The sequence below is a fragment of the Sitophilus oryzae genome, unplaced genomic scaffold (genome assembly GCF_002938485.1).
Source record: "Sitophilus oryzae breed Bouriz unplaced genomic scaffold, Soryzae_2.0 scaffold_2023_pilon_pilon, whole genome shotgun sequence".
Lineage (NCBI taxonomy): Eukaryota > Metazoa > Arthropoda > Insecta > Coleoptera > Curculionidae > Sitophilus > Sitophilus oryzae.
The window spans coordinates 202,875-325,235 of record NW_022146751.1 but is presented as its reverse complement, the minus strand read 5'-3'; the positions used below and the strand labels follow the sequence as shown (position 1 = coordinate 325,235).

Sequence of the window (122,361 nt, the reverse complement as noted above, 5' to 3'; positions counted from 1 at the left end):
GGTATTACGTATTGCTATTGACCGGTGAACTTTACTTACGTTTTTTAGAGACGGTTTTCAAACATGTTAGAAAAGTTAAATTTAGGTAATCGCGCATTAATAGAGTGGTTCCACATGACTCTCATTATGACACCCCACCCAAATAATAATAATAATTAGCACATATTTTATCTCTTTTATGTTTATAAATCATAACAAAATAAGAACAACATGCCAGCTATGAAATTAGTGTAGAAAGATAAGAATTGGCTATAACTCAAAGCAATTTTTGACAAAAACATATTATAGCTTTTATATCGCTGAAAAGCTTAAAATGGCGCTTTTTATGAATAAGTCATGACCAACTATGGTTTCCATTTAAAAACATACGTTTGTGTCATATGTCAAAATGACAGGTTTTAGAAAAATCGGAGAACACAAGCTCATTAGGGATGTGATTACCTACAACTTTTATCTGAATTTTTTGTCTAAAATAGATTATAATGGAATTAGGGACATTTTTAAAAATAGCCAAAATTTGTTTTTTTTTTCGAAGTATCTAGTAAGCCATGAACTTTTCTAAAATCTGAAAGGCTCATATTTATGACCCACAAACTGCAATTCTTTCCCCTGCATTTAATCGACCGTTCATCTCCAGTAGTCTTCGAGATACCCATAGAGAACATCGTAGGAAACTCACCCTGTATAACTTCATATTAAATAATACCTTTATACAGGGTGCGTCTTTAAAAGTGGCTCAAATTTCTTATAACTTTTATTTTTTCATAGATAAAAAACGATTTGGTACAGTACGTCTGTCCGTTCTTGTAGCTACGGGTATCCGTGAGAGTGGGGAAACGATATTCTCGATGTTTTCGTAAAAATTAGACGACGCGTCCCATCAATAAAAAATTCGACAAATTTGCAAGTAGCCAATAAAATGAGTGGGCGGAGCGATTTGCGGTGACGTACTCGTCAAGTCGACGTATAAAATATATTGCTGTTTATTTAAATGTTTTTTGTCCGCATTCCTTTCATAGACACAGATCCAGCAGACGAACTGTATGTTCATATATGACATAAATTAGGAATTAGGATTGATTGACGATCAATTGTTTTTGGTTTGGTTTCTGTTTCACCGGAAATAACTACAACTTCAGATACTTACAATCTGTCACTAAGGCTGTTGTACTCTTTCCCTCTCTTCATCCGAAGACAGTCTTGATTCGATTCTTCGCAGTCGCAGTAACATTTGGACGAATATTTTATTCGAGGTGTGAACTCTTTCGGACATTTACATCTGATGAAAAAAAAAATAAAATAAAAAAAATAATAATTGCCCTACTCAAGAAACTCGTAGATTTTTGTTTTCAACTGTATTTCCCTAATATACCCCTACGACTGCATACTAAATACCCTAGTATAATACCAGGAATATACCGAGTATACAGGGTATCCCAGGCTGAGCGTGTATTAGAAGTTTCTAGAGAACTATACAATATCTAGATCGGGGATTTTTTGCACATCATTGTTTCACAAGGAGATCTATCGATTAAAAATATTTTCAATATAGCGGCACTTCCGAAAAATACACGAAGTTGACAGCAACTTTTTTAGGTCAAATTGAAACCCCCTTTTTTTATTACATACCTAAATGCTTTATAAAATTTTGTGAATTTTGATATCAAACACTACCTAACATTAACCGGTTTTGGAAAAAAATTATTTAAAACTTTTGTATTTGAAAGAAAAAAACTGCCTGTCAAAAAAATTGTCTTGCCTAAACGTCAGATTGAGTGATTATCACAGTCACTATGACATGTTGCCATCTATTTCAAAATTCAATTATTGTTTGGTCGTAGCTGTCATGCAAGCGTTTTTTATTACTGTATTTTATTTCACTAGTGAAAAGGTTTTAAAGAATGTATAAGAACATGTATAATTAAAAAGTAACGAATTGAAAAACCTTTACACTAGTAAAATAAAAAATGTGTATGTTATATATGTATTATGATAATTTTTTAATCACTCAATTATTGCATGACAGTTCCGGCCAATCATACATACATTATATGACATTTGAACAACTCAATTTTTGAAATAATTCTCTTTATGTCACAGTGGCTGTGGTAATCATTAAATTTGACGTTTAGACTATACAAATTTTTTTGACAGGCAGTCTTTTTCCTATTTAGGAGTGTTTAATATCAAAATTTTACAGAGAATTTAAATATGTAATAAAATATGGAGGTACCCATTTAAAATAAGAAAGTGGTTGTCAAAATGATGTATAAAAAATCGCCGATCTAGATATTGTAGTTCTCTAGAAAATTTTAATGAACGCTCAGCCTGGGACACCCTGTATATCAGGTATATATCTACAATATCCCTCAATGAGTATATGCCTTACACCTGGCTATACAGGGTTGTTCACCGCATACGACACAGAGTATTGCAGCTAAACGATTAGATTTTTACATATTGTACGTTTTGGGTTCGTTGAAGGAGCTACAATTTAAAGATAATTTTACAAGATACAGAGTGTCCCAAATAAGTAAAAAATATTATAGTTTTATTAGTTTAAATGGAATACCCTGTATATTATTCTATTTTTAGATTCAATGATTGAAATAATGGTAAATTTAATTAAGGTTTATCATACTTAAACCTTACCGTTTTTGAAATATTTCCAATTTTATGAAATTGCAGTAAAAATTTTAAAGTTTCAATTCTCCAAGAGTATCAACATTTTTAATACTAAATAATTACTGAAGTTTATTTATTGATCGGATATTGTGTTGCGATAATAAACAAAATACTACCTTATACAGAGTGTCTAAAAATTTATATTAAATAATTACTAGCTTTAAACGGCAATAACTTGTGTAATTTAAATGTAACACCCTGTATATTTGACGAGAATCAGATTTTATTATCCATCAAATTGTATTATTCCATTTTTACTTATTTTCTTAAGAAAAAGCATTTTATTATAATTTGGACGTCATTCATCACTATATACCCATGGAATATTGACATTTTAGACTATTTTTAAAGAAGTAACAAATTTTCAAAGAGTACAAACTGTTTAAATATTTTTCGTTAAAGAGTACCAATTAATATGATCCCAGTATTCAAACTACATTATTAATTGACTGTTTACGTTGATTAATAATAATTGCCCCAAATACTAAAAAACTGAATTTTGTATGTGTATTAGATAGTGTGGTAAAAAGTAACACCTTATAAATTTTATTTCATTTTTTGACGAATGCTTATTTATAACAACAGAGATGCTCATTTTCATAACTTATTATTATATTGACTTCTGATTCGAATCCACATTTGTTCAGAATAATTTATTAATTAATACAATTCAGTTAACTAATTTTTGGGCGGAAATAATGGTGGTATATTGAATTATTGGTATACTCGTTTACAAAGATTTAAATAGTTTTCTTTTTTTAAACAAATGGGCTTGCAATATTATTATTTCTACCACCTGTACATTTTGTACATATGTTGTGCTTTAAAAAAATCTAAAATGTCAATATTCCATGGGTATAGTGATAAATAAGGACCAAATTATAAGAAAATGCATTTTCTACGAAAACTTGAAGGGTAAAAAATGGTATAATACAATTTGATAGACAATTAAATTGTGCATCTGATTCACACAAAATATATAGGATGTTCTATTTAAATTAAACATGTTATTGTCGTATAAAGCTAGTAATTATTTAATATAAATTTTTGGACACTCTGTATAAAGTAGTATAATTTTTATTATTGCAACACAATATCTGATCAATAAGTAATATTCAGTAAATATTTAGTATTAAAATCTTTGATACCCTTGGAGAAATGAAGCCTTAAATTTTTTACTGTAATTTCACAAAATTGAAAATATTTCAAAAACGGTAAGGTTTAAGTGTGTTAAACCTTAATCAAATTTACCTTTATTTTAGTCGTAGAATCTAAAAATAAAATAATATACAGGTGTTCCATTTAAAAAAATACAACTATATTTTTATTTATTTGGGACACTCTGTATCTTGTAAAATTATTTTTAAATTGTAGCTCTAATAGTCCTTCAAGGAACCCAAAACTTACGATTTGTAAAAATGTAATCGTTTAGCTACAATACTCCGTGTCGTATGTAGGTAGATTTTATTTACACCTTTTAGTGTTATTTATCCACTACCCACCACTGGCCGTCACAGACACGAGACTTACCTAATTTGTATATTTTCCGGACCGTCACTTCTGGATTTCAAATCCAATCCACTATTTCGCGTTTGGTTGAACACCTCCGCACTGCCCCCATCTGGCGTGCCAGTCCTTTTGTGCCTCTCCGTGACTGCCTCTTCCTGTTTTTCCTTGCACTCGCATTCCGTGTGGTTGTAAAACGTCAATTTTTCCACCTTGGCTTGGTCCGAACCCAGTTCCTTCACCTGAAACCAGACGAAGTTTATGGTTTTTAATGGTCGCCCCCAGACCCGACAACAAATACATCGGTTTTTTTCAAGGAATTTTGTTTAGAGTTGTTGCCGTTTGAGCGTGAAAAGTATTGGTTGGCATTTTAAAGTTTTTTATTGTGCTTTATTAGGGTTTAAATCTCTTAAAAGAAATAGGTAAACACAGGGGCGCGCTAATATACAGGGTCTCGCAGTTTGCGTGCAGAGCACATTAAATAAAACGGTTAATTTTAGAGGAACTACAAACACAAAAATATGTTGTTTTTTTTTATAAAATTCAGCCGATTTTATAGTACTTTATCTACGTCAGTGAGTTAAGAAGCTCTTAATTCACCCATTTTGAGTGAGTGAAGAGCTTCTTACCTCACGCATTTTAATTTCCGCACTCCTTGTTTAGATGACTACCAAAGAGAAAAAAATATTTTCTAAAACATTTACTTTGCACTAAATACCTACTAAATACAAATAAACTGTTCTATTGATAATAGTTATAAAAACATGAAAACTTATTTATTATAAATGTTAATGATACAGTTTGAACAATCTTTCAAGTAAATGCCTGATGATCATTTTAATGGATATCATAGTACAGTGGCGGATACAGAGGGGGGGGGCACATGGGGAAGAAATAGAGGTTGCCATTTAAAATTTTAGGGGTAGGTGCCCTGGGGGTCGAAGGGTTGAAAGTAACACGACAATAAATGCCTCAAAAATTGTCCCCCTTGATATGCAAATTGACGTATTTCGCCATTTTCATACTATTATCGGTAGAGGTAATATTAAATGCTGTTCGTTTTCAAATTGTCACCCTGTATATAATATACTAAATAGGTATATATTCTATAAAAAAAAGTCAAGTTGGTTTTCTTTACTTCAATTTTATAACGATACCTTCAACTGTTAAAAAACTATTAAAGAATATTTTTAATTTTTCAAAAACTTTAATACCCTGTATCTTGCGTAAGAGACATTTCCGACACATAGTGTGCTATATCAAAATTAATATTTCGACGTCCTCTATTATTCCCCGAAAGCATGACCGACTTACAGGAATCACCCTGTATATATGATCTAGGGATAAAACTCAAAATGGGACACTCTGTACATTTAGCAAATCATTTTCAAATTACTTAAAATATGTACATACAGATGTTACACATCTAGGTACTCCATCCTATAGATAATATTTAGAATAATATTTGTTAAAAATCAAATAGTATATTATAGCTTCATTCAGTTGTATTATTATTATTATTAAATAAATTATTATTATTATTATTATATTTATGAAACCGGAAAAAATATATTCATTAAATTTAGGACTAGAGTTTATAACAAATTTTCTGCTCTTCGAATTCTTTCATCGCTCATTTATTTTTTTCGATAAAATCACAATTTTTATGATTTACGACCCATTTAATTTCCGAATTTAAAACTCGTAAACTTTTATCGTCACTTTTAATAACCAATAAAAAGTTCCTTCCCAAAGAATTTTGCGCAAATCGTCTTAGCCGGCATGAAATTCTTCGATTAATCACAAATTTTTATCCATCAGAAATTTTTTATTACTTTTAATTATCTGTAAGGCTAAAAGGGGTCGTCTTAAAATAAGTTCGCGGAAACCGAGAGCTTCTTGGCAAGTGGAATCGCTAAATCGGCCTTAAAAGACAAAAAGTACAACAAGGGACATTATAAAAGAGCATTTCGGATACGGCTGTGGTCGTCTGGTGGAACTAAAATAGTTGCACATGGTCGAGATGGCTCAAAACTGTTATTTTAAATTTTAAGATCAGTTTTGTAATAGTCGTTGATACTGTTAAATAAATAAAACTAGATCGGGGTAGTTACACTATTTGAGCCATTGAAACCAGAGTGGTCTAAGTCAATTTTTCCTGATTTCTGATGTAGTTTTCTATATATGTCACTCAAAATTACGGCGTACGTTGATTAAATAAGGCAGTTGACCCATACAAAATTTGGATAGAATTTCTATTTAGACTCGTATTTAGATATTAAGCACATATCCAGCTGGTAAGGTGCTGGGGGAATCCCCTAGCGCCTGGCTTGGTCTAACAAGCATCTCTCCTCAACGTCTTGTCCCTGGCTGTAGTGTCGTGGCCAGGGAATTGCACCAAGACATATAACGATGCCGGACGAGGCTACCCCTGTCCGTCATACCAGGCACCCCTCTACTGACTGTGGTCATGTCTCGCGGGTAGAGGGTGTGGGGGGGGGTCCTAGCTTAACCGCCTGGACCAAAAGGAGACAACCTCACCAAAAACCTAAGTCCTAAGATGGCTGGACCAGGTCAAAGGGATGCATGGCTAGATAGAGGACTAGCCATTACTGGCCTCAACCTTGGGGCATCAGGGGGCACCCCATTGTATTTACCCCTTACTTCTACATGCGGGGCTCTGTAGAAGTGGACCGACTGTCTCTAGCGACTCGTGGGAACACCTGTGAGATCTAGTACTAAAAACACCACCGGTGAAGCTGTGGGGAAGCTCCCTAGCGACACTGGGAACACTATAAATGAAAGTTCCAAGGAACCAAATCCAAAGGAAACTACAAGAGGGGCGGCTGACACTTGCTTGGGATCATCCTCCACAAGTGGCACACAAGCTACCACCTTCTCCAGCAAGGGTCGGAAGCCTACCTCTAGACCCAATAAGCGACACAAGCTACCGTTTCGTCTACCCGGCTTGGGTCAATCAGGTGAGCTAGACTATCCTCTGAAAGTAGGTCTTAGCGGAGCGGAGGACATGCTCCAGAGGAAGCAAAAGCGAAAACACTCCTCCGAAAAGGGAAGAGTAAAGAAACCAAGAAACAACCTGACTCATCTCCATCAAAGGGCAAGAGAAGGAGCGAGGACCTCTCACCTCTTCTCCGGCAGGGAGAGAAAAAAGCCAGGATGGAAAGCCGTCCAACACCGGGAGGCAAGCAGGGACGTATCACCAGCTTTGCCGCTATTGCTGGACAAGTGAAAATGGCGGTGCTGCCAAAGGATTTACCAGAGGTTGCTCTGACCACCGACCAGCAAACGTCTCTAGAAAAGGCTATACTGGAGGAAGTAAATGGAGATCGGATAGCGACACAACGGTCTACAAAATGTGGGTCAGCTACGTTTTGTGGGGATACACTCTCGGGTGGGCATGATCCTCATAGATTGTGTATCTCAAGAATCGGCGAATTGGTTGGTGGAAATCGCATCTAAGCTTAAAAATTGGCAGGAGCCGGAACTGGTTGCAGTGAAGGGAGAAAACATCTCTAAAGGGGCGGCCATAACGGTCTTTTGCCGAGGAGCAAGGGGAAAGACACCACCTACCTGCTGAGCCTTATCCAAGGTCAGAACTTCAATGTAAGGACATCGAGTTGTCGAGTCATCAGCTCGAGGGAGGAGGGTCATGATCAGGTCCTCACAATAGGAATTGACCTCAGATCCAAGGCAGCAATAGAGAAAGAGGGATATATCCTCTATTATAGATACGGGACAACACCGGTATTAGGTCTAAGGAGAGACCAAGTTAAAGAGGTGGAGAAAGTGGACACAGATCATCCAGCCTCCATCTCACGGGTTCCTCAGCCGGAGGCAAGCTCCTCGACTGTGAAGGGCAGCACGGAGGGCCAAACTCCAATCGTGGAAGGCTGTGTACCCTCGGAGGAATAACTGTTGTCAGAGGAGGATGGGAAATACCCTTTCCCCTCTACAACAGGGGTATGATGGGTTATAGACTGTGTGATGACTCAAGGAAGGGGGGAAGAAAGATCTTTAAGGTCGCAGTGATTAACTCCCCCTCTTACTCATTCTACATTCTACATTCTACAACTGGTAGTATAGTTCAACCCTAGAAACACGCCTATGAGGTTTTTTTTCGCGAAAAAAAAATTTGAAAATTTGTTTGGATTTTTTTTTTAGTTTTTAGTTAAAAAATATAATTTCATTATAATATGGCAATATAGGTATTAGATTAAATTTACAAGAAAGAAAATGCAGAAAAGATCCAGTGGTTCTCAAAATTTTAGCAGAAAATCACTTTCCACTTTTTTTTAAATTTTTATTTTTTTAAATTTGTTTGTAAAATAACTCAGTTATTTTGGACTTAAATTTCTTTTATCGAGATCTACCACCCCTTAAAATACTTCACTTTACTTTACACTTATTTCTGTACACACACACACTGACACCCTGTATTATCTTATTAACATTTGTAAGACATAGATACATTTTTTTTAAATATATATATTTCTTTATTTACATGACGACATATTTTAGAGTTGATTTTTTTTATTTAATCAGGTAACTAAAAGTTTATTTCGTTTTGGTATGAACTGTAACATCTATGAAATATCAGAAATTAACATTTATTACGTTAAAAATTACAAAATAAACAGCTAATAAACATAAAAAATGTTTTACATTTTTATTAGCTCTAATACATTATTCCTTAGTAGTATAATAACATAGTAAGTACAATAATAAAAATTTCCACAACAAAGGATACCTTTAACTTATACCATACAGTAGGTACTTAAGAAGCACACATTTTAAAAACCACCGCTTTTATTACACCTCTTTCCGCGTATTACTTTAAACCATTAAATAAACACTTATTAAAAACACCAAACAATGGATTCCAAAGAGGCTACTCTTGCCGGGATGAGCCCACTGTGTATGCCGATGAATGAACAAAACTTCACAATAATAATTCGATGAACGTAAACAGGAAAATGCAGAATAAACATACACAGTTTCATTGAAGATGAAACAAGAGAACGTGTGTTATTCGTTGTGAAAATAAACAGCATTTTAAGTGCCATTATTTCTAAAATCCGAATTCCTTTCTAATAATTTTTGAATAAAAATAAAGAGGGTATTAATAGAATGGGTAAATATTTATAGGAAAAATATATAGAGAATAAGTACGTACTAACTATATTTTTGTGACAGATATATTTCACTTTCATTTGTAAGAAGTAACGAGTGATGCTATTTATTTTAGCTTCTTTGGTGTCCTTTCCTACTCCGCTTAGGCATGCCTCTGTCTCATAGAGTATCGCAGCAAAATTCCACATACTCGAGTTGTGTCTGCACTAAGAGTCCATTTCACAAGTCCGAAAAAGTAGCAAAATAAGCGTTCGGCATTTAACGCGTCGATTTAATTTTACACGGCATTTAATTTTCTATGTCTAGACATGTAAAAAATGTAGAAAATTAATCTTCTACGTGTAGAAAATACAGTAGAATATATAAAATTTTCTGCCTACCCAACCCTGATTAAAGCACATTTTCGCAGATTCGTAGTTAAAACTTTCATAGTGTTTTTTTGAATGAAAATCATCATCGATTGTCATTCCCCAGCCGTCTTTGACGCCGTTTTTTTTTTCGATCGTACAGTACTCATTCCTTAATCTTTTTGTTGAAAGTGTCAAATGCATTATATTTTTGATTTTTGTGTCTCTAATTAAAAAAATTGTCCTTTGTTATATTGTCGTATTTTATTTATTATACTTACTCCATAATAAAAACATCAGATCTGACAGATTCTTACGACCAATAAATTACAATAAAATGATAAAAATAGTTTGCAAATACTTCGGGCTTTTAGACATTGCCACCCAGAAGCCTTTGATGTTTAAAAAGCCAGTAGTAATAAAGATTGAGATTTTATCACTGCGTAAACTACTTCTTTTCTGTTTCTAAAGTTAACTACATTTCGAAATGTCTGAAAATTACTTAAAATAATTTTTATTTCCTTTTCGATGACACTTAAAATTTCGGACATGCATTGTGTTCAGAACTATAGTTCATACTAATTTAACTTTTAGTTACGCGATTAAGCTGGACCGACACAGCGTTGCCCACTTTTATACAATTTTCTTTTATCAAAATATTTTAGGAAGCAAAAATAAATTAATTAGAAATATACAGGGTGTTTCAAAACAAATGCGAAAAACTTCAGGGGGTGATTCCTTGTTCAAAATAAAGGGTAGTTTGCTTCATAAACGTTGGGTCAAAAGTCAACCATTAGGGAGATATTGCGGTACAAAGATGGCGGAAAAATAATGTTTTATTTTTTATCTTGAAAACGAAAAGAGATAGACTAATAAAATTTTATGGAAGCGTTACTGTTATGAAAACACACTTTCTGGTAATTTTTTCACTTTTTTAAAATGAGTGGAAGGGGTTGAAATAAGCTACCCCTATCATTCTTGTTAACGAAATTTAAAGAAAAATCTTATCAAACACTTGCAAAAAAATTAACTTGGATAGTTTAGTTTGTTTAGAAACTTTTTTATCTCTTGTATTTTTTTGATAAAACTCACCGATTTGAAATTAAAAAATAAAATGTAAAGCATTACATGTCAGGACAAAAAACATTTTCTGATAAAGAATCTAGTGGGCTGCTGTAATTTTTTTAGGAAAAAATCTAGTCGGCCGCTGTTACTTTTTAGGATGTTCCTAATAATTATTTTATTTGACATTACTCTACTGCAATACGTTATTATCTAGATGATTATTATTATCGTTATTATCGTTAAAAATGTTTTTTGTCCTGACATGTAATGCTTTACATTTTATTTTTTAATTTCCAATCGGTGAGTTTTATTTTTTTTTTTATTTTTAATTTTAGTTATTTTTTTAAAAAAACACAACAGGTAAAAAAGTTTCTAAACAAACTAGACTATCCAAATTAAAGCATTTGCATGTGTTTGAGAAGATTTTTCTTTAAATTTCGTTAACAAGAATGATAGGGGTAGTTTATTTCAACCCCTTCCACTCATTTTAAAAAAGTAAAAAAATTACCTGAAAGTGTGTTTTCATAACAGTAATGCTTCCATAAAATTTCATTAGTCTATCTCTTTTCGTTTTCAAGATAAAAAATAAACACATTATTTTTCCGCCATCTTTGTACCGCGATATCTCCCTAATGGTTGACTTTTGACCCCACGTTTATAAAGCAAACTACCCTTTATTTTGAACAAGGAATCACCCCGTAAAGTTTTTCGCATTTGTTTTGAAACACCCTGTATAAACAGTTATTACTTATATCAACAAAACTCATACCTTCTTGCAGGGGTGGATGGGGAAGAGGAAACCGGCCCGGGAAAAACAGGCAACCGGCCCAAATCCACAAAAACAAAATGACCATAAGGAAGAAACATATTTTAGTTATTAATATATGTAAGGGTGTTTTTCGCTCGTGCGAAAGAGCTCTTTTGCCTATGTTTTAAAAAAAATTAAATTGTCTTGATCAAAATTTTCGTAAAGACCAATATTGGGTCGGACATCTGAATTTTTAATACAAAATGACTCAGTTTTACAGGGTTCTACTGCTTTATTTCCATTATCGATAACGGTAATTTGATCTTGAATAGGCTACGATTTTGAGAAATTTTAAGACTTCCTGATTCATTCAGTTTAGCTGACTCAATCCTCTGTGAAATACATTACTTTTAGCTTTTCGGGTATATACTTTCTTACACATTGTAGAAAGAAATTTTCTCTTTTCTGCTACAACAGTAGCCTCCTCGTGTACACGTGTTTTTAACTGAATGAACCGGCCATTAAAACTGCAGCATTTTTTAGGTTATTATATAGTTCTTATCACGAAACTTTTCCTCTATACTTTTCTACATTTGGCATATTGTATGATAATGCCTTATCTCAAACGAAAAAAACCTAGGCAATACCTAGGCAGTTGATATAAATGTGTTCTGATGTAATGCTATGTTACAGTCCATAATAAGAATATTTGGATTTTCGAAACATATTAATATTTTATTATCTAATATAGTTTAAACCTTATTTAACTCTTCTCTGCTGCCTCGGTAATTTTTAGCAAATTCATTTTAGCTACATTTTAAACAACAATTTAGATTTGGCTTTTAGTCCATGTTTTCTCCGTCAACCGCAGAGTTCGCGTCAAATTCGTCTACCTTTTTACAAAGGAGAGCTCGAAAAATATTGAACCGAGGCCCCCAGTTTGTCAATCTACGCTACCGTTTAGTATACATTTAGATCGAGACTATTTAAATTTACCAAATGCTATTAATTCTTTTTTCTGCTGCCAGTCAGTCATATTTATTAGTTATAAATAAAAGAATAGTGGGTAAAACTATACAGGATGAGTCTTAAATAAGTGCAAATATTTTCAGGGGTGGTATATTTCGACCCTAGGAACACGTCTATGAGATTTTTTTGCAAAAAAAGATGTTAAAAATCGAGCATTTTCTTTTAAATTTTCTTGCATATTTTAGAAAACTTTTTAGAACTTCCTGTTCACCGCAAATTTTCCCACGGTATAGTTTTTTAATCTCTGATATTACGATGCAAAGAGATGCAAATACCGAAAAATTGAGGTGGCTCAATTTTTTTTTAAAAATAAATCTATTTTTTTTAAATTTCCAAACTTTAATAACTCGATTGGACTTATTTGAAACTCGGTAAAGAGAATATATTATATTTATTTTATTGAGTTTTACCAGGCCTGAAAATATTTCCACTTATAGACTCACTTTGTATAATAAAAATTTTCAAACCGAACAAACAACAGATGATTATTAAAATTATAAGTGTCCCAGAGAAAGACATTTTAAAATAGTTTTTTTACAAACTGGTGTTTTAAAAGCAACTGACGATTATACTGATGCAAATTGATTAGTTAGTTATGGAGTCACTAAGGATCTTACGTCACTTTAGTTAGAAGTTTAACCATTTCATTTTTGCTAATCCAATCTTTTTTTGAGCTCTGATCGGGACCGGCCCACCGACCGGTCCATCTTTCCACCGGCCCACCGGGAATTTTCCCATTTTCCCATATGGCCCATCCACCCCTGCCTTCTTACCAGCACTTAAAAGTCCATTTCACTAGTCTGAAAAAGTATCAAAATAAGCGTTCGGTATTTAACGTTTTATGTAAAACTGGCTAGAAAAGTATTTTGACACAAATGAAGAAGGAAATTGCAGATAAAGGATTATACTATATCCGTATTGAAGAACATTTTTAGACAACTCCTTTATTTTTAAGATTTTGATAGTCAAACATCAACAAAATATTTCTTATGTTTGGACTAAATTTTCTCGAAAATAAAAACATAATTTAAAATTCCGTTACAATATAGAAATGATTGAAGTTTTGTGATTACAGTGATATATGATTTTTATAGTTTTGTAACAAATTACTCGCTATTTTATGGCAAATGCTGAAGCTTTCCAAAACTTTAATCAAGTCTTAATAAAAGCTCGTGTGTTTGGAATTTTGGGTGTGGCTTAACACGACAGGATCGGGCTAAGCCTTAAGCAGATCTCTGAAATGTATTTCCTTCGGCCACACACCCGCTTTACCCGACCCCTGAGAGCAACCCGAAAGTACAGAGTAATAGACTCTTAAGGGACATAGAGGGCCATTAATACCGCTTTCCCATTCAAAATATTCTAATAAAGTTGCGATGAGTTTTTTACGGTTATTAAGCTATCTTGTACACTTCGCACTAAAAGAGGTTCAAAAAGAACTATCACAATTCATTTAAACCAAAAATTCGTAACACAAAACTAAAGCGTCAAACCTGAATGACGGGAAATAAATAAATAAATGTGGCAACTTGACATTTTTTACAGCAGAGCTACCACCTGAATCGCCAGCGGAAAATTTAAATTCCAGTGAGTCAGCCCGGCGCCGAATATGTCCATGGTTGGCAAATCACAACGATAATTCTGTAAACTTTGAAATTATCTAACGTAATAAAAGTAAAAGCTACAAACTACAATAGTTATTATTATTATGTATATAGTTTATGAAACCACAGGCTTTCTATGGTAAAATTAAAAAAAATAACAATAAAAACTTTTGAAGAAAAACAATCAGATTTTTCTGTACTATCTTTAGATTAAATGGAAAAATATTCTAATAGTCTTCAGATCGATTGCTGTCTCTCAACTTCAGGGAGTTAGTACCGTCACAGAATAGAGGGATAGCACGCGCGTACATATTACAATTTTTACACTTACTTAATAAAGTTTAAAAAAAATACAAAGGAAGAAACTTCTGAATTAAAAAAAAACGGCTTTAAACATACAACATTAATTTTGTACCTGTTCTCCGATTTTATACAATTTCTACTTAATATTCCACATTTTCTACGCACTTTTCTACATACACGTAGAAATATAATTTTCTACGCGTCCTTACCCAACCCTGGCTTTAATCACTGCAAGCCATCAAACCCTTTCTCAGTCAAAATTAACCGTTATCATAATTGTTTATGCAACATATTTTTTTCTCTTCTGGCTTAGTATAATGGAGAGAATCTCGAGAGACAATAAGCCATAGCCGTTTAATTATCGTATAATCGCTAGATATAATCGACACTTCCTTGAAACTTGTCAATGTGTAATAAACAGGAAGGTTGCAACTCATAATTGTAAAGGTCAAGATAGCTATCTATGAGGGTGGAACTAGCATAAGAAAAGTTTAACAATTTTTACTAGTAGCGTGGATTGAAGACATAAGAAGACGCGCAACCTTATGGACGATTTTGAGGCACAAAACCTGTCCTAGATGTAGCTGGCGTTGCCGTCAGCCTGTCCGAGAATTCCGAGATTTAGTTTAGCTCTGCGCCACTGCGCGCTGACAGTCGTTTACAGCGCAGCGGATAAAGGATACTGTATCGTAGTTCTGCTTTCTGTCGACAGAGTGAGTGGTTACGCGAGACTACTGTGTTGCTAGAACTACTGATTAATACGTAGATTTACATATTTTGGGTACAGTACGTTAATAATACGGATTGTCTATCATTAAACAATTTAATATCGTTAGTGAAACGTGATAACCTGCTAACTCTATTTTTTATGTTAATACGTTTTTTTATACCTACCATTAGAAAGAGAAAAAATTACTCTATAAGTAGGGAAAGCAAATACATTTTTTCCCGTTAAAGAAAATTTGCTATTTTAACTCAATAATATCTGCTAACTCCCAATGATCTAAAATAGCCACCGAAATGCTGCTATCTCCGTAATTTCCGTTACGGTCACGCTAAAGCAAACACACGGATTCTTACTCGTATGTTTCTTTAGTACAGTACGTCGATCCAGGGTCGCACTAGGCCAAAGGAGCCCGGGTGGCAATGTAAGGAGGGGCTCGTGTGGATTTTTTGCGTATTATTTCGCCTTACGTTTTAGTCAATTTTTCCCTATTATATACAGGGTGACTCTTAAATAAGTGCAAATATTTTTAGGGGTAGTATATTTTGACCCAAGAAACACGATTATGAGGTTTTTTGCGCAATTTTTTTTTTTGAAAATTTGTAATTTTTTTTAAAAAAATTTTGGAAATTTTTTTAATTTTTGGTTTAAAACATACTTTGTTTGTAATTTGGCAACATTGGTACTAGATTAAATATACAAGAAAGCAAATCGAGTGACTCTCAAAATTTTAGCAAAAAATTGGAAATTTTAAAAGTGAAATAACTCGGTTGTTTTGGATTTATTTGAAAAAACCGTAAAGAGAAAATATTATGTTTCTTTTATCGAGATTTACCAGTCCTGAAAATATTTGCACTTATTTAAGACTCACTCTGTATAGAAATCAGGGAGCTACCCTATTGCAAGGTAAACCAATGCAATGCAAAAGCAAATATTGTTAAGAATAAATAATGAACTATAAAGGGGTCCCGCGAAGGCTGGGGCCTCCCTAATAGTAATATATAATATAATATGGCCAGTCCGACCCTGCGTCGATCCGTTCTGTAAATACGGGGTATCCGTAAAGGGTAAGGGGAAAAAGGAAATTCTCTATATACGAGCAATTCATCGGCGTGCTATAAATAGTTTAAATAACCATTACTTACTTGTACAAGAATTTTCACAATACCTAATAAGTTTTATTTTTTTCAGCGTTTTTCCACGTAAATGATACATACTCTTTATAAAAATTAAACAAATAAGGAGAAAGTAATAAAAATTTAATAAAATCGCGCTGTTTTCATCCTATAATGATCGTACTGTTTTCCAAGCTCGGACTACTACCGTTGTAAAAAAATAGGATAAGCATGGAAGGATTCTACCATATCTTATAAGAATTATAAGTTTAATTTTTAAATTATTTTCATATTCATTAAGTCCAAAAGTTCAGTTCTTTAAAAATGCATTAAAAATTTATTCGTTTTTGGAATTGTATGTTTTGCTTCTAGACCGACGATATTATAAATGTATGGTTATGAATATCATATTTTTTAAATTTAATTGATGATTTCTAAATCTGTTTGAGTAATATTCAATTCCATTTTCAAAATTTCAAAAAATAAAGGTTGCTATCTCCAGAAATATAATTTTATTTCTTGTTTCTGCAAGACGAATATCTGCTATCTCCCTATTGTGTCTGAAAAAAATTAAGTAACACGAAATATTGAGTGTTATTGTTCCCCAGCAAATAAAATGCTTATTTCTTTATCATATTAACGCATGAAAATACTTCCTACATGTGTACATATTTTGTATCGTTTTTTTGCTCTCCTGTAAAATTAGGAATAATGGAGTTAGCAGTTTATCACATTTCACCGACGATATAATATTATATGATTAAAGGTACATTCAGGCGGAGAGCGCCGAGCGTCGCGTCGCGTCCGCGTCGCGTCGAGGCGTTCAGGCTGGAAGCGTCAGTTCAGCTTGTGATACTGATTTTTACATTTCTAGTTTGTACAATGGCTTTAAAGAGAGCAGTTTATTTAATTTTAGTATTAGAAATGTCATAATTTTGCAGTTAAATAATATACAAAAAAGTTGGAGAATCTACCTAAAAAAATAGAGACAAGTAAATAAACATATTATAAACATTTCAAAAATATAGAATAGAGATAGATATAATTTCTTTAAATAGCCGATTACGCATGTTTATATTTCTATATTGTAACAATTTTGCGTTCCAAAGTGCATGTCTTGCCTAGATTTGGATGATTTCCAGCCACCGAACGCTACAAATCTCGCCGAAAACAGTCTAATTTAAGTTAAGTAAATTGATTCAATTTCGACGCTACGCGGACGCGACGCTCTCAGCCTGAATGTACCTTAAAGAAAGAACGGGGTCAGAGTTGGCTTGGAAATAAAGATCGTTGTTATTTAATATATGTAAAATACTATGATACATGTCAATAATCGTCATTTTCAACCAAACAACTTTTTTCGATCATATACAACATATTCAGTACTGAAAAAAGAATTTTTTTTTGATGTTTATTCTCTGTTTAACACGAATACATTTTCAATACATAAACGCGGATTTTTTCATTCAAAGATATTTTCGTCAAACGTATTACAAATATTACATGTTTTAATATGGTAACACTGTTTTCGATATGCATTCGCCGGCCGAATTAGAGAAAATAAGTGTTTTATGCGTTGGCCGCAGAACGATTGGTAGCTCCACCGTACAGCACTTGAGACGTAAGAGGAAATTAAATCAGCCTCGTCACGAATTCGCCCATTTGGTGCGTATCTTCCCAATTCTTTCAACCAATGCTGGTAGATTTAAACTAGATTTTTCAGGTAGTTATTGGCATGTTCCACCGCGACCTTTTCAGAACTATTGTGGTCCTCTTCTGATGTTTAGGTTGCATTCCCCAGTCCTGTCCTTTACAAAATGTCTAGCATCTTGGAGACTGAACCCCCAATATAGCTTGTTGTCAATGTGCAGCTTACAATACTCTGTTATTAGACCTAATATACAGGGTGAGCCTTAAATAAGTGCAAATATTTTCAGGGCTGGTATATTTCGACCCCAGAAACACGTCTATGAGGTTTTTTTTTACAAAAAAGATGTTGAAAATCGTGCATTTTCTTTTAAATTTCTCTGTATATTTTTCGAAAACTTTTTAGAACTGCCTGTTCTCCGCAAATTTTCCCACGGTATAATTTCTCAATCTCTGATATTACTTACTCTATGGTTACGGCATTAAAACGGATGCAATTTCAGAAAAAATCCAGTAGCTCTCAAATTTTTTTCAAAATAAATCATTTTTTTTTAATTTTCAAACTTAAATAACTTGGTTATTTTGGTCTTCTCTGAAAAATGGTAAAGAAAAAATATGTTTCGTTTATCAAGATCTACCAGCCCTGAAAATATTTACACTTATTTAGGACTCACCCTGTATAGCTTTAACTCTCTTTCTGTTTTTTCTTGAAATATTTCATATACGGAAATTTTGTGATCAAGTAGTAGGTAACTGTTAGTTTAAAGTTTGGAATATCCAGTTTTTTTTCAAGAAATGAATATTACTTATACGTTTTTTATTATTTTTCAACAATTAGTTACTAGTAGTATAATGTCACTATGTCGGGTTAAAACTCAAACTCAAAAAAAAGCTCATGTATATTTTTTATTTTCAACATTTTTATTTTTACCGCACAATCTTCAAGAACGTCTCCTGATCCAAATGTCCACGACAAGAATCTCTAGATCATCTCTATTCGATAAAGCCACTTTATAAACTTTCAATGGCCAATTAAAATTTTAAAAATATCGTTAGGATATATCTATACCCGCAATCTTTCTTCCGACTACTAAGGTGGTGACATGTCTCTCCAATTGATCATGACGTAGGCATTTGCTCCGTGAAACGCTCGTGTGGGTGTAGCTTTAGATACCGATGCGAATTATCAATATAAAAGCTTGATTTATAGATGTTATGTGCATGTTACAATAATAATTAATAAACGCCTTTTAAGGTTTATTATTAATTGTCTATAATCTTATTCTTTAAAATAGTTTGATGTATTTATAAGTATATATCCACAGAAGTGATATATAGCAGCTATAATTCTATTGTACTGTGTGACATAGAAATTGCAACACCCAGTGTGTGCTTAGCTATATTTATAATGTTTTGGCAGTTGATACGATAACATTTTTATTCCAGTCCGTTTACAAATAACCAATTTTTTTAATTAAAAAAAAAACAGATTTTATTTGTCACCTCTCCTACGATATACGAATGTCAAAACCATACATAAATTAAACACAAGTTTAGATTGGAAAGTGTCCATAAGGACAATGTAAACACTATTTGGCGCTATTCTTGCAACGGTCGCGACCCAAAGCTTTTGAAAATTTCGGATCGGTTCGGCTTTTTCCGGAATTATGTCGCCAAATATTATTTATTCAAATTTATTATTATTTTCTTTTAATGTTATAAATAAAATACAGTGTGTTGCATACCAGAAACTTTATTTTATATAAGGACATGTATGCATTAGCGAAACTAGCAATTTATCCTGGGGTGGGCCTGGGGGAGGGCCTGGGTTTTTAATTAAAGCGGGGCCCAGGACTTTTGTTTTTTAAAAATAAAAAATAATTTTAAAAACACATTTTTTGAATAAAACGTTTACATGAATTTCTCTATCAATAAATTTCATAGACTTGGTTATCAAACCGTGTTTCAAACACATTTTTTGAACACCACAAAATAATATTAACTAAACAAAACTAGAAAACGTCATTTTTACTGCATCACAAGCAAATAAAAATTAATACGTAGCCAAGAGTCATCATTCAAGATATCTCTGGGGGGTGTCCAGCAGTACCTGGGGGAGGGGTACCCCCGGGCACCCCTGTAGTTACGCCAATGCATGTATGTGAAATACCTATGACACATTGGAAACCGACGTTATGCCATGATCCACGATGGTTTTGATCATGTTTTGACAGTTCACAGTTCACAACACAGTTTTTTCGTTTTTAATGCCACTTTTTCACAATTATTACGGGTTTGAGAGTAAAATTTAAATTAAACTAACAAGAAAGCAATAATTACTTTGAGAATGGACGCTTTAAACACTTTTCGGTATTTTTTCAATAAGGGCGGTTTAAATTTTGAAAGATTTTATAATTTTTGAGAATCTGATTTTGACAAGAGAAAATTATTTCTGTTATTGTTTGGCGATTGTTCTTAGCAACCGCTATAGCAGCGCCAGATCGCGTACAACGGTCGCGACCCAAAACAATTATTATATATTTTGACGGGCTTTTTCCAATCTAAATATATTTCCTTTATCTATGAACAATTCCTGTCAAAAAATTTGCAACAAAATGTCGTCTATTATTATTCATATTGATACCAAGTACATCCCAAAATATTAATATAATATATTTGCAATTAAGGGATGTGGTATTTTCTTTGTCACAAAGTATATATTTTTTTAGATTTCAAAACATGAAGTTGTAGGTTTCAGCAAGGCACAACTTTTCTTTTTTAAATCGTCTTTGTATACAGGGTGGTCCGAACTGTATTCCGGAAACTTCGGCAACATATTCTGCAGATAAAAATAATTAAAAAAGTTCTTGTAAATGTATGTCCTAAAATGCTTAGTTTCGGAGATACAGGGTGTAGAAGTTTCATTTTTATTTCGATTTTTTCCAAATAATTTCCGAAGTAACGTCAATATTTGGATAAAAATTGGTGTCTGGAAGTTTTTTGACATGAGAAATTTGATTTCGATGTCAATATGGCTCCTACTTGTAGAGGGCGCCACCTATGTATTTTTTAACTGATTTGAAGAGTAATAACTTTTCGTGCGTACCCGTATAAAACTAGATACTTAAAAAATATACATTTGCGATGTTTTTACGTAAAAAATGTCTCTTGGTAAAAATCGCTACGAGTAATGGTTCTCGAGATATTTGGAATCGAAATTACCAATACCTGTCATCATTGACATAAATTAAACATGTTTGACTAATTAGTTATTAGACTAAAATCATAAATTTGCGATGTTTTTGTGCCAAAAGTTCAACAGAAACTGTTTCATCATCATTTTTTCGAAGAAAAATTTATGATTAGTTTAAAAAAATAAAAAGTGCCCAAATTTCTCATTTCAGTCAATTAACTATCTACTCAACATGTTTATTTTTAGTCATGAAATAACATGTATTGACTATTTCCATTGTAAATATTTTGAGAACAGTTGCTCGTAGCGATTCTTACCAAGAGACATTTTTTATGTAGAAAATCACGGAAATGCATATTTTTTCACTCAGTAGCTTTATACAGGTACGAACAAAAAGTTATTACTTTTCAGAACAGTTAAAACACATGTAGATGGCGCCCCCTACAAATAGGAGTCATTTTGACATTAAAATCCAAATTTTTCATGTCAAAAAACTCCCAGACACCAATTTTCATCCAAATATTGACCTTACTTCAGAAATTATTTGGAAAAAATCGAAATAAAAATGAAACTTCTACACCCTGTATCTCCGAAACTAAGCATTTTAGGACATACATTTATATGAACATTTTTACTTATTTTTATCAGTAAAATAGGCTGCCGAAGTTTCCGAAATACAGTTCGGACCACCCTGTATATTCTGGTTTACAAATTTGATGTAGTGTGCATTCTCATATGGGACACCGTGTATACAGGATGTAAAAAAATAGTATACAAAACTTCGAGTGGTGATTCGAATATATTATATCCTAAGATGCTTCCGCTGTGTATTCCTTTCTATCAGTATTATGCACATTTGCATGATATTTAATAATGATAAATTGACATCTTTTTAATTTAAAAAACTCTCTTCTTAAAATTGTTAAAAACTCACATCAACTTACATAGAAATATAGCGGTATTTCCACTCTATCCTTGTACTGGCAAGTGGCGCCGTCATGTCTACAACACCCTGTATCTTCTGCGCACCTGTAAAGTACCGTGCAGTGAGGAGTGTAGGTAACTGCCGGGTTAGGATACTCCTGTTGTACTGGAATGACTTTCGGGATAGGATTCCTGCAGGATCCCGTGTTCTTGACTCGAATGTAATGTTCTACAGCTGCTCGCGCTCGGCTTTCTGAAAATAAATGATTGATATAAAAATTAAAAAATAGTTATTTAAGTAATATCATTCTATAATGGTTTAGAGGTGATTCAATCTATAACTAACAACTCCCTAGGATTCTCTAGAGATTTTTAAACTGGGTATTGAATAAGCTATGAAGTACACCATGTCTAGGCATTGTTCTGTTACATATGTCACGACCGTTACAAGAAAAATCATATTTTTCGACCTGATTTTCAGTTGATTGTTGTTAAATAATGTACCAGACATAAAGTCATATTAGAATACAATACGAATGAAATTAATAAGAAAATATGAGGAAATGAATATAATGGCAACGGGGACCCTCAGTTAATCTTGAGGCGTATGGTTGTCAATCAATAAGTACGAGATATACAGGGTGCTGTACTGTATTCCGGAAACTTCGGCAGCGTATTCTGCAGATAAAAATAAGTAAAAAAGTTCGTATAAATGTATGTCCTAAAATGCTTAGTTTCGGAGATACAGGGTGTAGAAGTTTCATTTTTATTTCGATTTTTTCCAAATAATTTCTGATGTAACGCCAATATTTGGATGAAAATTAGTGTCTGGGAGTTTTTTGACATGAGAAATTTGATTTTGATGTCAATATGACTCCTACTTGTAGAGGGCGCCACCTACATATTTTTAACTGGTTTGAAGAGTAATAACTTTTCGTCCGTACCTGTATAAAACTACTGAGTAAAAAAATATACATTTACGACTTTTTTTACGTGAAAAAGATCTCTTGGTAAAAATCGCTACGAGTAATGGTTTTCGAGATATTTGGAATCGAAATTATCAATACCTGTCATCATTGACATGAATTAAAGGTGTTGACTAAATAGTTATTAGATTGAAATCATAAATTTGAAATGTTTTTGTGCCAAAAGTTCAACAGAAACTGTTTTATCATCATTTTTTGCAGAAAAATTTATGATTAATTTAAAAAAATAAAAATTTCCAAAATTTATTATTTCAGTGAAATAACTATCTACTCAATGTGTTTATTTTTCGCCAATAATGACATGTATTCACTATTTCCATTCTAAATATCTTAAGAACAGTAGCTCGTAAGGATTTTTACAAAGAGATCATTTTTACGTAAAAAGTCACAGAGATATATATTTTTTCGCTCGGTAGTTTTATACAGGTATGGACAAAAAGTTATTACGCTTCAAAACAGTTAAAACACATGTAGGTGGTGCCCTCTACTAGTAGGAGTCATATTGACATCAAAATCAAATTTCTCATGTCAAAAACCTCCGAGACACCAATTTTCACTTATAATATCACAAGAGCTTAAATTATTTTCGGAAATTTTTTTGAGGGCACGAATATTTTGAAAATTATCCCGAGTCGAAGACGAGGGATAATTTTCTAAAAATATTCGTGCCCGAAAGAAAATTTCCAGGAATAATTAAGCTTGCGTGGTATTCGGTGAGAAAATTTCACACCTAAATTTGAAAAAAAAATATTAATCCAACATGACATTTTAAAATAATTTCAATTTGTTAAGTTGGCCAAGGTATTGATGTTTTTGACATATTATGTGTTTTGTCATTTTTGTTTGCGATTCTGTCATTAAGCTATTACTAGTTTTAAAACGTCTGTACGTAGAGTAAGAAGTGTATAGCGAAATGTCGCGATTTGGAAAAGTAAACCAACAAGTCATTAAAGAAGAAATTGAAAATATAAAACCAGATAACACCCGAAAATCAAAATCAAGTGTATGGAAACAGTTTGTTGAATTTTGTGATGAAAAGTCGTATAATATTCATGAGTGTATGAGTGTAGTACAGCTGGCTACTATACTGGAGGACTACGCATTTAATATGAAAAAGAAAAATTTTGAAGATTATAAGGAAAGTGTGGTCAAAGTGATGTGGAACTCTACTGCTAAGCAGTTGCAAGAAATTTATTACGAAAAATATAAAATAAAATTTAATCCGTTTTCTGATGTGGAATTTGTGACCGCCAGAGCTGCACGCGATGCTAAGCGCAAAATACTACAGAGAGATTCAGCAAAAAGAAAAGTGAGTGCTTCAGCCTTAACCAGTGACGAATACAAAAAAATTATTGAAATGTGGGATGAAAATACTCCAGATGGGTTGCAGCGTAAATTTTTTCACATAGTTTCACATGAGCTGGCATGGAGAGGAGGGGAAGGACATTCTGCTTGTATCCAATACTTCAAAGAAGAAACTGATAATTTCGGAAACCCAAAAGGTCGGATAGAATATAATCCAATTTTCTCTAAAACCACACAAGGTGGTTCTAAAAAACTGTCGGATAGTAAATGGTTGATTAGAAATTTCGAAAATCCACAAATGTGTCCGGTTCGCTTGTTTAGAAAGTTGATGGAAAAAAGGGGAAATCTTATTCAAACCGACAGACTATTCTTAACACCAAACCCATACTGGAATCAACCCAATTCGAAAGGATGGTACAAGAATAGCCCAGTTGGTAAGAACATTGTATCTTCATGGTTTAAATCAGCAGCTTCAGATATAGGAATTGACACTAAAAAAGTTAAAATAACCAATCATTCTGCAAGAGCAACAGCTGTTTCGAATTTGGCCAAGAAAGGAGTTGGTGAACAACAGCTCATTAAAATTACTGGACATAGTAATAGTCAGTCGATCAAACCTTACTTACAGTTGGACGCTGAACATCATCAACAGATGATTGAATCCATGAGGAGCATTTCATCAAGTACTAGCCAGTTCAATCATGATCAGAGCACAATGCAAAATAAAACAGAAAATACCCAGATTCAAACCACCAATTCAAGCCAGCCTACAAACATTTACAATAATTGTGTTTTTAATATTAATAAAACCTATAATTACTAAATGTGTTTCGTTATTATTTTGCTATATTAGTCGATATCATTAAAGATTTGGCATTGAAGATAATTCAACATGAAATAAATTCTAAAAAAATCATATAGATATATCCATCATATTTCGTTAAATAGAAAAATACCAGCTTTAGTTAAATAAAGGCGGCAGAACTATATTTTTTAGAACATGGCAATTTCGAAGAAATTCATATGTAGGTATATCTAACATATTTCCTTAAATAAAAAATATTACCAACCTTAGTTACATCAAATGCTAAAACTCAAATGGGTAATATTTCAATATATAGACATTGTAGTTATTCACATTATGATTGTAGATCTTATGTTTACCTTTTCAACTGTAAAAAATTTCCACTAAAGTTTCGTGGCGCCTCGAAAAAATTTCCGGAAATTTTTTCAGTTGCCATGGTAACTAGTCAACATTAAAGCATGTTATTGGTTGAAAAGTAGAGGTGTGAAATTTTCATCCAAGTATTGACGTTACTTCATAAATTATTTGGAAAAAATCGAAATAAAAATGAAACTTCTACACCCTGTATCTCTGAAACTAAGCATTTTAGGACATACATTTATACGAACTTTATTACTTATTTTTATCTGTAGAATATTCCGCCGAAGTTTCCGGAATACAGTTCGGACCACCCTGTATACCTACATCTATGTACTGAAAAAATGTAAAATATAGGTCACGACGAATTCCAGGTAAAGTCGAATTTAACCAGTTAGGGAAGATTTCGACAGGCAACATCCAAAAAATTACAACGGTACAATTAAAGCCTAGTTTCCATACATCTAAATTTTGGACATTGTATACAAAAAAAAAAATATGGTAGCACAAAATTCGTAAGAAGTTAAAAGAGTTTGAAGGATTATCTGACATCTTTCAATAGTAAAATATCTGACAAAATCATTATGTGGCTTGTAATAGAGAAAATGTTATAATATACTCGTCTTGCAGTTTGCTGTCCACAATAATTATAGTGGACAGCAAGCTGCAGGGAAGAGGACTGTGTATTAGATACAGATACGGCGGCGGTCTGTTCAACATAAAAAGACTCACGGCAAAAACACGTACAAAATTCATCACAGAACTTCAATACGCTGATGCCTGCGGTCTAGTTGCAAATGTTGAACACATATTCCTGAGCATACGAGGCTTTGGACCTTAAGCTGAACATCGACAAAACTAAAATCATGTGCACTCCCCTGGAAGATCACAACAATGCTATAAAAATCGGAGAAGAACTACTGGAAGATGTATCGGAATTTAATTACCTCGGCAGTTTGATTTCGGAAAAGACAAATATCGACTCTGAAATTCAGCACAGAATCAGCAGTGCCTCAAGAACATTTTGGAAATTAAAAGACAGGGTTTTCTACAATTATGAGCACAAAAACGAAATTTGCAGTGTATCGAGCAGTAATAATCCCCACCATGTTATATGGAAGCGAAACCTGGGTGCCGTACCGCCGACACACGAGCGCATTAAACAAGTTGCAACACCTTAGACAACTTTTAAGAATCAAATGGTACTACCATGTCTCAAACGTAGCAGTCCTTAAAAAAGCAAACTGCGAGAGCGCTGAAGTCATGATTACTAAATCTCGCTTAAGATGGGCTGGCCACGTATGCAGGATGCAAGAAAACCGCTTACCGAAATCTCTTCTTTACGGTGAACTTGTAGAGGGTAAGAGGAAACCGGTTGGACAACTCAAAAGATACAAGGATGTTGTTCATGAAAACTTAAAGGGGATAAGTATTAGTGTTGTACAAGAGTCTTGAAATAGTCTTGCGAGACTCTTGCAAGAAATTCAAGACAAGACTTTCAAAATTTCTTGTCTTGAATTTCAAGATAAGACAAGACTTTAATATGCAAGAAATTTCAAGAGTCTTGCAAGATTTCTTGAATTCAAGATTTCTTAAAAGTTAGAAATGATACATTTTTTTAAGTGATAATTAGGTCTTTGGCAAGTTATGCCGGGTTTATACGACATTTACATACTCGTAAGCACAATCATAGTCATAATCAGAAAAGTTAAACTATCCACTTCTTATAAAGCTGTTGTCATCTACCTTGAACTTAGCCTTTAATTATGATCACCACTGATATAAAAATTATGATTACGAAAATGTTCTATAAACGCGCATTAAAACTGCGTTCTGATTATGACGATTATACAACTCTATGTATATTTTTCCTATATGTATAGAAGGATGTGATTAATAACCCAAGCAGCATTTGGACGTCGGGACAACGTTGTGTCACGCGACCAAACGTCGGGGCGCAACGTCGGCACAACCTCGTGCCAACCCTAGTCTGCACTAGTTTGGAGAATAATTTTTGGGTCGAAACGACGTTGGATACCGACGTTGGCTAGAAGCCTAATTTAGTACAAACTGCAACGTTGTTTAAAATCCTAATCACAGAAATACAAAACTAATATGGCGTCTAAGTCGCGTTTTATATTAAATTGGGATAATTATAGTAAAAATATTATTTTTACGATTTAGTTAGAGACATATGTCAGATGGCAGTGAAGGAAAACAAAAGAAAAGTATTTAAGTGTGGAGGATGTTTGAAGATCATAATTAGTGAAACGCTTTAACCGACTCTGTAACTCGATACCCAAGGCAAAAAAGTTAAACGCCAACAACTTTATTGATAAATGTATTGTTTCTACTTTGAAAAATACTAATGGGCCTTAAAATTAAAGAAGTTTTAAAAATTTTCTTGAATTTTTTTTTAGTAAAATGAAAATAATTTATTCGCAGTCGAAAAAATTGTTTCCGCGTGTTTTTTAGGGTCAAATATTTCAAGTTAATGGATTCAAAAAGCAGGAATTGCTATTTTAGGAACGAAATATTTTCTTATTTAACAACATGGCGGTTTTCACTTTGTTGTTTTGGAGATTAAGATGGAGTAGTTCGAGTAGTCGCATACTGGACTAATAAAGTCGCAGTTCGGCCTTAACAGGTAGTATACTAGTCGCAAGATTGCCTAATTTAGTCATCCTAGAATCTAGCTTGTGCCGCCCTCTATAATCTAAATAAACGAGGGAGTGGATAAACTATCGGTAATATATGTCGATATATATTTAAATTTAGTTTTTTATGTACCTTTCTTATGTCCCATTTTAATTAAGTTTTTTTTATAAAAACAAAAACAGCACTGAACTGTCTGACTGAACAGAACAATGAAGTGAAAATTTAAGATTTAAGGTTATGGTTCAATACAGTTGCATAAAGGTAGTGACTCGACGTCCTACCAACGTAAGAATAAGGAAATCTAAACAACGTTGGAATTAGTAAAACAGACGACGTTTGCATAACGTTGGAATAGGTCCTGAAACTGACGTCGGAAAACTTTATATTGTCCAACGTTGTAACTACGTTGTCCGAATCACCTAAAGATCACTTAAGCAAAAAGGTTACAAGACAACGTTTATTCGACGTCGCAGAAGCTTCTACTTTGCTGTAGTACTAGTCCAACGTCGGTACAACGTTATAAAAACGTTTAAATTTATTTTAATACCCAAGGTAGGGAGCTAACTATTTTTTGTAACTAATCCAACGTTGTGTTTAGTAAACATGTGGTCGCAAGTCGTTAAAATGCTACTTGGGAAGTGATAATCATTTAAGTGATTACCGCTTGGTGGTCATATTTTAATTGTCATTTATTGAAATATTAATTCAGAAGTCATTTCTGTCAGTTCCACAAAATATCTCGTCAATTCCTTAAGATAAGATGGATATATGTACTTTATTTCGTTGTATAATCTTTTGAATACAACTCGATGTTTCGGGATCACCTAATACTTTTGCCTGACACTCACAGCGCTTTCAGATGGAGCGGACCGTCTGCGACGGACCGTCCGCGTCCGTCGTGTTCTTTCAAGATAGCCGTCGGACGAACTCCGTCGGACGGAGCATACGCACCCATGTGAAATATTGTTACGAATGTTCGTATAAACTCATGGTACTTGCTCGAAGTCGCGGACGGTCCGCTCCATCTGAAAGCGCTGTCAATGCGATACCGGCAACACAACTCCTTCTTCGGAGTCGTATTTACCAGTCAGGTAACGCATTTCGTGTCAGGTAAAAGTATTATTCGGTAATCCCGAAACATCTTGTGGTATTACATTCGATAATTAAGACTGCGCTTATGATTACGTATAAAACTTGGAAAATAAGTTTGTTATAATAATGCTTTTATTAATTCACTATTCTAATAAAAAATATGCTTTCCTTCAGAAACTTAAAAAAAGGGATATTTGAGGTGAATTTGCATTGTGAGACCCGGTTGAGTAAGCCCCAAAAATAACGATTTTACATACGACTTATGCAATTGTTGTATAAACCCGGCATTAATATTGTCCAGTGTTCATTTTTTTCTATCACAGCCAATGATTTAGAGTTGAGAATGAAATAAAATAAAGTCGAGGCAACAAACTGTATATTGGTAATTGGTATTATACACAAAATTATATTGGTATAATGGTATTATAAAAAAACTGTAAAAATGTAAACTTTTTCAAGACAAGAAATTTCAAGAGTCTTGCAAGACAAGACAAGACTTTGCCATTCAAGAAATCTGCAAGACAAGACTTTTCTACAAAATTTCTTGTCTTGAATTTCATTGCAACACTAATGTGCAGCACGCAGCAGTATGCAGCAAAAGTGGGAGGAAGCAGCGCACAATGGAACGCAATGGAGGAGAATTGTAAATTCAGTTAATAATGACAACCAAAAAGTAAAGAGGCAACAAAGTAATGAGATTTTTGAATGTCCAAAATGTGGAAGAGAGATAACATCACGTATCGGGCTTTTCAGTCACAGAAAAGCTCATGACAGGAAACGCCTTACGTAACCATCTTTTGATGCGTGTCAAATACTCGTCAGCGAGTAATGGCAGTAGTAGTAGTTTTGTCTGCTTGGTCTGGACCCGGCATAATAATAATAATAATTAATTTTAATCACACTGAGCTTCAAAATTATCTCCGACAACGCCTATTTAAGCCAAGAACATATGTATCTACGTGTCCTGCGGTTTGAAAACGAGACGTAATTACATTCCGATAAAATTACTTGTCTCAAAATCGAAGAGCACCGTCTGTGGGGTCTTGCTTGTCCGAGAGAGCCGTTGCGTTGTCGCTCTAGAGCTGGATCTGAACTGTATATCCCCAGGTGCAAAGGAATTATCCGATGCTCGTGAGATAATAGAGTTAATGAGGTGAGGTAATACCGGAACGGTTGTTGTTTAATCAATTTCAGTGAATTTAAATACCTAATAAGATACAGAATGTATTTTAAATAAAGGAGAGTATATAGCCTAAACCGTGTACCACTTTGAATAATTTATTGTCGTCGAGGTCGACAATACGTTGACTTTGAAGTAAATGTCGACAATATCGAGAATGTTGAAGAAGGTTAGTTTGATTGAGTCTGATTGATTAAATGATTACTCATTTCTCCCTTTGATTTCTCCGGATATTTTTGGTTATTTAGTTTGACTTAGAGGCTATCCTGTGAACTTCGCAATTTCACAAGCGGCGGTTATTGTTTCACTATGTTCAATTAATTGCAGTACATTAGGCTGTCTTACAACAAGTACAACCATAGTCAGTTAGGTAGTACATTAGGTTAACTTTAGGTCTATTATTATGAGTTATTAAAATTGCTGAAATGTATCAGTGGTCCTATACCGGGTGCGTCTCAAAAATAGCTCACCCCTATAACATTTTTATTTTTTTTTCAGATAAAAGACCGAGATTATGTTAGTATATGACATAAATTAGGACTGATTTACGTTTTCCATTATTTTAGGCCACTTCCTGTTTTACCTGAAATAACTACAACTTTTGATTTTTAAATGGTACCCTTGGTATATTTTTACTTTATTCGATAGAAAATGACACTCTGCATAGAATGACTTATCATATGTCAACTTTTGACATTTTCGCTTAAAACAAAATTTTATTTTAAATTTCAATCTACTCATGGCTATGTTAAAAACACTCATTAAGGAGCCTTGGAAAAATAGCTTTGATAGACTAATGTTTTTAGTGTCTTATCGTGGCCTGTTAAAAGATGCCCAAATCGTATTTTTATTCACACCTCAATTTTTTTAAATGGAAAGAGGGTGGCTCATTAGCATGTTTGGAAAAAGGATGTTTTTGCGAAGAATTTGATACCACACACTTGGTATTTCGAGTCAAATTTTTGTCCCAAACCGCAAGTTATTATTTCCAATAAACCATATGTGACATATATGATATGTCATTTTATTTAGAATGTGATTTTCTATCGAATAAAATAGAAATATACCGAGGGTGCCATTTAAAAATCTAAAGTTATAATCGTTTACGGTGAAGCAGGAAGTGACCAAAAATAATTGAATACGTCAATCAATCCTAATTTATGTCATATACTAACTTACCAAACCTCGATTTTTTATCTGCAGAAATGAAATAGTTATAGGGGGTGAACCACTTTTGAGACGCACCCGGTATACTTAATCTTTTTCATTTTCCCTTCTTGATAAAATAAACACAAACATTTTTAAGGTATATTTGCAATATTTTTGAAAAAAAAGTTTAAGAAACCCTTAACTGGAGATATACACACCCATTCGACTGTCATTTCAACATTCAAAAATGTTGGTCCACTTATATTTTACTCTCCAAAGTCCAAAGTGAGAGTGCTGAAAATAATCTTGATTCTGATATTTCTGATTTTGATTCAGCATTCAAGTCACTCAGCAACGACGAAGATCATTTTGCTGTATCTTATGCTTAGTTGATATAATGTTTATTCTACGTTTTTAATAAATATATGTTCTATGGTTTTAAGTCATATAACGTTTTACTCTGACTGGGTCCAACTCTGATGTTCAGTCTTAAATTTTATTTTAGATTTGATTTGGTAATAATTTTGAAGAATTTGGTAATAAGAATTGAAGAATCTGAGCCTATTAAGTACAAGCTTCATTTACTACACGATGCCAGTATTAAATGGTTGTACCAGAGAAGATTAGATGTAGCCCTAGAGGAAGTGAAAGCCTGTAACGATGTAGAACTAGAGTATACCAACCTAAAAACCCTAATTAAAAAAGTAGCTTTCGAAGTTTTAGGTGAACAGAACATGCAGAAAAAAAAGATGAACCAGCTTGGATAACTGACAGCATAAAGGCCTTAATCAATGACAAACAAAAATTCTATGAAAGATGGCTCTCAGACCGAACAGATACTAACTGGAGTCATTACAAGCAAAAAAATAGAGAGGTACGAGCCGCCATTAAGATAGGAAAAACAGATATTTGGGAAAGAAGGTGTCAGCAAGTGGAAAGCCTAATAGGGGGCGCACGGAGTACTGAGGTATGGAGAACAATCCGACAAATGAAAACCAATCAAACGGACAAGCTCTTGAATAGAATGGATATAGAAAAATGGCGCAACTACTATGCAGAATTACTGACAGAAAACCGACCAGAATTTCAAGCAGTAGAAGATGAGATCAACCTTGCAGGCACTTTAATGATAAGCGAAAGAGAAGTCCATCAAGATCTCAATCGAATGAAAAATGGGCGGTCACCAGGTCCTGGTAATATTGTAGCGGAATTGTTAAAGTGTGGAACCCAAAGACTGCGCTGGCGTCTGGCAGATCTATTTAACCAGTGCTGCCTGCAAAGTAAACTACCCCGAGAATGGCGAGTGGCTCACATAGTGTCCATCTTTAAAAAGGGAAATCGTAACGACCCCACTTGTTATAGAGGCCTAAGCATTAACAGTTCGGTCAACAGACTTTTTGGAAAGGTGTTACAGGGTAGGCTCAGGGACAGTATTGGTGACAAAATCTCGGAAGACCAAAGCGGATTCACACCGGGGAAATCTTGCACAAATAACCTTTTTGTCCTGCAGCAGGTGATGGAAAAAAAGATAGCAGTAGATCAAGAAGTCCATCTAGCATTTATTGATTTGGAGAAAGCGTACGACTCTATTCCCCGCAGCAAGATATGGGAAGTATTGAATATCTTAGAAGTAGATAGACCTTTGCTTAAGATAATAAAAGAGCTATATAAAGAAAATGAATCGTACGTTAAGATAGGACACAGGCTATCTAATCCAATTAGCACCACAAAAGGGTTGCGACAAGGATGCAGCTTATCTCCTCTGATCTTCAACGCTTACGTCGAAGTAGCCCTTAGGGAATGGAAGACGAAATGCCAAGGTATGGGAATACCCATTGGGGATAACACACTATTTACCCTGAGCTTTGCAGACGATCAGGTCGTGATTGCGCAGGACCTGGGTGCTACTATCAACAACGAGGGTTTGGGCAAAGAAGAAATACAAACCCGAATTCAGAAGAGCAAACAAGTTATTAAATGTCTTAACAGCCTCTGGTGGGACCGAAACTTATCTGCAACAACTAAAAAGAGACTTGGAAGAACATTGGTGGAGTCAGTTCTTTGCTATGGTTCAGAGCTATGGACTCTGAGTGCAGACGCGAAACGCAAAATCGAAGTTGTTGAAATGGACTACCTTAGAAGAAGCGCAGGTATATCAAGCCAATGGAAAAAAAGACAAACATCGAGGTCAGGCGTATCATGAATGCATCGGAGGAGACAGTACTGGATCGAATCGAAAAATCCAGCTTAAAATGGTTTGGACACGTTCTGCGTATGCCGGAGAACAGGTGGCCAAAAAGAGTTTTTCAATGGGCTCCCCAGGGCAGAAGAAAGAGAGGTAGACCTAGAAAATCCTGGAACGGAACGGTTACGGAAGCAATGGAAGCTCGTAACCTAGAAGCTGATGACGCTCTAAATCGAGATGTGTGGCGTAGGGTAACGGGAAGGCAGCAATAGGCTGTAGTTGGAAATGAGTATTAAATACTTAAACCAAATCCCGTTTATATATATATATATATATATATATATATATATATATATATATATATATATATATATATATTTGGTAATAATAAGTCTAATAATATTTACTGACAAATTGAATTTTCAATTTTACCTTCGCTATTTTTTCTGATATTCAGTTGACGGTTCCTCGCTTCCGTCACACCTTGCCTTGTACCATACTGATCCCATTTGTATTCAGATAGGCTGGAGTATTGTTTTGCCACTACAAAAATAAAATATTTTAAAAATGTAACAGTTATATTTTTTCTGGATGTCAGATTTTGATAATTAATGATTTTTAATCTTCCATTTTTTAATAATTAAAAAAAATATATATATAACAAGTTAATTATTTGTTCAAAATTATTATTTTAATTTATTGCAAGAAGTGTTTTCCCCACTATTACACAAAATTTTAAAGGAAAAAAAACTGATTTTAATTACGATTCAATATATCTGAAAAATAAAAAAAATTATCAGACAAATGTTGTTTCTTTTTTTAAAGTTTCATTTGCGTTATATTACCTAAAATACTATTTATTTAAAGATTTTTGGTGTAAAAAATGTCTTACAAAAAATCTATTAAAAAAGTACAAGACTAGCAAGAGTCAAAACTACTTATTAGACTGCAAGACCAAGAGAGACTTTGATTCCTCTCACTGAGAAATTGAAAAATTAATTTTCCGAAGGCATAATGGTTTTTGAAATACGTTTTTTTTTTAATTTTTTGGCTAATAAATTTTTTCTAGATATTTTGATTACAACTATTTGAAAAACCATGGTAGTTTTACGCGATAAAATACATTTTTCAACTTCCTAGTTTCGGAATCAAAGCCGTCGTTTTCATGACTACATAATATGAAAGTATGACGATAACTATGATAGAAAAAGTAGTAGACTCGTCAATCTCGTCATAATTAACGAACACAAAAATTTACAAAACGAATTTCAATAATTCCGTTCATAAAGGCTCCATAATAAAAACTTTGAAGTACCTGGAATGGTTCTTTCCGTTGGTTCCTCAGCCTGGAAATCATCGTCGTCGTCGTCATCTTCGTCTGAAGTGTCGAAAAAGTCCTCTTCATAATTGGAGTCCTCGTCTTCCTGAAACAAGGGAATTTATAAGAAAATGTAAAACATTAAAAACAAAAGATACTTCTGGCAGTAGTTTTTTGTACCATTTGATTACTTTAAACAAAACCAATCGATTTCACACTCCAAAAATGTATTTCTAAGAGTTTTGGTAGCATCCAAATCCTTAGTCTTTTGAAGAAGAGTTTCTTTAAGGTTTACCTAACATTCCTTTTGAATATCTGACGCATTCGAATCAGGTTTTTCTTTTCTCATTTTCTACCACTTCGTAGGGCTAATCCCTACTATGCAAACACTATTAAAATCTGACACGCCCAAGTATTTCATTGTAACTGCTTTTTTATATTTTTGAAAACCCTATACACCAGTAAAAGAGCATAAATCCTATAACCTCTCTTTCTTTTTAGCGTCTAATTTTCCCTAGAAAAGTATATCTAGAGTATATTCCCCATTTAGCATTTTAAGTTCTATTAAAAGTGACTAACTATCCAAATTTAGAGGTCCCAGTGGTTCCCTAGAGGTCAAACGTCACTGACGCGTATTTAAATTGGAATGTTTAATTCCCGAACTCGGGCAGTGTGTCCCAATTAATAACATTCAGAAAAAAAATGTGTTTAAATAGCCGAATATGCAGCTGTTTTAGTGGCCATAATACCGAGGACCACCCAAAGAGTGTATAATAAGATTTGGCTAATAAATCCTTTTATAAGATCATAATTTAAGCCATAATTCTTGTTGGGTTCTTGTATAGTTTTGAAGAAAACATGAATACGAGTATTATTCTATGCAACAATCCTGCTTTGTAGGGATTATTTTATGGAGTTACTTTAGTAAAGTAATAAGTAATAAGGGCTTAAGAATTATTTAATAATTTTTGAATACTATTAATACAGGATTTTTGAACACACAATACTCCTATTGCGTAATGCGATGAGCTAAACTGCTATTCTCCAATCGCAATTAAAACTGCGATTGCGATTTTTAAATCGCTGTAACTACAACCTACTATTGCTATTTTAATATTTAAAGATTGTACTAAGGAAATAATTGTCTCTGTATGTACCTTACCTAGCTTAACAAATAAAAAAAGTTAATAAAATTTAGTTGTTTAATTTTTTTAACATCTGACAATTTGACTCGAAATGCCAAATGTGTGGTACCAAATTATTCGTTAAAAAATACTTTTTCTAAATATGCTAATGAGCCACCTTCGTTCCATTTGAAAACATTGAGATATGATTAGGAATACGATTTGGGCATCTTTTAATCGGCCAGGACAATACACGAAAAGCAATTGACAATTACTTTTCTTCCAAGGATTCTTGATTAAAAATTAGTGTTTTTTTAATGCAGCTAATGGCATTCTAGTATGAAATTTAAAATATGATTTAAAATTTTTTTAAGCGTATATGTCAAAAGTTGAAATATGATATGCCAATATGCCATCCTATTTAGTGTGTCATTTTCTATCGAATAAAATAAAAATATACCGAGGGTGCCTTTAAAAATCAAAAGTTGTAGTGATTTCCGGTGAAACAGGAAGTGATCGAAACGAACTGAATACGTTAATCAATCCTAATTTATGTTATATGCTAATATACCAAATCTCGTTTACTATCAGACAAAATAAAAAAGTTATAGGGGCAAACCACTCTTGAGAAACACCAGGTTTATTGTTACCTTAGCGCTAGAAAAAAATACCTTTTCTATAAATAAATAAAATCAGAGAAAAAATTAAATCGCAACTTTATTATAAAATGCTTCAATGGACAACAAAATCACAATAGCAAAAACAACAAAATCAACAACTCCACAAATGTCGCTATGTTTTCCCTCCTTAATAAAATTTACTCCAGCCTAAATAACCATCATTCTACAACAACAATTTTCTGTGATTTTTCTAAGGTGTTCGATTAGTGTAAATCATAAGATTCTAATTAATAAACTGCAAAAACTGCTATGGATTCAGGGGAACATCTCTCGAATGGTTTAAGTCGTATCTGAGCAACAGAAGTCAACTTGTGAGAGGAGAGTGGATACCACGTTATCTTCTAGCAAGCCAATAGAATGTGGAGTACAGTACGTCTGTCCGTTCTGTAGCTATGGGGTATCCGTGAGAGGGGAAATGATATTCTCTCAATGTTTTTCGTAAAAAATTAGACGACGCGTCCCTTCAATAAATTTGTAAGTAGCCAATAAAATGAGTGGGCGGAGCGATTTGCGGTGACGTACTCGTCAAGTCGACGTATAAAATATATGGCTGTTTATTTAAATGTTTTTTGTCCGCATTCCTTTCATGGACACAGATCCAGCAGACGTACTGTACCTCAAGGCTCAGTTAGGCATTGCTCACATAAACATTAGTGGTAAAATATCTCTTTTTGCGGACGACACTAGCTTCACTTGGAGCAACAAGGACATCACGGCACTTCCATTCACTTCCAATTCATCAACCTCACGGCACATAAAACAATCGGCACGCCAACTCTGCTCAGATTCCATTGTTTAAAATTTCTATAAAATTTGACCTTGACAGCGCCATTATCGTTTCCTAGTCAGGGCCGGATTAAAACGTATCAAAAAATTTCTCAGAAAATACGACAGGGTCGTATTAAAAAAATACTGTAATTGTCTGAAACTGAATTTTATTTACACAATACTTTTGTCCAAACAAATGAATCGTTAACCGCGCATACTTCTCGAAAAGTAAAAATGAAAAAATCAATTAAATATTTCACTGTAGAGAATAGACAATTAAAATTAAAAAACACGCCACTAACAAAAACATGCCAGGAGTTACAAACAAGAATTAAAGAAATACCAATAAAATATTTATTGAACAATATAAAGAGGCTACGTACAAATTATGTCCATCAATGGGCGTCGCAAATTTTATTAATATTCAAATTTCACAAATTAATAAATCCACAATTTTTTTTGAGAAACTTCTATTTTTTTCATGGCAGGAAACAGAGTAGGTACCGCATTGTATTTTATACGGTTACAAAGTGAATTGGTAAACAGTTTAAATTCAAAATGAACAGAACACAACTTGTACCTTTTGTGGGCCTTATTTATATCTTCAATCAAGTCTTCTCTATTAGCTGCAATTGCCCATGTTGCTCTAAAAATGTATTGTTAACTTATTTTCGATATACTCATTTTATTTACTTTTATAATTATATTTAAATTAATAGTATAATGATTTTTAAATTTAATTTTTAATGTCTAGATACAACATTAAATTTTACTAAATATTTAACATTAAATCTAACTAATATTAAAGTTTGTTAAGATTTTTAATTAGATATTCCTATTTAGCTGAATGTCCTAATATGTATACTACTGTTTTCACAACTAAAATATGTTAAAATAATTAATCACATATATACATACCTAATAGGATCTCTAGGAAACAGAAAAAAACTTTTATTGAACAACAAAAATAAAACTACTAAAACAAATTATATTACATAATAATAATAATAACAGCTCCCGTATATAGCGTTTGACGCCTTGGGAGTAGCAAGGTACAGCTTGCCATACTAGAGCCGTTCGGTATACAAAGGAAGGTAATGTGGCTAGCACTACGCTTCAACCGCCTATTATTACCACAGGATTGTGAAACCCAAGTACTCATTTAAGGCTGAGTCGACCTAGGTACCCAAACTATTTTTATTTTAATAAAAATTGTCGGCTGATGAAATGCCGAGTGTGGGATTCGAACTCACTACCTTGAGATTGGTAGACGAGAGCCTGTACCTCTACGCCACCGGACACCTATTGGCAATTATATTACATAAGAAACGAAAATAAAACTAGAAAAACCAAATACATCACATAATAAACAAAAATAAAACAACAAAAACAAAATATATCACTCAAGAAAAAATCAAAATAAATTAAGCCGCACGCTACTGACTCGAATCTGCCGTAACTGTGTGTTGTCGCTGAAAAAACTACGACACTGGTTACTTTCTGTTGTTGGAAACGCAAATGGCGGCGTGCGCGAGGATATGCGCGTAGCGTTCCCGCCAAAGCGAGTCGGCCTGCCGTGTGATTAATATGCCGTGTCAACCTCCTGAGTCTCATTTTTAAAACTAAAGCTTTGTCATATAAAAACTCGCTGCAGCCTTTTGTACTTAACACCACCACTGGCGTCGTAAAATCTGTAAAATTCTTAGGGCTTAGACAATTCTTTAAAATTGGACATGCATATCGACGCTTTGTCGAAAAAATTAGGCTCTGTTTTTTATTTTAATTAATTAACAGACCTTAATTACATTAAGGTCTGTTTCTAAGGAGCTAAACTTGCCAGTGGCTGTAAAAATACACAAAATTCTACAGTTCGTCTGCTGGATCTGTGTCTATGAAAGGAATGTGGACAAAAAACATTTAAATAAACAGCAATATATTTTATACGTCGACTTGACGAGTACGTCACCGCAAATCGCTCCGCCCACTCATTTTATTGGCTGCTTGCAAATTTGTCGAATTTTTATTGATGGGACGCGTCGTCTAATTTTTTACGAAAAACATCGATAGAATATCGTTTCCCCTCTCACGGATACCCCGTAGTCACAGAACGGACAGACGTACTGTATATAATTTATCCGATCCACGTTATAAAAATAGTAGAATTAAAAATAAAAAGTTTGAGGCAAAATTGGAGTTGCAATTGGATTGGATAGTACATATATGTATGTATACATTTTTATTGTAGGTAAATATTTAAGAATGTTTTTTTTTCGGTATAGATAATTCACATTTTTAATTTGTACCTATGTATACCTACAGGATAGCTCACTATATATAGGTACGGCGGTGAACGTGATCGTGATCGCGGCCGTGATCGCACCAGTGTGCGTGTAGCTTAAGACTGACAATGTAATTTGTATACTTGTGTTGTATTCTCTTTTGTTTGTTTACTTTACTTTTGTCTACAAATGGTAAAATTTTTTGACAATAAAGGCATTTATTTATTTATAGCAGTAAAATCGCAACTCGCAACTATTTGTAATATTGGTTGCCTAAATTAAAACTCGCAAATAGAAAAAATCGCAGTCGCAGTTTTCTATGAGAGCCAGTCGCGCGTCGCACGTTGCGATTGCCATTTTAAAATCTCTGCGATTGAATCGCAGTTTGCGATTTGTTGCTCATTTCCACTACATACTTCATATACAACACAGTATTTGAATTTATTAAATAACATTCTAACGCCTTAATTATAAAATTTTCTACACCCCATTGACTCGTGTTATATCGATTTCACACCGTCGCACTTCATATTTTGTTCCAGTAAAGCGATAACCGTTAGAAAATAAATCGGACGTAATGTAAAACACCGACGCGAGTACTGGCAATAATCTAAGGCAATAATAGCTGTGATAATAGCCTTACGAAAGTGTTGGAACGCTTTACGCATCTGCTACGGGCTCAATTAGTCTACGTTATAAATAGCGAAAGATAGAATTACGAGAATAATACACCTTTCTTATCTGAAGTGATTTTCAAGAGGAGGAAACATAAAACATTCGATTTCCGAAGTTAAGTTCAGTAGTTATTGGTCTATAACTCTATTTAACGTTATGTTAACGTACGATACTTATTGCGTTGTTGCTTTTTTTTTGTTTTCCTGATACCTAATCTGTATTCTCTATTCTATAAATGATTAGAGATGAGCAAAACTGCGATTGTGATTTATAAATCGCTGTAACTGTAACCTGCGATTTTAATATCTTTAAATTGGTACGCTGCGCGCTGTGAAGATAATATTATACCGGGTGCGTCTCAAAAGTGGCTCACCTCATCACATATAACTTTTTTATTTTTTCAGTTAAAAAAACGATATTTGGTACGTTAGTATATGACATAAATTAGGATTGATTGACGTATTCAATTGTTTTCGGTCACTTCTTGTTTCACCGGAAATTACTACAACTTTTGATTTTTAAAAGGCACCCTCGGTATTTTTAACGAAAATTTGACTCGAAATACCAAGGGTGTGGTATCAAATTATTCGTAAAAAAATGCTTTTTCCAAATATGCTAATGATCCATCCTCGTTCCCTTTGAAAAAATTGAGATATGATTAAAAATACTTTTGAGCTTTTTCTCACTGGTCAGGACAAGACACTAAAAACATTAGATGTTATATTTTTTCAAGGCTCCTTGATTAAGAATTAGTTTTTTTAACATAGCCATAGCCCTCTAGATTGAATTTTAAAATACGATTTTTTATTAAGCGAGAATGTCAAAAGTTGACATACATATGATAAATCATTCTATTCAGAATGTCATTTTCTATCGAATAAAGTAAAAAAATACCGAGGGTGCCATTTAAAAATCAAAAGTTGTAGTAATTTCCGGTGAAACGGGCAGTGACCAAAAATTGAATACGTCTATCAATCCTAATTTATGTCATATACTAACATACCAAATTTCTTCTCTTTATCTGAGGAAATAAAAACTTATAGGGGTGAGCCACTTTTGAGACACACCCGGTATAACAAAATATAGTAAATAAAAATGGCTGAAAAAAGTATCCAATATTAACAGAGGTTCCTTACCATAATCGATATCTTCTAGTTAATAAAGTATAAAAATAGATAATTTTTATAATCTGAATCTAAAAAACTGTGCTTATGAATAATTTATTAAATAAGTTCAAATGTTGCTATGAGAATTTTTAGAATTTAGAATGAGTGGGAGGGGGGTTAATCACTTCGACCTTACAGATCCATTAGTCCCCCTTTCTTGAATCATAACTCATCATACAGTCCCAGGGCTTTGACCAAAGCCAGTATCTGGGACGGTTTTATAGAGGGTAGTTCTCCATCTCCAATATCAGTCGTACCAAAATTCATTGCACGAATGGTTGTCGTCTCGGCGCACTCAGTGATGAGGTGTACTGGTGTTTCACCATCTTCCCCACAGAATCTGCATTCGCCGTTTCTTCTTAGTTTCAATCTACTGAGGTGTTCATTGAGGAGACAGTGTCCTGTTAAAAACCCCGTGACAATCCGAAGATTGTTCTTACTCAGACCCAGGAAGATCTGTGATTTTCTTGATCATAAGCCCTCAGAAACTTCTTCGAGTGTCTTAGACCATTGCAAGATTTCCATTCCAGGTTGCGGATGGAATCTTCCAAGTTCTTGAGTTCCGCCTTGAGTTGGTTACCACTTGGAAAGCAGAACGGTTCTGGTCCAGTTAGTGGAGTGTTCGCTCCTTTCCTAGCTAGATTATTTGCTTTTTCATTGCCTTCTATTCCTTGGTGAGCAGGCACCCAGTGTAGGAGGACTTTGTTTTCTTTGCCTAATTTATTCAGCTTCTCTATGCATTCTTTGACCAACTTCGAATTGATGGTTACTGAGTTGATCGCGTTAAGTGCTGCTTGACTATCGGATAGGATGGCAATTTCCTGTTTTCGATAGTTCAATGTTGCTATTAATGTATCTACTCTATAATAGACAAAATAATATAGATATACAGGGTGAGTCTTAAATAAGTGCAAATATTTGGTACTGGTAGATCTCGATAAAAGAAACATATATTATTTTCTCTTTACCATTTCTCAGATAAGTCCAAAATAACCGAGTTATCTAAGTTTCAAAATTTAAAAAAAAATGATTTTTTTTGAAAAAATGTTGAGAGCCAAAATCACTGAATTTCCGACTTTTACTGTAACATATATATTTCATATGGCCATAGTTTTCCATAGTAAATTTTTATCAAAGCCACCCAATAAATTTTCTCTCGTATATTACCGTTCAGAGAGCCATATGAAATAATACTGCGGTATCTGCAAAACCATTAACAATTTTGAAATGCTTTGAATACAAAAAATGTTCATTTTTAGGGTTCGGTACCCAAAGGGTAAAAAACGGGTACCCTACATGGTACAAAGAAAACAAGGTATGATCGATAGCGGCTCCAATTTCGTTAAGTTTGCGCATACCACCTGTGACGTCATACGCCATACAAAAAATATCCATATTGTTCAATTGCCACTAATAAAAAAAGACCTAAAATAGGGAAGAATTAGGACATAACCCCAAAAGGCATGTTTTGACATCGAGCCTGACATTTGAAAAATTATTTTCATATTTTGACACAATCAAATTTCACAGATGACACAATCTGTTTGACAATTTGAGATTGGCGCGCAGAGCTTGCCGACCAATAGTGCCGTTTATCACCTGTGACGTAGCGACCAACCTGCGCAATATCATACCTTGTATTCTTTGTATCATGGGTACCCTATTACTAAGACTTCGCTGTCCGTCCGTCTGTGACAGAGGTCTATCTTATGAACCGTTATAGCTAGACAGTTGAAATTTTTACAGATAATGTATCTATGTTGCCGCTATAAGAACAAATACTAAAAACAGAATTAAATAAATGTTTATGAATAAAAAAGTACTTTCACTATACATTGTCTTTTCAGTAAGAATTTTACATAGAATCTTTCAAGTCCTCGGTGGCCGCGTGGTTAAAGCGTTAGGACTTTACCCTGCTATGAGCCGTAGTAAGGCAGGTTCGAATCCTAGTCAAAGCGACTTTTTTTTAATCGTTTTTTTCTTAATTTTTACATATTTATTTTTACTTTTTACATATTTATTATTGATTAATACAATTTTTAGTAATGTGTTTCTTCATTTTTTTTAAATTATTTATACGCGCATTCAAAATTTCAGCAAAATCGGAAAAAAAGTTTATAATAATATAGTGTCTAATGTTGTATAGATAATGAATGGTACGGAACTCTACGTGCGCGAGTCCAACTCGCACTTGACCAATTTTTTAATTCTCCCGTCTAATAAAAAAAATAATATACAGGGTGTTCCATTTAAAATAATAAAGAAAATTTATTTTATATTTTAGAAATTTTGGCGTAGAATTTTGAACATCCTGTATGAATTAATATTACGATATTTATAGCAAAGTAAGTATAGACCATCTAAAGTAAAGACCTAATATAGTTTTGATTTCAGAACAGTTCTTGTATTTGTAATAATTTTTTTAATAAAGGTTGAAAATATATATTTTTTATTTATTTATTAATCTCTCTGAAACTATCAAAACATATTATGAAAGGAAACCAAAAATACAATAAAATACAGGGTGTTCCATTTAAAAAAAAATCATCGCGATCCGCTCCACTTTTATGAGCTACTCTACAGAAGTCAAAATATTTTCCTGAAATACATTCTAGCACATATTTTAGGTTTGCATTTAAATTAAATTTCCAAGTTTTTGTTCTGGGAGCTAGAGATGCCCGACGCATTATTGCCGGACCCTGTATGTTTTTTGTCTAAAGTTATACACGAGAAAAATACAAATGATAAATCCATGCAATATTTCATATTCGAGGTACAGAATACAAATCGAAAGTGAACTTCACCAACAGCGTCTGCAGATTGGTATCGATGCGTTAGAACATAGTTATTGGAAACGGTGCGGATTTCTTTGGCAGCACGAACCGTTGCGCCCCATTCAATGCGTGCAAATACAAGAACGCAATCTGCGATCGCGGCCAGAGCTATAATAAAGGCGAACCGCGACGATCGTAAATATTGCGCGGCCTGTAATAAAACGCGGAGACATATTGGAACCCTACATTATCGCTGAAGCGCTAGTAATCGCGCCGAGGAACCAAGAGTGAGGCTTCATTTGCATGGACAAGAAAGGAAGACATAAATATTTGAAAGAGGATTATTAAAAATTATGAGATTGTGTCGGAATGCTGAAGTTTGAACCCTGTCCGAATGACTAATCCACTCTTAAGTTCTTGCTTTTATATATATTTTTTAATTTATTTAAATAACTCGTGATATACCTGTTTCCATTGGTAAAACATTATGTATTTAAGACGTTAGACTCAGACACTGTAAGAGGTTTTTCTTAATCCAAACCCGGATTAGTTAATATTTGGTGCCCAGACAGTGGAAGTTAAAGGGCCATCACGTTTCAAGACATGATAGATACCAGTCAGGCAGGCATATAATAAATAGAGGGACTATAAATAGGGAAACCTTACTCTAACAAACAAAGGTAGAATGTAGAATGTTTAGGAGGGGAGTTAATCACAGCGACCTTATAGATCTATTGTGTGTTCCACTTTCTTGAGTTATAAGGAGTCATAACTCATCATACAGTCTCAGGGCTTTAACAAAAGCCAGTATCTGAGACGGCTCCACAGAGGCCAGCTCTTCATCCTCGACATCAGACGTACCAAGGTTCATGGCACGAATGGTCGTCGTCTCGGCGCACTCAGTGATAAGGTGTTCTGGTGTTTCCCCATTTTCCCCACAAAATCTGCATTCGCCGTTGTTTCTCAGTTTCAGCCTACTGAGGTGTTCGTTGAGGAGACAGTGTCCTGTTAGAAACCCTGTGACAATCCGAAGATTGTTTTTACTTAAATCAAGGAAAACCTTTGATTTTTCATGGTCATAAGTTCTGAGGAACTTTTCGAGTGTCTTAGACTGTTGGAACCCATTCCAAGTTACGGATGGAGTCTTCCAGATTCTTCAGTTCCGCTTTCAGTTGGTTCCCGTTTGGAAAACAGAACGGTTCTGATCCAGTTAGTGGAGTGTTCGCTCCTTTTCTAGCTAGATCATTTGCTTTTTCATTGCCTTCTATCCCTTGGTGAGCCAGAGTAGGAGGACTTTATTTTCTTTGCCTAATTTGTTGAGCTTCTCTAGGCATTCTTTGACCAACTTCGAATTGATGGTTACTGAGTTGATCGCGTTAAGTGCTGCTTGACTATCGGATAGGATGGCAATTTCCTGTTTTCGATAGTTCCTATCCAAGATAAATTGTACGCATCTTTCGATAGCGCAAATTTCTGCCTGAAGGATACTGGGGTAGGTGCCCATTGGTTCGGAGTATTCAGTTTTCGGCCCAAATACTCCTATCCCTGTCCCTGCTTTGGTTTTGGAAGCATCAGTATACCACGTGATGGTATGGTCTTTTATATGCTGAGTAAGCGTTTCTTTCTTCCAATCCTTTTTATTACTCAATACTACAGTGAGGTGTTTCTCAAAGTTGTAAATTCTTGGTATGTCATCCACTGGGAGTTGGAGAAGTGGAATTTTCTTTTTGAGGGTGTTCCAAGCCCCTGACCTGAAAATTCTCCCAGTACTGTTTCCGTCAATGACCATTCTAATCATTGTCGCATTGGCATAACTACCGACGACAATATGCAGTGGTGTTAGGTCTAGAATGACCTCCATTGCTGCTGTTGGACATGTTCTCATGGCACCTGTGATGCAGATACATGCCAGTCTCTGTACTTTGCACAGGGTTTGCCTTGCTGTACGTTGCTCTAGTTTTGTATACCAAGCAACTGCTCCATAAGTAATCATGGGTCTTACTATCATGGTATACATCCAGCGCAAAATGTTAGGGGCGCAGCCCCACCTATTTCCCGCCAGTCTTCTGCATATCATGAGAGCCTTTGTGGCTTTGCTGGTAATGTTCTTAATATGCCTGTTCCAGAGAAGTTTACTATCCAGGGTTATTCCCAGATATTTCACTTCCTGTGATGGCAGTATTTCCTTTCCATCTAGATGGATTCTTTTCAAGTTTTTCAAACTTCGCTTTCTGGTGAATGGCACTACTGCGGTTTTATCTGAGTTAATACTCAGCCCGACAGTCCTGCACCATCTCTCAGCGATGCGGAATCCTCTTTGGATAATATCACACAGGGTGCCTTCATGTTTCCCCTGTGCAATGATGACTATGTCATCTGCGTACCCTATGCAGTGTATTCCCGCTAGAGTTAATTCTTCCAGTAGTTCATCCACTACCAAGCTCCACAGTAGGGGGGAGGTCACTCCACCTTGTGGAGTTCCTTGCGTTGTTTTAACAACTACAGTTTTGGTACCTATCTCAGCCTCTGCTGTTCGTGTTGAGAGCATTTCCCAAAACCAGCGAATTATCGTACTGTTCACCCCTTTTGTTTCAAGAGATCGCTTGACCACCTTGTGAGGTATATTGTCAAACGTCCCTGCAATGTCCAAGAAGGCACAAAGTGCTGTTTCTTTGGCGCAAGGGGTGGCGCCGCCCCCGCCTTGGGGTTGTAGGTGTAAAAGTGATTTTATGATATTTTCTTTTCCCCTTGAAAACTAAATCGACGTGTTCGGGCATTTTTCCAAATTTTAATTTTAAACGAGAAAAATTGGGGTGGAAAGTTTCCATTGGCCCACCCGGTATTTTTTGGTATTTGGTGTCTTTTTAAAATACACCCTTGCTTGTTTTGTATTAACACATACTGTAATTGTTTTTAATAAAATAACTCGATTAGATTTTTTCATGCCCACTTGCACCGTTTGTATAAACTTTGTTTAAAGGCTAAACAGTGATTAACTATACATATTCTATTATAGTTAATCACTGTTTAGCTTTTAAACAAAGTTTATACAAACGGTACAAACACACCTCAATTTTATACAGTTTATTTAACAATATTTTGACTTTAGACTATATAATGTTAATTAATTTTGTTTCAACTTATCGATTTACCCCCATAGATACCTACTTTTACGATTAATTGCAATCTGCTTCGTAGGCGCATGTTGCAGACTGCAGCACGCGTTCTAAGCGCAACAATGTCAATGGCTTTATTTATTTATTTAACACAAAGCCGGCTATAATATGGTCGCCGTGTAATCATCGTCTCCGGCTCACAATCGGCCTTTTGATGGCGATTCTGCAGCGCGCGGAATTTCCTCGCATAAAATTTAATCTTGGTCACTAAAGTTTTATAGGATTATACCAGACGAGCCGAAGAGATACCAATTATTTTGCCTGTTAAAAATAGATTTTGTATATTTAAATTGTGGATAAGCTTAATTTTAAGTAGAGTTACGTTGCCTACGAATGATCTTTGGTGTTCTCCATATTCCTATACGGATCTGAGTGATGGACCGTCAAGAGCGCTGATAGACACCGTATAAATGCATTTGAGATGTGGTGCTGGAGGATAATGCTCCGTATCCCATGGACAGCTCGAAGAACGAACCAGTCAATTCTAGGTGAACTCGACATCACAGATCGATTATTCACCATCTGCCGTAGACGCATCGTGCAATACTTCGGTCATATAATCATTAGCGTAACTAGCAATTGATCCTGGGGTGGGCCAGGGGGGGGGGCCTGGGGTTGAGCCCAGGGGGGGCCTAGGGCCTTTGTTTTCTTAAAAATGAAAAATAATTTAAAAAATCACATCTTTTGAATAAAACGTTAACATGAATTTCTCTATCAATAAATTTCATAGACTTGGTTATCAAACCGTGTTCCCGTAGATTACTTAAATACCTACAAATTTTCTAAAAAAAAATAAAAATTAACACATTTTTTGAACACAACAAAATAATATTAACTAAACAAAACTAGAAAACGTAATTTTTACTGCATCATAAGCAAATAAAAATTAATACGTAGTCAAGAGTCATAATTCAGGATTTCTCTGGGGGGTGCCCAGCAGTACTTGGGGGGGGGGAGGCACCCCCGGGCCCGCCTGTATTTACGCCAATGCATATAATTCGCAGAGGTGAAGACAACCTTGAAAAACTCATAGTACGAGGTAACCTCCGAGAGAGAGGTGGAAGATCGCCAATGATGGAAGATCAAAATCACCAGCTGTACATTGCCATAATGTCACGATTCTTCAGACATGAAGAGACGACGAAGAAGAAGACGTTCCCTGATTAGGCAAAGAAAATAAAGTTCTCCTACTCGGCGTGCCAGCTCACCAAAGGATAGAAGGCAATGAAAGAGCACACGATCTAGCTAGAAAGGGAGCGAACACTCCACTAACTGGACCAGTTTGTGCTTCTGAACTGAACCGTAGAACCGTTCTGCTTCAAGAGTGGAAACTAGAATGTAGAAAGTTTAGGAGGGGAGTTAATCACCGCGATCTTCTAGATCTATGTAGAATAGATCTAGAAGATCGCGGTCGCATACCCTTTCTTGAGTTATAACGAGTTATACAGTTTCAGAGATGGCTCCACAGAGGCCAGCTCTCCATCCTCGGCATCAGCCGTATCAAAGTACCTATATACCCAAGCAGCATTTGGACGTCGGGACAACGTTGTGTCACGCGACCAAACGTCGGGGCGCAACGTCGGCACAACCTCGTGCCAACCCTAGTCTGCACTAGTTTGGAGAATAATTTTTGGGTCGAAACGACGTTGGATACCGACGTTGGCAAGAAGCGTAATTTAGTACAAACTGCAACGTTGTTTAAAATCCTAATTCACAGAAATACAAAACTAATATGGCGTCTAAGTCGCGTTTTATCCTAAATTGGGATAATTATAGTAAAAATATTATATTTATAATTTAGTTAGAGACATATGTCAGATGGCAGTGAAGGAAAACAAAACAAAAGTATTTAAGTGTGGAGGATGTTTGAAGATCATAATTATTGAAACACTTTAACCGACTCTGTAACTCGTTACCCAAGGTAAAAAGTTAAACGCAAACAACTTTATTGATAAATGTATTGTTTCTACTTTAAAAAATACTAATGGGCCTTGAAATTAAAGAAGTTTTAAAAATTTTCTTGAATTTTTTTTTTAGTAAAATGAGAATAATTTATTCGCATTCGAAAAAATTGTTTCCGCGTATTTTTTAGGGTCAAATATTTCAAGTTAATGTATTCAAAAAGCAGGAATTGCTATTTTAAGAACGAAACATTTTCTTATTTAACAACATGGCGGCTTTAACTTTGTTGTTTTGGAGATTAAGATGGAGTAGTTCGAGTAGTCGCATACTGGACTAATAAAGTCGCAGTTCGGCCTTAACAGGTAGTATACTAGTCGCAAGATTGCCTAATTTAGTCATTCTAGAGTCTAGCTTGTGCCGCCCTCTATAATCTAAATAAACGAGGAAGTGTCGGTAATATATGTCGATGTATATTTAAATTTAGTTTTATATGTACCTTTCTTATGTCCCATTTTAATTAAGTTTTTTTTTTATAAAAACAAAAACAGCACTGAACTGTCTGACTGAACAGAACAATGAATTGAAAATTTAAGATTTAAGGTTATGGTTCAATACAGTTGCAAAAAGGTAGTGACTCTACGTCCTACCAACGTAAGAATAAGGAAATCTAAACAACGTTGGAATTAGTAAAACAGACGACGTTTGCATAACGTTGGAATAGGTCCTGAAACTGACGTCGGAAAACTCTATATTATCCAACGTTGTAACTACGTTGTCCGAATCACCTAAAGATCACTTAAGCAAAACAGGTTACAAGACAACGTTTATTCGACGTCGCAGAAGCTTCCTACTTTGCTGTAGTACTAGTCCAACGTCGGCACAACGTTATAAAAACGTTTAAATTTATTTTAATACCCAAGGTAGGGAGCTAACTATTTTTTGTTACTAATCCAACGTTGTGTTTAGTAAACATATGGTCGCAAGTCGTGAAAATGCTACTTGGGTAGCATGAACGGTCGTCGTTCTCTCGGCGTACTCAGTGATGAGGTGTTCTGGTGGTTCCCCATTTTCCCCACAAAATCTGTATTCGCCGTTGTTTCTCAGCTTCAGCCTACTGAGGTGTATGTTGAGGACACAGTGTCCTGATAGAACCCGCGTGACAATCCGAAAACTGTTTTTACTTAAATTAAAGAAAATTTTTGATTTTTCTCGGTGGTAAGTTCTGAGAATTTTTTCAGGTTACGGATAGACTCTTCCAAGGTGTTTGGTTTGGTCAACAGTCAACTTTTGATTTATAAGCACAATTTCTCCTGACGGAAGATAATCAAAAACCAAAATGACATTTGTCGCAAATTTTGAGGTATAATTAGTGGAAAAGTGAAAAGTTTAATAACTTTTTCTAGTAACTGAAAATGTCTACCACTAATTTTGACGTTCTCAATTCTTACATTGAAATTAAAGGAACAAACTTCTACGCTAATTGAAGCCACTAATTTATTCGACTAATTCCGAGGTTCTGAATGAAGCTTTGGTGTAGATAATAGATTAAGATAATTTAAAGTTAATAAATACCCATTGCAATCAAATGTTCAACAAATTATTGCAAAGAATATATTTATATTATGAGCATGTGTAATAATTCTTTCAAACATGTAATTTACATGTGGTGACAGAGTCGTTTAAAAATATGTTCATAATTAATCGACTTGAAAACAATTAAACAGATATAATTAATTAATGAAATATATTAGCATTATTTATATCTTATTTTTATAATAAATGATTTTTAAATTTATTTTTTATTTCTTATAGTAATTTATTGAATATATAAGAAATGATAAATATTGTTTCATTTGGCTACTACATTTGGCATCTAGCTAGAGCATTTTTTACTTTCTCATGCACCCAGAGGAGGAGGACTTTGTTTTGTTTGACTACTGAGATGAACCGCTTATTTAAAAATAAACATATTTCTTAAAACATTCATTTTTAAGACAATCTGTATAGATAAATAAAATTATTGCTTTTTAAAATATTATTCGTACACTAGGGACAGGGAAATCAGACAACGAATAGAGATGATAGGTGTTAAATAATAGCTTTTTTCCATAGCAACTGTTAAAATTTCCTTATATCTATCAAAAATACTAGATAAAATAGTACTTTAACCGCAAGGGTAGATTAAATGATACTTTAACAGCGAGGATAGGCTAAAAACTTTATTTCTTCTCGCACGTTTTTTAATTGCTTCCATTTTTGAAAATTTTTGTATTCCTTTTCATAAGTTATTCGGGATTTAAATGGAAGTAGTTTGGATATGGCGTTTGTCGCCTCGGTCTGAATATCTGTTGGTAACTTACTTATTTCGTTTTGAGCCATTCCTGGCTCCAATTCAATCAGCAATCGATACGAAAGAGATTTAAAAATATTGACTCAAAACTGACCACTAAAGAGACTATATTTTTTCTACTCGTAATAAATTCAACCGACATACCATTTTATCGTCTTGTATAAAAAATAACTATTAAACTACGCGTATTCGAGACGCATAGATATTATTTTGCTTTGTAAATTTTGGTTATTGTGACAAAGAATGTTATTAAAGGTAAAGTAAAAATGTTTCCTCATTATTTAACTAATGTTAACTAAAGCATATATTTTGTTTTACTGTTGTGATATTCTGTGATCAAGCTTTTCCTTATTTATTTCATCTGACACTTATTATACTTATAGCATGTGTATGTATTTAATAGATTATATTTATGCTGTGAATAATTTCTAGTTTAAAATTAAATCTAAATGCAATTGTTTACTGTACAGGGTGGGTCAAATTCGACGCTTTTAAATGGAAACACCCTTTTCTATAGGAGATAGACGAAAACTAATGCCGGTGTCTGGAGCTCAATTTTCATCAAAAACATGATGGTGAAAACCGCACATCAATATCTGTTACCGTTTTGGAGTTACGAGGTGTTTTTTAAAAATGTGCATTTTTAACAAATCGCTGTAACTTTTTTGCTATGGAAAATTTTGTATTTCTATGAAAACATTTCCAAAGCACCTTTTTACGTAGAATTTAATGATTTAAGTATAATTTTTTTAAATTAATAATTTAAGAGTTATCAACAGAAAAATTGATTTTTTATTTGGGACATCCTCTATATTTTTAATTAACTGAAAAGAATTTAAAATTACCTTTCCAAAAATATAGCACACTTGATATTTTGTTACAATACCCTTCAAAATACAGAATTTTTAAAAGTTCGCCACTTTTAACTAGTAGGCTATGGACCCCTTATTGATGATATGCCCTTAATGGAACTCGAAAGCATATTTTTCCAGCAAGACGACGCACCGCCTCTGAACGCTGAAGTTATCAGCAAATTTTTGCAGCCAATTTCAAGAATAATAATTGAATAGCTAACCAAGATCCCAGCCGTTGGCCGTCGAAGCCGCCTGACTTAGTGCCCATGGATCTAATCATATGGATATATTTGCGGAAGAATAAAGGTTCCTTATTCTTCCGTATAATCTAGACAAGAATGAGAAATACTTAGCAGTTATGAGAGGGTATCTTTCACCCCCACTGAGTTAATGAATTCCGCGAGAAATGTTCAAAAACTGCCTCGTCTGTCCATAACAGAAGACACCTCGTAGAACACCTGTAGCAAAATCTCATGTCTTGGTTTACTATTTATTTTTATTGTTATTAGATATAGTTTAAATGTGTTGATGTTGGTTAAATATATTTTAAATTGTTATAAAATTCTGCATCTCTCATAGCAAATATTATTTTCGTTTTAATTGATGCTCACAGCTAGAATTTTTTTGCATTACAGCCAGTGCCGTTCAAAGCCTACTTATTTAAAGCGGGCGAATTTTTATATACTCTATATCTCGAAGAGGAATCGAGCAAAATATCAAGTGTGTTATATTTTTGGAAAGGTAATTTCAAATTATTTTCAATAAATTAAAAATATACAGGGTGTCCCATATAAAAAATCAAATTTTCTGTTGATAATTCTTAAATTATTAATTAAAAAAAATATATATACTTATACCATTAAATTCTACGTAAAAAGGTGCTTTGGAAATGTTTTCATAAAAATACAAAATTTTCCATAGCAAAAAAGTTAGAGTGATTTGTTAAAAATGCATATTTTTGAAAAACACCCCGTAACTCCGAAAAGGTAACAGATATCGATATGCGGTTTTCACCATCATGTTTTTGACAAAAATTGAGCTCCACACACCGATATTAGTTTTTGCATATATCTCCTATAGAAAAGGGTGTTTCCATTTAAAAGCGTCGAATTTGACCCACCCTGTACATTCGTGCCGATGTTTTTGGTTTAGCATGACGTTTAAGACACAACTTATGATAACAGTACAACATTTTTGACAGTAGTTTGTAAAACACTTTTTGACAGAATAGATAATAGTGTGACAATAAGAGCCTTGTTGCGTGTACTAATAATTTCTAACCGTGCCTGGGCGAATATCTTAGCACATAATAGAGCAGTCAAAACCAATAAATGGTATAGCATAACTCATAATCCAAAGATATTAGCACCAACCTCTTATTATTGATCTCAATACCTGCAGGTGGGGACCTGCTAACTCACAAAACTTCTTCAGTTATGAATGTACTAAATCTCAAACCTTGGTATGAAGACAGTATTTGTATTTTTATTATTTCTCTTTAATTAAAGTTCAGAACAGCATATATAGTTGGATTCTCTGGAATAGTGATCAGGATTTTCTCTGCCGTGCTCTTTTACTTGTGAATTACAGGCAGAGTGCGGCACTCCTTTCATTTCATTTAATGAAATAAGTAGGGCTGTTTACAAATTTAGCGTTTGATTTACATAACCTATCCTCCTTAAATTTCCCAATATACCTATTGCTTCTGTCGAGCGCATCCCAGGTAAGCACAACAAAATAATGTTTTTAACATAACGTAGGTTCATTTATTTCATTTAAATTGTTTTTTTATACAGTAATATTACAAGAATATTACCTCTTCAACTTTGTTGAACGAACATGGGTTGTTATACTACACTACTTTTTTCAGCTTCTTTAGATACAATAAGTATTTATTAACTACTAGCGTGTACCAGCGACTTCGTTCGCGTCGAATTAATCATTTGTAATGGTGATGATAAAGCAAAGCAAGAATTTCCATTAACATACAAACTGGATCAAATTTTCTCACATTTATGTCAGCATGAGAAAAAACAATATGGCGATATTATTATATAACTTGGTAATATTTGAGGGGTAGTTTCATCTCGTTGGAATTTGACTTTCGAAAAATTCGTTTGCCAAAAATAAGCTTTTTACGTCAAGCAGTTTAAGCAGAATCGTGGTTAAGAAATTACCCAACATTTTGGAACACTCTGTATGATTTTTTAAAAAATTTCAAAATATGTAAGAAAACCAAATAAATTATGCTTGTCCAAGCGTTTTCCCGAAAGACTAACCGTTTTTTAAATAACAAATATTGTAATATTTGAGGGCGTTTTTCACCCTCTTGGAATTTGAGATTCGAGAAACCTCTCCTTATCGAACTTCTCTACCCCACAGTCCATCCGTTTGCCAAAAATCAGCTTAAACGTCAGGCAGTTTAAGCAGAATCGTGATTACTCAATGGTAATATTTTATGAAACACCCTGTATAAATTTATAGAAAATCTTAAAATATGTAAAACAATAAATTAATATACGTGTTTAAGAGTTTTTCCGAAAAAGTCACCGGTTTTTAAATAAAAAATATTTTAATATTTGAGGGATAGTTTCACCCCCTTAGAATTCGAGTTTGGAAAAATCCCTTCTTATCGAACCTCTACACCCTAAAGTCAATCCGTTTTCCAAAAATCAGCTTTTTACGTCAAGCGCTTTAAGCAGGATCGTGATTAATCAATGACCAGATTTTTCGAAACACCCTGTATACATTTTTTAAAAATCTTAAAATATGTAAAGAAACAAAATAAAATATACGTGTTTAAGCGTTTTTTTTCGGAAACTCGACCGTTTTTTAAATAAAAAAATATTGTAGTATTTGAGGGGGTGGTTTCACCCTCTTGGAACTGGAATTTCGAAAAATCCCTACTTATCGAACCTCTACACCCTATAATCAACCTGTATGCCAAAATTGAGCTTCTTACGTTGAGTGGTTTGAGCAGGATCGTGATTAATCAGTATGTCAGTCACTTAAGGATTTTATATATTAGTATAGATTTACTAATGACCAATATTCATGAGTGTTAATAAAATATGTGTATATCGAAGTACATATTTAACTACAAAGACATTATTTTAATATAAGTCATGTTACTTATTCAATTAAGTCACGTATATTTATCTTCAAAGAAATCGAGTAAACAGCATCAAGAGTCGTAATTTCATACGTTAGCGTGTGGGTGCAGTACATCGCACATACAGCAGCTTTGTGTACTGGCAAGTAGCTTTTGATTTTATCTAGGTATGTACTTGTACCGTATACGGAGCCAACTCAAATTTACAGAGGCTCGATCAAAAGAAATGTCTTTCAAATAAAATTATTATTTACATCTGTTCGTCGCCTGATTTCCCTCTCCCGAGTTTGTGAATAATATTTTAAAAATCAATAATTTTGTTTATCTATACAGAGTGTCTTAAAAATGAATGTTTCGAATTTAAATAAATATTGTCTATTTTTAAATAGGCGGTTCATCTCAACAATGCAACAAACACGGCTTCCTGTGCACTAATGGACCAAATCGACCTTCGAATTATAGACGATGAGGTGACTGGACATATTTGAAGTGTGTTTTTCTTTCTGTTTAGAATGTTTATTTGGACAGACATGAAAGAAAATAAAAGGGTATTAATTGATTGCCTTATTTACTTATAGAACCAATTAGACAAGCCATGACTAGCCAATTTAGTAGTTTTTGTGATTAATGATTTTAATTTTATATATTTCTAGTATTAAAAATTTTGAATGACGGTTGGTGATTATTGGACCTATTCTAAGAAAAAAACTTCATATTAAACATCTTAACATTTCAGATACAGGGTGATTTTTCATAAATTTTCTATTTTTTTTTCAAAATATCTCTAATGTTATATTTTTTGATACACGTCTTCATCAAAATGTCATATTTTGATATACAAAAAAAAAATGTTTTATTTCTTAATTTCTTTCCAGCCGATGCAGAAATGACTTCCACACAACAGTCACCCCATCAGATTTTCAGCGATTTGACTATTATTATTGATATAATATATTTGATATATGAACTAAGGCGACGGACGAAAAATATCAAAAGATAAAAAAAATTAGAAATGAATGTAGATTTTGAAGCTAATTTTTATTTTAAGAGAAATTAAGGTGGTGTACCACTTTTTTCTCCAAAAATATTTAATAGAAAACCCGTATGGACGGCACTGGTTGAAAGAAATAAAATTATTTGTACACCAAAAAAGGTATTTTGATGCATAGAAGACGTGTATTAAGCTTAATAAAGATATCTATAATAAAATCAGTGTTATTGTGAAAAAAATATTTTTTTTAGAAAAGTTTACCACCTTGTATCTCAGAAATTAAGATGTTTAGGACATACATTCATATGAAGATTTTCTCTTAGAATAGGACCAAGAATCACCCCCTTAAATATTAGCATGTCATTAAGGAACATCATTATGGACAGATGAACATTTAAAAAACACCTGTGGTATTATTCTAACGCAATAGTGTATGGATGGGATCAAAAGCTGGTCGGGGGTTAAACTGTTTCATCCTTTATCATTAGTCTCTTTTTCTTCTTCTTCCTACTCTATATTAGTTGGTTGATTCTTCACATCATGCCTACAGTTTCAATCGATGGTAAGGTTATCACGCCATCTTTTTCTTAGCCTTCCCGTGCTTCTTCTTCCCAGTGGTGATTTGTCTCGAGCAGTTCTTCCTTACTATGCTTACCTCGTCCAATCGGCTTATATGTTCATTCCATTCGCGTCTTCTGATCAATACCCATTAATTAAAGCTATCCACCTTGCATGTTTGCTTTATGTTGTCGCTTCGTTCTTTATCTAGCAACTTTGAAATAAAAAACGAAACAAAAATTCCCTCAATATAACCATTAAAAGACAAATGTAAATGAGCCTTTAGACACTCGCTAACTCGGTACTTACTTTACTTTAGTGCCATTACTCGCTGACGAGTATTTGACACGCATCAGAAGAGCAAGGTGCAAGGCGCAAGGCGTTTTCTTTCATGAGCTTTTCTGTGACTGAAAAGCCCGATACGTATGTTATCTCTCTTCCGCACTCCGGACATTCAAAAATCTCATTACTTTGTTGCCTCTTTACTTTTTGGTTGTCGCTGTTAACTCAGTTTATAATTATTCTCCATTGTGCGCCGCTTCCTCCCACTGATTCTGCAATGCTTATCCCCTTAAGTTTTCATGGAAAATATCCTTGTATCTTTTGAGTTGTCCACCCGGTCATAGAGCTGATATGTTTGTGTATATAAAGCAGTCAAGATGGAACCAGTCAATCAATTTTACAAGAAAACACTAATCTTTTCCCCATATTTCAGACTCTAGATCTACATCCTTTACAATAAAATAAAACGCTACACTTGGAGCACAAGTCACGTATGTCAACAAAAAAAAAGTTTCCGACATTTTTATGGACGCTGAAAGGCAAACAATGCGGAGATTACCGATGCTTTTTTAATCTTAATCCTTTATGTTGTATTCTTATTTCTTTGAAAAGAACCAGGGAACGAAACGTAAACAAATCTTTAGGAGAATTTTAGTGAAATATACAGGGTGTACAAGAAAAAGATTCGTATTTATAAAGAGTGTCCTAACAAATTAAAATGGTTGGTTCATACTTCCAGTATTAGTCCTTACCTTACTCTTGACATTAACAATTAGAAATTAACCCTAATAACTTAAAGAGGCCCACAGACGATACAATCGGTTGTACAACTAATCGTACGATAGGTTGGACGAAAAATCGTTCAGACAGACCGTAGATACTTTTAGCCACAAACGTAACGACATTCTAAAGCGACTTGTAGTACGATTATTTAAATGTTTTAAATGAATAATTAGTTCAGTGACTCAGTGTATGTTTGACTATGCCACAAAAAAAACTTCTTTCTTCATGTCTTTCAAAAATGTCTTTCAAACCATGTCAAAACCACAAAATTTTGTGTTCATTTTTGTCAGCAACACTTCGTAGCTGGAGTTCCGTTTGTGTTTATTGGAATATTCCTCACTTTTAACATTCCATAAGCACGAATGGTCTCTATAAATTTCAATAAATTCTGTCCAAAACTGCCTATTTTCCTCCATGATGAAACACCACAATCTCACTTCACGATGTATTTCTGTATTAACATAGTAGCAACAAGTCGGTGAAAAAGCCAGAGACGTTCAAACTTGTCGTTGATCCAACCAAGTTTTACGACAGATTTTTAAGCATGCTGAACTACCAAACGATCCAACCGCGTCTTAACGACAAGTTGGACGACAAGCCCACAGACGTTACGATTATCGTTCAAACAGTTGGATCAAACCAAATCGTCCAACTTGTTGTACAACAGATTGGATCGTCTGTGGGCCGTTTAAGAAATGCCGTTCATATCCTCCAACTTGTCTTAAGAGTCTGTGACGCTGTATTTTCGGGTCACTCTTAGGTAACCCTTAAGTTTTACGACAGATTTTTAAGCATGCTGAACTACCAAACGATCCAACCGCGTCTTAACGACAAGTTGGAGGACAAGTTGGACGACAAGCCCACAGACGTTACAATTATCGTTCAAACAGTTGGATCAAACCAAATCGTCCAACTTGTTGTACAACAGATTGAATCGTCTGTGGGCCGTTTAGGAAATGCTGTTCATATTCTCCAACTTGTCTTAAGAGTCTGTGACGCTGTATTTTCGGGTCACTCTTAGGTAACCCTTAAGTTTTACGACAGATTTTTAAGCATGCTGAACTACCAAACGATCCAACCGCGTCTTAACGACAAGTTGGACGACAAGCCCACAGACGTTACGATTATCGTTCAAACAGTTGGATCAAACCAAATCGTCCAACTTGTTGTACAACAGATTGAATCGTCTGTGGGCCGTTTAGGAAATGCTGTTCATATTCTCCAACTTGTCTTAAGAGTCTGTGACGCTGTATTTTCGGGTCACTCTTAGGTAACCCTTAAGTTTTACGACAGATTTTAAGCATGCTGAACTACCAAACGATCCAACCGCGTCTTAACGACAAGTTGGACGACAAGCCCACAGACGTTACGATTATCGTTCAAACAGTTGGATCAAACCAAATCGTCCAACTTGTTGTACAACAGATTGAATCGTCTGTGGGCCGTTTAGGAAATGCTGTTCATATTCTCCAACTTGTCTTAAGAGTCTGTGACGCTGTATTTTCGGGTCACTCTTAGGTAACCCTTAAGTTTTACGACAGATTTTTAAGCATGCTGAACTACCAAACGATCCAACCGCGTCTTAACGACAAGTTGGACGACAAGTTGGACGACAAGCCCACAGACGTTACGATTATCGTTCAAACAGTTGGATCAAACCAAATCGTCCAACTTATTGTACAACAGATTGAATCGTCTGTGGGCCGTTTAGGAAATGCTGTTCATATTCTCCAACTTGTCTTAAGAGTCTGTGACGCTGTATTTTCGGGTCACTCTTAGGTAACCCTTAAGTTTTACGACAGATTTTTAAGCATGCTGAACTACCAAACGGTCCAACCGCGTCTTAACGACAAGTTGGACGACAAGCCCACAGACGTTACGATTATCGTTCAAACAGTTGGATCAAACAAAATCGTCCAACTTGTTGTACAACAGATTGAATCGTCTGTGGGCCGTTTAGGAAATGCCGTTCATATTCTCCAACTTGTCTTAAGAGTCTGTGACGCTGTATTCGGGTCACTCTTAGGTAGAGCGGGTGTGTGGTCGAAGGCAATACATATTATATTTCAAAAATCTGCTTAAGGCTTAGCCCGATCCTGTCGTGTTAAGCCATACCCAAAATCCAAACACATATGCTTTGATTAAGGCTTGATTAAGGTTTGCAGAGCTGCAGCATTAATCATAAAATAGCGAGCACTTTGTTACAAAACCATATTAATTATATATCACTGTAATAACAAAACTTCAATCTATTTCCTTATTGTAACGGAATTTTAAACATGTGTCTTTATTTTCGAGAAAATTTAGTTCAAATAGAAGGAATATTTTGTTGATGTTTGACTATCAAAATCTTTAAAATAAAAAAGTTGTCTAAAAATGTGCTACAATATGAATATAGTATAATCCTTTATCTTTAATTTCCTTCTTCATTTATGTAAAAATACCTAGCCAGTTTTACATAAAACGTTAAATGCCGAACGCTTATTTTGAGTTAACTTTACATAATTTTAGAATTTAGAAAACTAAATAGACGAATTTTTACAATGATAATATTCTTTTTTTATTTGTGAATTAATCATTTATAGACAAAAAGAATATACAATTATAAATATTCAAAAATCATTAAAAATTATATGTATATCTGTAATCTAAAAGATGTACTTAAAATAATTATATTGTTACAATCTTAACAGCCATAAATACAGATTATATTCTGTGCCTAGAATCGCTTCTTATACTTACAGTGTCACATAAAATTTATGTTATTTCTTTCATTTGAATAACTCTAAAGTTCTGAAGTGCACTACTAGATAGCAAAACATTAGTACCAACTGCGAATGCAGTGTTATTGCAGAAATAAAGTAGTTTTTTATGTACCGACTTCTATCTTTAGTTTATTAAATTTAGCTTTAAGAAAATAAAGATTAAAAGGCCATTCTGATGATTGTGAAGTACAATAAACCGCTTATAAAAAAGATATAATAAATTTAGATGCACAGTAATTCTTCTTGGTTTTTATATGATAGGTTCAGTTTGTTAAACATTTCAATTGAGGGTTGGGTGATGTCGAGAATACTACGTCGACAATTCAATTGTTCAGGAGTGATGTCCACGTCAACTTACTACAGGATAACCCAAGTCAAACCAAATAACCAAAAATATTCGGAGAAATGAGTAATTAACCCTTAACAGGCGTGGTCAGAAATTTTAGCATTTCATGCGTTGCGGAGTCCCTGGGAGTCCAAAATATACAGGTGCACTGTATTAGTGTTATCATAACATAATATTTTTTTTTCATTATATACATCGTTAAACACTTACAAGGAAATATATTTTTATTTTTACAGCCATATTATTTACAAAATAAAGTAAAAAAAGCTACTACTTAAAAAGCTACTACTACTACTTACTATTACTCATTGAAAACCGTGATCACCAAGGTGAGAACTACAAAAAAAGAGAATACAACTGCCCCTAATGTAAAATTGCAAAAAATTGACAAGTGTTTAAAAACAAATAAACTATAGCTTTTATTTAGGAATCTTCGGTATTTTCTATGCATTGAACACACACTTTTCTTGAATATGTGATTGAACAGAAATATTTTTTAGTTGGATCAGTTGTGTCCATGTCCTCTAAAGTTTCAGTAACCTCCATCTCATCTTGATCATCAGATTCATTGGCAGACATCTTACTCGCCATGTCGATCACTTGTGATAACATTTTCTGTTGTAACATGGCTCTCAGATTCTCCATCTTGGTGAGAAAACTCCTCCTCACTTTCATCAAACCATCCTAACATAGTACCTTAAGGCTCCGCGGGCACTGCATCGGATCGGACCGACCAGCAAAAGCGACTGCGACCATCGTACATATAGACGGCGCCGGCGTCCACTAAAACATTTCGGCCTGTAGAGGCCAGATTCCTACCTCTACCTATCTACGATAGTCGAGTCACCGCCTTCGCCGGACTGGTACCGATTCAGTGCGCGTACACCTTAAGATGTTTGTTAGATGCACTTGCCGTGATAGCAGATCGAAGTCGTCTCAACATCCGACGGGAGTTACTAGGAAGCTACTAGACGACGCGCGTTGCTTGGTCGACAATCGACAACTATGAAAGTTATGAAACAATTTATTTTTACTAGAGTCCCAGGGACTCCGCAACGCCGGTTAAGGGTTAATCATACTCTTCTAAAGACATACCTTACCTCAAACCTGAGTCTGAGACATTCTTGACATTGTCGACATTTACTTTATAGTCAACGTGTAAGGTCTCTACAGGCTTACAGGGTTGTTTACCACATATGACATGGAGTATTGTAGCTAAGCGATTAGATTTTTACATTTTTGTAAGTTTTGGGTTCGTTGAAGGACTATTGGAGCTACAATTTAAAAATAATTTTACAAGATACAGAAAGTGTCCCAAATAAGTAAAAAATATTATAGTTCTATTTTTTAAACGGAACAACCTGTATATAATTCTATTTTTAGATTCTACGATTGAAATAAAGGTAATTTTGTTAAGGTTTATCACACTCAAACCTTACCGTTTTTGAAATATTTTCAATTTTGTGAAAATGCAGTAAAAATTTTAAGGCTTCATTTCTCCAACGGTATCAAAGTTTTTAATACTAAATATTTAATGAAGATTATTTATTGATCAGATATTGTGTTGCAATAATAAAAATTATACTACCTTATACAGAGTGTCCAAAAATTTATATTAAATAATTACTAGATTTAAACAACAATAACTTTTTTAATTTAAATATAACACCCTGTATATTTTACGAGAATCATATGCACAATTTAAATGACTATCAAAATGTATTATACCATTTTTTACTTATCTCTTCAAGTTTTCGTAGAAAATGCATTTTCTTATAATTTAGACTTCATTTATCACTATTACCCATGGAATATTGACATTTTAGATTTTTTTAAAGCACAATATGTACAAAATGTACAGGTGGTAAAAATAATAGTATCGCAAGCCCATTTGTTTACAAAAAGAACCAAACCAAACCATTATTTCCGACCATATATTAGTTAATTACATACTTAATTGTTTTAGTTAATAAATTATTCTAAATAAATATGGATTTGACTCAGAAATCAATATAATAATAAGAAATGAACGTCTGTGTTGTTATAAATAAGCATTTGTCAAAAAATTAAATAAAATTTATAAAGTTTTACTTTTTACCACACTGTCTAATACACATACAAAATTCAGTTTTTTTTTTCGTATTTGGAGCATTTATTATTAATCAACGTAAATATTCAATTAATGTAGTTTGAATACTGGGATCACATTAATTGGACTTGTTTTTTGTTGCCCTAATGGACAAATTTACTGTGCTCGTAAGTAAGTCGACACTATTGGTAATTTTGTTCCCTTTGTAGCTAAGGGCTTGTTCAAATGGAAATATATTTATAATTTTATAATTTATAGTATGTTTATGATACGTAATCTATTTATCTAAGTTATTTTAGATACTGGGCTGGGAAATGACTATCAATGACATTTCCCATATAATTTTGCATATAAAATGACAGCGATCTTCATCATCGATTATACGGTATAACAAGAGTTACTAGTAGTTTCGACTTTTAAATGTATAAATAAACAGGTTATTAAATTATTTCATTGTATTAATGATACGGTTCATTAATATAAGTATTTAGGTACATTATATTAATGAAATCTCTTCATTATACCAGTGAATGTGTTCTTCAAATTAATGAACAGTTCATTGATTTAATGAACTTAAAGTTCATAGAGTTAATGAATTACTTTTCATTGTGCCAATGAAATCGTTCATGGGCTCAAAATTAATGATTTAATTCATTATATTAATGAAATTTTTCATTATATTTTGTCGACTTTTGGTTCAGTGTAATAGACCATAAATAATGTAAATCCTAATATAATCCTGATAAAAGTGTTGAGTGTTTTAACAAGATATTCCCAGAAACTCACACTATTATAACTAGTTATTTGGTAGCACATAGGTCGAGTGATTTCCTTGAACTACACTTTTCTTGCATTGCTTCGCATTAGTCATAGATATTTCTAGGATTGGCTCTAGAAATAAATAATAAGCTTGAAATTGATTGTCTGTCGCGTATGTGTGTGTTGTGGTACGAAGAAAGAGTCAGTTGGTGTGTAAATAATTATTATTTAACAGCACCAACAGTTCATCGGGTCAAACGATTGATGCAATAAATTTCTCCATGTTCTACATTACTGTTCAGTCTAGTGACACATTATATTAAACAATTACATGAATATTATCTTTTATTAACTTAGAGAGTTAGTGAAGTAGCAGTTAAGTTAGTATTAAAACAGCCATTGTTAATAGAGAATTTTTCATATAACCTGTTCATTAATATATTACATATTGAGGAGGGAAGTGTTTCATTACTGTCGAGAGAATTAACTAAATCTCGAGACAATAATGAAAACTTTCATCCGAGGTTTGTATACTATTTTATTTATAACCACATCATTAATTAAAAAATAGTGACAGTATTTTTTTTTGAAAAAAAAATAAATATTCCAAAATTTGTCGTTTTCTGTTTTGGCATTTCCATATCTATACTTACCGGTACCAGTGGTTGTTATGGCGCAAACCTTCAACAGCTAAACAAACAACTAAGTGACAGTTTTGAATTTCTCGTTCGCATTTTCGAATTTACATAATATAGAAAGCCAGAATGTTGTCGGAAAGTTCTGATAATGAAGACTACTTTAATATTGGTACTCCACCAGAACTTACAGAAGCTGCAAAAAGAGCAGAAGCCAGTTTACTTCCAGAGATAAGTAGGGGGCGATATGAAATAGCATTGAAAGTATACGAAAAATGGTGTGCCGAAAGAAATGCTAAGAATATTGATTCGGAGACAGTCTTGATGGCATATTTTAACGACATGGCAAGGCAGAAAAAGCCATCTACTCTTTGGGCTATACGTACAGCATGATACGGACAATGCTAGAATTAAGAGAAAAGACTGACATATCAAAATATCACAAACTCGTCGCTTCTTTAAAACGCCAGAATGTAGGTTTTAAGTCAAAGAAGTCTAGCATTTTTACCTTCAACAAATAAGTATTAAATTCTTCAATTATTATTGTTAATCTTGTTGTTTATTTTTGTTGATGTTAGATAAGTATTTAATAAAGATATTACAAGAATATTTTGCTTAATTAAATGAGGCGAGAAATAAGAAAAACCGAGTGAGGGAAATGGGTGAGGGAAATAGATAAGAGAAGAAATGTAGATAATTTGACACTTTCAAATTTTTTAAAAATCAGTAACATGACTGGGAGTTTCCTTTCGCAAAATATTAAAACTGTCAATATCAACAATGCAGTCAATATCTGACAATAATAAAATTTGATTTTTAACTGACACGAGACACTCAGAGACGCTTTTGCTGTGATTTTACGGTTTGATTTCGTTTTGATTTGTCGAATTATTGTAAAATTAAATTCCTTCAGATTTTTTAGCAGTATTCTGTTTTAGACAAAGTTTTTTAAAAATGCTGGGACAATTGGTGTTTTGTATAGACTTTTAGTTATTTTTTATCATGGAGTTTAATTGTTGTGCACCGGGTTTCCGAAGGATACAATGGTAAGTAAATTAAATATATCTACTTACAGTTATAGATTTTTTAAATTAGTGCTGCTAATAAATGCTACTTGCTGAGCAGTTATTTAATTTTTTTACGGTGCATGTAAGGAATTAAGGACGCGCCTTGCGTTATATTAGCATGATCAGCAGATGATTAAATCTAATTTAATTTGTTTTTATTATTTATATATATAGCCGTTTCCAATTTACTTCAAAGGGAGGAAAATTATGTAAAACTGCCTGCTATTTGCTGAAAACCGCCAAAGATTAAATTATAACTGTAACAACTGTTATTAGCAATATACTATTACTAGTCTTTTTAATATTTTTTTAAATTAATATCCACGTATAAGAACACTTTGTATGCTTTTAATTAAGTTGATTTATCGTTTATAATATGCTCGACCTAATTAAAAGCACACAAAGTGTTCTTACATGTATGTCTAAATTTATTTGAAATTAACTAAAACAACCCCCCTTCCCCGCATCCCTGTCTACCCTTAGTATTTCTTCCTCCGACTACCAGAGGCGCCCTTGTATAATAAAATCGAAATGTATTATAAGTTGCCTATCTATATGAGTCAGTAATGTCAGTATTCCAAGTGGTTGTAAATAAAAGTATTTTTTCCATAGCAACTGTTAAAATTGCCTTATATCTATCAAAAATAGTAGATAAAATAGTACTTTAACCGCAACGGTAGATTAAATGATACTTTAACAGCGAGGATAGGTCAAAAACTTTATTTCTTCTCGCACGTTTTTTAATTGCTTCCATTTTTGAAAATTTTTGTATTCCTTTTCATAAGTTATTCGTGATTTAAATGGAAGTAGTTTGGATATGGCGTTTGTCGCCTCAGCCTGAATATCTGTTGGTAATTTACTTATTTCGTTTCGAGCCATTTCTGGCTCCAATTCAATCAGCAATCGACACGAAAGAGAATTAAAAAATATTGACTCAAATCAAAACTGACAACTAAAGAGGCAGCTTTATCATAGATAAAAGAAAATAATCTTCTGACAGCTTTATTTATTTGTCAAATTACATCGAAACCAACGCCAACCCAGCACAATATTTTTTCTACTCATAATAAATTCCTTGAAATAATAATTCTGAATATTTTTTAAAACGTAACTCGGTATGGAAATAAATATTGTTTATACACGACGATAAAATTGTATCATCGTCTCTCTATCATGCCCTAGTTTCTAGCCACCCTATCTCGATTAATTTTGATCTGACCAAAAAAGGATAAAGATCATTTCTATGTAAAATTTGACGCTACCCAACTTTTATTTGAACTTTTTTTCTAGTTTTTACCGTTTTTCCGAAATTTAAAAAAAAATAATTTTATTTATTTATTTCACTCTTTCTCGGGGTTGAATTTAAAAAAAATATTTCACACCATTCGTTTTTAGATCTTTCAAAGTAACTTATATCAAAAATTCTAGTTTTTACCAAAAATTTGTATTTAAAGGCCCTATTTTCTTGGACTAATTACAAAAATCCTTAATAAAGTTTACTCCATCCTTAATAACCATCATTCTACAGCAACAATTTTCTGTGTTTTTTCTAAGGCGTTCGACTGTGTAAATCATAATATCCTAATTAATAAACTGCAGCACTATGGGTTCAGGGGAACATCTCTCGAATATTTTAAGTCGTATCTGAGCAACAGAAGTCAACTTGTGAGGGTGGATACCACGTTTTCTTCTAGCAAGCAATAGAATGTGGAGTCCACAAGGCTCAGTTCTAGGCCCTATTTGGTTTCTTCTTTTTATTAACGATATTGCTAATATAAAGATCAGTGGTAAAATATGTAGGTATATGATACTAGCTTCACTTGGAGCAACAAGGACGTCACGGCACTTCATAGGATTATATCAAATGACTTAATCACCATTAAATCTTGGTGCGATTCGAACCTCCTGAGTCTCAACATTTCGAAAACTAAAGCTTTGTCGTATAAAAACTCGCTGCAGCCTTTTGTACTCAGTAGCTAGAACTGTTTATTATGCACTTTTTGAGTCGCACCTCAATCAATTTGACCGTATCTTCAAGCTCCAGAAGAGAGCTGTTCGATATTCACTGGGACTAAACAGCAGAACTCATTGCCAGGACTTTTTTAAAAAATTAAAATATTAAGTATTCCTTCCTTATTTATATTTGAATCCGTTTGCCTAATACGTACGCATGTATCAGCTTCTCAAGGGAGGCCATCTCACACTTATCCACTCAGGAACGCGGAGCAAGATCTTCTATCTACCTACCCCACGCTCAGAAGAGTTAGTTAAAGTTTATTATTATACAACTCGAAAATGCTAATCACCTGCCATTTGAAATCAAATCCATAACATCATTTTCTTCATTTTCTAAAGCATTGAGGAAATCCTATCTGAGGTAAAGGTTTTCTACGCGCTGTAAATGACATATTTTTGATAATCAGGTGATCTTATGTAAACACTGGTCCTAATATTTACTATTACTATATTTACTAAATAAAAAAATAAATTTCTTTGACATTGTAAACATTTATAAATGTTTATTTTAAATAATAAGACTGACAATGTAATTTGTATACTTGTTTTGAATTCTCTTTTGTTGTTTACTTGTTTTGTTACTTTGTTTGTATTTTATGTACTTTACACCTTTGTTTACAAAATCTTGTAGTCTTGTAAAAATTTTTTTGATAATAAAGGCATTTATTTTTTCGGTCGAGATATATGTGACTATAAAAAAACACCTTGTGAAACCTGCCAACCGCACAATTCTACACTATACTATCTCCTTGAGCTGAATAGTCGTAAATTTTAATAACACATATGTTAAGTGTCTCCCGAAGCGAATACGCTAAATGAATCGTTTTCCATGTCTAGAAAATTCCGTTTCTTCATCCTAGAAACGAACAACGGCCCGCGATGTAACTTTAACGACTTTATAAAAGCAACGTACACCTTGAATCCTAAGTAATTGCATGTATCTTACTAATGAAGTAAGTATCTATAATTACAATATAAACTAGAAACTTCAGGTAAGAAACGACACGTAAAAAGGTCTTGAGTAATGAGTAATCTTTAGTCAATTTCCAATGAGGAACGAATAAAATGTTTATCGTATGATGCATTTTTACATGGCTTACACGATGTAAGTTTTTGATCAAGAAAGACTCACTAGCAGATGTGAATTTTAATAATTGTACTATTTGAATAAAGTGTATTGATTTATGACTGCAGTCATCATCATCATCATCATTTTCAGCTTATTCAACCATTTCCCCAATTATGGAAGTAGCCTCCGTCACGTTTAGATATTCTCTTTGTAGCTGGGCCCATTGGTTGTCTATTTTCGCTATACGGGCCCAAGTAATCCCTGCTAATTTCTTAATATTATGGTCCCATCTCATCTCAGGTTTGGTCTTCTTCTAGGTCTCTTAATTCCTAGTGAGTATCATATTGTAATTTTTGTGGTCCATCTGTGGTCCGTCATTCTTGCCACGTGTCCTGCCCAATGCCACTCGAGGGATTTGATTCTGTGGATGAAATCTATTATCTGAGTCTTTTGTCGTATCCACTCTATTCTTCCACTGAGCTTAACTATTTGTGATATTAATCTAAACTATACTATCTTCTTCTCTTCCTCAAATGCCTTCTTAGTGGTTTGTGGTGCACCCGAACCAGTCACGTAAGTTTCTCATCCATGAGTGGCGCCTTCTTCCTACACTTCTCTTTCCTTGAATTTTTCCTTGTAATATCAGTTGGAGTAGGTGGTACTTTTCTCCTCTCATGACGTGTCCAAGGTACTGAAGTTTACGCTTTTTACCGTTATGATAATTCCTTTTCCTTTTTATTCTTTTCAGGATTTCCATGTTGGTCACTTTATCGGTCCATTTTACCCTAAGCATTCTACGGTACAGCCACATCTCGAATGCCTCTAGTTTCCCTATGTCAAGTTTATTCAGAGTCCAAGTCTCTACACCATAATACAGCACCGACAAAACATAGCATCGCACCATTCTGATTTTTAAATCCAAGCTGAGATCGCTGCCACAGAGCACTCTTTTCATTTTCACAAATGTTGTTCTCGCCTGTCCTATTCTAGTTTTAATTTCTTCAGAACAGTCGTTATTTTTATTTACAATTATACCTAAGTATTTATAACTGTCAACTTTTTCTATGGTGTGGTTATTTATATGAATTTGTGAATTGTTTTGTGTTGTTTTGGATATTATCATAAATTTTGTCTTTTTTTACATTTAGTGACAGTCCGAGCTCTTCACTCGATGTATTAACTTTATCTACCAATATCTGTAAATCGTTTAGGTTGGCAGCCATCAGGATCGTATCATCCGCATATCTTATATTGTTGATAGGCACTCCGTTAATTTTTAGTCCTTTCATTTCATCGTCCAATGCTCGTTTCATTATTTCCTCTGAATAGAGGTTAAATAACATAGCACGCACCCCTGCCTAACGCCTCGACGGATTTCTATTTCTTCGGTGTTATTCCCTTCTATTTTTACCACTGCTTTTTGATTAAAATAAAGATTCGTAATAATTTTTATATCTCTGGTGTCTAAGTTCTTTTCTTTCAGAAGCTGGATAAGTTGTTCGTGTCTGACCCTATCGAAGGCTTTGTTGTAATCAATGAAACATATATAATCCTGATTCATATCCATACATCGTTGGGCGAGAACGTTCAAAGCAAATAGTGCTTCTCTTGTGCCTAAGCCATCTCGGAAACCGAATTGAGTCTCGCTGATATCCTGTTCTAATGTTTTGTAAATCCTGTGATGTATCACCTTCAGAAGTATTTTTAGCGTATGACTCATTGACGGATTGTTCGAAAGTCTGTGCATTGCCTTGCATTACGTTTTTTCGGGATAGTGACGAACGCTGATAGCAACCATTCCCTGGGTATAATACCTGTTCTGTATATGGTGTTGAACAGATCTGTGTATGTTTTCCTCTTCTATCAACTTGAGAATTTCAGAGGGTAACTCATCAGGCCCTGCGGCTTTTCCATCTTTTGTGATTTTTATAGCATCGATGACCTCTTCTTTAGTTATTTCCGGTCCGCTGTTTTCTTGTTCTGTTACTATTCTGTTTATATCTCTCTCATCATCGAACAATTTTATTATGTAATTCTTCCACGTTCTTAGTTTTTCTTCCATTTCAATAATGATTTTGCCATTCTGGTCAGTGAGTATTGACGGTTGTCTTTTTTTCTGTAATCCTATATATACTATCTATTCAGGGTTAAAATACAATAATTAAAAAAATAGTAACATATATGTTGGAGGCAGATGCCAAATTCGGCCTATCTCCGAAATAATTAGACGTATGGCGATTATAATTAAATATACCTACCTATATCCACAAAGTTACAGGGAAGAGTTTTGATTGCATTGGTTTCAACTTCTATGCGGAGGGCGTTAAACTTTTGTTTAATATATATACTTCATTTGTTATATTATACCAAAAAAAGATTAACCCCCTCCGCAAAGAAGTTATATAAAGAGTATTTATAACCACGAAGTTGCACGCATCTGGCAAGTTTAGTATGGACAAATCGCCATATGTCTAATTATTTCGGACATAGGCCGAGTTCGGCATCTACCTCCTACATATACATACGGTGTATATGTTATTTAATAAAACAGTTATACAGGGTGCTACAAATTAATAGAATAACCGTAATAGATACGAACATGGTTAAATTGGGACAAAGTTGCGCTTTGAGATGTTCACCAAGATGCCATCAAAAAAGTTTTAAAAATGTTAAGGACTGCTGAGTTTTTTGGAAAAGACGGATTTTTTTGAAAATTAATTTTATTTTTTCCTGTCGTTACTTTTAAGAAAATCAGAAAACCAATTGCACATTCTCATAGCCACTTTACAAGGGCTATCTCGTAGTTTTTTAGATTTTCAAATTAGCTGATAATTTGTGAGATACAGAGGCCAACTTAATTTTTTTAAATACGGACCTGCATTTTTTATTTCAGTTTTTGAAAGAACTCGGTCTCTTGAGTACAATGATATGCCACACTTCTATTTTTTTGTTTCGGACCCTTTTTTTAACTTTAGTTTATAATCATCTGCTGATGATGCTGACATGGTTAGCGAAACGCGCGTCCAGTGTAAAAGTAAAAGTGTTTGTGGTGATTTAGTGTTTTTATTTTGCTGTGTAACACCAAAGGTTCCAACCCTCAACTGTAATCTTTAAAATTTTTAAAACTTTTTTGATGGCATCTTGGTGAACATCCCAAAGCGCAACTTTGTTCCAATAAGCATTCTCGTATCTATTACGGTTACCGAGATGCCAATCTTCGTACCTTGAATTCGTAGCACCCTGTATAAAACTTCACAGGAGCCATGAGAACCTGCCCAATAGCAGCAATGGAAGTCGTTCTAGACTTGACACCACTGCACATTGTCATAGATATGCCAATGATTAGAATGGTCATTGACCGAAACAGTACTGGAAGAATTGTCAGCTCAGAAGCTGTGAACACCTTTAAAAGGAAAAATTCTGAGAAACACCTCACTCTAGTATTGAGCAATAAAAAAATGGAAGAGAGAAATGTTTGCTCAGCAGGTAAAGAACCATACCATAACGTACCCATAAACCATACCATAAGTAAAAAGAAGCCTATTGCAAAATGTAAAAAATTGGCGCCGGGAGGCACGTATAGCCGTCCATACTAAAATATGTTAATAAAAAGTTGTTAGGCAGTTCTTTTAGTTTCAAAGTAAAGGAATTTTTCCAATTTTTTTATCTCAAAAACTGCGACATTGACTGATTTTGATGTTATTACAAATTTTGTTGCAAATATTATTCCTAATCTTAAATTGAAAACCGCGTTTCGCTAGCTACTGTAATTTTGGAGTTACGATTTTTTTAAATGTTTAACCCCCTCCCATAACCTCTTACCAACCCCCCACCCCCACCAAAAACTAATGGCCAGATCGGGTGCCACAGTATTTTTGTGCCAAATTTGGTTAAAATCGGTTTAGCGGTTTTTGAGTTATCGTGTTACAGATGGACAGACAGACACCATGAAAATATTTTGTATTTAGGTCATTTATGACCCAAATAACTCATTTTGATTGAAATTAAAAAAAACTTTTTTTTGCGATCTTAATAGCCTGCCATACCTGTTGGTATGGTCGGCTAAAAAAGAACTTTATAATTAAAACAGACATACCCAAGAATGTTAAATGTAGGAATAATATTTTTCTTAACACGTTAGCGCTCTCTAATCAAGTTATTGATTAAAAAAATCTCACTCGCTTGACAGAATAATTGTTATTTCTTATAAAACATGTGTCGTCTGTCTGTTCCAACCACCCACCGCCTGCGAACGCCATTCCGCATACAGATAGCCGTTCAATAATTATTACATTCTCGGAAAATACCTGTTTATTTACATACGTACTTATCTGGCTACATGAATACGTGAATTTTCGAATATTTCACAAAACATGAATAGATATTAGGTACCGATATGTGTTGTACAACGAGGTATACACAACGTGACGGGCAAGGTTTATTGGTGCATCTGATAGGTGACATTTGACAGTTCGGTCGTGAATTAACATTTTTTACGACTCGATCGATTTATTTCTTTGTTTATTTTAAGTTCGGAGTATTAATGATGTAGAATATGATACCACGAGAAAAAATGTGTTCGGTTCTTGAGTTTCGCTCTAAGTTGGATGAAGCAGAACAGTCCTGGTCCAGTTAGTGGGGTGTTCGCTCCTTTTCTGGCTAGGTACCGTTTCCTTTTTCACTATCTTCTATACTTTGGTAGGCTGGTACACAGAGTAGAAGGACTTTGTTTTCCTTATTGTCTAATTTGTTCAGCTTCCATAGGGATTATTTAAGCAACTTTGAATTGATGGTTACTGAGTTGATCGCTTTTAATGCTGCTTGACTATCGAAGAGGATGACTCGTGAGAACACTATGAGATCTAGTATTAAAAACACCACCGGTGAAGCTGTGGGGAAGCCTCCTAGAGACGCGACACTGGGAACATTACCAATGAAAGTTGCAAGGGACCAAATCCAAAGGAAACTACAAGAGGGGCGGCTGACATTTGCTTGAGATCATCCTCCACAAGTGACACACAAGCTACCACCTTCTCCAGCGAGGGTCGGGAGCCTACCTCTAGACCCAATAAGCGTTTCGTTTACCCGGCCTGGGTCAACCAGGCGGGCTAGACGGCCTCTGAGAGTAGGTCTTAGCGGAGTAAAAGCACGGTGATACCTCCGATTGCTCCACGAAGGACTTGCTCTAGAGGAGGCAAAAGCGAAAACACTCCTCCGAATAGGAGAGATTAAAGAAACCAAGAAATAACCTGACTCATCTCCATCAAAGGGCAAGAGAGAAAGAGCGAGAACCTCTCACCTCTTCTCCGGCAGGTAGAGAAAAAAGCCAGGATGGAAAGCCGTCTAACACCGAGAGGCAAGCAGGGGCGTGAAAATGGCAGTACTGGCAAAGGATTTACCAGAGGTTGCTCTGACCACCGACCAACAAATGTCTCTAGAAGAGGCTATACTGGACGAAGTAATGGCGATCGGGTCGCAACACAATGATCTACAAAATGTGGGTCACCTGCGTTTTGCGGGGATACACTTTCGGGTGGGCATGATCCTCATAAATTGTGTATTTCAAGAATCGGCTAATTAGTTAGCTTAAAAACTGGCAAGGGCCGGAACTGGTTGCAGTGAAGGGAGAAAACATCCCCAAAGGGGCGGCCATCACGGTCTTTCTGCCGAGGAGCAAGGGGAAATACAGCACCTACCTGCTGAGCTTTATCCAGGGTCAGAACTTCAATTTAACGACATTGAGTTGGCGAGTCATCAACTCTAGGGAGGAGGGTCATGGTCAGGTCCTCACAATAGGAATTCACCTGAAATCCAAGGAGGCGATAGAGAAAGAGGGACATATACTCTATTATAGAGACGGGACAACACCGGTATCAGGTCTAAGGAGAGACCAAGTTATAGAAGTGGACAAAATGGAGAGAGATCCTCCAGCCTACACCTCACGGATAGCTCAGCCGGTGGCAAGCTCCTCGACTGTGAAGGGCGGCACGGAGGGCCAAACTCCAACCGTGTAAGGGTGTGTACCCTCGGAGGAAGAACATCTGTTGTCAGAGGAGGATGGGAAATACCCTGTCCCCTCTACAACAAGGTAAGATGATAGACTGTGTGATGACTCAAGGAAAGGGGGCACAATAAAAATTTAAGGTCGCAGTGATTAACCCCCCTCTCACTCATTCTACATCTACATCTACATCAAAGAGGATGGAGGTTTCCTTTCGATAGCATTGATTTCTGTCTGGAGTATACTGGGGTAGTTGTACATTGATTCAGAGGATTTTGTTTTCGGCCCAAGTACTCCTATCCCCGTTTTTGTTTTGCTTTTGGAAGCATCAGTGTACCACGTTATTGCATTATTGTTCTTGCGTTGCATTGTTTTTATATAAAGCCGTATCCTAACTTGTATACTGAAACATTTATAACTAATAAATTATAACAAAGTTGTTGAATAGGTGCTCCCATAGACACTAACTAAAGTAACTGACCTGATTTTATATCTCACAACTTTCTGTATTGGAAGAACCGCTTAGCAAGACTTGGTATTTTTTTTAATTTTTAGTTTTTGATAGGACCTCATTTCTTTTTGTAGATCAATCTCCTTTTCTTCTCGGGTATAATATCAGTAGGTGAATAAATAAGGTAAGCTTTTCAATAATTAAAGCAATAATAGCAATTTAAATTATAAATCGAAAATCGCAAATATACCGGGTGCGTCGCAAAAGTGGCTCACCTCCTATAACTTTTTTATTTTTTCATATAAAAAAACAAAAATGGCTATGTTAGTATATGACATAAATTAGGATTGATTGACGTATTCAATTGTTTTCGGTCACGTCCCGTTTCACCGGAAATGACAACTTTTGGTTTTTAAATGGCACCCTTGGTGTTTTTTTTTTACTTTGTTCGATAAAAAATGACACTCTGAACAGTGACATATATAGTTGACATATCTATAGTATATAGTTGACATATCATATGTATGTCAACTTTTCGAATTCTCGTTTAAAAAAAATTGTATTTTAAATTTCAATCTAGAGTGCTGTGGCTGTGTTAAAAACATCACACATCTTGTAATTTCAAAGAAACCATATTCGAAAATGTAAAATGTTGATTATGATATGTTATTCTATTCAGACTGTCATTTTTTATCGAATAAAGTTACAAAATACGGAGGGTGCCATCCAAAACTCAAAAGTTGTAGTAATTTCTGGTGAAACAGAAAGTGACAGAAACTAATTGAATACGTCAATCAATCCTAATTTATGTCATATACTAACATACCAAATTTCAATTTTTTATCTGAAACAATAAAAAAGTTATACGGGTGATACATTCTTGATTACTAAAAATTAGAATTCTTGTTTTATCTACAACAAAGTTACAAGAGGGTAAAAATTGTCGTGAGTTGCTTCGAGATAAGAATGGTACGGCTGTACTCGACTTAGTGGAGGTACTGCAGTGCCCCCAGATTATGAATCAAATCAATAAAAACATCTTTGATTTAATACCGCCCTTTTCATATTCATGACCTAAGTACGATTCTTTCATTATGAAGTCACGGAGCATAACCGTAAATTTTCTGGTAAGGTTTGTTTTCGTGATTCATCTCTTCGTCCCTTCGTATAACGCAACTTGGAAAGATTAGGATCGTAAAATCTGAACTTTATTACGTATTAAATCAGACGTCATATGTCATGGCCATGACCATGACAATACTAATCGGATTACGTATCTTCGTCTTAAGAAACGTACCTACCATATAATACACTCTTATTTGTTGTGTAGGAAGGATTAATAATATGCATGAAACTAGAAATAGGTAATAAGATGGCGAGATAAAATTAAATCTGTTAAAGGTGGAAGACAATGTATCACTTAGGCACCCTAGGCAGAATAAACATAATGAAGGCAATATACAATAAATACAACTTACAATTCCATACATAGCTTCAGAATAAAAAAAATACTACCACTAGGGTTGTGGCCACTTAGCCGGTTGTAGCCACTTCTGCATAAAATGCCAAATATTAGGGTTTTTTGGCCAATTTGGCAAATGTGCAACCACGTAGATCATAACATACAATTATTAGCGACCTCTAGGTTGAAAAATTAAACTGTAGGTGCGTCATATGTCTGTGTGTAACGGCTTTCAAAGCGCAGTGTCTGTAAATTGCTCAATTCTAAGCGAATTTGTTAAGGATCACAGTGTAAGTAAACATGCTATATTTTGCATTTTTTAAACTTTATTGCTTCCACTTTTGAATAGGTTTATGAAGGTGTTTAAACCTTTTAAATTCTGTATTAGATTAGGTTTCTTCTTCTTATAATTCAAAAAAAATAAATGGCCACAACTGGAATAGGATTTTTTGTCAATTTGCTAGTTGTGGCCATGACATGGCCAGAACCGGCAAAGTTAAAATGTATTTGTGGCCACATACTAAAAACAGTTTAAAAACCGCACCTTTTCGATGTTGTCTGTTTTAGCAGGGAATTGGTAGGGTAATTTCGAATAGTAGGATAATTTCGGGGGAAATGGCCATACAGGAGAGAAGGCCAGTCGATTTTTTTTGAATAAACAACCATTACAACATTACAACAATGGTAATTTAAAAATTTTCAGATGGCAGAAAAAAGGGTTCTTTTCAACTACTCCCAAGAAGATATAGAAGCAGCGTTAAATGCCATCCGTGAACAAAATACAGCTGTGTCAACGGCGTGCGAACAGTTTAAAGTGCCCCGGACTTCGGTGCGAAATAGATTGTCATGTAAAACTTCAGATAGCTGTAGAAGAGTTGGCCCAACTGCAGTACTTGGGTTAGAAGTTGAAAAAAAATTGTGAAGTGGATTCTTCATCAGGCGGCAAAAGGGTTTTCGATTAATCGAGAAGGTCTTCTATATTCGGTACAAAAGCTATTAGAAGAATTTAAAATTCCGACTCCCTTCAAGAATAATGTTCCTGGAGACAAGTGGTTTAAGTCTTTCCTAGTTAGAAACCCGGAAGTATCTAGGAAACATTCGGAATACATAAACCAAGCAAGAGCGGCTGTTACGGAGACAAAAATCAGGCAATGGTTTGAAGAGGTGCGGCAGCAATTAGGTCCTGACATCGAAATTCTGAACAACCCAAATAGAATTTTTAACCTGGACGAAACAGCGATTTTTTTATCACCTAAAGGCAATTTAGTCCTAGGGGCAAGAGGGAAAGGTGTCTATGACTTTACTACTACCTCTGAGAAAGATAATGTAACAACCCTGATGGTTGCCAGCGCAAGTGGTCAATTTGGTCCTTCCTTAATATTACCTAGAGAATATTTTTGCAAGAATGTGGCCACAAATGGTAGTAAATGTGGACACATTTGGTACAAGGTAGGCTTGAAAAATCGTATGTTTTCATAAAATGCTTATTTTCTGTTTATTAAGAATACAAATGTTTACAACAAAAGCAGATTTTGAAAGAAAAATGTTTGGAGACGCACCAAACATTTTGATTTATCTCCAAAATTAACTACAAATATTTTTTCTGATAAGTCAAACTCTAAAAATCCCTTAACCTGGCCACAACCGGTGCTTCTACCCTACTACTACTGCCACTACTCGCTGACGAGTATTTGACACGCATCAGAAGATGGTTACGCAAGGCGTTTTCTTTCATGAGCTTTTCTGTGACTGAAAAACCCGATACGTGATGTTATCTCTCTTCCTCACTCCTTCACTTCCTTATTCAAAACTCTCATTACTTTGTTGCCTCTCTACTTTTTGGTTATCGCTGTTAACTGAGTTTACAATTCTTCTCCATTGCGTTCTATTGTGCGCTACTTCTTCCCACTGAATAAAAAGAATATAACCTACGAACATCCTTCAAAACACAAAATATTTTTAAATCCATTTTGACCCAAACTAAGCCAGTGAACACTGAACAAACAAAAAATGTGATATGCTACAAAATATCATGTGAGTGTGAGAAGTTTTATATTGGCGAAACATCTAAACCTTTAAATGTTTATTTAAAATTGTCAGCATTCATGGGACGCAGAGCACAGAGTTAATCTGTATCTGATAATTCTAATTTTTCTATCTGATTGTATTCTTTAAATATAACGCTTTACAAATAGCAAAATGTTCTGTAAAGAAAACTGAGACTTCATGTCCCAAAGTCCATTGGAAAGCTGACCCGTTGATGTATGATGCACATCCATAAGTGTAAATGACAATTTTTTCATTGTACTGATCTAGTATTCTCTGGAACTGTAGTTGGTATATTTCAGGTGACGTGCCTTGACGTTTGAGGTTATTCAATCCTCTAATCTTATTTCAGTTTCAGGTATTAGCCACGGAGGATTTTCATGAGGGATTTCATTGATTATCAGAGGCAGATGTTCTTCCATATGACGGGATAGCATTGTTTCTCTTAGTATATCTATGGCTATTACGATTTGCCAAAGCCGAAATCAGGTAAGATTGCACTAACTATTTCCTTCTGTATTTAAGGAGCTCGATTTCTTCAGCACATTATAAACATAAATAAATTTTTAGTCACGTGATTAAGCTTGACCGGCACAGCGTTGGCCACTTTTACATACTTTCTTTTAATCAAAATATTTTAGGAAACAAAAATATATTAATTACAAATATATTAACAGTTATTATTTACATCAACAAAACTCACATTCTTAACAGCACTTAAAGCCGGGACCCCATTAGCCAACACCCGACGCGATGCCACGCTATCCCACGTGTTGCGACGTGGGAATGGGTGTACACATTTTAAAATTAATAATAGAATTTTTATTCTGAGTGATTAAACACTCAAAAAACATTTTTGTTTTCTATTGCATTCGAAAATAACCGTTAGAAAATAGCTGCGGGACTAGAGAGGCAAGCGGGGAACAACACGCCGGCGCGGCGCCGTAACACACGTCGCGTCGGTGAGATTTGGGACCGACGAATCGACCATCACACGTGTCATAGCGTGTTATAGCGTCGGATGGCGTGGCGTGTTGCCTAGTGTGTACGCAATACATGTAATTAAATGGAAAAACATACGCACTGATCTTCATGACGTGGGGTAGCATGGCATCGCGTGGAGTAGCGTGTTGGCTAATGGGGTCCGGGCTTTACGCTGTACTGTTCGGGTGGTTCTCATGGGTCGGGTAAAGCGGGTGTGTGGTTGAAGGAAATATATATTATAATTCAGAAATCTGCCTATAAGGCTTAGCCCAATCCTCTCTTATTAAGCCATACCTAAAATTCCAAACACACGTGCTTGGATTAAGGCTTGATTATGGTTTACAGAGCTTCAGCATCTGCCATAAAATAGCGAGCAATTTGTTACTAAACAAAAATCTTTAATTTCCTTCTTCATTTGTGTAAAAATACCTAGCCAGTATTACATAAAACTTTAAATGCCGAAGACTTATTTTGCTACTTTTTCGGACTAGAAAATGGACTCTGAAGGCAGGCGGGCACTGCGAGCGAAACTAAACTAAGCTAAGAAATTTGCGCTATCGAAAGATGCGTACAATTTATCTTAGACAGGAACTATCGAAAACAGGAAATTGCCATCCTATCCGATAGTCAAGCAGCACTTAACGCGATCAACTCAGTAACCATCAATTCGAAGTTGGTCAAAGAATGCCTAGAGAAGCTCAACAAATTAGGCAAAGAAAATAAAGTCCTACTCTGGGTGCCTGCTCACCAAGGGATAGAAGGCAATGAAAAAGCAAATGATCTAGCTAGAAAAGCAGCGAACACTCCACTAACTGGACCAGAACCGTTCTGTTTTCCAAACGGGAACCAACTGAAAGCGGAACTGAAGAATCTGGAAGACTCCACCCGTAACTTGGAATGGGTGTCCTCCAACGGTCTAAGACACTCGAAAAAGTTCCTTAGAACTTATGACCGAGAAAAAATCAAAGGTTTTCCTTGATTTAAGTAAAAACAATCTTCGGATTGTCACGGGGTTTTTAACAGGGACACTGTCTCCTCAACGAACACCTCAGTAGCCTGAAACTGAGAAACAACGGCGAATGCAGATTTTGTGGGAAAATGGGGAAACACCAGAACACCTTATCACTGAGTGCGCCGAGACGACGACCATTCGTGCCATGAACCTTGGTATGTCTGATGTCGAGGATGGAGAGCTGGCCTCTGTGGAGCCGTCTCAGATACTGGCTTTTCTTAAAGCCCTGAGACTGTATGGTGAATTATAACTCGTTATAACTCAAGAAAGGGGAACACACAATAGATCTATAAGGTCGCGGTGATTAACTCCCCTCCTAAATATTCTACATTCTACATTCTACGGATACAGTATAATCCTTTATCTTTAATTTCCTTCTTCATTTGTGTAAAAATACCTAGCCAGTTTTATATAAAACTTTAAATGCCGAAGCCTTATTTTGCTACTTTTTCGGACTAGGAAATGGACTCTAAAGGCAGGCGGCCACTGCGAGCGAAACTAAACTCAGCTAAGAATATAAAAACAAACGGTAACTAAACGAAAATAAGTTTCATCGGCCACTGGGAACGATTTTCTCTCAGTAGTCAGCTAAGTTAGCTGCGTTTTCGAATTATATCTCTGCTATCATAGAACTAATCGCTGCGAAAATTCGCTGGAACCTGTCACGAACAAAAACAGGCGAAACTAAATTACGATTTGAATCTTCGTTAATATATTTTCGTTTAGTTTCGGTCAAGTGGCCTCTGATGCATTTAAAAGTAAGTGAGCTGATTTTTACAAATCTTATCTTCGCTTGGATTAGTTTAGTTTCGCTCACAGTGGCCGCCCGCCTTTACGAGACATAAAGGGTCATTACTACCGTTTTCCTGTTCAAAATATTCTAAGTTGCGATGAGTTTTTTACGGCTATTAAGCTATCTTATACACTTCGCACTAAGAATATAAAAACAAACGGTAACTAAACGAAAATAAGTTTCATCGGCCACTGGGAACGATTTTCGCTCAGTAGTCAGCTAAGTTAGCTGCGTTTTCGAATTGTATCTCTGCTATCATAGAACTAATCGCTGCGAAAAATTCGCTGGAACCTGTCACGAACTAAAACGAGCGAAACTAAATTACGATTTGAAATCTTCGTTAATATATTTTCGTTTAGTTTCGGTCAAGTGGCCTCTGATGCATTTAAAAGTAAGTGAGCTGATTTTTACAAATCTTATCTTCGCTTGGCTTAGTTTAGTTTCGTTCACAGTGGCCGCCCGCCTTTACGAGACATAAAGGGTCATTACTACCGTTTTCCTGTTCAAAATATTCTAAGTTGCGATGAGTTTTTTTACGGCTATTAAGCTATCTTGTACACTTCGCACTAAAAGGGGTTCTAAAAGAACAATGTTCGACTCATGGGGTGTCACTTGTATGGGAAAACAGGCAACAGTCAAATTTAAACGTGCCAGGACCAAACGACAAAGAAAGCAACATCTGCCAGGCATTGGCTTTCTTTGTCACTCACATTGCTTAAATCATGATACCGCGGCCATTTTGCCAACAAAGAAGCTGGCCGGGCTGTCCTTGCAAGTGATTTAAAACAATTTTGCTTTTTTACAATATTAAATTACCATTTGGATGTATTTAATGCGATTATTCAGTTAACTGGTAAATCAGAAATTACACAAATACTTTATTCGTAAAATACAACTAAGATGTAAACGTATTTTTGTATTTTTTTAGATTTCAACTTTTGCAAAGACCCGCCGATAGAACTTGCCTGGCACCGTACCTGTTTAACTAAACGTATTATTTCCTGATAATAATATCAAAACACGTAAGTACCTCTGTAATTTATGATGAAAAATGATTTTGATTATGTTTTATATTATTTAAATACTTTCTAACCTCAAATAATAGTAAGATCCTTGTTTATATCGCACAGCCCGTTCAAAACTGTATTGTCTTCAAAAATGTTTACAAAACAAACAATTATTACAAAAACAATGTCTTTTAATCTGATTTATACCTCAGAAGGATGCCAGTAAAATTTTATTAAATCAACATTATATTATTTGGCCATTAATATGCAAAGGAGCATATTGCCTTAACTTAAATTTTCTTTTACTTCTCCTGACAATGTTCTCTATATTCTCTATTTTGAGTTAGTAAACTTTTGAACAGGATGTGCGATATATAAAATACACATAATATATCCAAGGGTATGATCTGATAAAAGTATTTGTTGATGCATTTTTGGTTGTTTATGCACGTTGGCTTGGTTTATGTTTTATTCAGCTTATATTTATTTGGTATAACAGTTTTTTTTTGCCTTTGGAATGGCATACATTGAGGCTAGATAGTGTTTCATTAGATCATTAAAGGAATTTAAATTAGCATATATTTTTTGTGATATTAGTGTGTTATCATGATACAGGTAGTTGTATCATATTGTCTTATGCATGTTATTTACCTATTATATACTTATGTATTATCAGTAAATAGATGATAAGATACTACTAAAATGTCTTTTTAATAGTATGTTTATCTTTCCAATTCACTAGTTATTTGCAAAATGTATTTTGAATTAATTTAAGTCATTAATTGATCATTTTTCTTTTTCAGGTTCCGGAATATTCTTTTTCATTGTTAAAAAAATATATATATTTCAATATTATTGTAATATAAATCGCAGCTCTGACAAATAAATGATATTGTTTACTATAATAATGTGTAATTTATTTACTATGAATTTTCTCTGAAAATAATAAGTCTTTAGTAATATCATTGATTTGCTGTGTAAAGTTAATAGACATATTTTTTAATACATTAAATTATATTAAAGTAATAAAAAATATGTTTATTAACTTTAAACAGTAAGTTAGTGATACTTATAAAAATATTTTTTTAAAAATTTCCCCTCTTTTAAGCCCCGCCCCTCCAATTCCCCTCAATTTAGCTAGTACTGCCAGGCGACACCAGATGGCGTCTGTTTCCATTTTTTAACATGAAGTTAGCATTTCTTTAATGTACCTATTCTCTGGTTCGACTGCAAGGCCTGCTAGTAAACATTTTTAAGCTTAAAGTATATCACAACACTGTTTATTTAAACCAAAAACTCGTAATACAAAACTAAAGTGTCAAAACGAATGACAATGTCTGAAAATAAATAAATAAATGTGGCTACTTGACATTTTATACAGCAGAGCTAACACCTGAATCCCCAGCGCGAAATTTAAATTCCAGTTAGTCAGCCCGGCGCCAAATATGTCCATGGTTGGCAACAATGAATTTAAAAATCGCGCCCTCGATTACGTAACTAAAAGTCTAATTGATATCAAATATATTTCTATTTCATTTGTTTCTAACTTTTCAGTAAGCCTTGTATACGTTGTATTCGTGCCATTATTTTTTTATATTTAGAAACAACAAAAAGATTTATTGCTATTAATTAAAGGGGAGGTTCAAGAAGTAAACAACAGTGAATATACATATTAATCTTTTTAATTTAAATATTCAACTATCACCGTTTAAATGTAATTAACAAGTGCAAAATACAATTAACATTTTATCACTATAATTTATTATTAAAATAACAGACATAAGCGAATTAAATATGATGTTAAAACAAAAATAATAGTGTTAAAACGCTAATCGTTAAAATTACAAAGATTACCGCCTCTATCTTAATAAATTCAGTATCCACCATCACCACTATAATTTTCCAATAAATTGTGATATTTATTCCCAATGTTAATCCTATTAGACAATTAAGCATAAACAATACGCAAAATAACAACAATCCGGTCCGAATAAATGCATAATATTAAAGACCTATTTTTTATATTGGCGCCTGTATCTAAAGCCCCCCACACACTTCGTTTAATTTACCCGGTTTTAACTCAAAGAGCGGGACTGTTCAGTTAAAAACGTCAGCGTATGAGTGTGTTAAACAGCGTACACACTATGCGAGAAACAATTCGAAACATGTCATTTCGTTGCTCAATTTTGATGCATTTCGATTTATTTCCAGTTGTTCGGTTTGCCTCGACCTACTTTCGATTCTTAAAAGTGCCTGAAAACTACTCGTGAGGAGGGTGAGGGGGGGATTTTTTTTGGCGCTTTTTGTTGCCTCGTTCAATTCTGATTTGTTTTGAGCTATTTCCAAAACGTGGCGGTATCTGTAGCCGAGGCAAAGGATTTTTTTCATAAATCTCAGTGAAATAAGTAAACCTAGACGTTTCTAAAATAGTTGTTTTGTTACGATGATATTTCGTTAATTACATCTCGTTTTATGTTATATTGATATATATTCCACAGAATTAATATTTGAACACGCGTTTATTATATGTATTGTTACGTTTTTCGTCGGTTCCGTGTGGATAGAAAGTCACAATTTATTTAAACACTATTTATTTAACACTAATTAACAAAAACAATAACGATAAAAGACTTATAGAACTATTTACAAACGATTTATAACTAAGAATTTATTTTGAATTTTAGCGCGTCAACTGCACTGGTATATTTAACTGCCCTCTCTAGGCCACAGCCGCCGGCATCTAGAATAGTCCATAGATCGTTAGGTGCATAGAGACGGTTTTGAATGTTCTCGTATGTACTACTCCATTCCAGTGGGACTCGATTCTTCTCGAACGAATGAATCATTACGGTGTCTATTCTTTAATGCGTTGTTAAGGTCTTCTGAGAGCGGGACATATAGTTAGGTTAGGTCGAGTCCACACGGGTCCGCAACAGTATAGTAGATATTTAGGAACAAAACTTCTCACTTAAACTGCAGGAATATAAATTACAATATTTTTATGGTTTAATTTTATTATAATAAATTAGTACATAAAATTGTATATACCGGGTGTTGCATCGTCGAGCGGGACATAGAAAATCCCATGTAAATTTTAATGGGGTCAGTTATTGGCTTCACTAATTATTTTAGAGAATAATTCTATTTAGGTTTATTGAAGAGCACTAAAACCCACATTCAAAAGAATAACTTTAGATATTTTTGATCAACCCGTTTACGAGTTATCGCCTATTTCTTTTTAAATATTTCTCCTTTCTTATTTAATTTTCTATGATATATTTTGCATTTTTTATAGATACTTGTTATTATTGCTATGCTTATTATTTGACAAAACAGATTAAATAATACACATTATTTTTATTTTGTGTTTTTATGTATGTATTATGTTGTAACATAGGACATTTTGCGTAAATTGTATTTTTTTGTCATTATTTGGATGTCGTCCGTCTAAATTGTTCTTTCTGGCTCTTAATAGACGAAATGGCTTTTAATAGACAAAGAATGAGGAAAGAATGAAAAAAAAGAAAAAATTAATGGAAAAAAATTACAACTGTAAACTTAGCTTCAGTCAAAGCTTACAGACAAGTCTGAGACATGCTTGAGTTGAACAAGCAAAATAATGATGCACTCATAACTGAAATGCCGGGTTTAGCACCAATCAAGGTAAAACCTCCAGCACCAAGTCAAGGTAAAAGATAACTGTCAAATGAAGTTGTCATTTCAGAAATTTATCTATTTAGTGATTTATTATTATTATTAAAAACTCATACCTACATCGAAAATATTAGCCATGAATTACACTACCGAAGAAAAAGTATTGATGATTAAATGGTATCATCAAGAAAATAGTTATCAAAAGGTGTCGGACATGTTTGCTGCTCTGTATCCGAATAGCCCGATGCCTGGAAAATCTACAATCGCAAGGAATATCCAGAGATTTGAGACCAAAGGTACCCTAATAAATAACTGCAGATGTGAAGCAAGGTAGGAACAAAGAGAAAATGCAAGAAATGATACCGACTTGGAAGTTTTATTGTGCGTGGAAGAGAACGATGCACAAGGAAACTTGAGGATGAAATAGGAATAGATCACACTACAGCGTTTCGAATTTTGAAACGACATAAATACTATTCCTTCAAATATGAAAAGCACCAAGAGCTACGAGATGGGGACGAAATACGGCGGCAGGCGTTTTGTTTTGATATGATGGAAAGAGCAAACACGGATAGGGAATTTTTAAAAACATATGTTTCACCGACGAATGCACGTTTACCTTAAATAATGAACCCAATGTTCAAGATTATCGATATTGGAACAAAGAAAACCAACTAGAGGTGGGTTGTGAAATCGCAGTCCGCTACTTTGTCGCAGCTCCACCAACGTCGCAGTATGTGACTGCTCCAGTTGCAAGAAAATCGCAGTGACATTTCGGAGCAGTTTACAAGTTTAGGACATCTGCGCTCGTGAGTAGCAATAGGAGCAATAGCAGACAATAGTGTAAATTCTGAAACTGCTCCTAGCCCCGTCGCCCGGTCAGACTGTTCCAGTCACAGTCGTCGCAGGTCGCAGTCGACTGGAGCATAGTATATTGAGTATATTCTGTGGACTGGAGCTGTTGGGAGTTTGGGAACAGGAAACGTAGCAGCGTTCGCTTTTTCTTTCATGAATCTAAATAAGATATTTATGTATTATATGATTATATATTAATCACAAACAGATGTTTTTGACAAAGGTAATTTTTAACTTGTTAGTATGTTTATTTGTTAGTTAATTTGGTATGTATCTGTGTTTTGTTGTATATCCTAAATCTTTTATTTGATCTTATACATTCATGTAAGTTTTATTATTTATATCTATTTTTAAGGTCTGATGATGGCTAAATAGTCGAAACCGGTCACTAATAAAGAATTTTTGACAGTTTCGACTTTGAATTGAATATAACATTAAGTTTTTACCATGGGCCACCACTATGTGAAAATGAACAGACTCTTTAAGATATTTATAGCAAAGTGCTTGGTACTTAGAAACACTCAAATTCTTCTGAATGGACTAAAAAATATAGCAACATCTATCAAACTAAGACAAAAGAAAAAATCAATATATTCATTTTCGTAATAGACGTAATATCTGAAATATATTCCTATAGTATAGTACCGTACAGCCGCGATTTTAAAGAGCTCTAGGGGCCCGTAGTTCGGAAAAGTTCGAATCTTGTTCGTAAGGGTCCGGGAGGCTTGGGGCCCGTCGGTGACTTACCCCGATTGCACAGACGTTAAAATCGCCACTACTGATCTAAATAAAAAACGGCGTCCAGTTGGCTTGAAATGACAATCGATAACATTCCCCATAAATTTTACATATAAAATGCCAGCAATCTTCATCTCATAGCTATCGCTGACGCCGTTTTTTTTCGATCATACGATATAAATAAATAAAAACTAACGATGATGTTGCCTATCATAATCACACCAGTCCTGTACTTTTTAGTAAATGCAACGAACGGTGCCGAACACCGAGTGCGATTTTTTCGAACAACTAACCTATAAACTACATTTTTAATTTATAGGTTAATTGCTCCGAAAAATCGCTGCTACTTGTCACAGTGCTTTTATTGGAGCAGTCGCAGAGCGTAGCAGCTCCACAAAAATCGCAGACTGGCCCACCTCTAAAACCAACACAGGTTTGTCGAAACAAGGACGCAATATCCACAGAAAGTAAATCTTTGGGCAGGGATATTCGGACACACTATCTACAACCTAACCCAACTTATGAAAAATTAAATGTATGCACTCTCATACAGGGCAAATTAAAACGAGGTTTATAATAAATTGATATCAATAGACTTTTAGGTAAACAAAGCGCGTTTTTAACTGCACGTTTAAAACCGGGCAAAACAACCGAGGTGTATGGGGATCTTAGCAATTAGGATTTATTTTTATCTCGTACTCATTCATAGACCTTATACATTATTAATGAGAACTAGAAAAAGGTCTCGGATTAAGATCAAAGGAGGCCGACAGACAGACGGACAGACCTATCGTCAGATATGTGCTACTTAAAGTTATTTATTCATGAACGTATGTTAATTTCAATCAATGTCCGTGGGCTAATCATGATAAAGTGTCTCAGAAACGGTTTGGAATTGTTTGAGTTATTGTTTGTAGGGTCAATTGAACTTTGTTGACATATTTAGTCACATTTAGTGAGGTTTTTTGATTAATTTGTCTTATGTTAAACATTTTGAATATTTTGAACAGGAAAGCAGTAATGATGACTCTTTATGTCCCTTAAGTGTTGTTAAGGAGGTGAGTTTTGTTGATGTAAATAATAACTGTTTATATATTTATAATTAATTCATTTTTGTGTCATAAAATATTTTGATTAAAAGAAAATATGTACCTGAGAGTCGACAACGCTGTGCCAAGCTTAATCACGTGGCTAACCGTTTATTTGGTAAATTTTTAGTCACGTCTCATACAGCACATCAAATCACATTTACGATGTGTTTACATTATTAGATGTAGACACAGGGTGACAAAATTCCCCCAATGTAAATATGATACGTTTACACATTGTAGTTCAACACGTATGCACAAATGTTAAACGTCCGCCTGACAATGTAGCCACAGTATAGCATTTACGTATACACAAAGTAAGGGACACACAGTGTGCCGTAGGATACACAGTGCTTGTGTATTACGTTTAAACTCTGTTTACACATTGCAGTTGTGACTACTGCGTGTATACGTATGTATTATACTTCGTATATACATTTTGTGCTAGATAAAACTACTTCTTATGAACGAATTTAGGAAATAATACTTTAATAACTTTTCGTTCTTTTTAAGAAATATTTATTCAATAATACCCATTATATCTTTTTAGAACGAAAATTAGGAAGGCAAAACTTTGTATTTTCCAAAAGTATCTCGATCGTAAGTTCAAGAGAAGTAGCCTTAAAAATGTTCCATTTTTGTTTTGTATTAAATGTACCATTTTTTTCCATAAAATGGATTAAGTGGTTAAAAATAAAATTCTTATATTTCTTTATATCATGGAACGCAATAGCGCAAATAACACAATAATAATAATAATTATTTACACTGCAGAAACCAGAAGTAAGAAAAACACTGTAAAAGAACAGAATTTGTATCAAAATGTATTAAAAATCTAAGCACCCAGTATAACAACATACTAAAATGGTAAACACTGGTATATCGCCACGATTTGGGATTCGTTTAGTCATTTTTTTTCTCTTCTTTTCCCTCCAACCAGATGGTTTTGTTAGCAACCATTAGCAACCATCAGCATACTCATTCATCGAGATTAACAATCTCACATTGACAATCTCACCCTTAAATTTTATATGAAACTGATTATTGAATATTAAACATACCTGTATATTGATCCATCAATAACTTACCGAATATCAGTGTAAGAAGTGTTTAAATCTTTCTTTCTCTGGTCCATTTAAATTTTTATTATTTCCAAATTAAAAAAAAATATATTGCAGAGCTAACCTCTTTATCATTATACGAGAATATTTGGAGTTTTCATTCAATGGAGTCAAAATTTGGTAAATTGGGTAACGAGTAAGGGAAGAGTCGCTGCTATAATATTAATAATACTCTTAGAAAGGTGTAAGAAGGTAATTAAAAACTTGTGCTTACCTTAAAATCTGTTTTAAACTACACACAAACAGAACATTTATATAGAGCTTCCGAATGATAAAACAATAATGGCTGCTAACACATACCACTCCTAGAAAGGAGAAAGGAGAAAGGAGAGAGAACACATAAGATACACTTAGTCGGTGTATCTACGCTAAGGCTGTCCGCGCGTGCGCACACCTTCATTTCATGCTAGAATGTAGACACAACAGTACTAGAGGTGGGCCAGTCTGCGATTTTGTGGAGCTGCTACGCTCTATGACTGCTCCAATAAAAGCACTGTGACAAGTAGCAGCGATTTTTCGGAGCAATTAACCTATAAATTAAAAAATGTAGTTTTATAGGTTAATTGCCCGAAAAATCGCACTCGGTGTTCGGCACCGTTCGTTGCATTTACTAAAAAAGTACAGGACTATAGGTGTGATTATGATAGGCAACATCATCGTCTAGTTTTTATTTATTTATATCGTATGATCGAAAAAACGGCGTCAGCGATAGCTGGGTGAAATGAAGATTGCTGGCATTTTATATGTAAAATTTATGGGGAATGTTATCGATTGTCATTTCAAGCCAACTGGACGCCGTTTTTTATTTCGATCAGTAGTGGCGATTTTAACGTCTGTGCAATCGGGGTAAGTCACCGACGGGCCCCAAGCCTCCCAGGCCCTTTGCGAACAAGATTCGAACTTTTCCGAACTACGGGCCCCTAGAGCTCTTAAAATCGCGGCTGTACGGTACTATACTGATGTCTTAGTTTGATAGATGTTGCTATATTTTTTTAGTCTATTCAGAAGAATTTGAGTGTTTCTAAGTACCAAGCACTTTGCTATAAATATCTTAAAGAGTCTGTTCATTTTCACAGAGTGGTGGCCCATGGTAAAACTTAATGTTATATTCAATTCAAAGTCGAAACTGTCAAAAAAATCTTTATTAGTGACCGGTTTCGGCTATTTAGCCATCATCAGACCTTAAAAATAGATATAAATAATAAAACTTATATGAATGTATAAGATCAAATAAAAGATTTAGGATATACAACAAAACACAGATACAAAATTAACTAACAAATAAACATACTAACAAGTTAAAAATTACCTTTGTCAAAACATCTGTTTGTGATTAATATATAATACATAAATATCTTATTTAGATTCATGAAAGAAAAAGCGAACGCTGCTACGTTTCCCGTTCCCAAACTCCCAACAGCTCCAGTACACAGAATATACTCAATATACTATGCTCCAGTCGACTGCGACCTGCGACGACTGTGACTGGAACAGTCTGACCGGGCGACGGGGCTAGGAGCATTTTCAGAATTTACACTATTGCCAAAGAGTAGATAAGACAAGAGACGACAGTGAACAAAGAAGTCGAATTTCGCGAGAGAGACGCAGATATATTAAAATTTAAAGGTCCCATCAAGTCCCATTTTGTCTGTTGCCAAGTATATTTCTTTGAAAAATAAACAAGATTTTCTGAAAATAAATTAATAATATAAGAAGGATATAAGTAACGTATGTTAATACGGAAATGTAAATTTTTAGTTTAGGTTGGTTTAAGTTCTTTTTTCGCAATGTACTGATAATATCAAAGAAACAGAATGACTAATAAGTTGATCGATTTCAAAGATAAACAGATAAAATCTCAAAATCTGACAACGGCGTATTTTATCTAATCTAAAATCTAACCTATGATTTTAGAACGCTAATCAGCTGTGCTAATCAGAGCTTAAAACATAAACAAATCTGATTAGTTGTTTTCCTGCATTTTTGCCTATTTAAAGTGTGTTTTCAGAGTTTTTCGATATACGAGTATTATCGTTTTGAGAGTTTTTAAGGTTTAATCGAGGGTTTAATTTTAGTATCGTTTTTGGTGCGTACTAATTTGTAATTATTAAATATGAATACTGAACAGGACACGAGTAGCAGGAAAAGACGAGATGGTGGCAATGTGTGTGCTTATAAAGACTGCAAAAATAGGTCTTATTCTTCGACAAACATAATATTTCACTCTTTTCCAAAGGATCCTGAAAAGTATTTTTATAGAAATATACTATATAATTATGTTATTAAACTAAGAAAGAAGACTTAAAGAAGTTATTAAACTAAGATCGAAGACGGTTAGAAGCGTGTAATATATTTTTAGAAAAAAATTGAGGAACTCTATTTTTTGTACATAAACTCTACATTGTGATTTTACACTTGTTCAAGTCCATATGTAAAAAAATACACGTAAATAAAACATTTCTTACAAATCGACTTGGTCACTTTATCTTGTTTACAAACGATATACAAAATATTGCTTTTATTATCTTTATTCCCCGACAAATATGTTTCTAATTATAATTTATTTTATATAATATTTAGAAAACTCATTTTTTTTTTCGTTTCTATTTATTTCTTTACCCATACAGTAACTATTTATAAGCTATACAGGCAAGTTTTAATAATAGTCTATTTTAAATTTCCCGCAAAAAAATTACGAAAATTTAAAGGGACAAGCGAGACGAGGTCACTCTCCCCACCACTCAAACATGAAAGGTACCGCGCGAACTGTCGTCTCTTGTCTTATCTACTCTTTGCTATTGCCTGCTATTGCTCCTATTGCTACTCACGAGCGCAGATGTCCTAAACTTGTAAACTGCTCCGAAATGTCACTGCGATTTTCTTGGAACTGGAGCAGTCACATACTGCGACGTTGGTGGAGCTGTGACAAAGTAGCGGACTGCGATTTCACAACCCACCTCTAAACAGTACACTATTACAAAGTATCTATATAGAAATTTATATTATGTGTATACGTCACATTTTTACAAGGTGTGTACTATAGGCACAACTATGATACGAAGTATCACACATACATATGACATATACATTGTATGTCTCATATACCGACGTCAGATTTCATCATTTTAATAATTATTTGTTACGTTAGAAAAAACTCTTTTAGAATCTTGAGTGCATACGGTATACAACTAAGTAAACACTGTATCACACAATTCTATCAATATAAACCTGCGTGTATCTCATATGTATATGTTAGAACTAGATGAACACTTAGGTTCACTTTAACATATTTGGTTTCTCATGTGTCTCCCTTGTAGAAACGTAATTTTATTGGGACGTGCTGTGTGGGGTAAGTCCGAATTTTGTCCGGATTTCCAAAATATTTTATGAAAACCCTACATTTGGCTGATACACGTTGTATAGTTGATTCTTTTATAATATACAAGTTTCAAACGGGGTATTATTTAGTTATAACCATGGCATGCAAAATTCGAAATATGAAACCAGAAATTTTTAATATAAAATAGCCGACTTTTTAATGGATATATAAATAATAAATACTTTCTCCAAAAAAATCCTGTATAGGTATTTCGCCACTGCACTGCAAAAAAAATCTACAAAATAAAATAGTTATTTTTTGTAAACACTTCTGGCGTTAAACTTAAACGGACACCGCTTGTCAGAAGTTACGTTTACAGTAATACAAATTTGCCTAACAAAGAAAAAAATGCTTAACATTTCGGAAAGTTTATCTCTTTCCGTCGTAGGAAGCAAAAAAATACAAAGAATAAAGAAAAAAACTATTTAAAATATTTAAATTCAACTATTCGAGAACACTTTACTTTTTTTTAAAACAGATACGTCTACAAGAAACCGTTGACGTTCTGTTAAAATGACATTATATCAATCTAATAAAAATAAATGTATTGTTCATGCATCTGTAGATGTTAGTAATGTATGGCAATCGCTTCTTTGATTTTAAAGAACATAACATAAATAAACATAACATACGTAAAATTTAAAAATAATCATACAGAAAGTTTGGGTTTTTTGGTTTTACCTTATTAAATAATTGTTATCAGGTAGTAATTGTTAATTTTGAAATTTAACTTAATATAATGTCATTTTAGCAGAACGTCCGAAATGTTAAGCATTTTTTTCTTTGTTAGGCAAATTTGTATTACTGTAAACATAACTTCTGACAAGCAGTGTCCGTTTAGGTTTAATGCAGAAGTGTTTACAAAAAATAACTATTTTATTTTGTAGATTTTTCTTGCAGTGCAGTGGCGAAATACCCATAAAGGATTTTTTTGGAGAGATGAATCCGCCACATAGGTATAGACATTTTTTAATAAATACTTTGTCTTAAAAAAAGTTACAACAGAACAAAACCTTATCGTAACCGAAAACTAAACAATACTTAATCAACTAATAAACTTTTACTCTCTTCGAATAAACAGCCTCGCGCTTAGCCAACGGCAGGAAATCTTACTTTCCTCTTCATTACACATCTGCCAAACAAAAACAAAAAATACGCAACACTACTGAATGAAAACGAAGTAGTTTATGGTGGTAAGGTCATACCGACAGCTCTGCAGTACTCATTTCCTTTAGAGTAAACATAATTAGTAGAACGAGATTTTCATTTACGACACGTTCTGTGTCATCGGCCAGCGTGTCAAGTCTTGAACAAACATCGATACGAAGACGTGTGCATATGTAAATTTCTGCTTGGGATGTGTTTCTTTATTTGGGCTTTCACTTTTAGTGACTTTTCAGATCGAATTTGACAACGTAACCAGAAATTACCTCACTGCAAAAAGTTTAATAATAGGGCTTATAATTTCTTCAATTATTCTTTTCTTTGGCAAGTACCTACTTTTTTGGTTAGAAACCATGGTACAAAGAAAAACAAGGTATAATCGATAGCGGCTCCAATTTTGTTCAGTTCGCGCATACCACCTGTGACGTCACTAGAAAAATAAGGAATAAATAAAAAATAAAGAAAGTTGACAGGAGATTTGCATTTTTTGTATTTTTTAGGGTTATGGTTAAGAATTGTTTATTTTTAGGACTTTTTAGTTCGTTACTAAAACTAGCAGTTCCAAAAATATATTTAAAAATAAAAGACAAAAATCCAAAATATTAATTATCTATTAACATGAATTTGGACGATAATAGGTAAGAATACTAAATTTATTTCTATATTCGGTATAAAATTGTTTATTAGGTTTTTAGTTTGCGATGTTTATGGTAAATAATTTTCATGTTCATTGCCTCTGAATTCACATGAGGACAGAGATGAGGATATACAGGGTGTCTCAGATTTTAATCGGGAAAATTTAATAGACGATAGAACTTGCAATAATAAAACAAAAAGTTCATATCAACTTGTAAGATTTAAAGCTTCTAAAAAAGAAAAAAAATTAAGATATTTGAAAAACTATTTAATCGATTTTGATATAACTTGACCCGTTTATAATACTTACTATGGGACTTAATTTGATGTAATTAGATTTAAGTTTAATGGCCAGGGGCGGCGGTGGGGCATCCCTGTTAAATTATTTTAAAGGAAAAAATAGGCACGCCACTGCTTTTTTAGAAGTTTAATATTATTTTTGGATTTAGTAATTAAAAATAATATTTTTTTGTCTCCTGACTTTTTTGTCTATCTTGCTTACTTCTTGCGAAAAAAAATTAAATTCTAATTGGTAATTAATATTATAATTGGTATTCTAATGGTACCCTGTACCTCGAAAAGGAAGCTATAAATCTTACAAGTTGATATAAACTTTTTGTTTTATTTTTGCAAGTTCTATCGTCTATTAAATTTTCCCGATTAAAATCTGAGACTCTGAGGGTCTGCCCTGTATATGGAAAAGTAACCACAAGAGGAATTGTTACATCATCGAAAAAAAATCAATTATGTTGGGAAGTTGATTGTTTCCCATCGAAAAGTAGAAAATGCCAATGCAGATGAATGTATTGTAATTGTAATAGAAGTAATTCCAAGGGTGAAATTTATTATAATTTGTGACCTGTGCTTCTTTTTATATATAGATGTTTCAGGTTTTGAGAATAAATTGGTTGAACGAAACCTAAAATTATATGGGTATTTGCATACCCAGAATATGCCTATCAAGGATTATAGCTCAAATTTCCTTTAATGGTAGGCAATTATTCAATACATATTAACTTTTTAAGTGACTGAAATATTAAATAGTTTACAATATTTTTTTAATTAACTTTTCTTTGACCAAACTAATATATTTTTTATTTAAAGGGTTCTTGGCTTTTGGTCAATATTAAACTTTTTCTGGGTTTAGGAAGTGTTTATTACATAACTAACGTTTCGGTTCAGTTTTAACCTTTTTCAAAGCCTACAATAGGATATTATCAATAAACTACAACTGTGTAAAAAAAATATAAATAAAACTTACCACAAAATATTTTAATACAAGTTTGACGAAAGAAATGTACGTTTTGTGGTAAGTTTTATTTATATTTTTTTTACACAGTTGATATGTATGTATATACAAAATATATTACTTTTAGGTACAATTAGGGCCCGATACGTTTCAAAAAGTAGAATATTATTTTATAATAAATGAGGTATTGTACCAACAAGCAATTTATATTGATACCGGAGATTAAAAAATCACAGAACAAATTGTTCTTTTTTTATTACAAACATAAACTATAGAATACAACAGTATTTAAAAAAATTAAATAAAAAAGTTTTATCCCGGCCGAGATTCGAACTCCGGTCTCTCGCTTCCTAGCCCGACTCTTCACGCACTGCTCCACAGTAACTTGCTTAGCGATAGTTCAATGACGGTATAGGTATAAACAAAAAAACAGGTTCATTACAATATCTTGAAGATTTGAATTGGCGCGCGGAGCGTGTTGACCAATAGCGCCTGTTATCACCTGTGACGTAGCGACCAACCTGCGCAATATCATACCTTGTTTTCTTTGTACCGTGGTTAGAAACGGTCATTTTTCGACAATCTATTATCCATTCTTCTTGCGAGGAGTTCTGCCTATTGCCACTTGCGGGATATTATTCTGTGAATGGGGGCATCTGTTACTTAGGTCTTCTGTTGTATCCACCCTATATTTTACGGCCGTTTGGAGCATTTTGATCCATCGAGCATTGTGTGACCTGTAGTTTCCTTATGATGGCGGTTTTAAGTGTCCACGTTATGACTAGTAGAACACATTCGATCGAATGTTTTCTTGTTTAGATAAAGTGGCATTCTAAATTTGAATATGATTAAGTTTCTTCCACATGTACTCCATGCCAGAGCTGCAACAATTCAGTACGCTTTAAAAAAACTTAGGTCTAAAGTCATTTCTAAAATCAAAATGATTTAAGTCTTAAGTCAATTTCAATATAAAATTCAAGTGACTTAGGTCATTTTCTTTCAAGTACGTCATTTTTGTAAAGACTTAAGTTAATATAACATTATTTAAGTTTTTTTTTTCTTAAGTCCTTTTTTTTAATTTATTAGCCATTAAAATGACTTAAGTTTACTGTGAGCTTGCAGCTCTGCTAAATGTTAACTTTGGTTGATTTCTGCTCCAGTGGTGTGTTATTTATTAGAAGATGATGGGGGCTCTCCCAATTAAGAAATAAATTGATGTTGAAAATACAATAAATTATTATTTTATTTTATGTTCTACTGTTGAAGATAAATAAATCCTCAAATATTAAAATATATTACACATAAAATATAATAGAATATTGTATAAGCATTTTGTTACGCATTTTTATACATCTATTAAGCTTTTTAATGTCAATTAGCTAATAGTAATGGAGTTTATGATTTGCGACGAGCATATTTTATTTTAATGATTTTGCTAATGACCTAAGTAGAAATAGAAAGTTACATTTGGGTCGGTACTAAAAAATAATTTTGCAACTTTTGCAACAAATTGTTACAATGCCAATTACACTTTTGGTCTATGTAAAAGTATTTTTTATTTGATGTTTTAACGAATTTAGTAACATTTGTAGCATATAGACATGTACAGGATGTCCTATTTTCCGGTGTTATACGGTGTATTTCGTTTATGAGTAGAGGTACAAAGATGCGGTTTTTATATTAGGTTTAGGTACTGGTACTATTTATTAGCCACGGTGGGCTTTTTCACTGATGAGCTTTTTCACTAGTGGAAGTGTTTCAAAATTAGTTAGTGAACTTTTAGTGGCATAGTGTTAGCAAGTCAGTGAATGTGAGCTTTTAGTAGTAATTGTTAAATAACATAAAAATTATTATGTTTTAAAGGGAAGCAAAATGTTGTTGATAGTAAATAAAAAGTATGCACTGCAGCAGATACAGAACGGATCGTGACTAAGTCGATTAGCCTGACTGTGACTAAATGAGCCTAAACCTGTCTTAAACCTCGTGACTAATCAGTGTGCGTTTGTTACCCCTTTGGGCGTCCAACTTTAAGCCGGTCCTATATGATGCTACAACCTAATCAACATTTGACACTGTTTTCGAGAATATTGCAATTTTGGCCCGATGTCAACAAAAGTATGGTCCACGGACATTATTTAAAAACAATGTTCTTTTATTGTTCTTAAGAGAAATCTGTAAACGATACTTTTATTAGCACCCAGCATGGTTTGATATAAATCCATTAAACTAGTATTTATTATTTGTATATTAACCCAGGTTAACAATAAAAAACAAATCACGGCGCGTCTCGATCAATTTCAGGAAACGTGGGAACTAATTTTTATTACACACACGGACTTATATTTATCGTACTATTTCCAGAAATGTTTTGCGAAATGTTTCACGAAATATTTCCAGAAATATTTCGTAAAACATTTCGGGATAGTGTAGAGGCCGTTTATGGCCTAGCGAGCACAAAAAAATGTACAAAAAGATGAAACAATGAAGTCAGATATAGCGGACCATGTTTGGTCAAAACAGCACAATATAAAGTGGTCGGAAGCTCGGATTATCCATAGGGAATCTCATTGGAAAAAGGGCAGAACAGAACAAAAAAAACAGTTTTTATCCTTTAAAGAAACAGTTTTTATCCTTTTGACCAAAACGTTGTGTTGTATCCTAGTAAATGTGGATCCTAATAAAAGGACACAAAGAGGAGGACATCTCAAAAATACAGGAAGTCCTAGATGCAATTCACAACTGAACACTAAACCCACAGAAAACCGTGATCATACCATTCACCAGAAGAAAGAAAATAGACAAACTGAAACCGCCCATTCTTCTTGGTGAAATCCGTTTGCGGAAGAGGTTAAGTATAGGACTAAACCTGGACAAAAAAACTTAGCTGAACCTTTCATCTAGAAAAAACATCAAAAAAGGCTTGCTATGCTCTATGGGCATGCCGCCGAATTTGTGGTAGAAACTGGGGATTAAACCCCAAAAATATGTACTGGCTATACGTGACGGCCATCAGACCTCTTATCACGTATGGTGCAGTTGCCTGGTGGCAGAAAGCCAACCAAACAACGGCAAAGAATAAATTGTCGAAACTACAACGACAAGCATGCTTAGCGGTGACTGGTGCCTTCCATTCCACGCCGTCAAAAGCTATGGAAACTCTACTCGATATACCTCCTCTTCAAATTCTTTTGGAAAGAGAGGCGAGATGGGCTACATATAGGTTTCTAAATATAGCACGAGGAAGCAAAGGAACAATCATGTTCATACAAAACCAGCTAGTAGACGAACTACAGTCGGATGAGATTCTGGGAATGGTTTCGGATCTCACACCACCAGTCCAACTCTTGACGCGCATCTACAACGTCCTGTTTCCGAATAGGAACGAATGGGATAAGCCGGGAAACGGTTTATTACATGCGGAAATGTGTTGGTACACGGACGGATCCAAAAACGAAAAAGGATCTGGCGCAGGAATTTACTGCAGCAGTCCAAAGACTGAGATCTACCACAGTCTTGGAAAACACACCACAATTTTCCAAGCTGAGCTATATACTATTGAAACCTATGTGCAACTGCTGGTAGAACAGCAATACACCGGGAAAACAATATGCATATTTTCGGATAGTCAAGCCGCGCTGAAAGCACTTGAGGCAACGAAAAGCACGTCTATGTCGATTCTTCATTGTAAGAAACTACTCAATATATTAGGAGATAGGAACAAAGTGTCGCTAATATGGATACCGGGACATGTGGGCTTAGAGGGAAATGAACGTGCTGATTCCCTCGCCATTCGTGGGTCCAGAACCGACACTTAGCGTTCCAAAAAATCTCGCAAGAGGCAGGCTCTATGAATGGGTTAGGGGTGTGACGTTCCGGGACTGGAATGACAGTCCCGGAATGGAACATGGCAAGAAAATCCTAGCAGGGCCATCCAAACATAGAACAGGAGAACTCCTAAAGGCCGGTAGGAATGGAGCGCGTACGCTCACTGCAGTGTACACGGGCCACTGCCGGCTGAGATCTCACATACAGAGGGGCTGCATGGGGCTGGTGGAAGACGCCGAATGCTGACTCTGTATGGAAGATGATGAAACAATGAAGCACGTTATGTGTACCTGTTAGATGTTTGGCAAACCCATGCTAGACCTATCAGACCTAGGAGACATATCACCCTCGGACATAACGGCCTATGTTAAAACTGTGAACTTTAACGCTCTTGGTATATTAGAGCTTGTAGAAACTGAGCCACAATAGGCCCTCGCGGCCGCAGTGGAGTCAATACAATACAATACAATCATAATAAATAAAGACAATGGAAGTCCGAAATTCTTTTAGTTTCAATAATAACGGTACTAAAAATTATAAATTGGATCTAATGTTGATGGAACTACACGTATATCGGGTAATTTGGTCTTAAATTTATTCTTTTTAAATTGCACTAAGAATGCACATTCCTTAAATAACCATATCACTTTATCGTTTCTCGAGTCGAGTTTAAATTTTCTTTCGTCCAATTGTCGTCAGTTAATTTAAACTGTCCATACCAAGATAGCTACTTCCAGCGTATTGAGCTATAACACTTAAAACCCGCAGTAATCTCAATAAAAGTCTGTAATTCGATTGAATAGAAAATATATAAAACAAACTTAACTGCTTCATGTTTATGACCACCATTTCGATTTTACAGTTGGGCATCTGCGGCTACCGAATTCCGAGAGATCAATTTAAACAAGTGTAAATGAATTATTTTACGAATTGTTGACTAGGAGGACTAGCTTTTTATATCGTTTAAGTATTTGCAATAAAATACAGTGTGTATCAGCGAACTAGAATAAATTCGACAGGTTATGTCTTGTAATATCCCATATACAGGGCGCTACAAATTCGGGGTAATAGATACGAAGATGGTTAAATTGGGGCAAAGTTGCGTTTTGGGATGTTCACTAAGATACCATCAAAAAAAATTTCAAAATTTCCGGGATTGCTGAATTTAAAAAAAACAATTTGTTTTGAAAATCAATTTTATTTTTTCCTGTCGTTACTTTTTATAAAATCAAAAAACTAATTCCACATTCTCATAGCCACTTTTTTAGGGCTATCTGGTAGTATTTTTAGATTTCCAAATTAGCTGATAATGTGTGAGATACAGAGGCCGACTTATTTTTTTTAAATGCGGACCTGCATTTTTATTTCAGTTTTTGAAAGAAAAAATAGTAAAAAAAGTACAATGATATGCCACACTTTATATTTTTTTTGTTTCCGACATTTGAACTGAATTTATATAATCTAATTTAAAGTCCGGCTCTGTTTTTAAGTATTTAGTCTCTTCATCGTTACAATATTGATAAGTTTTCAAACTTAACAATGACGTGGGCTAAAACATTGAATACGGAAAATCAAATGCAATAAAAAATAAAAAATCCAAACCAAACCAAATCAATATTTTTCAAGATTTACAATAAAGAGTACAAAATGCATTCGGAAGTATAAGAAGATATGTTCAAAGAGCTATAAATAAAATTGAACAAATAATAAATTTGTGCAATAGGAAGGGTGGTAACCCTTTCAAACATGTAGAGCAGTAGAAAGTAGTTTGTAGAAGTTGATTTATTTATAATAACTACGATTAATATTATGTATATTTTTGGATCGTACACTGAGATTTCAAATTCACAATAAAAAAGTTAAAAACAATACCTTTAAATGGATGTATTGCTGACCTGGATATTATTTATTTGAATCTTTCAATTGGCTCGATTTTCTTTATTCAATGTTAATTAGCGCTGATTAATATTGTTGCGATGAATATAATCAGATTTAACAATTTAAAAAACCAGAGTCGGACTTGTAATTATTCTTTATAATAATTAAATAGTTTTGTTGTTGTTAAGGTACCCAAAACAAAAAAAAAGTATAAAGTGTGGCATATCATTGTACTCAGGAGACCGAGTTCTTTGGAAACATGAAATAAAAAATACAGGTCCGTATTTAAAAAAAATAAGTTGGCCTCTGTATCTCACAAATTGTCAGCTAATTGATCTATCAACTATAACATGAAACCCATCATCCTATCTCCAAGTTTTCTATTAATTTCACTTATTAAACAACTATAATTCTTCAATAATCTTGATAATTCTAGGAACTCTCAAATATCGTCAAAACATGAAAACAAAAATTCACTTCCTATAGTTCTTACGTCCGTTTAACTGAGATCACAGACTGAGATATAAGAAACAGGGGAGTTAATATTCTCACTGAAAAAGTTTATAAAATACCTTTAAGTAAAATCTCTTCCGATCTGCGATAAAATACCTTTATTCTTATTTAAATAATTTCAATTTAGACAATTTTTCAATCAATTTAGACAACCACCTAATAACCTAACTTTAACGTCAACTTGAAGATCCTGAAAAATGTTGTTAACCAAAGAGTAAAAAAAATTCTGAATACGCTAACGCCAACTTATTTTTCATTAAAAAAAAATTATCAATTTTCGTAACTAGGTCGGCCATATTGAGGAACTTTTAAAAGAATTGTACTATACCCCTAAAAATATTTGCTTTTATTTAAGACTCCAATATTATTAAACCAATATTATTAACATGTCAGGGCACCCTAGTGTTTACTTCTCACTCCGAGCGGCAAACACTCCACATTTTTTGCACTATTTAACTTTTCATTGACACATAAAAGCCTGACCAGTTGTCCCCGAAAAAGGATCGTAACTTTTTAAATAAATAAGTTAAATCAAATTTAAACGACAAACAAGAGTTAAGTAGCAAGATGAAAGAACATCTTGTACACGGCATTCGCAGGTCAAAGACCAACGGTTTTTACGACCCAATTAGTTTATTTGTCAGTGTGTCTGTCTACCTCGAACCAGTTGCATTCTTTAAGAACTTAATAACTTAATCTGACATGTCATTGCGTTTGCATTAATGAGAAAAGACAATAAAATCGATAATGCGTAAATCCCGCGACAAGATGTTATTAATGTAAAATGTCATATTAATATAAGGCACCAAAACCCCTGCAGGGTAAATTAATAATTTTCAAAAATTAAGTAGATGGTTTCGAAATTTTTAAGTCAGTGAAGGGTTCTACCTGAATATACAGGGAGGTCCGAACTGTATTCCCGAAACTTCGACAGCATGTTTTGCTGATAATAATAAGTAAAAAGATTCGTATAAATGTATGTTATAAAATGGCCGAGGGGCAAACCGCTGCCAAAAATGGTGTACAATAAATACCAATTTTGGGAAAAAAGTACCAAAAATACCAAATTATTTCCAAAAAAATACCAAATTAGAACCAAAAATACCAAATTAGTACCAAAGTCTGTCTTAAGTAACATGTTTAAAAATTTGTTTGCTGGCATTGATTCTGGCTTATTCTGATCAGGTTCATTCTCCGGTTCATTTAGACAAACCATCATCGTTTCCTTAATTGCTTTCGATATTTCTCCATTTTCCTTAAGAGTAGAATTTATTTTCTCTAATATCGAAATAAAGTTGGTTATAAGAGGTTGATTGTAGTGAAACTTTTCAATTTTTCTTTTATTCCTTTGCGAGCGGTATTGCTTGTTGACGGTAAAGTTGAAGCGGCAACTGATAATGGTAGTAAAGGGGTAACATCGGGGAGATAATTATTATTGCTTGTGGATGGTATGGATAAAATGGCGGCTGATAAGGGTAGTTCCGAGGCTCGTTTAGTTGGGGGGATAATTTTTTTTTATAAACTTTGATTACAGGGAGCTTCACATATTAGATTAGGGGGTACAATTTTGCTACATGAGGGTGTGCATGCCTCTGTAATTTCCTCAGTATTTTCCGTAGAAGGCTCGGTAGAAGGCTTTTTTAAAAAAGTAGCATTTTGGTTGTGCCCCTCAGAGGTATTTCCAGAAGAATTCATTGCTTACCCTCTGATTTAACCTCGGATTTAGTACCAATTTTTGGTATGAATAATTCTATTTGTTAAATCAAAATGTCATCAAGGTGTTTGAAAATTTGAGCTACCCAGCGTACCTTGTAAACCTTTGTTTTGTGGCTTTGTAGAAGGATGATATTTATTTGTAAAGTTACTTGCTTTTTACAAAAGCAGGTTATTTTGCATATTAAAGTCGATCCTGAAATCGAGTTTGCCTCGAAGTTTGCAGTAGAATTTGGAAGTAAAATTGATATGCTAAAAATAATGTTATTAAACAGACTATTTCTGTTTAGAGTGCTCCGATTTTTGACTTTAACTCCACCAATTTTTGACTTTAACCATTGCTTTTGAATTTTAGAAACTATATTATGTTCTTGGGTATAATCAGTTTCCAAAACATGTAGAGTGGTATCTTCTGAAAGACTTCCAGAACTAAGCGATTTTGTCAAAGCACCTTTAGATTCCAGATATTTTTCAGTATTAGCTTTATAATGTACTTGGGGCTAGGAAATATAGATATTTTCAGTATTAGCTTTAGATGCAAATGGCTAGAATGATGCAATCAGCTGATTGCATCAGCTGATTGGAAGCTTCCTGGCCGTCAAGTCACACGCAAGGATTAATCCAGTGCCAAGGATGTCCAACAAAATACCATTTATCACCGACTTCCTTCGAACTTTTACATAAAAACGTCGAAAATGTATTTTTACTCATTAGGTTTTATATGAGATACACAGATGAAAAGTTATCTTCAAACTAGTTCAAAAATATGTAGGTGACGCTCTTTACAAGTAGGTGTGGGAGCTTCATATTGACATTAAAAATCAAATTTCTCATGTCAAAACCCCAGACACCAATTTTCATCCAAATACTGGATGTTACTTCAGGAAATTATTTGAAAATCGAAATAAACATGAAACTTCTACACCCTGTATCTCCAAACTAAGCATTTTAGGACATACATTTATACGAACTTTTACCTATTTTTTCTGTAGTTTTCCGTTGAAGTTTGAATGCAGTCTGGACCACCCTGTATTCAATTCCATGGTTGTCCCATACATTAAAAAGTTTAAATTTGTTCTTTCAAACCACCTTGACTATACCTGTTTTTTCTCAGGTAAGATTTCGACAGACGATGACAGAAAGAAAAAGCAGATGACGCCCATACCAATCTATTATTTTACTAAAAAAAGTTTCTAATAATTTTTAAGTTATCTATGGATGGGTTTAAATATAAATCCGTCATACGTCGTGTCTTCTTGTTTTTAACCAGTTTTATTGGTTTATTTAAAAAATGACAGATCGTATTTCAATTTTATTGGTTTGACGGAACGATGAACGACAAACGGACGCCGATGCGTATGAACTCGCCTTTAGATTTTTGTCATTTTTGACGCTTGTCAAAGTCTTGCCAAATTATTGGTTATAATTTTGTGTCAACTTTTGTTAAATACCCTGCATTTTGAAAGATGATGCATTTTGATTCGTATTATTACGTGTGTTTTGTGTCTTTTGAAGTCAAGTGGAGGAAAAATCGAGTGAAAATTAACTGTAGGCCCAGAGCACAGTTTATGGTTAATACACGCTGCCCAGGCAGAAAGTCTTATACACCAATGAAGTTGCCATCGATAAAGTTTGTATACCATTTCGTCGTAGATAAGTGCATTTCGTATATAAGGATCAAACTAAACACATACTAAAAACTGGAGTAGCTGTAAAATATCGACATCACACGATAGGTAAATAATGGATTTTAGTACTGGTGCAGAAAAATAATGTCAAAAGGTACTGGTTTAAAAAAATTAAGATTAAAGGTAATTAATCCACCTTTAAGGTATAAAATTTGGTAGGTGTTATTATTAATAAAATAGTTGTTGTATTTACCTATGTTGTTTTATTTATACCTGTGGAATATTACAAATTTGTATTTGTACATAAGTTATATTGATAAATATAATCATAAATGCGGGTAGTTTCATAAAGCTTGAAAGTAAATAATAGTTATTTTTTATATTTTTTTGGTATGTAGTGCCTTGTTCTTGTTTGTTTTGTATTAACACATATCGTTTTCTATTAAATAAAATAACCTGATAACATTTTTCAGTTTTAAGTATAGTTTTCACAATACTTGAAGTAATTTGTCATCTTGTCAATCAAATTTTAAATAATTCCTGCTATGCGTTCCAGTTGTACCAACTTATTTCTTTGTAAAATAAAATAAACTACTTTGAAATTAAAATGACAGACACATCTATCACTGTCAAGGATCTTCTCGTTGGACAGACTATAACTGATATTTAATGTATTATTAGATTATTAATAGATAATTAATTATAATAAAAGAACTCTAAATGGAAAACAAAAGAGTTTTTTTAATCCAATCAAATTTAAATAAATGTATGGCTCATATGCTCATGCATCTGTAGATGTTAGTAATGTATGCCTTCTTTGAAGGTTTTTGTATCAATAATTGCGAAATATCCAGATGTTTGCCAAAAAAACAATTCATTTTGTTAACGAGTTCATGAAATCGTACTACATATTCATCTATGAATAAATAAATAATAGTGGAAAGTATTTAGAGTAGCACTGTTTATAATTCTAATCTAATCTTTTAAGATTTAATGCATTTTCGAGAGCACATTCGAAAAGTTTACATAATGGGCTTAAGGTTTATTAATTCTACAATTACAATCATTAACTGCTGCTAAATTCCTAACAAATATTGTGTGTTTATAAGTAAACGGTTACATATCAATTAACTTTTCTATTTTATAAATTACACAGAAAATCACAGAATATGTCAACCATATTACGTTTCAGTAAAGTCATCATCATCATCATCATCATTCTCAGCTTATTCAATCATTTCTAATTATGGTATAGCCTCTAGCCTTTTTTTTAGATGGGAAACGCCTTTAAGACTAGAGTGTGGGATGGAGATCTCCTTCATGCGAGAGGGTCTACCCACTAAAAACCCATCTGTGCTCTAAGCTCGCCAATCTCGGTACCTCCGAAGGCATTTCATCAAGATTAGAGACTTATCATTCTTCTATGTTGGTCTTGTCTGTACCCAAATCTTGTCTTTTTCTTCATAATGTTCCTTAACGTGCCGCAAATATCTTCGATATTTTCGTTCGATGATGTTAGAAGGTTTGCGACGTTTACTCCAGTAATCTTCGTAGCACATACTGCGTTTTCCCGTATATCTTCGTGCGCGTGACACTCAAATAGTGTATGTTAGCTGAGTCTAACGCCTCGCAATACCAGCATGTTTAGGAGAGTCAGGATCCTGTACAGATACTCGCCAAATACTCCATGGCCAGTCATGACTTGCGTGATGTAGTAGTCCGTGTTTGCCTGGTCGCATTTTATCCAATCTTTGATATTAGGTATAATAGTGTTTGTCCATCTGCTATATGCTTCCCATCGTGTCTGCCATAGCTCTAGTACAATGTTTCTGACCTCTATCCGGAAGGAAGTTCCATTTTTATATATTTGGTTTCTTTCCTGGATCAGTAGACTGTTCATCTATTGTTGGTTATGCGGGCCCATGTTATCCCAGCTAATTTCCTAATATCTCCTCTCCCATCTCAGCTTTGGTCTTCCTCTAGGTCTCTTAATTCCTCGTGGATACCATGCTGTAATTTTGTGGTCCATCTGTTGTCCGTCCTTCTTGCCAGGTGTCCTGCCCATTGCCACTGAGGGATTTGATTCTGAGGATAACATCTATCCCAGGTAATAGAAATCTTTCTTGGTTATACCCAGCATATTTCGTTCCATTGAGCGTTGTGCGGCCTGCAGTTTTCATATAATGTCCGTTTTAAAGGTACAGGTTTCGCATTGGTCGAATGTTTTCTTCTTTAGTTAAAGTGGCATTCTAGATTTGAATATGATTGAGTTTCTTCCATAGATACTCTATGCTCAAGAACAGTTAACCTAATAGGACTGCTCATTCAGCCAAAGGTGTCCGCCAGGTGCATGCGAAAACTACTCGCTTTGTGACGTCATTGTAGCCCTTGTCATGGTTATTAGCCCTTATCCGGCAACCAATAAAACACACGTGCATTATTGGTTGCCGAATGCAAAACGTTCATTATTTAGTTTATTTATTTAAACACCTTATATGTATGCAGTATAGAAAATTAACTGAATAAATCGCATTAAATACTCGGATAATGCATTTTTAAGAATAGCAGTTCCCAGCATCACCTTTTGCAAGCATTCTTTTTAGAGTACTTCCATATTTTGCTTCAAAATAATTAATAAACAAAATCGTGGGCACTTAGTAAGCACTTTGTCACAATCCACAACACAAAATGAACGTATTTATACACTCTATAGCTCTAAAAACTTTAAAGACTGACAAAATAATTAACTCAACATTTCTCAGTTGTTATTTTTATAAGTTTTACCATAGGCAACTAATAATACACACTATCATGCGACAAGGCCACACAAGGCTTTGACAAGGACTACAATGACGTCACAACTGTCGGCTGGAATCGCGGGAAGAGGCTGTTATTTTTATAAGTTTACCATAGGCAACTAATAATACACACTATCATGACAAGGCCACACAAGGCTTTGACAAGGACTACAATGACGTCACAACTGTCAGCTGAAGCGCGGGAAGAGGCGAACGTACGTCTTATGAGTATGAGCAATCCTATTAGTTTACCGTTCTTGCTCTATGCTAACTAATTTCTCGGTTGATTTCTGGTAGTAGAGATCCCTAGCTGTGTATTAGTTGTCCCGAATATATGTATTCTTCTACTACTTCCAGTTTTGTGTTATTTATTAGAATGTCTTTTCTGTCTACTAGTTCGTTGTACAGGGTGGACCATTTTGGTTTTTTCTATAGGGTATCTAGGAAACCGTGAGAAATATTCAAATTTTGATACTGCAGTCTCGGGTTCTTTTTTGGAAAAAATTACAATGGCGCAAACGGATCGTGTCTATCTTGATCGGTTTCGAAGCTACAAGGGGATTCTCAAATTTTGAACTTTTTGAAGATGTTCGGTAGTTTGTTTATTTTAGCAACCACGGAAAAATGAATTATACATTCTAAAGGCACTGCTCTGTGTAGAATTCAGTGGCGTAGTCGAAATCTTTTTTCGAAAAAAATATTTTTTTGAGATATTAACTATACCTACTTATGCTTTTTTTTAAATAGAAGCCCCTGTATACTTTTAAATTTTCTTATTCAACTTGGCATGGGCTTCTCGAAAATATATAACACTCTATATTTATTTTCACTATTAACCTCAACAGTTCAATTTTTTCTTAAAATATTCACTTAGTAGATAGTAGGCCGCGCCGAGTAACAAAGTAAACGGTTGTCATGGTGATCGGAACATACCTTTGATGAATGCGGGACATTTCATTTCAACAGATTGAAGTGTGTGTATTTTAAATAATAAAAAAAATGAGTAAGTTTGAAACTTTTGAGAAATATAATGTTAGAATGTTATATTGAGTCTAACAAACATAAGCAAATGGCAGCTGATTTATATTTTGAGCGGTATCCAGAGCGCGAGCAACCAAACCCAGCCATTTTTAAAAGGTTAGAAGATAGTTTAATCAATTTTGGATCTTTTCAAAAATCGCGTCCGAAAAATTATCAGAAAGGAGATTTTTTATCTCAAAAAATATTTTTTTCGAAAAAAGTTTGACTACGCCACTGCATTCTACACAGAAAAGTGCCTTTAGAATGTTTAATTCATTTTTCCGTGGTTGCTGAAATAAACAAACTATCGAACATCTTCAAAAAGTACAAAATTTGAGAATCCCCCTGTAGCTTCGAAACCGATCAAGATAGCCACAATCCCTTTGCGCCATTGTAATTTTTTCAAAAAGAGCCGTGCTGAGCATTTGTGGGATATTTTTCCGTATTGGCTTTAACATATAATAGATTTTCCAATATATAAAGATTTGGGAGAGTAAGTATATTTAATATTTAAAGGTTTCCCTGCAATCATCCCTGTAGCCCAATCCTCCGACAACTCTCACAGCCCTCCTCTGAAGCGCGAAAACCCTGCGCCACTGAGGTGCGTGACCCCAAGCCAAAACAGCGTAGGACATCACAGAATGAAAAAGAGTGTAGTAAGCAATTTACGCAGAACGAAGAGCGCGCTTCTTAGCTTCTTGCATAGTTGCTCAATATGAGCATTCCATCGCATTTCACTGTCCAACTGAACCCCTAAAAATGGGACAGATTCCCTGGAGAAGCGACAGTCCTCAGGCACACTCCTCAAAGAAAAAATTACACGATTTGTTTTGGCCTCATTTAAAACTAGGTTATTTTTCCGGAACCAGTCAGCCGCCCTCGCTTGAGCGTCATCCGCGCCTCCCTCTAGGTCTTTTAGTTCTTTTCCTCTGACCGAGACCGCTGTATCATCTGCGAATAAAACGTAGTGGTCGTCACGCGGATATGTGGTAAGTTGTTTATATAAATCAAAAAAAGTAAAGGACCCAGTACTGAGCCTTGTGGGACACAATTTTTAAGAGGTCTTGGGTTCGACCACACACCATCAACGACCACCCTCTATATTCTGTCCTCCATGTAGGATTTCAAAAGGGCAACACTACCCTCACTAAAGTTATAATAGTCGAGTTTTTTAATGAGCAACTCGTGAGACACACAATCGAAGGCTTTACTTAAATCGCAAAATACCGCGCCAACATGTTTCCTACCCTCAAAGCCATCCAAGATGAATGACACGAGGTCCAGAATAGCCGCCACAGCGCTGCGTCCGGACCTGAAGCCGAACTGTTGGTCGTTCAGCAATAAATACTCTTCAAGGAATAACGCCATTCTTGAGGCCATACATTTCTCAATGATTTTTGAAAAAACAGGAAGCAGTGAAATCGGACGATAATTAGATATATCATTCGTGTCCCCCTTTTTGAATATTGGAAATTTGTAGTTCTTCAGGACTATTGGCTATTAGGACTATGTTATCAGCGAATCTTAGATGGTTAAGATATTCTCCATCTATTTTTCATCCTTTGTTTTTCCAGTCTAGTTGACGGAAGATTCCTTCAAGTGTTGCTGTAAACAGCTTTGGGGATATTGCCTCTCCCTGTTGTACTCCTTTGCCAGTTGGGAACTCTGGGGTTGTTTTATATATCATTGCTCTTGCTTTGGCTTCTTTGTATGTACTGGCAAGAGTTTCTACACTGAAAAAAATATTGTTCATAATATTAATGAACATTGATTATTAACTGTTGTTTCATTGGGACAATGATTTTTTTCATTAATATAATGATCTGTTAATCATAGATCGATGTCCGATTTATTAAAACTATGAATCTAATTTCATCAATATAATGAAAATCTGGTTATTAAATTAATGTAAGATTTTTATTAATATAATGAACGCGTTCATTGTCCCAATGAACGCGTTCTTTATTTTAGTGCTGAAACTTTAATAAACACATATTCATTATATTAATGTACTAAATCATTGAGATTAATGAGTTGTACATTGTGACAATGAACAATGTTATTAATACAACGAACACACTACATTATATTAATGTACGCGATTATTAATATCATGAATAAAATATTAGGGCTTAAATGTCCGCCATGTTGATCGGTTACTTTGGCACTTTAATAACGTCTGTGTGGTTGAGTTATTCAGTGAGGTTTTAGTGTCATTAGAGCGGTAAGTGTTCTCTTCAATATTTTAAATATTTTAAATATAAGTCCTATCGTATTGTAGTTAATTTGTTGTGTTGTCAAATCAAATTCCGCTATGTGAGATCTCTGGTGTGGGTATTTATTAAAACAGCGGTTTCCAAATATGTTTCAGAATATAAAAGACAAAAAGAAGAAAAACATAGTAACAAGTCGAGGCATGGAACTGATTATGGTAAATTTGAATGTTCTTTTAATATTTGGCATTTTAATTATTTTGATATACGTCTTTTAGAACCGGAAGAAGATGTTGAGACCTGCCTTCAAGCCCTCAAATTCGACAATTCAACATCGGACCCACTTGATGCGACTTGGAAAGCCTGTTGCAAATTCGTCTAAACGTTATCAAGTCTAAGGATACAGCTAATATAATGGTCTTTTTATAGAAATCCCTAAGGATATCGACTGACTAAATTAAATTTCTTATTATAATTTACCCTAAAATTAATAATAACATTACTATTCTCTTCGTTGATTCGATTTTTTTAATTTTTAATTTGTATATGCTATATCGAGTTTAATAAATTATTATTAGTTTATTGCACTTATTTTTTATTAATAGTAGAATTATTTCAGGTAGTTGGCTGGGAAATTACTATGAATGACATTTCATATCAATGACAGCGATCTTCATCATCGATTATACGGTGTAACAAGAGTTACTAATAGTGTCGACTTTTAAATGTATATCTAAATAGATTATGAAATTATTTCATTGTATTAATGATACGGTTCATTAATATAAGGATTTAGGTACATTATATTAATGAAATCTGTTCATTGTACCAATGAATGTGTTCTTCAAATTAATGAACACTGTTCATTGATTTAATGAATTTAAAGTTCATAGAGTTAATGAATTACTTTTCATTGTGCTAATGAAATCGTTCATCGGCTCAAAATTAATGATTTAATTCATTATATTAATGAACTTTTTCATTATATTTATGTCGACTTTTGGTTCAGTGTATATGTAAGGCCTGCCAATACCTTGATTCGCCAGGGCTTCTATTAAGTTAAATAAGGTCTAAGTAAAGTAAAAGTATAACTATTTTTATAGAATAAAATAATAAAAAAAATTTGATCGAGATTATTATTTTGTACTTTGAAAAAATTATATTAAAAGCATAGATCCATGTGACATTGATTTTTAGTAAATATTTACAGAGAAGAAAGAAAACCCGTAAACAAAAATTATTTCTTTTTGTGTCACTATGTTTTCGCCATATGTTATTTAGCACTATGATTATGAGCATGGTTATATTGTTTATTTCACTTTTCTCTTCTTTAAATAAACAATTATCTACCTTAGTCAACAAAAAATGCTAACATTTGTAGAAGCTTTCAAGTGTTTCTATACAATACAGGACAACTGGATCCTTGACAAGGTCTTTATCATTTTCCTATTTTTCTTCTACAGGGTAACTGTAGTTTTTTTAAACGAAAAGTATCCTCGGGAGATAACAGTTTAATTTGTTTATAAAGTATAGTTAAAGTTATTTTAGGTAAGTTACAATTGCAAAATAGAGGAAACAACTATTTAAGTTCATAAATTCTAATCAAACTAGAGGCGTTTGTGTAAATTGGTTGTAATTTATCAAGCCCAAGCAGTTATCTTTAAATTTATTTGCAAGGCACCTGCTTTGACTACTAATGTTTTAAAACTGCGATTGTCACCAGGATCTTTAAATAAAGACATTTTACAAATTTATTAACATAGCTTAGCAAGCAAATATTGAAAAATAGGAGTGCTTCAATTTGGTTTGATCATGTTTTCCATCAGATTCTGATTAAGTGTCCTGTTCAGTATAGGAGATGAGATTATTTTGACTAGAAATCAACACTTGCTACCTAATTAAAATTACATAATGAGGTAACATCAAAAAACTTAAAATTTCTGTATATGAAATGTTTTTTAGTAAGATTTATTAGAGTTGGGGGTAACATAAAAAATAATGGGGTTTTTAAGATAATTATAAAAGACCTAATTTTAAAAAGTTTTAACATTATGTAACTTTAAAGGCGCACTCTCACGACTCGTCTACTTGGCAAATACGCCAATACTGGCGTACTTGGTTTGGTTTGGTTTGGCAAGTATCCCCACCGTCCCCACTTTGTAAACAACATTGGTTGTGACATTGGTAAGTGTGGCGCTCACAGGACGCGCGACGCCGACGTGTCCATTTCAACAAGTACGCCATCGCCAGCACAAACATTGTTTAAATCCTTGGCAAGTAAACAGTATAGTCGAATCGATGGATACCGGTCGTCCCGAAATTGTCGTTGCTAGTGATTCTTTTCTCTTTTTAAGTTCTTTTACTGTACACTGAAATACGATTTCTATGTTATTTATGTTTGGCCACTTTTGGTTGGTTCTTCCCCTAGGAGATGCAAGACCTTGTCGTTGGTGGGGAAGCTCCTGGTCAGGTGCTGGGGGGGAATCCCCCTAGCACTTGGCTTAGTCTAAGAAGCATCTCACTCATCGTCTTGTCCCTGACTGTAGTGTCGTGGCCAGGGAATTGCACCAAGACATATAACGATACCGGGCGGGGCTACGGACAGCCTCAACCTTGGTGCACCGGGGGGCACCCCATTGTATTTTACCCCTTACTTCTACATGCGGGGCTCTGTAGAAGTGGACCGACTATCCCTAGCGACTCATAGGAACACTATGAGATCTGGTAATAATAGTAATAAAAACATCACCAGTGAAGCTGTGGGGAAACCCCCTAGCGACACTGCATGGGAACAGTAACAATGAAAGTTCCAAGGGGCCAAACCCAAAGAGAACTACAGGAGAGGTGGCTGACACTTGCGTGAGACCATCCTCCGCAAGTGGTATAGAAGCTACCACCTCCTCCAAGGGTCGGGAGCCTACCTCCTACCTCTAAACCCAACAGGCGACACAAGCTACCGTTTCGTCTACCCGGCCTGGGTCGTAGCTCCTCGACTGTGAGGGACACGGGTCTCTGTAGGAAGTCCTGGGACTGTATGATGAGTTATAACTCAAGAAAGGGGAACACAGTAGATCTCTAAGGTCGCAGAGATTAACCACCCTCCCACTTATTCTAAATTCTAATTGGCCATCCATATGGAGGGCTCATTTTCGTATAAATCCATAAATCCCCAAACAGCATCATTTCAAGACTACTCGGAAAAAACCAGCTTTGTCCATTTTAATTGGAGCCGAGAAAAATGCAATTTAGTGTTTTTAAAGAAATATGTTATTTTCGGTTAAATAATTAGAAAAATATATATTACTACCAATTCTGTATTATTAATATTGTGAATTATCGCCATATTCTACGTTATACCGAAATAAAAATGTCAAAATGCAAAACAAAACAGGGGAAAAACCAGGGATGTCCAATTAAAGGTTGTATAAAACCTAAATCTGAACCATTATTTTTTTGTCGAAATTAATATTTAAGTAGGTTTTTATTACAATACATAAGTTTATAACATATAATACTAATTGCAAGATGCATGTTTGTCGCCCATGCGTAAGAACTACTCTGGTTTTCCCTTGTACGGCAAAATAACCAAGCTGTTTTTCTCGAATGACGTTAACATTTCCTATAAAGCTGTATCGCTATCTTAATTTCTATGAAAATATGACATATCTGGTTTTTCCCGTGCAGTCTTCATTTGGCAAGTATAGGCAAGTATAGCCAGTCTTCATTTGGCAAGTATAGGCAAGTATAGCCAGTCTTCATTTGGCAAGTATAGCCATTTATTGCTGAAGGAACGATTTAGGTATGTCGCCAATATTGAAGTTATTAATGTAAATTTATTTAATTATATTAATTTTATATAATCTATTATTGTCTTGACGTTTTAAATTTTTACTCGAAAAACACTACGCTCCGGAAATAAACGGGACATACGCTATAACATTAAAATTATTTGCCCAGTCGTTTGAGCGCCTCGGCAAGTATAGCCAAGGCTACACTTGGCAAGTGTACGAATAATTATTGTGATCCTTTTACTCGGGCTATGTTTACCGATAGAGAGTGGGAACGCGACGAGTGACCAAGAGAACCGGTCTCGCGACATGGCAAGTATATACCAATAACAAATGTTTGTCAAGTAGGTACACGAGTCGTGAGAATGCGCCTTAAGATAATTACAGAAGACCTAATTTTAAAAGGTTTTAACATTATGTAACTTTAAAACTATGCATTTCCATACCCATGTTTATAAGAACTTTTTTTCATTTTTAATGAGAAATCAATGAGTACTAATTTAACACTTTCGGAAGTTAACGATATTATTTTTTTTAAAGGTTGCTATTATGGCTTATTCTTACGACTCGTGTATTTGGCAAGTATTTTCTATTGGCCTACTAGCTTAGAAATTCTGGTTATACCGTGTATACCAATTGCAAGTGTTTGTCAAGTACACGAGTCGTGAGAATGCGCCTTTAGACTTGGATCAAGGCAAATTAATAAAATTGCGTTTATCTCATCAAGGAGGCCAAAATCGATCAAATATCAAGAGACAACTTTTAATCGGCATTTAAACGGTTTACACTATTTCGCTAACAGAAGAAAAAAGTCAGTGGCGTACATGCATTTTTTACAAAAATATTCCAGCGATACCCATATGCTCGTCCCTGGTGAATATGTCGACACTTTTTTAGCATTAAAACCCAAGTAGCAAATTTTATTTTATAAAGGCTGTATAAACAGCTATGTGATCATTTTTATAGGATACCTCAATTTGTATAACGTGCTATAAGGCCGTAATATGATAGCTTTACAACCAAAAAAGGCCCATTTTTATACAACCGTTTAGTAGTATAGAAGTTCTATAAAAAGGGTATACAACTCTTATGCAACTATTTTACACAGCGTTATATAACTATTATAAAACTAGTTTTATTGTGTATTACGTGCTCACATCTAAGAAACAGAACAATAAAAACATTTGATCATTTAGCGAGGTAAAAGAGTATTTTATTTTTTACCGAAGAAAATCAGGAGCAAATTATATTTTAAGCGTGTCGTAAAATGAATCTGGAGAATGTGGATTGTTAAAAAGGAGACTTTAGTCGGCGGTGAAAATGGCGGGTAGAGCCAGAAGGTACAACAAATATATAATATAAAAATCTTTGATTTTAAAAAGTAGGGACAATTTTTTGTTGCGCCGAAAATTTTACTGGTAGATTATAGGTAAGTATTTGGCAAAAAATTAAAGCGCTTTAATTTCGATTAAGGTTTACGTATAAATTTAAACAATAAAATAAAATAAAATTTTCAAAAATTCTTGTTTTTAATTTAATTAAACAGATTATTACTGTATGTGGAAATCTTATCACAAAATAGTTCTCAAAAATAACATTTTACAATTTATTTTGGTTTTTAATTTTGCTTCATATAATGGCGCCATTAGGCCATACAAAAATTCTACCTTAAACATGGCGAATTATAATGCAACCATTTTATTATAAATGAATCCCTTAAATAAGTCTTTGTTGTAAAATAAAACGGTATAGGATAAATATCTATCATTACGCAGAATTTCCAGGCACTATAGAACTATTTTTGACATATTGAGATTTGTGACAAATAGATGTTGCCAAATCTCATTTGGTTAGTATTTAAACTAACAAAAATGATCAGATTTTCATGGATTCATGCACGCAATGCATTTCATGCATGCCCGACGAGTGAGCGGCAGCCTAAGGACAACCTAAGGAAAAACAACAATAAAACAATACAAACATTACTACAATAAAACTTTTACATCAACGTGGCAACAATGCTTTGAAGAAGCCAGACAACCCGAGAGATTTTTCTTACATGCTCTTTATAACTACCACTGCGTTTGTTAACTTTTTTCCAACTTTGTTCAGAATTCATAATAGCTGTGATTATACTGCTCCGTAGATATTACTTTTGCAACAACAACAATAACAAAATAAATAACTAGGTATACCATTTAATTTAAAATGAGGTTATATTATACATTACCAGTTTTATAATGCAAATATTACAGCGAATTTATTTTATTAATCACAAGTTTATCATATAAGGCATAAGGCTATATAACTAGTTTTGTATACAGCACCGTAGTTTAATGCAATAAAACATTCTATTATACAACGTAATACAACTTTAATAAGACAATTTTAAGTAACTATTATATGATCTTGTGACTACTAGTCATATGAATATTATAGAACTCTTACATGGTGGGTATAAGAGTCTAATAAAATAATATGTTTTTTATCATATAGCATTGTCTTATTAAGTGTTATATCATACTAAAAGAAATTATCGTTTAATGCGTTATAGGATACGTTGTAAAAACCACTAGAAAATAGTTTAATATGACAACTTTTATTAAAAAACAGAATGGTCGAAACCAAACGCTTAATAAAATCAAGCAGTCCTTAAGACAACGCTATTCGACTGTTATAAAATAATTCAATCCTTTTAGAATTTCGTTTTGCTACTTAGGAATCTCACTTATGTAACTTTTACCCCCAAAATTTAATTCGTATCGCTAAAAATACTTGAAAGAAAATTATAATAAAATGAAAAAATATTAAAAATATATATCCCCCTGTAGCTACGGAACAAAGCAGAATCGGACCTATGTTGATATGAAAAATAAATCTTATTTTTACGTTAGAAATATCCCCACGAGAGATCGCACATGTTTTTTGAAACACCCTGTATATAATATCATTGTCCAAAACTTTTACATACAGTATTACATACATACATTTCTTAAGAAAAACGTTTGCAATTTTATAATGTCGTAAATAACCTCCATGGCTAATTACGACTATAAATTCAAGCCATTCCACAGTCAATCTATTTAATAACTCGTAATTTACAATTATATATCTCGTGATATGCAGTGTTAACGTATAAGAATTTTCATTAATAGTAAAAAGTTTATGCCCCTACGGTTATTGCGACCAAAATACCTCTTTAAGACAATTTGCTAAGCCATATTATTTTATTTTAATTATCCTGATAATTCTGTATATGGTATTGAACAGGTTGTCGGTAAATTTAATGACATAAACTTCAACCAGGTGTTAGTTAATTTAATTAAGTATTTTTTGGAATAATTATTTTGTAATTTATTAATTTTGACTTTATTTGGTAAAATTCGGTGGGTAGTAACAAATTACTTTCCTTGTTTGCAAACAGTCACAAAAGGGTTTTAAATACTACTGTATCATATTATGTAATTAAGTGGGTATGGGGGGCACAGCTAAACCTATATGTATATGTACAGAGTGGGTCAAATTCGACGCTTTTAGGGAAACACCCTTTTTTATAGGAGATAGACGAAAACTAATATCGGTGTCTGGAGCTCAATTTTTGTCAAAAACATGATGGTGAAAACCACAGATCGATATCTGTTACCGTTTCGGAGTTACGGGGTGTTTTTCAAAAATGTGCATTTTTAAGAAATCGTTAGAAAACTTTTTTGCTATGGAAAATTTTGTATTTTTGTGAAAGCATTTCTAAAGCACCTTTTTACGTAGAATTTAATGGTTTAAGTATGTATTTTTTTAAATTAATAATTTAAGAGTTATCAACGTAAAATTTGATTTTTTATATGTGACACCCTGTATATTTTTAATTCATTGAAAAGACTTTAAAATTACCTTTCCAAAAATATAGTATACTTGATTTTTTGCTCAATTCCTCTTCAAGATAGAGAGTTTTTAAAAATTCGCCCACTTTGAATAAGTAGGCTTTGAACGGCGCCGGCTCTAATGCAAAAAAAATCTAGCTGTGAGCAGCAATTAAAACGAAAATAATATTTGCAATGGGAGATGCAGAATTTTATAACAATTTAAACTATATTTAACATCAACACATTTAAACTATATCTAATAACAATAAAAATTAATAGCAAACCAAGACATGAGATTTTGCTATAGGTGTTCGACATGTCGATCATGGAAATCATTAACTCAGTAGGGAGGGGGGGGTGAAAGATATCCTCGCATAACCGCTAAGTACTTCTAATTCTTGTCTAGGATTTTTATTAATTTGAAAATAAGAACACTTATTCTTCCGCAAAGATAAAAATGCACTAAGGATAACAAGCACTAAGACCGGCGGCCTCGGCGGCCAACGGCTGGGATCTTTATTTTTTACATCTTTACATTACAGGGGGCAATTATTCTCGAAATTGGCTGCAAAAATTTGCTGATTACTTTAGCGTTCTGATGGAAAAATATGTTTTCTAGTTCCATATTAGGGGCTGATCATCAATAAGGGGTCCAAAGATTACTAGTTAAAAGTGGCGACCTTTTAAAAATTCTGTATTTTGAAGGGGACTATAACAAAATATCAAGTGTGCTATATTTTTGGAAAGGTAATTTTAAGTTCTTTTCACTTAATTAAAAATATACAGGGTATCCCATATAAAAAATCAAATTTTCTGTTGATAATTCTTAAATAATTAATTTTAAAAAAATTATACTTAAACCATTAAATTCTACGTAGAAAAGTGCTATTAAAATGTTTTCACAAAAATACAGAATTTTCCGTAGCAACGTGTTTTTCAATAATGCAAATTTTTGAAAAACACACCGTAACTCCGAAACGGTAATAGATATCGATGTGCGGTTTTCACCATCATGTTTTTGATAAAAATTGAGCTCCAGACACCCATATTAGTTTTTGTCTATCTCCGTATAGAAAAGGGTGTTTCCCTTTAAAAGCGTCCAATTTGACCCACTCTGTACATACAATACATTCTTTAGAACATAGATTTTATGTGAAAGTATATTTGTTAAGAAACTATTTCATCTTTTTTTTAATAAATTATTAATTAAAATTTTTTATTCTTAATATAAATTCTTATAAAAATAATCGCAAGATATTTTTGGTCATGTTTTGACGTAAAATACACAGTAATGTACTTCCATAGAGAAAGTAATAAAAAAAATATTACCTTTCTCTATGTGTGTTTCTCTGTGAGTCGTTTGATTTTCTCACAATCTCTGATAGTATTTCTTACAGTTTCCATGAACCAAATTGTCACCCACCAGATTTGAAAATACTTGTACATCCCGTTGATATCTATCGTGATATGTGAAAGTTTTTAATTCGATCTAACACAATAATATGGATGTCGATCAATCATTTAAAACATTAACCGATTATAACAGTACCCCATTCGATGATAATTTGAAGACAATTGGTCAGGAATCACCATGAAAAACGATCTAATTATATACCATTTCTTTTCATTCGAACAGAAAAGGAGGTCATCAAAAATCATTTGTTTGATTGGTGGGATTATTTAATTTTAAATGGGCTATATCAGCTTTACCGACCTAATAATAGGTGGATTTTTTAGAAAATTTTGAGAATAACTAACGCTGGTTTATTCATTAATTAGGTTAATACTATGAACGTATAGGTTAAAAATTGCGTATTTTGACTGTTCTAGAAATGTGGTCTTTATATTGAGAGAATGTGACATATTCTCAACAGTGGGAGTCGAGTGTCATTTTAATTTAAAAAAATATATTTTTCGTTCCATCATCTGTCATCTGTTGTAGATGTAGATTGTATGGGAGGAGAATTTTAATTTATTACCAAGAGAATTAAAGAACATAACATAAATAAACATAACATACCTACGTAAAAATTAAAAATAATCATACAGAAAATTTGGGGCTTTTTGGTTTTACCTTATTAAGTAATTGTTATCAGGTAGTAGGTAATTGTTAATTTTGAAGTTTAACTCCAGAGAGAAACTAATAACGAAAGTGAGAGGGCTTGTGGAATAAGGCATTTCGTAGACAA

At 34.0% G+C, this 122,361-nt stretch overlaps 1 protein-coding gene across 1 annotated transcript; it reads right to left on the bottom strand.

Moving 5' to 3' along the window:
* Positions 1–1,143: 1,143 nt before the first annotated feature.
* On the bottom strand, positions 1,144–62,306 carry LOC115884160 (vascular endothelial growth factor A-like). The gene is made up of 6 exons (XM_030902663.1): positions 62,124–62,306; positions 35,074–35,182; positions 34,191–34,301; positions 22,062–22,294; positions 4,216–4,433; positions 1,144–1,279 (listed from the first exon to the last, which is right to left on the bottom strand). Exons 1-6 carry the CDS (start codon positions 62,304–62,306, stop codon positions 1,144–1,146), a joined length of 990 nt encoding a protein of 329 aa, XP_030758523.1.
* Between the last annotated feature and the right edge of the window lie 60,055 nt (positions 62,307–122,361).

Bases quoted from the DNA above. Each gene is read 5' to 3' on its own strand.
- LOC115884160 (XM_030902663.1), bottom strand. From the start codon at position 62,306: ATGGAGAATCTGAGAGCCATGTTACAACAGAAAATGTTATCACAAGTG. The intron at 35,183-62,123 runs GTGTGTGTTCAA...CCCTTGTTTCAG, and splicing joins CAATCACATATTCAAGAAAA to GAAGACGAGGACTCCAATTA. The intron at 34,302-35,073 runs GTACTTCAAAGT...TTATTTTTGTAG, and splicing joins AACGGAAAGAACCATTCCAG to TGGCAAAACAATACTCCAGC.